General features: G+C 51.9%; 4 protein-coding genes and 1 non-coding gene across 25 annotated transcripts; 4 read left to right on the top strand and 1 right to left on the bottom strand.

Moving 5' to 3' along the window:
* The first annotated feature begins 10,280 nt into the window (after positions 1-10,280).
* SH2D5 (SH2 domain containing 5) lies at positions 10,281-22,841 on the top strand. 8 transcript variants are annotated; one of them, XM_035308016.3, is made up of 11 exons: positions 10,697-10,864; positions 11,306-11,385; positions 14,610-14,738; positions 15,063-15,143; positions 15,582-15,656; positions 16,620-16,766; positions 18,005-18,256; positions 18,401-18,569; positions 18,894-19,002; positions 19,709-19,868; positions 20,615-22,841. In XM_035308016.3, the coding sequence occupies exons 3-11, from the start codon at positions 14,652-14,654 to the stop codon at positions 20,816-20,818; spliced, it is 1,284 nt and encodes a 427-aa protein (XP_035163907.1). In that variant the 5' UTR covers positions 10,697-10,864; positions 11,306-11,385; positions 14,610-14,651; the 3' UTR covers positions 20,819-22,841. The 8 variants fall into 8 exon arrangements, with proteins under 8 accessions (XP_035163905.1, XP_035163908.1, XP_035163907.1 ...); XM_035308014.3 differs by lacking the exons at positions 10,697-10,864; positions 11,306-11,385 and adding an exon at positions 10,281-10,473; XM_035308017.3 differs by lacking the exon at positions 11,306-11,385 and having other exon boundaries at positions 10,685-10,712.
* A 1,869-nt stretch (positions 22,842-24,710) lies between these two features.
* On the top strand, positions 24,711-70,381 carry KIF17 (kinesin family member 17). Of its 12 annotated transcripts, none has more exons than XR_013519843.1 (16): positions 24,711-25,217; positions 26,981-27,127; positions 28,390-28,491; positions 32,221-32,410; positions 37,560-38,012; positions 44,133-44,242; positions 52,140-52,287; positions 54,287-54,879; positions 56,579-56,659; positions 57,965-58,176; positions 60,918-61,149; positions 62,646-62,758; positions 63,160-63,418; positions 65,063-65,130; positions 68,242-68,359; positions 69,640-70,381. XR_013519843.1 is itself a non-coding variant. In XM_035308005.3 (15 exons), the coding sequence occupies exons 1-15, from the start codon at positions 24,987-24,989 to the stop codon at positions 69,816-69,818; spliced, it is 3,123 nt and encodes a 1,040-aa protein (XP_035163896.2). In that variant the 5' UTR covers positions 24,711-24,986; the 3' UTR covers positions 69,819-70,381. The 12 variants fall into 12 exon arrangements, 7 of the variants coding, with proteins under 7 accessions (XP_035163896.2, XP_035163895.2, XP_035163899.2 ...); XR_013519842.1 differs by lacking the exon at positions 62,646-62,758 and adding an exon at positions 62,480-62,628; XR_013519841.1 differs by lacking the exon at positions 62,646-62,758 and adding an exon at positions 62,480-62,628 and having other exon boundaries at positions 65,060-65,130.
* Positions 70,382-72,673: 2,292 nt separating this feature from the next.
* DDOST (dolichyl-diphosphooligosaccharide--protein glycosyltransferase non-catalytic subunit) lies at positions 72,674-83,056 on the top strand. Of its 2 annotated transcripts, XM_002750385.7 has the most exons (11): positions 72,674-72,842; positions 73,047-73,157; positions 78,658-78,744; positions 79,047-79,150; positions 79,291-79,385; positions 80,104-80,197; positions 80,439-80,587; positions 81,354-81,501; positions 82,214-82,334; positions 82,460-82,566; positions 82,659-83,056. In XM_002750385.7, the coding sequence occupies exons 1-11, from the start codon at positions 72,689-72,691 to the stop codon at positions 82,806-82,808; spliced, it is 1,320 nt and encodes a 439-aa protein (XP_002750431.1). In that variant the 5' UTR covers positions 72,674-72,688; the 3' UTR covers positions 82,809-83,056. The 2 variants fall into 2 exon arrangements, with proteins under 2 accessions (XP_002750431.1, XP_078186798.1); XM_078330672.1 differs by lacking the exon at positions 78,658-78,744.
* A 469-nt stretch (positions 83,057-83,525) lies between these two features.
* PINK1 (PTEN induced kinase 1) lies at positions 83,526-103,455 on the bottom strand. 2 transcript variants are annotated; one of them, XM_035308010.3, is made up of 8 exons: positions 102,978-103,455; positions 98,570-98,857; positions 96,718-96,818; positions 91,543-91,725; positions 90,203-90,366; positions 87,507-87,634; positions 86,431-86,667; positions 83,526-84,969 (listed from the first exon to the last, which is right to left on the bottom strand). In XM_035308010.3, the coding sequence occupies exons 1-8, from the start codon at positions 103,362-103,364 to the stop codon at positions 84,712-84,714; spliced, it is 1,746 nt and encodes a 581-aa protein (XP_035163901.1). In that variant the 5' UTR covers positions 103,365-103,455; the 3' UTR covers positions 83,526-84,711. The 2 variants fall into 2 exon arrangements, with proteins under 2 accessions (XP_035163901.1, XP_035163902.1); XM_035308011.3 differs by lacking the exon at positions 86,431-86,667.
* LOC118143424 (U6 spliceosomal RNA) lies at positions 89,017-89,122 on the top strand. The gene has a single exon (XR_004727643.1). It is a non-coding gene; the product is annotated as a U6 spliceosomal RNA (small nuclear RNA).
* Positions 103,456-111,114: the final 7,659 nt, after the last annotated feature.

Raw genomic sequence — 111,114 nt, 5'->3', positions numbered from 1 at the left:
CCTAGACATCAAATTCTAGAAAGTAATTGTAATTTCTCTTGTGTTCGTTAGCAAGTAATGATTCTCAATAATAAAGATGTTAGGTACCTGTGCTCAGAATTCTGTACTCTTCTGGAATCAAAAAGTTGAGAGATTTAGGTTGGTGTGTTTGCTTTATGATACTGAGTTTAAAAAGACTTACTGAATAATCACCTGGTAGCTGTATTGCACACCAGGCACTTAAGCATAGGGTGAGAAGTTTAGATCATCTAAAGTTTCTTCCACTTCTTAACATTCTGTCAACTCTAATGATAATTTGTTTCAGTGTAATGGAAAGGGAAAAGACAGGAGGGCCATTGCACTCTTCATGAAAATCCACAACTGTCAAAGACACACACCTTACATTGAGATAAAGGAATGTTTGGTTTTTCCCTTCCAGGCATTCCATATGAGCAGAACACATAAGTTTTTATTTCTCTGTTCAGAAAAGGAAGCAATAAACCCCAGAGGTAATCCCAGAAATCTCTAGCGTAGATCAATAGCTTCAGTACTCTGTTGGTGGCTCAGTGACCTCATTTACAATGTTTCATATACTCTGAAACTACCTACAAGCTACCTTTGATAAATGAGTCTCAGAAAGTGCTGGGAGAGAGATTATTGGCTTCTTCACCTACAAAATGAGAAAGAAAAGATACCATTGCTGAGAAATGTGGAGACCTTTCCTTAGCACTATGACAGAAGCATTCATTGCAGACGGATCCTGACTAACCACCCACATGGACTTAATTGAAGGAACCTGGTCCTGTCTAAATCTTAGAAGCAGGTGTATATTTTATTCATGTCTGTTGGGTATAAACAGGAAAATGACATGAAAATAGGAACTAAACAATATGCTAATACCTTTTCACATTTGTTTTTCCATCATTCCTGTGTTTTCAAATTTTGTTAGCCCTTGTCAAGGTTTACTAACCAATTCTTAATACTTACTTTAAAGAGCCTATGAAATTATTCTCTCTTAGGCTTGATACTGTTGCCATCTTGATAGGATAACGAAGCTCACCAGCCATGTTCATTAAATACTGCATTTAACTAACAAAGAGAAACTAAAAATTTAGGATTATAGTTAAGGTCTTCTGTCTTTAGAACCTGGTTAATTTATCTTTCTTTAATTAAGCAAAAATTCTAATTTTAGCTATGAAAGGAGAGAAATTCTATTCTTAATTGGAAAAGACCATTAAACTGTTTCCCCAGAGGTTCTAGTTGACATTACTTTCTAGCATGTCGATTTTGCGTTTGCATTTTTGTGGTAGAACAGATAGATAGTCACTTACTTCTGTAGAGCTAAAGCTAAGGAACCAGAACTGTTGAAGCTCTTGGCTTAGGAACCACTTGACAAACAGTACCCCTAATCAGCTACATCATTTTCTTTTTTTAAGAAATTAATCACTACTATCTTTATAGCTATATTTTATTTTTATTTGTGTGTGTGTGTGTGATGGAGTCTGCTGTGTTGCTTAGGCTGTAGTGGCGTGGTGTGATCTTGGCTAACTGCAGCTTTGAACTCCTGTGCTCAATTCTCCCACCTCAGCCTCCCAAGTAGCTGGGACTACAGGCAAGCACCACCATGCTTGGCTAATTTGTTTATTTTTTTTATGTTGCTCAGGCTGGTCTTGAACTCCTGGCCTCACGTGATCTTCCCACCTGGGCTTTCCAAAGTGCCGGGATTACAGGTGTGAGTTACCACACCTGGACCTATTCTTTCTTCTGTTATTTTCCATAACATTGTTAACTTCAGTGGCTTTTTTCCTGTTGAAAAAACTTTCTACCTTTGATGATTCAATTTTATCAGCTTTTTAACTGTTTTAACTATTCTTAGTTCTGTCTTGTCAACCACTGGTATGTCAGAGAAGAAGGCCTCAAAAGGCTGAAGCAATTTTTTTTAAAAATTACAACTCTCAGGCTGCGCGCGGTTGCTCACGCCTGTAATTCCAGCACTTTGGGAGGCCAAGGCGGGCAGATTACCTAAGGTCAGGAGTTCGAGACCAGCCTGACCAACATGGAGAAACCCTGTCTCTACTAAAAATACAGAATGAGCTGGGTGTGGTGGCACATCCCTTTAATCTCCAGCTATTCGGGTGGCTTAGGCAGGAGAATTGCTTGAACCCAGGAGGCGGAAGTTGTGGTGAGCTGAGATAATGCCATTGTACTCCAGCCTGGGCATCAAGAGTGAAACTCCATCTCAAAAACAAAATTACAACTCCCTTTTCTGATAATTGTATATAATGTATAATTAACACTGTTCGCTACTGAATCTTTGCTTAGCAAAAGAGAACTCTGTGGTGCCTGATAAGGTATAGTTACAAGTTTGGCTTATTAATAAAAATAGTAATAGTCATAGCAACTAACACTAACTGAGCTTCTTCCACATGCCAGGCTCTGTACATGTATTATTATTTTTATTTATTTATTTATTTATTTTTGAGATGGAATCTCACTGTTCGCCCAGGCTGGAGTGAAGAGGTGCGATCTCGGCTCACTGCAGCCCCTACCTCCCAGGTTTGAGAAATCCTCCCACCTCAGCCTCCCGAGTAGTTGGGACTACAGGCATGTGCCACCATGCCCAGCTAATTTTTGTGTTGTTAGTAAGAGTTTCACCGTGTTGGCCAGGCTAGTCACAAATTCCTGACCTCAGGTGATCCTCCTGCCTTGGCCTCCCAAAATGTGAGGATTACAGGTGTGAGCCACACTGTGCCCAACCATATTATCTCATTTTAATCTTAGCAACTCTTGGAGATGGGAATTGTTTATTATCCCCATTTTACAAAAGGGAAAACCGTTACACAGTGAAGTAACTTGTTCCAGGTTGTAAGTAAGTGTCAAAGCCAGAATTAAAACCCAGGCACTCTGAATGCAAGCTGTCTTGCTTGCCTCCACAATTTTTCAAGCTTCTGAATTATCCCCTTATGCTGCAGCCTAGTGACTCCATATCCTAGTCATGGAAGGGAAAGGACTTATTTATTTTTTATTTATCTTTATTTTTATTTTTTGAGACAGGATCTTGCTCTGTCACCCAGGCTGGCATGCAGTGGTGCAGTCACAGCTTACTATAGCCTCAACCTTCCGGACTCGAGCAGTCTTCCCCGCCTCAGCCTCTCAAATAGCTGGGACCACAGGCACGTGCTACAGTAAATTATGCCCAGCTAATTTATTTTAATTTTTCATAGAGATGGAGTCTCACCCTCTTGCCCAAGGTGGTCTTGAACTTCTGCGTTCAAGTGATCCTTCTGCCTTGGCCTCGCAAAGTGTTGGAATTACAAGTGTGAGCCGCTGCGCCTGGCCAAGCACATATTTAAGAGAGCAGAGGGTTTGGAAATTATTGTCAGCTTTGCCAATAGTCAGGTTAGTGTGGCCTTTATTGTAATTTTGATAACTGAAAATTAGACCTTGAATTACTGGAAAGTACTATCTTGGCTGCCCTAAGTTTTGCGGGGGGGTTTTCTTCGTTTTTATGTCACAAGTTACTAAGCAATCCGTTAAGTCTTTTTTTAGGACACTCCAGGTATTTGGTCATTCTCATATTCTAGTTGTGGGACACACTCTGGTCTCCTCACAGTGTGTACTCATTGTAGGAGAAATCCCATGAATTTGTCCAGTTTGCAGGATGCTGATACTGGTGAGAGCTTTTCCCCCTCTGGGAGCCACAGCTTCTATCAGAACTTCATGTTGCTAAATGAGCAGGTTTCTTTTTATAAACTGTGAACTTACATTCCAGGAAACGAGAAATTCCAGAAAGGGGATTTTCTCAGACAACTGAAGTTTTTGGACACAGGATCTGCTTAGTAATCGTGAGGGGAAATGTTAGAAATCCTTGCTCTTGTATTTATGATACTGAAAGAAACCTTAGTCATTCAGTCTCTCCTACCTTTGTGTGCTTTGTTTGCCTAATACCAACAAATAAATGCTCTTTTTCCTAATTCCCAGAGTTTTACATCCTGCTTATCCATTCTGTTTGAGAACTTTTGCTCTGATGAATTTATTCTGTCAGACCTGAATTCCTTGTTACCTGTTTGTGTAACTCAAACTTGCCGATATAGTGTATGGAATAATAAATGTTTGTCAATTGCAAATTGAGATTAACTTGATCGGAGTACACTGCTCAGTCCAGTGTCCTAACATCTGCAACTGTGGTCCTGCATGGTGGTCCCTGAGGACTGTGTCACTTAACCAGCTGTGTGACCTTGGCCACCCACTTAATCTCCCTGAGCCTTGATTTCCTCATCTGTAAAATAATGGGCTTCACTTTAACAATCGTTTTTTCAGAATAACACCTAGAAACAACGTGAGAGTCTTCAATGCAAAGAAATATTGAACTGTGTTCACTACAGTTAGCAATGCATTTAGTATTTTAGGGAGAACTTTTTACAGAATAAGAGAGCCAAAACATCCAATTTCACAAAAATTCTGTTTTGTTTCAATTCCATTGTAGTTTCTTATTGTTAGATGCTTTAAATCACATTAGCTCAAATTCTCACAGGTATATTTTCAAAGATAAATGAAATTACCCTGTTTTCAGAAACAAATAAATTTAGTTGATTTTTCCCAAATTAAAGATGTAATAAGTGATGGAGTTAAATATAAACCCACGCGTGGCCACCTACCTTTATTCCATGCCTCCTTTAGTGATTTTGTACACTGAGAGCTCAAGCAGCAAACTCTCCTGACAAGGAGGTCCAAGAGGATCATGCCATAAAATCAATGGGCATTGGGTAGCAGATTTTTTTTTACACACAGATTTTTAAAATCAGGTTATTAAACTATTAGAAGCTTACTTGGTAAAAGATGAACAAGAACAAAAAAGGAAGTATATACAGCCTTGAGTCAAAAACCAGGGAGCAGGGAAGAGAAGCCAGGTGGGCAAGAGATGTGAGTTCCTTCTGAGCGGTGGCCATCAGCTGCCACCCGGGTCACACCTGGGGCCTCAGTTGGCTCCCTTGTCCGTGTAGATGAAGAGCAGAGCTACAGGGAAAGCTGAAGCTACTTGATGAGCAATCTTTATTTGTTAAAATCTTCATTAAAGAATACCAGCTTAAGTTTTTCAGCATAGGCATTATTTTAATACTGGATAATACCTACCTTTTGTTACTTTCTGAAATGCGTTGCAAGACTTCTATTTTATTTGTCTCTGGGAACAAACTTTGTAAAAAGCATTTCTGGGAAGGAGTCATCTTTTTCCAGACATGTGCTTTTCAGTTGGGAAAGGAGTATAAACCATTCCTTGTTTCCCTGCATCTCAGATGGGATACATATAGGAACAACAGAAACATGGTGCCTCTTTCTGGGGCATCAGTTTTATTCAAAGATATTGCAGGGAGTGGCTTCATGGTAATATTGACACAAGTGCAAGAAAGTATGAAGCCCATGAGAGTTGGTAAGATGAAACGAGATTTCCCAGAAATAAAGCAGCAGGAGCGCTTCAGGTAGGCTCTACTCTCTGATCCCCAAGGTATGTACATTCACTCACTACTCTTGGAAAACACAAGGCTGTGGCTGGGTCCTTCTGAAAAGGTAGGGTTGCCTAGAGTGTGTCCACTTTGGAACCAGAACTAGCAGTGCTAGTTCTTGGCCAAGTCACTTAACCTTCTGATTCTTTGGAAAAGTGAGTTGAACTCAGATCATCTGTTGCAGCCCCTCCAGCTCTGACATTTCTCTGTTTAGCCTCCACGCTTTCTGCCAACCAAAAGAATATACAGGGAAGAAGAGTCAAGCAGTACCGTGTTGTGTCCTGTTTCTTGATGGATAAGGAGTCTTATGTTTCTTAGAGATGGGGTCTCACTGTGTTGCCTAGGCTAGACTGGATCTCCTAGGTCAGCCTCACAAGTAGCTGGGACTGCAGGCACATACCACCATGCCTGGCCAGAAATCTTTTAATCATTGTATTAGTTTGATGGGGGAGCCGTAACAAAATACCACAGACAGGTTTAAACAGAAATTTTCTCCTGTTCTGAAGGCTAGAGGTCCAACATCAAGGCATAAGCAGGATTGTTCTCCTGAGGTCCCTGAGGGAAGGATCTGTTCTAGGGTTTTCTCCTTGACTTGCAAATGACTGTCTTCTCCCTGTGTATTTATGTCACCTTACTACTGTACTTGTGTCCAGATTTCCTCTTCGTATGAGGACACCAGTGTTACCGGATTAGGACCCACACTAATGAACTCTTAATTACCTCCTTAAAGACCCCGTCTCCCAATACGATTCTGAGGTCCTGGAGATTAGGACTTCAACATAAAAATTTAGGGAGGACAGTTTGGCTCATGACATTGTCTCTGAATGTTTTTTTTTGTTTGTTTTTTTTTAATTTCTAGAGACGGGATCTTGCTCTGTCACCCAGGCTGGTGTGCAGTGGCACGATCATAGCTGACTGCAGCCTTAAACTCCTGGGCTCAAGTGATCCTCCCACCTCAGCCTTCCAAATATCTGGGACTATAGGTGTGTGTCGCCACACCCAGCTAATTTTTAACTTTTTTTTTTTTTTGTAGAGTCTTGCTGTGTTGTCTGGGCTGGTTTGGAACTCCTGGCTTCAGGTGATCCTCCTGCCTCAGCCTCCCAAAACATTGAGATTACAGGCATGAGCCACTGCACCTGGCTTGGAATATTTTTTAAAATCTCTGTTCTAGGTCACTTGTTTTTGGGGGACAGTGTTGGTAAATTGCAGGGATGGCCATCAGGGCACATCTGAGGGAACAGAATGATAGTGCTCAAAGGTGGAAGTAACTATCAACACGTGAAGGTGTTGGAAACAGATGGCAGGGGATGTGGGTGAGGCCTGTTGAGAGCTCACCATCTTGGCTCTGGTGTGCAGGCCGGTTGTTGAACAGCTTCTCAGTGATGTGTTAACTTCCCACACACATTCATCAGCTGCCAACTCCAGTGCCAGATTCTGGGATTTTAGAGAAAATGGAAGATTATGATAGCAAGCTCACACCTGTGTGCTTTAGTCACTGTCATTGACTCATCAGGAAATACCATGACGTGCCGTGGGCACCAACATGTTCAGCAGTCATGACTCCCACCCCCACCGGCTTGCCTTTTTGTCATCCTTCCATGCTTAATATGGGTCCTTTGGGCTTCCTGAACACGTGAGTCATTAATCCAGTGGTTGACGTTTTACACCTGGTGGCTCCCAAGAGCTTCTGTTGCCGTGAATGTGAGATCAGAGCATTTGGCAGATGAAGCAGTGGTGGCCGTTTTATGCTGCAATCCTGAGTGGAACCCAGGAAATGGCTGACGCCCACTGCAGTTTTTACCTTTGATGTAAACCTTTCAGTTTGTACATCAAATGTACCTTTAGCGAGGCTCCATCTGTGGTACAAGCTTGGTGTTTTTGTGCTTTTAGAATAAGACCAAATGAATTTGGTAACCTGGGGGAATAGCTCAGATAGGCAGTTACATTATTTTGATGCATAAATAAAAATGAAGGCCGGGGCTGGTCACGGTGGCTCACGCCTGTAATCCCAGCACTTTGGGAGGCCGAGGCGGGTGGATCATGAGGTCAAGAGATCGAGACCATCCTGCTCAACATGGTGAAACCCCGTCTCTACTAAAAATACAAAAAATTAGCTGGGCATGGTGGCGCGTGCCGGTAATCCCAGCTACTCAGGAGGCTGAGGTGGGAGAATTGCCTGAACCCAGGAGGCGGAGGTTGTGGTGAGCCGAGATCGTGCCGTTGCACTCCAGCCTGGGTAACAAGAGCGAAACTCCATCTGAAAAAAAAAAAAAAAAAAAATGAAGGCCAGGCACGGTGGCTCACGGCTCATGCCTATTATCCCAGCACTTTGGGAGGCCGAGACAAGGTGGGTTACTTGAGGTCAGGAGTTCGAGACCAGTCTAGTCTGGGCTGTCTTTACCAAAAATATGAAAATTAGCCAAGGGTCATGGTGTGTGCATGTAATAGGCTACTTGGGAGGCAGAAGCAGGAGAATTGCTTGAACCCAGGAGGTAGAGGTTGCAGTGAGCCGAGATTGTGACCATGTATTCAAATAAATAAATGCATTTGGTTTTGAAACCTATTTCTGAGTTGAACTGAAGGCCAACAAAAAGAAGACCCTTCTTGGTAGTAGAAGTCAGTAGTCAGTATCACAGACTTTGAACATACTTATCTTTTTAGTTTTTTAAATTTTTTTATTTTTAAGATGGAGTCTCGATCTTGTAACCCAGTCTGGAGTGCAGTGATGCAATCTCAGCTAACTGCAACCTCCGCCTCCTGGGTTCAAGTGATACTCTTGCCTCAGCCTCTTGAGTAGCTGGGATTACAGGCGCCTGCCACCATGCCCTGCTAATTTTTTTTTTTGGAGACAGAGTTGCACTCTTGTTACCCAGGCTGGAGTGCAATGGCTCGATCTCGGCTCACAACAACCTCCACCTCCTGGGTTCAAGCCATTTTCCTGCCTCAGCCTCCCAAGTAGCTGGGACTACAGGCATGCGCCACCATGCTCAGTTAATTTTTGTATTTTTAGAGACGGGTTTCACCATGTTGACCACCCGCCTGGGCCTCCCAAAGTGCTGGGATTATAGCCCTGAGCCACCGCGCCCGGCCTAATTTTTGTATTTTTAGTAGAGATGGAGTTTCACCATGTTGGCCAGGCTAGTCTCGAACTCCTCAGGTGATCCACCTGCCTCGGTCTCCCAAAGTGCTGGGATTACAGGTGTGAGCCACTGTGCCTGGTATCTAGATCTGGTTTTTGCAGCACTTCTTGTGTTCTGTTGTAAATCTCTGTATCCCTGGGACCTAGCACAGTGCCTGCTACTCAAATCTTGACCCTCTTGTTTCCTTCTGAGAAAAGCAGGATTCTCCCTCTGGTTTTGACTATTTCATATCTGAATTTAAGCTTTTGTCATTTTGACCTGAAACAAATTCCTGCCCCTATTTTAAAAATTGCGTGTATTAGAATGAATTGTATGCATTAGAAACTTGTTACAGTCAGCATTTAGCGGAGCTGTGCCTTGCGTTATTTTCTGAGTATTCTCAAAACAGACTGTAGAGCTAGTAATTGACGAGTCCTCTATTTAAAATTTACATGCTTTTCTCCCCCCGCCCCAGAAAGCTAGGGATTACCCTTTATTCTTTGTGAACTCCGAGTTTAATGAACTGGATTTACAGAGAATAGGAGTGACTTGTGAACCAACTTATTCCCTCCTCACTGGGCTGGAGGCTGGCAGATGGCTGTGGAGAAGTGTTTCCCAGAGCACTTGACACACAGAAGTCAGAGAACCTTTGCTTTAGCCTGGGCAATATAGTGAGACCTCATCGCTACGAAAAACAGAAAACAAAAAATTAGCTGGGCATGGTGGCATTCACCTGTAGTTCCAGCTGCTCCGTGGCTGAGGCGGTGGGCGGGGGTGGGCAGGGGGAACGGTGAGGGGTTGGCGGGAATCGCTTGAGCCTGAGAGATGGAGGAGTGAGCAGTGATCCGTGATCACTCCCGCCTGCCACTGCACTCCAGCCTGGGCGACAGTCAGACCCTCTCTTAAACCCTTGCTGTATTGTCACATACAAAAGAAAATAAAAGTAAGGTCTAATGTCAGCTAATATTTACTGGGTGCCTCACTTCCTGTGGGTCAGGTACAGGCACTTTGCCGACACGAATTCGTTTGAATCCTCATATGGCTGTGTGTCAGGTGTTAGTAACGCTCTTTTCCACACGGGGCACTCAAAGATGAAAGTGGTGAAGGCGTTTGCCCAAGGCCCCATGTTTTTAAGAGGAAGCGCCCAGATTTGGGGCCGTGGTGCCTCACTGATGCCTCTGGGCGTCCAGATCCCCTGAAGAGGAGTGGCCAGCTCGGCCTCTTGATGTAAGCCTGCTTCCCCTGGAACTCCAGGGGCCTCAGGCCCTCTGCGCTGTGCCCACTTGTCAGGGTGCCCCGCTCCCGGGCTGCAGCCTTTGTGCCCCCACTGGACCTGAACCCCTGTGTCCTGGCTTCTCTGCGGTGTGGTGCACCGGCAGGTTCCGGGGAAGTTTTCTGCAGATGTCAGGTTTGATACACAGCAGCCTTGGCTCATCGCCCGGGCTCATGGGACGGAAGCGCTCCCAGTCCCAGCGCCTTGGCTGGAGCCTAAAGGGCCCGAAGGACGGGGCCACGGCCCGTGTGCGATGAGCAACGTCCCTTCCCAGACTTCTCCGTATCGGGCCGGGACTAGGCAGGATCGGTTAGTGAGAAAGTGAGGAGGAGGATGCGCGACGAATCTCCAACCAACAAAGGCTGGGCCCAAACCACCCTCCCTGAGCGCCTCCTCCGAGCCAGCCTTGGTCCTACACTCTGAAGACGTAGACACTCCGGTCCAGTGTCACTTGTCCTCGAGTAAGAGGAGAGAGATGACAGGCGAGCAAGGGATTCGCAAGGGCTCTGCAGAGAGTGAGGCGTGAGTGGTGGTCGTGGAAGGCTTCCCGGAGGAGGCGGTGCGGAAGCCGCCGCTCGGATGACGCGGAGGAGCCATCCAGGTACGGGAGGGGCAGAGGCGCTCCAGGAGGTGGGATCCGTGGGTGAAGCGCGGGGATTCAGCGCCCCCAGCCCGGGAGGAGGCGCCCTCTGAGCTCTGGGCCAGCCGCTCCCGCCCTTCCAGGCGGAGCACTGGGCGTGGGCGGTGCCAGGGCCCTCGCGACCGGTGATTGGACGGCGCGGCCGAGCGGAGCGGCTCCGCGGGCGCCGATTGGTGGGCGAGGCGGGTCGCCGCCGCCAGGTGATCCGGCGGTCCGTTCCCGCGGCCACGTGGGGGGCGCGCGGACGGGGGGGGGGGGCGGGGACGGCAGGGAGCGGGCACCCGGGCGCGGGGCGGCGGCGGGAGACGCGGGGGTCGCGGGCCGGAGCGGCGGGGACCAGACTCGAGAGGCGGTAAGTGAGCGCCGGGAGCGGGGCAGGGGCGGGGGCTCGGTCCTCGGGCGTGGGCGGGGGAGGGTCTCGGGAGTAAGGGGCGCCGGTCATCCGCTCCGTCGTCATCTGCCCTCTCTGCCACCGTAGCCTCCTCCGTCCCCTGCAGCCGCGCTCAGCCGGCTCCTGGGTCCGGGGACTCTGCCTGGCCGCCCCTGGCCATCCCCCTCAGCGCCCCAAGCAAGGTAGCGCGGCGGGACCCGCAGCCCACACAGGAGCGCTCCGCACCCTCGCGCCCGCCCCTCGGGGGCCTCGGCCCTTCAGCCCCAGGAACAGCACTTCGCCTCCGGTGTCGCCTGTTTCGAGAGGCCATGAAGCAGCACCCCCCGCACACGCACACGCCTCGCCTTCTTCTCACCCCGCTGTCATTACTTTCGCTCCCCCATGCCGCCCCCACCACCCCAGCTGGGTGCCGTAGAGGACGAGGACCTTCGTCCACCAGCGGCGCAGCCTGACACACAGCCACGGACCAAGAAGGACCAGAGGTTCCTTCCAGGGGACCAAGAAGGACCAGAGATCCTTCTTCCAGGGGATCCCCACCCTACACCTGATGACCTGGAGGCTGAGAGCTTAAGTGACTTGCCCACGGTCACACCAGCCAACCTCGTTAGATCCCACAGTCCAAGTTCTTGACCCCTGTCTTGGTATCCATAGCGTCGGGGAAACCCGACGCTATGGCCCAGGTCAGGTGGGCATGTGTTGGGCAGTGGGTGGTGGGCAGCACCCAAGTTCCCAGCAGACGGCTTCCAGCTCACCTCCTCGTGGACTGGCGGTAGGGGGGGCACAAACTCCAACGGTAGACACCCTGCTTATCTGTGGGAGAGGAGTCCCGCCATGGCCTGAGGAAACAGCCCCAGAGACATGGGTTTGATTCCCTGCTCTCCCACTTAAGCTGTGTGACCATGGGCAAATGACTTCACTCCTCTGAGCCACCCGTTGCTGACCCAGGGTCTGGGGACTGGTGGTTTCCCTATGACACAACTAAGCTATAGTGCAGTGCCCCAGAGGGCTTCTGCGCCAGACCCACAAGGCAGCCACGAGGCAGGCCAGCCCATCCTGTGTCCTGTCTCTGAGCAGCCCCACCTGGAAAACCTCAGAGGAGAGCCCCATCCTCATCCCAAATGTGTCCCCTTCAAAGGTGCTGGCCCAGCCAGACTCCAGTGGAAAACCTCAGAAAAACAGGTCTGCCCCAAAGAGATCAGTGGGTGTTTTGTGCCTGGCATGGGTTTCTGTTTCAGGTTAGAGAGAGCCCCATGCCCTCCCTGGTCCCCCGGGAGCCCCCACCCCATCTCCAGGCCTGAGCTGAATGCACAGTGCCCCTCAGGCTTAGGAAGGAGGGAGGAACTTCCAGTTTCCAAAAGGACCGGGGAGATGGAGAAGGATCAGGTGACAGTGGGTGGGGTGGGGCCCCTAAAAGGGCCAGTGATCTGGCCTCCACACCCCCACACCTGGGACACTGAGGATGCCTAAAGCTGCAGCTCTGGGTGTGGAGGGAGGGGCTGCTCAGCCTAGGACACAGCTGTGTGCGCGTGTGAGTGTGAGATGCCGGCTTGGCTCTTCCCCATCTCACACTTGGTGCCTGAGGGGCTGCATCCGCCCGGCAGAATGGGAAATGTGCCCTTCTCCTCTCCTCCCCGCAGCTCTCCTTTCTCTCCTTTGCTTTGTCTTTCTTGCCCTTCTCTGCTCCTTCCTCTGTCCCCAGCCACCCCTCCATCCTCCATACCTTCCCTCTCCTTTTCTCCGCATTGTGTGGTCTTTGCCTCCTCCCTCCCCACTGGCAGCTATCGTGGCCGATCCTGGCCCCAGGATGTGACTGTGAAGTTGAAGGGTGGCTTCACTGGAAGCCCCCTCCCACCCCGTCCTTACCTGGAAGCGATGTCATGCGGCTTTAGCGCAGGTTGCACATCTAACTTTGCTTTATTTAAACATGAAAGGTACAGTAGGTAAAGAATATGATGTGAAAATGATCAGGATACAATAGCCCAGAAAAGCAGGAGGGCAGCCAGGATAGAAGGGAGCACCAGGAAGCCTCAAGTGATGGCGCAGGTGCAGCGTTTTTTTTCTGGCTCCTGGCTGCTCACTGAAAGTGGACCGCTGCAGGCACCTCCACCCTGGCCTGAGCCTGGTGCTAAAGGTCATGGGCAGGCAGAGACGGACCCTTCCCAGGCTCTTGGTGCTGAGTCAGTTCTAAAGCCCCCTCCTTAAGTGGGAGCACACCAGAGACCCGTCTTTGCTGCCCAGGGCCCTAATGGATACCTGCTCTTTATGATGGGAATCAGAGCCCCCAGGCAGGCCTCCCCTGCCTGGCCCTCCCACCCTGGGTGGGCGCCTGTCGGTGTGACCAAGGACAAGGAGGGGAGCAGAAGTGGTCAGACCCTGGTGTCCTTCCAGGCTCCCTCCTGAGGAGCAGGCTCTGTTGAGTTCAGGTCCAAGCCTGGCTGGCGTCGGGCTGGGCTTCAGCTCCTCCATTCAGTCCTCATCTACCCCTCACGTGACTGAGGTTTGCAGATGAGGAAAGGGAGGCTCAGAGGGTTGAGGCAGCTTGCCCAAAGTCCCATAGGATTTGGACCCGGTACTCTGACCCCAAGTCAGTGATACATTAATTCCATATTAATTGAACACCAGCTGCGTCCTGGGCTCTCATGGGAAATGGTGTGTTCCCTGCCCTTGAGGACAGTCACCTAAGGAGGGGTCCACTCCTCTCTTCCACGACTGGATATGAGAGAGGGACCCTAAGAAAGACTAGAACCTGGGTGGGCTGGGTGGTGGGGTGGGTGCGCCTCAGCCCCCAGAGCAGTTCTCCTTCCCCACATCCTGTCTGCATCAGTGCACTGTCTGGCTGAGTTCTGGTTTTCATGATCTGCAAGGGGCTGGGGGGCTCAGGAAGGGGCTGGAGTAGGGCTTGGGCTGAGTGAGGCAGGGGCCCCTGCAGCAGGTCCCTAGCCTCATCAGCTCTGGCCATCCAGCTCACGGCCATCTTCATGAACTACGGAGCTCCTGCCCTAGAACCTGCTATGGCTCCCCACTACCCACAGGGGAGGGTCTGAATTCCCAAGTCTGGCATCTGAGGCTGATCCCAAACTGGATCCAGCCTGTTGTTCTGGAAGGTCTGAGTTTGGCCTACGGGCCCTGCTGCTTCCCTTCCTTTGTGCCTTTGCAGACTCTGTTTCTGCGGCTGTCACTGCCCTTCTCTTTTCGATGGCACCCTCTCAGGGGGCCCTCCCTTCCCTCTGGCACTTTGTGCAAGCTGGTTACAGGTCCATCCCCTGACTTTCACCCCCTGGGGACAGGCCCCAGCCCAGAGCACCAGGATCCTCAGTGCTTGCTGAGTGAATGAGTGAGTGACCCTGGGCATGTTCTGTCACACCCTTCAGATCTTGACCCAAACCTCCCCTCCTCAGTGAGGGCTTCCCAGCAACAGTCAGCCCCAAAGCTGACAGTTTACAGTCTCCTCCCTGCTCCGTCCCCATCTCATGTATGATCGATCTATTTACTTCAACGTCTTTCTCCCCAACAACAACAGAAGCTCCCCGAGGGCAGTCAGAGATGTCATCTTTTTCTTCAGGCTTGGCTTCTCCGAGGCCAGGGCATTGCTTAGCACTGCTGCACACAGAGCAGCTGCGCAGGAAGCTGGTGAATGGATGGCCTGTGGGGGGCACTCTTTGGCTTGCCTGCCTCGAAAGCGGCCCTTCCACCCTGCCCTTTGCAGCCTCCCCTCCCGTGGAGCTGGAAGCCAGGCACCCTGGGGGCCATGCAGAAGTCGGGGGCCGGGGGCCGCAGGGCCTCTGACTGCGGGTTGGCCCCTCACCGGCCCAGGTGCATCACCAAGTTTGCCCAGGTGGGTGGGGCTGCCCTATCCAGGTGCTGGTGGTGGGAAGTGCTGGGGGTCAAGGACCTATTTTCATATCTTCCTTCCCTGAACCGGGCTGGGGAGAGTGTGTGCGCCCTGATGAGGGGCTGGGACTTCAGACAGCCTCAGTGACCTACCTGACCAAGGTCACCTGCTGGGAAAGCCAGCAGAGCCTGGGCTCCGAGGATCGAGCTCTGTCTGTCCACGGCCTGCCCAGCAGAGCAGATGTGTGTTTGGGGGCATTTGGAGGATGGGGTCAGAAGCCACGGGCCTGACGTCCCGCCTCGATTTCTCTGCCTCACTGCTGAGCAGTATGTGGGCTCCTTCCCCGTGGACGACCTGGACACCCAGGAGAGTGTGTGGCTCGTGCAGCAGCAGCTGTGGGCACTGAAGGTGGGTGGCCTGGGAGGGCACTTCCGTAGTGAAACTCACAGCCGTGAAGACCAGATCAGCTCTGAGATCAGATCCACCCTCTCCACATTAGAGATAGGTAGAGAAGCCCAGAAACAGGCAGGATACAGGCCCTGTTGGTGGCGGGCTGCTCAGGATATACACCCAGGCTCCGGGGCCCCATCCCTGATGCCCTGGGCTGCTAAGACCTGGGCCCCACAGCTGGAAGCCACAGATGAAGATGTGGGTGATAGTCATAGTCTGGCCATCAGTGGCTATGCCTTCCACACTTCCCCAGCACCAGGGGTTCCACCAGCCAGGACCCCACCCCCTGGCAGGGGTGGTAGAGTGGGCTGACAGCCTTTGGTGGATGGCACTGAGGCTGAGCGGCCAGCGGGGTCTGGGAGGTGGTGCCTGTCCCCACTACTCTTCTCCACTCAGGACTATCCCCGACGCCGTGCGGTCATCTTGAAATTCAGCCTGCAGGGTCTCAAGATCTACAGCGGGGAGGGTGAGGTAGGTGCCCCTGGGGTGCGGGTGAGGACTGGAAGGGTACAGGTGTCTCCACCCTCAGACGCGCTCTCCTCCACCCAGGGCCTGGCCTCTAGCCTTAGCTCGGCCCCTGTGCTTCCCCTGGGTCCCCCTGGCGTGCCCACCTAACAGCTCTGGGCCTTTGGACTTTCTCCAAGGGCTGCTTCCCAGGGCCAGCTTGGGCAGCAGCTTCCTAACCCTGGGCCTCCAGAATCCCTCCGGGGGCCACTGCCCCACCTGAGCATCAGGAACATCCAGCCACTGAGGCTCTGGCAGCTGCCCCGCCCTGCCCTGCCTGGTGGGCTGTACGCAGCTTCACCCAGGTGCAATTCACCTAGGTGCGGTAGGGCTGCTGGCTGGCCACTGCCCCTCCTCCCCGCCTGCTGCAGCCTGGTCCTCCTGCTGAGCCAGCCCTCCTGCTGAGCCAGCGTGGGGCAGACACTAACTGTGCACCAGACTGCACCCCACAGCTGCAGGCATCAGTCACTTACCACTGAGGCACACCTGGTGTCCCCAGAGCTGGGCATTGCGGGGCCTTGGGGTCAGGTCCTATGCCACTCACATGAGGTCCCACTGATCCCCACCAGCAGTCCTATCGAGAGGTCCTGGTACCTCCCTACCTGACACGTCACAACAGGCACTCAGAGGACTGCCCTCACCTGCCCAAGTCACAGTTGAGTGGGAGAGCCAGGATTTGAACCCCAGTCACCTACCTCCAGGAACCAGGCGTGTCACCCCAGTGCCTGCCACCACTCCCCTTCTCTGTGCCACCAGCAGACTAAGCATAACATGGAGGTGGTGATCTTGAACCCAGGGGCCACATGAAGGACAAGGACTTGAGACTGGGGGGCCTGGAAGGAGGGAGATCTCTTCACTCCTGCAGGCTGGCGAGCAGGGGTGGGGCCACTTGGTGGGTCTGCTGGGGGCCTCATGCTGCTGCCTTGCCAGGTGCTACTGATGGCACATGCCCTGAGGCGCATCCTCTACTCTACCTGGTGCCCTGCCGACTGCCAGTTTGCCTTCATGGCCCGAAACCCACGGAGCCCAGCCAGCAAGCTCTTCTGCCACCTCTTCGTGGGCAGCCAGCCAGGAGAGGTATCCGGGGCCCAAGGCAGGGGACTGTTATGGAGGCCGGAGGAGCCGTGTGCTGGGCATCAGAGCGGGTTCCTTGAGGGCTTTGCCAGGGCGAACTGATCCCCCTCCAGGCACACACCCCTCACTACATTGGCTCTTTCTGTGGCTCTGCCCACCAAGGACACCACAAAGCAAGTCAGTGGCTTCAGCATTTCCCAGGGCCCAGGGGTGGGAATCTGGCCACATGCCTGGAGAGTAGAAATTCACACAGCCAGGCTTTTGCTCATGCTGTTCTACCTTACATCCCCCTCCCCTTTTCATCCTGGTGCATTCCACTCACTCTTCAGGGCTCAACCCACATGTCTGAACACCTCCTTGGCCCCTCTGGATGGCCCCTCTCTCTGGGGCCCTGTGACATGAACTGTGCGCTACCATTGTCTGCCCAAATTACCGGCACTTGAGTTCTTTGAAGACAAAGTCTGGACCAGGTCTTAGACAGCACTTGGCCAGAGCAGTCGGGGTGGGCAGGTAGATCAGAAAGTCAAAGCCAGCCCAGCTGTCATGAACAGCGAACAACAGAGCCTCGGTGGCCAGGTGCAGCAGGCAGACGCTGGGTTTGGTTCTGTCCAGCAAGCATTTGCTGTCATTCTGTATATCCATCCCTGTGCTGGATACTGGGGTGACAGGTAGCTGAGACATGGTCCCTGATCTTCTGACGCTCCGGGTTCTAACACTTTGGGCCTGGACGGTGTGTGTGGCACGTGGGATGCGCTGGGAGTTTCCTGTGCTCCATTTCACTGACTCCTCAAAGGGGCACAGGGAGGTGGGGATGAGGAAACTGAGGCACAGAGAGGTGCCATGCTCTGCCCAGGGTCACACAGCGGTTCCTACATGACAGAGCCGGTATTGGAATCCAGGTTCTGACTTCAGGCCTGAGCTCTGGGCTATTCCTGGAAGAGGGTGCTGACTCCATGTGCAGGGCTGGGGAGACCTAGGGGCAGGAGCGCCTGAGCTCACACGTCCATTCTCCTGCACCACAGCAGGCCCTCAGTGTTTGTTAAATAAATAAAGGAAGCTGGTAGGGGAGCCTGCATGGTGGTGAGGTTTTGAAGGAGAAGTAGGAGTTTTCCCAGGAAGAATGGAAAGAGCATCCAAAGCCAAGGGTCTGTGTGCACCCATGGTGGGTGGGTTGAGGCCCAGTGAGTTCCCTGGGAGATGGAGACCTCCTCCCACTGAGCCCACCTCTCTCCCTCCCCCAGGTCCAGATCCTGCACCTGCTCCTGTGCCGCTCTTTCCAGCTGGCTTACCTGTTGCAGCACCCTGAGGAGCGGGCCCAGCCCGAGCCCTGCCCAGGGCCCACAGGGGAGGTGTCCCTCAAGCCACTGTCTGGTTCTGGAGGTCCCTCTGGGGGCTTGGTGCGGGAGCCCTTTGGTCGTGATCAGCTCTCTCTGAATGTACATGCACTGGTCTCCTTCCGGCGGCTGCCAGCAGAGGGGCTGGTGGGCAGTGGGGTATGCAGCACCCCAGCCAAGGAGTGGGCAGTGGACAAGGGAACTGGGTATGGGGTTGGGGGCATGTCAGGGGCAGGGGCTTCACTTGGCCCGACATGGCTGGACCTGAGTCTACCTGCCCATGGGCCCCTCTTGGTGACTTAGAAGGAGCTGCCAGAGTCAGAAGGCCGTGCCCGCCATGCCCGCCTGGGGAATCCCTACTGCTCACCCACGCTGGTGCGCAAGAAGGCCATTCGCAGCAAGGTGATCCGCTCAGGGGCCTACCGTGGCTGCACCTACGAGACCCAGCTGCAGCTGTCGGCTCGGGAGGCCTGTGAGTTGTGGGAGTGCGCCTGCCCTGTGTGCACCAGGACCGTGCCTGTGTGCTCCTGGGCCAGCCAGAGGTGGGCATGAGCGCTCGTGTGCATGTGTGTGTGTGTGTGTGTGTGTGTGTGTGCGCGCCTGCATCCGGGTCTGTGCACAGGGGACTGCAGACAGTTGCAAATGGAAGAGAACTGGCAGGTGGAAGGCCTGTGTGTGGATGTGTCTGCTGAGCAGGGCAGAGAGGGTTGGGGAGGAACCACTGTGTGTGATGAGGCCTTCGGCCAAGGGAACAGGAGGACTCAGCCACTCTCCTGACTCCTGATGGTCTCCACAGTTCCTGCCGCATGGGAGGCCTGGCCACGGGGTCCTGGGGGCCATGCGTGCCTGGTGGAGAGCGAGGGCAGCCTGACGGAGAATATCTGGGCCTTCGCTGGCATCTCCAGGTAGGAAGGGCCTGGCCTGGTCCAACGCCCAGTTCCTTGGGGTGGGCAGAGAAATGTGGGCTTCCCAGACCCTGAGGCACACACTCCTGTGCCCGGGCAGAGGGCTCCCAGCCTCAGTGATCTCAGGCCTGGGACTTCACCACCCTAGGCCTCTGTTTCCTCAAATGTAAAATGGGGTTAATGAAAGGAGCTTCATCTTAAGGCTGTGGAGAGGGTCAGTGAGGTCATCCGAGTGGAGCTCTCAGCACCTGACCTGCACAGGGCAGCCCCCTAAGCGTCCATGCTTTAAGCCTCTTTCCTGAGGCTGTCTTGACATTGCCAACAATTACAGACCCTGGAGAAACCTTTTAAGCTTTTAAAAGCTTCTTTCTGTTGAGCCTGATTCTGAGTCAGGCCCCATATTGGGTTTTGTTGTTGTTTTTTGTTTTTTAATTTCATTTTAGAGATAGGGCCTCATTCTGTCGCCCAGGCTGAAGTGCAGTAGCACCATCATGGCTCACTGCAGCCTCGAACTCCTGGGCTCAAGTGATCCTCCGGTATGGGCCTTCCAAAGTGCTGGGATTACAGGCGTGAGCCACTGTGCCTGACCAACGCACTGTGTGTTTAAGGGCATTTAATCTGCAGGCCGCCTGGATGTGTAGGGGTTGTTGTGACCGTTGCCCAGGAGAGCAGTGCTGCCTTCACCCTGTCCCCTCTGTGCCCCTAGGCCCTGTGCCCTGGCCCTATTGCGGAGAGATGTTCTTGGGGCCTTCTTGCTGTGGCCGGAGCCGGGTGCCAGCGGCCAGTGGTGCCTGTCCGTGCGCACGCAGTGCGGTGTGGTGCCCCACCAGGTCTTCCGGAACCACCTGGGTCGCTACTGTGTGGAGGTAAGAGTGCAGTGGCCAGAGGGTCTGGGCCACGCCCCATCACTGCTCCATCCTTGCCCCTTCCCGCTCTGCCCTTTTCTCACTGCTGAGGTCCTGAAGGCCTCACCCCTATCCCTGTCTCTCATTGGCTCTCTCTGGCCTCGCCCCTCATCCAATTCCATTCGGCCTCTACCGTCCTGCTCCTTCCTCATTGGCCCTGCTGCCCTCGCCCCCAGCTGGCCCACTTGGCCCCACCTCTGCTGACTCAGCTCTGACCTGAAGGCTGTTGGAGGGCAAGGGAGGGCCCCTCTCTCCAGAGGGGGCTTCAAAAGGTACCTATAAAAGAGTCTTGAGCTGGGGCCATGTCTAACATTTCAGCAGGAATCCTGGCTTTCCTATACCCTAGCCCATCTTAGCAGAGGAGGAAACTGACTCAGAGAGGGCAGGAGCTTGCCTAAGCTCACACAGCCTCTGAGTCTCCAGTGTGATGTCTTGTCCTGCCCCACCCGCCCTGGTTTCTAGGAATGGGAGGGGGTGGCAAGGCTTTTCACATGTGCACCCTTACTTCCCATCTAAACCTCTCAGTCCCGCCCAGGCTGGGAAGAGAGATAGGGAATGGTGCCTGGTTCTGCCCTGGCAGCCCATGTGAGGTCTCTGGGCTCCGTTTGCTGCTGTCTAAAGTGGGCAGGCTCCTGTGGGAACAGGTGACTGGTGCCTGGCCTGAGCCCTGGGGAAGGGGACTGGAGCTGAAGCCCCTTCCTCCCCAGCACCTGCGGGCGGAGTTCCCCAGTCTGGAGGCTCTGGTGGAGAACCACGCAGTTACCGAGCGCAGCCTCTTCTGCCCCCTCGACATGGGCCGCCGGAATCCCTCCTACGAGGAACAGGACTGTGGGCCCCCAGGCAGGCCGCCCCGGACTCTCCGGCCTCTCAGCCATGCCAAGTCCGAGGCAGAGCTGCAGGGCTTGGGCTAAGAGGTAGGGCCCCGTCCCACAGGCCCCGCCGCTCCCCGGCTCCGGGGCCCCAGCAGCCTCTCTGCCCGTCTTGCACCCTCTGGTCGCCAGTTCCATCCAGTCACCCTGCCCTTGGAGCAGTTTCCATCACTTCACCGTCCGTGGGAGGGGCACCCTGAGGTTGGGTATCGCCACTGGCTTCTCGCAGAACGTGGGGCCCGCTGAGATTCCAGGAGAACAAGTGGAGTCGCAGGCTTTGGATGAGCCGGATAAGCTGTCGGGTGGCTTCGGATGCTGGGACTTCTGGGCTTCAGCTTTGTTCTGGGCCCGGAGCCTGTTCATGGCAGAGGTGCGGCCCTCTCCTAAGGAGGCCAGGCCTTGGGGCCTTGACTGGAAGTCTCCAGAAAGCTCATGAGATGAGTGAGAGTGGGGGGCTTGGGGAGGCAGCAGTGAGTTCTCACTCTGGGCAAAGACCTGGGGGAGCCGCCCTGTCTCTGAGCAGAGACCGCTCCATGGAGCTTGTGGCCAGGAGGCTGGGGCCAAGCCCCATCCGGGCTGATAGCCCGGCTGTGTCTGAGAGCAAAGGATGGGTGGGAGCTGCAGAGAGGGCAGGAGGGACAGAGCGGTGCCCAGCGCTCACGCCGGGTTGGGGGCGCTCCTGTGTGCAGAAAGCAAGGCACACCAGCAGACAGGCTGAAGCTCTCCATGCTGGCTCCACCCAAACCTCAGGGCTGTGCTCCCTTCTCTCTCAGAAGGGATGCCCAGGCTCACACTTCCCCCAGGAATCGCCAGGACACCCCCACCCCAGCTCACTTCCTTTAGCCATTCGACAGGCAGGGGCCAGCAGTGAGCTGCAGGCTTTGAGGGGTGGCCAGGACCCTTCCCAACTCCCCCGCTCATGGTCTGCCTTGGGAGGGAGGCTGTCTGATGCTGGCATTCCCCTTAACATGCCGCTGACCATGTGTGCCAGGGGCCACCCTGCCTCACCTGCCAGCTCCACTGGGAATGGGGTCATTCACAACAGAACCATCCAAGGGTGGACCTGATGTGGGCCCTGCCGGGGCGCTTGGCCTCAGCGGGCCATGGGAGACCCAGGGAAACGACTCTAGTGTGAGACAGTGGTCCCGCCAGTGACCGGCAAACCCAGGTATCACTCTTTGCAAGCAAACTTGACAAATGTGAATCTACTGAACTAAGTGATAGAACAGGTTCATTTTGGATGAACTTCTCTGCTTGAAGCAGAAGCCGCATCCCGAGCCTGGGAGCTGCCCTCTCCCCACGTGCAAGCGGTGCAGAACTGTTCAGTGCCTTGAAAGTAACAGATTTCTGATGCCTGGAAGGAAGTGGGCGGCGCCACCAGAGCAGAAAGAAGGGAGGTGAATGGGGGGGTGAGACCAGAGGCCCAGGCCTCGTGTTCCCCACCTCCAACTCTCCAGCAAGGACAGGGTCTTGGCTTGGGACCTTGTCATTTCCTTGCAAGTCAAGTGAACTATCCTGTCACAAAAGATAGAAGGAAACTGCCCTTTGGGGCTTCTTGTCCCTGGAAAGCCAGCACTGGTTTTATGCTGACTGTGTGTGGTAAGCTGGGACTCTATTTGACAGCCATCTGTACTAGAACCATCCCCTTCCTGGACAAACCACTGGCCCCAGCCTCACATTCCCCTGGCAAGGAGAGAGGGCTTTAGCGATGTCCTGGGCCTAGGATTATAGCCCAGAGATGGGCACTTAAAGAGACCTGGTCATTGGTCCAGACTTGGGCCATCCCTCGGTGAGGGATGGGTTTTCCTGGTGAATTACCTGTGTGGAGAAGCTACCAGGGGCATGTTTGCCACACTGAAGGGACCAGTGTCCACGAAGCACTTCAGCATTGCTTCAGCCAGCATGATGGATCTCATGTTACAGGGAGGGCAGGGCTTTCGGCCCCTGTTTGCAGACTCTTTCATGTCTTCATCAGAGACCAGTTTCCCCTGTTCAAATCAGCACCACCTCAGTAGCCCCACTTTCCTTGCTGTGTGGACTTGAAACAATAAAATGTGTTGCTTCAGTCTGGTACAGACTTTTCTTTCCTTCGAAGAGTGAGGTCTTTGTCCAGTTTCCCTGTTTTGTTTTTGCCAGATATACCTTCAGCTGGTGCTGAATGGTGAATTAGAGGTCCTGTCCTCAAGGCTCAGAAGGAATTGGCAAGGGGAACTCAATCAAATGACGTCTTCTTCTGCTGTAACCTTCAGTGGGTATGCCTATAGGAAAAAGACTGAAGTCCTTCTTTTTTTTTTTTTTTTTTTTTAAGATGGGCTTTCACCATGTTGGTCAGGCTGGTCTTGAACTCCCGACCTCAGATGATCCACCCGCCTTGGCCTCTGAATGCTTGGATTACAGGCGTGAGCCACCACGCCTGGCCCAAAGACTCAAGTCCTTCTGCACTGGCAACCTGGGCTTGCTTTCTGCCTCTGCAGCGTGCCCCTGGACCTCGACCCAGCCCAGACTGGTGGCCCCTTCCTCCTCCCCTCCCTTCAGCTTGATCACTCCTCAGCCATCAGATTTCAGCTCCAGTCAATCTCAGGATGCCTGCCCTACCCCTTGGGCTGAGTGAGGTTCCTTTTTTTAGATGTTCCGTGGGCCAGACGCAGTGCCTGTAATCCAAGCATTTTGGGAGGCTGAGGTGAGAGGATCAGTTGAGCCTCTTCTTTGAGGGGTGGGGAACAAAGTGAGATCCCATCTTCAAAAAAGTAGCCACTCGGAGGCTGAGGCAGGAGAATTGCTTGAGACAGTGAGGTTGAGGCAGCAGTTAGCTATGATTGTGCCACTGCACTCCAGCCTGGGTGACAGGACAAAGCCCTGTCTCAAAAAAAAAAAGTTGCATGGAATGGATTCTTCGGTTTGTAATTACACTTTCATTTATGGGATTTTTGTTTCTTGTGTCTGTCTCTCCAGCGAGATCATGGGCCAGGAGGGCTGTCTCCCCAGCATCTGTCATTGTCATGGTGCCTGTCATGTAGCTGGCACTTAGTGTTAGTGCAAGGAAGAGCCCAGAGGTGTGACAGAGGTACTCTTTTGGCTGGGGAACTTGCACTGGGCTAGGAGGGATAGGCCAGGCAGCCTTCCATCCAAAAGACTTGGCTTTTTTTTTTTTTTTTTTTTTTTTTTTTTTAGATGGAATTCTGCTCTTTTTGCCCAGGCTGGAGTGCAATGGTGAGATAGCCGCCCACTGCAACCTCTGCCTCCTGGGTTCCAGTGATTGTCCTGCCTCAGACTTCCTAGTAGCTAGGATTACAGGCATGTACCACAACCCCCCCGGCTAATTTTTTGTTTTTTTAGTAGAGACGGGGTTTCTCCATATTGGCCAGGCTGGTCTCGAACTCCTGACGACAGGTGATCCACCTGCCTCGGCCTTCCAGGTGTGAACCACCCGCCTGGCCCTAAATACGTGGTTTCTAAAGTGTTTGTTTTACAATCTCCGGTCTTAGAAATAACAAGGGGAAGCTTAAAAATAATGAGAGGAAGCTGTCCAGGGGCCGTGGTTTGTTGGCAGCCTTCCCCTGAGCCAGTACGGGGACGTGGATAATGGGTTACAGGTCCTTGCAGCTTTTCTCAGTAGGTCACGCACAGTCCGTGCGTGAGGCCTGGGATTTCTTTAGCCCTGAGGTGGAGTCAAGCCTGGGCTCCTAGTCTTAGCCGCGGCCTCCAGCAATACGCGGAACCTCTCTGAACTGGGGCTTATTCTAGAAGACAGCGGACCCGAAAGGAGCCCAGCCAAGGCTACCCCTTCCCACAGGTGGCCGCGCGTGGCTACCCAGGGATCACGCGGTCCAAGTTCGCTGCCGGGCCGCACCTGTGACGCCACGGGCGTTGCCCAGCAACCACGAACGCCGCGGCGTCGAGCGCGCTGGCTGGCTGGTGGGGAGGCTCCGGGCTCAGGTCCTGCGGCGGCGCCTGCGGCGCGGATTCCCCACGTCCTCGCCCGGGCTGGGCCTGAGGGACGGGCGAGCCGGGGCGCGGGAGGAGGCGGCGGCCCCGGCTCGGGTCCTGCGAATCCCCGCTCCCCTCAGGGCGGCCCCCGAGGAGTCCCCGCCCCCGCCGCAAAGCTCCGGCGCCAGTGGCTGGCGCTGGCCCCGCCCCTTGGCCCGGGCGGCCCGGGATTCCCGGCGGAGCGGGGGTTGGCTTTGGCCCCGGGGGTTCCGGGCGCGGCCCCATGGCCTCCGAGGCGGTGAAGGTGGTCGTGCGCTGCCGCCCCATGAACCAGCGGGAGCGGGAGCTGCGCTGCAGGCCGGTGGTGACTGTAGACTGCGCGCGCGGCCAGTGCTGCATCCAGAACCCGGGCGCCGCCGACGAGCCGCCCAAGCAGTTCACCTTCGACGGCGCCTACCACGTGGACCACGTCACCGAGCAGATCTACAACGAGATCGCCTACCCACTGGTGGAGGTGAGGGCGCCTGGCAGGCCGCCCTCCAGACCGCAGGGCATCGGGCCGCCCCGAGGGTCCCTAGGGGGCGGTGCTGCCTCCCCAGCAGGGTGGAAAGGCCTTCGAGGGGCGCGGGCAGGTGGCAACAGGGGGGTCCGGAGGCTTTTGTCCAGGCGGGACACACCCGCGCCTGCATCTAGTGTCGCCTCTGGGTCTGCACTGTCCCCAGCGCCTCCGCCTCCTAGGTTCAAGCGATTCTCGTGCCTCGGCTTCCCAAGTAGCTGGAATTACAGACGTGTGCCACCACGCCCGGCTAATTTTTGTATTTTTAGTAGAGACGGCGTTTCACCATGTTGGCTAGTCTGGTCTCAAACTCCTAACCTCAAGTGATGCGCCTGTCTTGGCCTCCCAAAGTGCTGGGATTACAGGCATGAACCACCATGTCCTGCCGAATGGTGACTTTTTATCTTCCCTCACTGGCACACCCAGCCCTGTTTTCGTTACAGCATGGGTCTTTGCAATGAAACTGGGCATAGATACCATGTGGGCCTTTGGGGATCTCAGTTCTCTAGGCCGATCTACCCACACAGGACCCACCCAAGCCCATACTAAGTTCTAGAATTTGGGAGCTCGTGAGCTCTGCAAGGGCAGGAACTGTGTCTGCCTCGTTCACCACTTTGTGCCTAGGCTGAGTATGGTCAGGCCCTGGCCAATGAGTAGAAACAGCGATGAATGAAGAATGACTTTGGAAACCGCACCGGGTTTGCCTCTTTTCTTCCTTCCAGGCCTCATCTTCCACCCCATCCCCCGTCCCTCCTGCTCTCCACACCTCACCTGTGTGGCTTTATTTAAGCTGTCCTCTCAGCCTGGAATGCCTCCCTCTTCTGTCACCTGGCAAAGTATGAGCCCCACTCCCAGCTCCCCCAGCTCTCCCTGTCTTTGCCACCTGGAAAGCTGTGCTTCGTTCTTTCCACACTGTTCTGTTTTCCCTCCTTTGCACTTCCCCTCCCTGCCTGCTGCCTGGACTCCTGTGGCTGTGTGCCCCGCCCCATAGCCTGCCTTGAGAGTCACCTGTGCGGTCCAACTCCCTGCACTGTAGGCAGATGGAGCACCTGCGTGTGGCGGCACTTCCTGTGCCAATGCACAAAATAACCCCATTCATACCCTGCAGGAACCTCGTAGGAGGTGCCATTCTTACCCTTTAAGGTGTCGGGGTTTTTTTAGACAGAATTTCACTCTCACCCAGGCTGGAATGCAATGGCATGATCTTGGCTCACTGCAACCTCCACCTCCTGGGTTCAAGCAATTCTCCTGCCTCAGCCCCCTGAGTAGCTGGGACTACAGGTGCACATCACCATGCCCGGCTAATTTTTTGTTTTTTGTAGAGACAGGGTTTTACCATGTTGTCCAGGCTGGTCTCAAGCTCCTCAGCTCAGGCCTCCCAAAGTGCTGGGATTACAGGCATGAGCCACTGTGCTCGGCCTAAGGTGTTGTTCTTATCTTATCAATGTGCCTCAGTGAGGCCACCACAAGGGCTCACGGTCGGTAAAGGTGGATGTGGGCCCAGGGGGCCATGCCCACAGTGCAGGGGACAAGGACAGCTCCTTACCCCACCAGACAGTCAACTCCTTGAGACAGAGCTGGGCCTTGCTTATCTCCACACTCCAGTGCCATTGTTGGTGGGGGGACCGGGGAGGGCCCCGAGTCAGTGAGTTAGGGGGCCCTGCCTGAGCCCTGCTGTGCCTGGTCTGCTGAGCATGGGGTCCTGGCTTCCTCCCATGCAGGGTGTCACTGAGGGCTACAATGGCACCATCTTTGCCTATGGCCAGACAGGCAGCGGGAAGTCCTTCACCATGCAAGGCCTGCCGGACCCGCCCTCCCAGAGAGGCATCATCCCCAGGGCCTTCGAGCACGTGTTCGAGAGCGTCCAGGTGTGGGCTTCATGGAGGGCTGGGGCAGGGCCAGAGCTGCAGCTGGGCCCCAGAGCACTTCTGATGGGTGGCAGGGACATGGGAAGTGATTGGAACCTGGCCTGACCCCACACACATCAGCAGAGAAGGCTCTGGGTTCTGAAAAGGTGGGGGAAAACACTTAGAGAAAATTCTGTCCATGCTTTTCTTCTGTCATTGTTGGGTTCTGATCCTCAATTTCCTGTGGATCTGCTGAACCTATGCACTGGGCGGGAAGGGGTTGTAACAATCACAGCTTCCCCTCTATTGAGCAATTGTTAGGGATCAAGCCATGTGCAAAGCCCTTGGCATCCTTACCTCACTGAATCTCTAGCCTGACCCAGTAGGTAGCTAGTAGCCCCATTTTTGAGAGGGAGGTTGAGACTCTGAGCCTTTATGGGCCAAGATGAGACCGGACTCTGAATTCATCCCAGCGTCCAGGCTGCAGATGAGAGTTGCCTGTCGACCATTTGCAGCAGTGCACAGGGAATGGCGGAATGGGGAAAGTGACCCTGGTCAGCTGCAGAGCCCACTATGCTGCTCCCAGGACTCATCGTGGTGGCCACAGCAACATGTAAGGCCTCGGAGAGCTGCCAGGGACCAGCCCAGAGCCTGTGCTTATCCCAGGCCTTCCCTGTCGCCTTAGGTTTTTTGAGACAGAGTCTTGTTCTGTCACCCAGGCTGGAGTATAATGGTGTGATCTTGGCTCACTACAACCTCTGCCTCCCAGATTCAAGCGATTCTCCTTCCTCAGCCTCCCAAGTAGCTGGGGAGGTGCCCAGCACCATACCTGGCTAATTTTTGTAATTTTAGTAGAGACAGTTTCACCATGTTGGCCAGACTGGTCTTGAACTCCTGGCCTCAAGAGATTCGCCCACCTCAGCTTCCCAAATTGCTGGGATTACAGGTGTGAGCCACCATGCCGACCAGGGTTTTTTTTTTTTTTTTCTTTTTACCTGAATAATGGGGAAGCCTCAGTTTCCTTTCCTATGAGGCTTTTAGACAGAGCATTAGCGAGCAGTGTGAGGATCTTGCAACTCCAAGAGGCCTGAGCACCCACCAAGCTGGAGGCGAGGAATGAGCTTGCCAGGAGGGTCAGCAGGGCAGGTGGGATTGGGGAATCCTCTGGCCCCGATTTTCCTTCTTCTCCCATGATGTCCTGGTGGCAGAGGGACAGCTCCCAGCATCAGGGCAGCAGTTTGCCTCGGAGCTCTGATGTCTGAGTTTCTGTGTATTCCCTGCAGTGTGCAGAGAACACCAAGTTCCTGGTCCGGGCCTCCTACCTGGAGATCTACAATGAAGATGTCCGGGACCTCCTGGGGGCTGACACCAAGCAGAGGCTGGAGGTGGGTGCAGACCCAGTGTGGGCAGGTGGGCCCGGAAGCGGGGAGGTTGGCATTGCGTGCTGCTCCCTCAGAAATACCAGAAGGTGTCCCGAGGGTGCCGGCACTGGGAGACTAGAGTCGGGGCTTTTTTTTTTTTTTTTTTGAGACAGAGTTTCGCTCTCGTTACCCAGGCTGGAGTGCAATGGCGCGATCTCGGCTCACTGTAACCTCCGCCTCCTGGGTTCAGGCAATTCTCCCACCTCAGCCTCCTGAGTAGCTGGGATTACAGGCACGCGCCACCATGCCCAGCTAATTTTTTGTATTTTTAGTAGAGACAGGGCTTCACCATGTTGACCAGGATGGTCTCCATCTCTTGACCTCGTGATCCACCCCCCTCAGCCTCCCAAAGTGCTGGGATTACAGGCGTGAGCCACCGCGCCCAGCCGGGATTTATTTTTTAATGAAAAAGAATTTTTTAAGGCCGGGCATGGTGGCTCACGCTATAATCCTACACTTTGGGAGGCTTAGGTGGGTGGATCACTTGAGGTCAGGAATTTGAGACTAGCCTGGCCAACATGGTGAAACCCCATCTCTACTAAAATACAAAAGCTATCTGGGCATGGTGGTGCATGCCTGTCGTCCCTGGGGGAGGCTGAGGCAGGAGAATCACTTGAACCCAGGAGGTAGAGATTGCACTGAGCTGAGATTGTGCCACTGCACTCCAGCCTGGGCAATGCAGCGAGACTCCATCTTAAAACAATAAATATATATATATTTTGGAGACAAGGTCTCACTTTGTTGCCCTGGCTGGCCTCAAACTCCTGGCCTTGAGTCTTCCACCTCAACCCCCTTCCCACCGCAGTAGCTGGGACCACAGGCACACACCACCACAGGCACCCAGCCGCTTGGCGTTTTTCATGCAGGATCCTCCAGCCTCCCACCTGGAGTTTTTCTCTTGCCTTCTCTCTCCTAGTGCAGCTGAATCATAGCTCAACCCCCAGACAGGGAAGCAGAGACAGGAGGCAGCAGAGGGTGTTGCTCCCACATGACAGCCCCAGAAGGCCAGGCTGTGGGGTTAGGGCCCCCTGGCCCCCTGTGAGCCTTCTGCTAACCTGCACTGGAGCAGCAGGGAGCCCTCCTCCCCTTCCTCACTGCCCTGGACTCTACAAAGGCCTCAGTTACCCAGGTCTAGAGGGGCCAAAGGCTGGCAGCCATGGGCACTTGTTGCAGCTGAGCCTCAGGCCTATTGAGCCAGCTGCCTCGGGGGCTGCAGTGACAGATGCGCTCCCTGAAACACACTCTGGGGTCACCAGGCTTTTGACATGCTCCCTCGTGGAGGATGTGCAGATGGCTCTCATGTAAACCCCCTGGCCACCCCAGGAGGAGGCACCATTTTTATCCTTTATCACAGATGAAGAAACCGAGGCTCTATGTGCTTAAGTAAGACCAGCCCAAGGACACACAGTCAGTAAAGAGTGAAGATGGGCCAGGCGCAGTAGCTCACGCCTATAATCCCAGCACTTTGGGAGGCTGAAGTGGAAGGATCACGAGGTCAGGAATTCAAGACCAGCCTGGCCAACATGGTGAAACCCCATCTCTACTAAAATACAAGAATTAGCTGGGCATGGTGGCAGGCTCCTGTAATCCCAGCTACTCAGGAGGCTGAGGCAGGGAATTGCTTGAACCCGGGAGGCAGAGGTTGCAGTGAGCCAAGATCGCGCCACTGCACTCCAGCCTGGGCGACAGAATGAGACTTTGTCTCAAAAAAAAGAAAAAAAGAGTGAAGATGGGATTTGAACCCAGGGACTCCACAACACATGCTGTTAACCCATGTTTAACACAGGGCCCAGTGGTGGTTATAATTAGAGGTTATTACATCACCTAAGGCCAGCAAGCGGTTTGGAGAAGCAGAGTTCCACCCCTCCCCCAGCCGCTATAAACTACTGTCATCTTGATCTGAGGGGGTCTCTCCAGCGGGTTCTCCCTACCCATGTCCAGGCAAAGTGTCAAAGGCTCCCCTCCCCATGGCAGCCACGGACACGTTCCTGCCATGCTCCCCTCTCTCATCCTTGCTGCATCCCAGCTGGTTGCCATGGTGACCTGGTTCTGGCCTCCGCAGCAGAGATGAGCAGTTACCAAGGAGCCTGGTGCGCAGCTGGGGGCTGTCACTCAGCACCCCCCAGGCATCGGGGGGGTAGAGCGGGGTTGGGAGCGAGGTGGTTAGGCCATCACAAGGTTGGGAGCAGGGAGCCTTCCTGGGCCTGAAAATACCGTGGTGGGAGACCCCTTGGGTCAGGGTTTGTCTCCTGGATTACTCAGGCCTGAGACAGCGACCTCGTCCTCTTTGTGACCTGCATTCACTGAACTCCCACTAAGTACCCACAGAACTTTTCTTTAGATCTGTTCTCTTCCTAATTGTCATAATAATCTTGTAGAAATAGGAGTTATCATCCCCATTTTACAGAAGAGAAAATCGAGGCCTAGAGAGGCAAATGAACCTCCCCAGCCAGCAAGCCTGAGAATGGGTTTCTGCCTGGAGCAGGCATGCAGGGTGCCCCCAGGCCACACGCCCTCCATCCTCTGGGCTCCCTCCTTACCTCTAGTCTGGGCCAAGACCCACCCTCTGTCATGTCAAGCTTCAGCCACTGCAGGATGCTCCCGCCTCTCTCTTGCCCTGCCCCGGAGCCTTCCATCAGCTGTGACCCCACTAACAGCTGCGACCTTCAGCAAGTCACCTCCCCTTTCTGGGCATCAGCTGCTCATCTATTTCATGAAGTCTAGTCTGTTGGTGGGGCTTGGCTGTTTCTCCACGCTTGAGCAGATAGGACCAGCCCGTGCCTGTCCCCCGACCCCCACTCATGTCCCTCCCACACCAGGGTCCTGAGCCCACCCGGGACCCCCCAATGCTGCCCGAAGCTGAGCCTCGGGTGGCTCCAACCTGCAGGGACACTTGGCAGACAAATTCCTTTGTCCTCATTTATTCTGCTCTTGTGGCAGAGTGGTTTTATTTCCTCTCACGTTTGAAAAATATTGTGTTTCACATCTCTGTGTCAGCAACTAAATGACTTGGCTGGCTGGAGAGCCAGCAGGGAGCCATCAGATAAATTAATTTACTGCTGCCACTGCCCTGAGGGCTGGGGGCCTCTGAGCTGTGAGCCTGTAGGGGTTCTGGGCAACAAGTGGCTGTTCACCTGTGATCTGAGGGTTTGGGGGCATTCCCCTGGTTCTAGAGCCGAGGCAGAGGGGATCTGGAGCCCTGTCAGGATGAAGGGAGACGGTGCTCAGGGCCCGTGGGCGATGACAGGGTCAGCCCCTGAGATCTGAAGCTCCCAAACGGAAAGCTACCTTTGTCTTCATAGCACTCATGACAACAGCACAGACAGTGGCTGGCATCTATGGGGCGCTTAGGTGCTGGGCACCATGCTAAGCATTGTATGTGCCTTATTTTATGGATTCCTCACCATATCCCTATGAGGTAGCTGTCTCATTGCCCATTTTGGAGATGTGGAAACTGAGGCTTAGGTCGTCACTGGCTGAAGGTCCCACAGCAAGTAGGAGGCAGGGGTAGGTTTGAGGCTGCTGGGGCCTGGAACGCACCCCTCCCTGTGACAGGCGCATGAGGTGCCAGCCCACACTGCGGGAGGGCGAGGGCGGTCTGGATGGGGCCCTTCTCTCTGGTTCCTTGACCATCCCTAGCCCAAACCCTTGGAGGTTGGAGGTTCCACCCCTGACCCATTGCTCTTCCCTCAGCTGAAGGAGCACCCGGAGAAGGGCGTGTACGTGAAGGGGCTGTCCATGCACACGGTGCACAGCGTGGCCCAGTGTGAGCGCATTATGGAGGCCGGCTGGAAGAACCGCTCTGTCGGCTACACACTGATGAACAAGGATTCCTCACGCTCCCACTCCATCTTCACCATCAGCATTGAGATCTCTGCCATGGGTACATGAGGCCGCTGTGGGGGGTGGGTGGGGTGTGGACAGATGACCCAGCCACACTTTCAGTCCTACTAGCCAAGGCATGCCACCTCTCAGGGCTGAAAGAGCCCCCTAGAAAGTGGGAAGAGATACTCTAACTGCCTGGAGGAAACCCAAGAGGGTCCTTGGGATTCTGGGACCCGTGCTCCCAGGATACACAGCAGCAAGAGTGGAACACTGGCAGCCAACACTGAGTGTCAGACCATTTTTATTTATTTATTTATTTTTGAGACAAGGTCTCACTCTGTCACCCACGCTGGAGTGCAGTGGTGATCTTGGCTCACTGCAACCTCTGCCTCCCAGGATTGGGTGATCCTCCCACTTCAGCCTCCTGAGCAGCTGGGACTACAGGTATACCCCCCATACCCGGCTAATTTTTTGTAGAAATAGGGTCTTGCTATGTTGCCCAGGTTGAACTGAGCTCAAGTGATCGTCCTACCTTGGCCTCCCAAAGTGCTAGGATTACAGGTGTGAGCCGGCACGCCCGGCCAGTGTGCCCGGTAATGCGTTACTCCTGCAATACTTACTCCTACAGCACTCCTATGAGGTGGATACTGAATCATCCCCATTTTACAGATGAAGAAATCGAGGTCGCCCAACTAGGAACTAATGTCAGAGCCTGGCTTCCATCCTGTGTTCTTCCTCCAGAGTGTGTATCACACAGACCTTATGGATTCTTCTCTCTCTAACATTCTCTGTTCCTCAGTCATCTCAATATTATTTTTTCTGGAAGAGCTGCTGAGAAAGAGAAGAGGAAGGAAAGAAACCCATGTTTATTTTGGGGCCCCTGTTGGCCATCTGCAGTATCAAACCTTTTATACCCTTCATTCCATTTAAATCCCATGACAGTCTTAGAGACAGGCACCAGAATCCTCATTTTATAGATGAGGAAACAGAGGCTCTGAGAGGCAAAGTGATTGCTTGTTGGAGGTCTCACCACCGCTAATTGGTGGAGCTGGGATTTGAACCCGGGTCTCCCTGATATCTGGGTTTTCCCATGAATACTGCAGCTGCCTCCAAGTTGTGGTCCATCATGACTAGGACTCCAGAGAGCAGTGGAGCAGGAGGTGGCCTCAGCCCAACTGGCAATAGAATTCCGGAGAGATCCCTGACCCAGGGATCAGGGTCAGGAATTAGCTGGGTGTGATGGTGCATGCCTGTAGTCCCAGCTAGTCGGGAGGCTAAGGTGAGAGGATTGTTTGAGCCCGGGAGACAGAGGTTGCAGTGATCTGAGATCACACCACTGCACCACCCAGGGTCAAGGCCTGGGTAGATGGAACCTCTTGGACACACTGCCCAGCTGGTGTGGTGACCTGGCTTTGGGCCAAGCCCTAATGCTTGCTTGGGTATGAGGCCATCAGTTTGAGTGTCCTGGGGGTACTGATAGGGGAGGGGTGGGACAGTGTGGCCACAGCCTCAGTGCTGCAGCTTGGGGAGGGGCAGAGACCAGGGCAACTGAGGACTGATCAGGAGGGAGGAGGAGGGAGTGGGTTTGGGGGGCACCTCTTGGTCTTTGCAAGAGGGTTTGAAGGATGAGGCAGGCTGGCTACACATTCACTTTATAAAATAATGCAAGCTCAGCCGGGTGCAGTGGCTCACACCTATAATCCCAGCACTTTGGGAGGCCGAGGCCGGCAGATCACAAAGTCAGGAGTTTAAGACCAGACTGGCCAACATGGTGAAACCCCATCTCTACTAAAAAATACAAAAATTAGCTGGGCATGGTGGCTCGTGCCTGTAATTCCAGCTACATGGGAAGCTGAGGTAGGAGAATTGCTTGAACTGGGACCCATGAGGTGCAGGTGGCAGTGAGCCAAGATCGTGCCACTACACTCCAGCCTGGGCTGCAGAGTGAGACTCCATCTCAAAATAATAATAATAAGAAGAAGAAGAATGCAAGCTCAATGACGATGGTAAGAAAGTAGAGAATGGGGGGCGGGTGCGGTGGCTCACGCCTGTAATCCCAGCACTTTGGGAGGCCGAGGAGGGTGGATCACGAGATCAAGAGATCAAGACCATCCTGGTCAACATGGTGAAACCCCGTCTCTACTAAAAATACAAAAAATTAGCTGGGCATGGTGGCATGTGCCTGTAATCCCAGCTACTCAGGAGGCTGAGGCAGGAGACTTGCCTGAACCCAGGAGGTGGAGGTTGTGGTGAGCCGAGACCGCGCCATTGCACTCCAGCCTGGGTAACAAGAGCGAAACTCCGTCTCAAAAAAAAAAAAAAAAGTAGAGAATGGTAGGGAACAGTTACTCATAGTTCTGACATCTAAACACATTTAAGCATTATATTTATATAATAATTATTCATATTTATAATATGGTTTTTTATATTACATACGTACACACATTGTTTTGTTTTGTTTTGTTTTTTTGAGACAGCTCTGTTGCCCAGGCTGGAGTGCAGTGGCGCAATCTCGGCTGATTACAACCTCTGCCTCCCAGGTTCAAGTGATTCTCCTTCCTTAGCCTTGTGAGCAGCTGGGATCACAGACATGCGCCACCACACTAAGCTAATTTTTGTATTTTTAGTAGAGACGGGGTTTGGTGTCTGCTAAAAATGTTGGCCAGGCTGGTCTCAAACTCCTGGCTTCAAGTGATCCATCTGCCTCGGCCTCCCAAAGTGCTGGGATTACAAGTGTCAGCCATTGCGCCTGGGCTTTTTTTTTTTTTTTTTTAAAAACAAACCAATGTGAGTGCACATATAAATAATTTGTATTTATTTATTTTTAAGGCACTGCCTTGCTCTGTTGCCCAGCCTGGAGTGCAGTGGTACAATCTCAGATCACTGCAACCTCGGTCTCCCAGGCTCAACCAACCCTTTCACCTCAGCCTCCCGAATAGCTTGGAACTACAGTCACACACCACCACACCCAGGTAATTTGTATGTTTTGTAAAGACAGGGCTTTGCCATGTTGCCCAGGCTGGTCTCGAACTCCTGGACTCAAGCAATCCACCTCAGCCTTCCAAAGTGCTGGGATTACAGGCGTTAACCCCTGTACCCAGCCCTTATTTTCTTTTGATCCTTTTTTTCCTCCAAAAGTTTCAAGCACAACTGAAATCTTATGCCATGTAGGGTTACCCCAGTTTCATGTCTCTTGCCATCACTGAGCATCTCCGTGTTACTGTCACCGTGTATTCATGACCATGTGTAGTGGCTTGGATCCTGCCCTTTTCCAACCAGTCCACAACCAGTGGTTCCCAGTTTCCCAGTGCTGGAAGTCATGCCATGATGGACATCCGTGTGCACAGACCTTCTTCTTGTCTGAGACTCATCTCTTCAGACTCAGTTCCCTGGAATGGGTCCTAGAGCAAAGATGACAAATGCGGTTACGGCTCCTGGTCTGTGCTGCACAGAGCTTCCCAAAGGGGTGACTCCAAGTTCCTTCCAGTCCTTTTCTTAGAGACAGGGTCTCACTCTGCCACCTAGGCTGGACTGCAGTGGTGCAATCATAGAACTTCTGGCTCAAGTATCCCTCCTGCCTCAGCTTCCTGAGTAGTTGGGACCACAGGCACACCTGTCAACTAAAGAAAAATCAACTGGGCTGGGTACAGTGGCTCAGGCCTGTAATCCCAGCACTTTGGGAGGCCAAGGCGGGAGGATCACTTGAGGCCAGGAGTTCGAGATCAGCCTGGGCAACATAGGGCCACCCCATCTCTAAAAAGAAAAATATTAGCTGGGCATGGTGATGTATGCCTGCGTTCCCAGCTACTCAGAGACTGAAGTGGGAGGATTGCTTGAGCCTGGGAGTTCGAGGCTCTAGTGAGCTAGTTTCGCACCACTGCACTCCAGCCTGGGTGACAGACTGAGACCCTGTCTCAAAGGAGAAAAAGAGAAGTTCTACTGAGGATCGTAGACTGAGGTCTACACCCGGGAGCGGTTCTGTCCGTATTTCAGTTCACAGTTTATACATAGGTGGTGAAGAGTCAGCACCTGCAGAATCACACCTGACATGCTCAGAAGTTACACAGAAGAGTCACATCAGGTTTTGTGCAAGAGCATGTCCAGTGATAGACTCAGAGGCTTCCTCACCAGCCCCAGCTGACATTAGCTCATGTGTAGGAAAAGGCAAGGCCTCGATCTGTCTTTCAGCAATGCAGTGACTCAGGCGAGAGACGGGTGGGGGGACCGTCAGCTCCATCCTGTTTTGTCTTCAAAGCATCTCTGTGGAGCTCTGCACAGCCCTGCATGTCAGCACAGAGGCAGCGGCTTTGTGTGCTGACGTTGCTGGCAAGTGGAAAAGAGCTAACGTGGCTTCTCACATCTGCCGCTTTGTCGCACAACAGACTCTAATGGGGAGCCATTGTTAGTCGGATTTTGTTGATGTGGGGAATTGAGACTCTGGGAGGTAGGTGGCCCTGCTAGTGCCACACAGCAGGGAGAAGACAGGACTGGGTTGGGAACCGGGCCAGGGAGTCTCCAAGGCAGATGTTTTCTGCGTTGAAGGACATAACTCCCTGGTGAGCCAGCCGCACCCCGCCTTCTCCACCTTTGACCTTGCAGGAAGCCTTTGAGAGCAGCTGTGGCAGCCAGAAGGAGCCCTGTCGAACTCAGAATGGTCTGCAGCTCCAGCCCCTGCTCCTGGACGCAGCCTGCCCTGGGTTCTGATGGTGGCTACAGCTCTTAGCAGCTGTGTGACCTTGGGCAAGTTCTATGCCCTCTCTGAGCCTCAGTCTACCCATCTGTAAGATGAGCACAATGATAGCACTTGCAGGCTGGGCGCAGTGGCTCACACCTGTAATCTCAGCACTTAGGGAGGCTAAGGTGGGCGGAAATCCTGAAGTCAGGAGTTCAAGACCAGCCTGAGTAATATGGTGAAACTGGTCTTTACTAAAAATACAAACATTAGCCGGGCGTACTGGCAGGTGCCTGTCATCCCAGCTACTGGGGAGGCTGAGGCAGGAGATTGTGCCATCGCACTCCAGCCTGGGTGACAGAGCAAGACTCTGTCTCAAAAAATAATAAAACAATAGCACCCGCTTCCTGGGGCTCCCTTGCAGCTGAGGGAAAACCCTCGGTGGGTGGCGGTGAGCACCCCGTGCCTGATGCTGATGGCCATGGATACATGGGACTCACCAAGGCCCTCATCCCTCTGCTCGGTCTGTCTGCAGATGAATGGGGCAAGGACCACCTCCGGGCGGGCAAACTGAACCTTGTGGACCTGGCGGGCAGTGAGCGGCAGTCCAAGACTGGGGCCACGGGCGAGCGGCTCAAGGAGGCCACCAAGATCAACCTGTCACTGTCGGCACTGGGCAACGTCATCTCGGCGCTGGTGGACGGGCGCTGTAAGCACATCCCCTACCGGGACTCAAAGCTGACACGGCTGCTGCAGGACTCACTGGGTGGCAACACCAAGACGCTGATGGTGGCCTGCCTGTCTCCTGCGGACAACAACTATGATGAGACACTCAGCACACTGCGCTACGCCAACCGGGCCAAGAACATCAGGAACAAGCCGCGCATCAACGAGGACCCCAAGGATGCGCTGCTTCGCGAGTACCAGGAGGAGATCAAGAAGCTCAAGGCCATCCTGACGCAGCAGATGAGTCCCAGCTGCCTATCAGGTGGGACCACGTGGGGGGAGTGGCGAGAGGGCCGGGTCCCCAGGAGAAAACTTCCTCCCCTCTGTCTTCTTGCCTCTGACTTCCCATCTGAAAGACGGTGGGAGCGTCCTCCTGACCCTCAGCCCAGTGTGAGTGCAGGGCCCTGGGTGGTGGCCATCCAGACAGCATGTGCTTGTCAGTGCCCTAGCAGGAGGGCACTTGTCTGGCCTGTCCCGTCTGCTGCAGGCTGTCGTCCACTCCTGCCTCTGATCTGCTCATCCATCATCCCCTCCACCCCTACCACACACCCCCACCATGCCCCCACCACACCCCTACCATACCCCCCCACCACATCCCCACCACATCCCCACCACAACTCCCACCACACCCCCACCACGCCCACCACGCCAACCACACCCCTATCACACCCCCACTACACCTCCCACCACGCCCCCACCATGCCCACCACACCCCATCACAACTCCCATATCCCCACCACACTCCCACCACGCCCCCACCACACCCCCACCACACCTCCCACCACACACCCAGCACACCCCCCACCATGCCCCTGTCTGCTGCTGTGTGTGGTGACTCAGTCCCCACGGCTGCATCTGCTCCTCGCAGGTACTGTGTTACTGCAGCTTTTGCACCTCGGCATTTGGCTGTCACCTGGCAGGTGGAAACCCACACCTGCAGTATTGCCTGAAGGGGCTTTGGAACTGAAGGACTCTTAAGATTTTCTTATCTCAGAAGCTCTTGGGGAAGGGAACATGAAAAATCCTGGGCTTATCTGTTCATTCATCCCCCTCCCACCCACCTTCCTCTCCATCTATCCATTCTACACACACACCCATTCACCTACCCCTTCATCCACCCATCTGCCCATCCTTCCATTTACCCATCCATCCACCTACCTTTTCATCCACCTACCCACCTACCCCATTATTTATCCATCTGCATACTTGCCCATCCACCCACCCACTCACCCATCCATCTACCCACCCATCCACCCACATCCATTCATGTACTCATCCATCCATCCATCCATCCATCCTCCCACCCACCTATTCATCCATCCATCCATCCCACCCACTTACCCACCCATCCATCCATCCATCCATTGATTCTTCCTTCTATCCTTTCATCTACCCATCCCTCTTTCCATTTCATCAATCAATCCATTTCTTTCTTCCTTCCAGCCATCTATCTATGCAGCCACCTATCCATCCATCCATTCATCCATCAATCCATTCATTGATCCTTCCTTTCTTCCATCCATTCATCTGTCATCCATCCATGCATCCATCATCCACTGACCCTTCCTTCCTCCCATTTGTCCATGTATCCATCCATTCATCTATCTTCCTTCTATCCACCCATCTACTCATCTATAGATCCTTTCTTCCTGTCTTCCTTCCATCCTTCCATCTGTCTATTCATCTATCCATCCATCCATCCATCTATATCCATCCTTCTGTCTACTCACCTACCCATCTTCCATTCATTTAATCTACCTGTCCATTCACGCATTCTAATCACTCACCCTATCCACCCTACCATCCACATACCCACCCATTCATTCACTCTATACTATTCTTTTATCTATCATCCATTCTTTTATCTATTTTTCCACTCACCTACCCATCCATTGATTCAAGGTTCCGTGAGCTCCTCCTCTGTGTGTGGAGCTGTGCTGGGTACTGGATAAACAGAGATGAATCAGATGCAGGCTGTGCCTCGTGGGGTACCTAATCTCCTGAGGGAAAAGGAGACTCTAGTAGACCATCACATGCAGCGAGACCCACTCTACGCCAGACAGTTGTACAGGGCAGAAAGGATCTGCATGGTCAGCCAGATCTATCTGTGGGTGGGATGTAGTCAGTCAAGGAAGGCTCCCCAGAGGAAGCAGTAATTGAGCAGAATCTTGGAAGAGGAGAAATTTCCCTGTTAGGATGAGAGTGTCCAGTGTGTGCAGAGATGCGCAAAACTCTAAGGTGCATTTGGGGAACTACAGAGCCCCCTGCTGGCTGCCTCGGGCGTAGGGGTGATGGGAGGTGGTCAGGCAGGGCTGGAGTGGAGAGGGCCTTGAACACCATGACAAGGCATTCCACCTCAACCATCTGCCTTCCTCCTCTTTCCCTACTCCTCACCCCAACCCTCCTCACCCTCAAGATTGGGGGAAGACAAGAATGGTGAGTGTACCAGGAGGGAGTTGGGGAGGCTCTGCCCCCACACCCAGCAGCTGACATCTGTGCAGCCTTCTAGTGGTGACGGAGGCAGCCCCCAGGGTAGAGGCTGCTAGCACCCCTGTCCCTGGATGAGGAGCAAGGAGCCCAGCCAGCAGAGTGACTGAGGTGGTGCTGGGTGGTAGCTGAGAGCTGGCAGTTATCGCCAGCTCACCTCCCAGCTCCTTTGACAAGCAACTCAGCTCCTAAGAACCTCAGTTTCTTCAACTGTAAAGGGGGCATCATAGCGAAACCTGCCTTGTGTGTTCTGTGATGCCTCTGGGAAAATTGCCTGAGATCCCACACGTGTGGTAGCACAGGCCTGGCATGGTGGGCTCCAGAGACAATGCATGCTGCCTTCACTTCAGCTGCGCCTTGAGACCAGGCATGCCTGACCCAAAGCTCCTGTGTGCCCCGCCCAGGACTCACTGTTAGACATTCCCCGCTTCGCCCTGCTTCTCCCTCTGGCATATGCCTCTTTCCCTTTCAACAAAACTTGAAACATCTGTCTACTTTTACGGGTCCCAGTTTCTCCTCTTCCGCTCTCTCTTGCCCCTACCCAGACAGGCCCTGTCCCGGTCCACTGAAGCTATCCTTGTCACCAGTGGTGTCCTGTTGTGGAGCCCAGTGACTGTCCTGGGGCAGGTCTTGCCTTGCCATCTCAGCACTAACTGGCTCAGCAGACCAGACCCCCTCCCTTCATGAGACCCTTGCTTCCTAGAGGCACTCTGCCCTGGCTCCCCAGATGCCCTCTGCCCTGGGTCCCCTCCTGCCTCCCCAGCTGCCTCTCCTCAGCTCCCGGGGGTGAGTCCTCCCTGCTCTCCAGCCTCCTAACCCTGGGCTGTCCCCAGGCTGGTCCTCTGCTGTCCTTTCTCTGTACTTGCTGCTAAGGTGGCTTCACCTGGGTCCCTTGTGTTACCACCACCTCTGCATTCCTGATATGTGTGCCCCACAGCTTGGCCATGCAATTTATGTTCGTGTCCTAATTTATAAAGGTGACTGAGTGACAGCACAGAGAGGTCAGAGCTACTGAAAGGAAAGTTCACCCGGGCTCACAGTGCTCCTGGAGACCCAAGGGTGGGCATGCCCCACAGGGCCCTGGGGAAGCACCAGCATCGGTCTGGAGGAGAAGAGCAGGGGGCCCAGGGCACAGCCTTTATTGGAATTCCTGTGGGAAAGGCATGGCAGGGCCTGGGAGGCAGGTTGGGACCAGCTGGTTGGAATAATTCTGGTGGACTTTGGGGCTGAGGGCCCAATCCTGGTTGTCTGGTGCCTGGCCCTGGCTCTGTTCAGGGCAAGGGGAATCTTGGCTTGGTGTGAGAGTTACATACAGCAGGTGGCTTGGGGGGTGGACTTGGGCTTCATTGGTTTGTATATCAAAGATGGACTCACTGACTGTGGTTTACGGCCTCTAGGAATTAGCTCTGAAGTGCAGTCCAATGCCCAGCAAGTCCCTCAAGATAGTAAAACTTGATGCAGTATAGAAAAGAATTCAGACGTACTATACCGTGTCCTCTGAATTCCAGACTTAAATATGCAGCCGTGTAATAAGCATTTCAAACCCAACACGCCCCACTTTCAACTCGACGGGCCCCAGATCTGCTAGGCTTGCAGTTCCCCACTCCAGCTGACCTCAGGTGTTCAAACCAGGCACCTTGGGGTCACCCCTGGCTTCTCGCTTTCTCTCAAATCCACGTCCAGTCGGTCAGCAGATCCTGCTGTCTCCACCTTCAAAACTGGCTACAGCCTGGCCAGGCGTGGTGGCTCATGCCTGTAATCCCAGCGCTTTGGGAGGCCGAGGTGGGCAGATCACTTGAGGTCGGGAGTTCGAGACCAGCCTGGGCAACATTGTGAAACCCCGTCTCTACTAAAATAGAAAAAAATTAGCCAGAGTGTTACTCACCTGTAATCCCAGCTCACCCCTGTAATCCCAGCTACTCCGGAGGCTGAGGCAGGATAATCGCTTGAACTCAGGAGAGGGAGATTGTGGTGATCCGAGATCGTGCCGCTGTACTCCAGCCTGGGCAACAAGAGCAAAACTCTGTCTCAAAAAGCCCCCAAAAAACAAAAAACTGGCTACAGCCTGTTCACTGCTGCCCTCCAGCCCGAGTTTCTGCACCCCCCGCGCCCCCCACCACCAACAGGTCTCCAGCACCTGCCCCGGTTCCCCTCTGTACTCTCCACACAGCAGCCAGGGAGAGCCTGTTCAGATGCAGGGCCTGTGACTGCCCTACACACACCTGCCCTTTTCAACCTGGAGTCACAGCCAAAGCCCTCAGGATCTGGCCTCACCCCTCGAGGACCTCTTCCTCTGTCCTGCCCATCACTCCCTCCCCTCCAGCCACACTGGCCTCCTGGCTGGGCCAGAACAGTGCAGGCCCATGACCGCTTCAGGCCTTCGCACTCACCATGGCCCTGTCCAGCAAGCCCCTCCTGTGCCCGCCCTCTCCTCGCTGCTTCCTTCATGCCTTGACTAAAAGGTCTTCAATAAATAAGCTATTGGTTTATTGATTTTTGAGACGGAGTCTCGCTCTCTAGCCCAGGCTGGAGTGCAGTGGCGTGATCTCGGCTCACTGCAACCTCCACCTATCCAGTTCAAGCAATTCTCCTGCCTCGGCCTCCCTAGTAGCTGGGATTACAGGCTCCTGCCACCAAGCCTGGCTAATTTTTGTATTTTTTTGGTAGAGACAGGGTTTTCCTATGTTGGCCAGGCTGGTCTTGAACTCCTGACCTCAAGTGATCTGCCTGCCTCGGCCTCCCAAAGTGCTGGGATTACAGACAAGAGACACTGCACCCAGCCTAACACACTGTTTAAGTGGCAACTTGGGCTGGCCAAGGTAGCTCACACCTGTAATTCCAGCACTTTGGGAGGCTGAGGCGAGAGGATGGCTTGAGCCCAGGAGTTTGAGACCAGCCTGGACAACATGATGAGACCCCGTCTCTACAAAAAAAATAAAATAAGATTAGCTGGGCATGGTGGTGTGTGCCTGTAGTCCCAGCTACTCAGGAGGCTCAGGTGGGAGGATCATTTGAGCCCAGGAGTTCAAGGCTTCAGTGAGTTATAATCCTACCACTGCACTCCAGCTTGGGTGGCAGAGCAAGACCTGGTCTCAATAAATAAATAATTCACTGCTGCTAACTCCCAGGCACCCTCCCTGCTTGCTTTTTCTTCTCGGTACACATTATCTTATAATGTGTTACCCATTTTGCTTGCTTATCTTGAGGGGAGATGGTCAGGCAGGGCTGGAGTGGAGAGGGCCTTGAACTCCACAACGAGGCATTTCACCTTGGCTGTCTGCCTTCCTCCTCTTCCTCCCAGTGGAAAACTCAGCGTGGGTGTGGAGTTTTGTCTGTTCAGTGCTGCATCCTCAGCGTGTAGAACATGAAGGCACTCCACAAATATTTGTCAGATGACTAACTTAGCCTTTTACATGGAGATGTGTTTGAAATAAGCTCAACACTTTAAAGTCTTTTTGAATGACCCTGAGGTTTGTTTTTTGTTTTTTGCTTTTTTTTTTTTGAGACAGAATCTTGTTCTGTCACCAGGCTTAGAGTGCAGTGGCATGATCTTGGCTCACTGCAATCTCTGCCTCCCGGGTTCAAGTGATTCCCCTGCCTCAGTCTCCTGAGTAGCTCGGACTACAGGTGCAGGCCACCATGCCTGGCTAATTTCTTTTTTTTTTTTTTTTTTTTGTATTTTAGTAGATACAGGGTTTCACCATCTTGGCCAGGATGGTCTCGATCTCCTGACCTTGTGATCTGCCTGCCTTGGCCTCCCAAAGTGCTGGAATTACAGGCGTGAGCCCCTGTGCCTGGCCTACCATGAGGTCATCTTTTTACAGATTACTGCTTACTTCCTGCATATCATGTGCTAATTTCTCATTCTGGCTGCTAATTTCTGTGTCTCCCCTAGCCCTGCTGTCTAGTCAGACACCCCCAGACCCTGTGCAGGCGGAGGAGAAGCTGTTGCCCCCGCCTGTGATCCAGTATGACATGGAGGCTGAGAAGCAGCTGATCCGGGAGGTGAGACCCACGTGGGTGGGAACACGGAGAAGGGGCAGGCAGGTGGGGCCAGCAGGAAGGGCAGGGCTTCCCCTGGGGTCCAAGGAGGGCGCAGCTCCAGTGTGATATCACCACACCTTCACCCTGGGGTTGATCCTAAGAAAGCAGAGGCTCAAGGAGATGCCAGGACTTGCCCAAGGTCACACGGCAAAGAGTCTGAGGCAGGATTTGAACTTAGCTTCCTGACTCCAGACTGCAGGCAGTGCCGCCTCAGGGCCTGCGTGGTGATAATAGAGGGGTGCGGGGGCATCTCTGGGGTGTGGTCTCCCCTTGGTTTTGAAGGGTGGGCGGCTGTGGAATGGCCTGTGCAGAGGCGAGGCAGTCAGGTGGGGAGGAGTCTGTCCCCCAGCAGCCGCCAACAACCGGGGTCTGAGCCAGGCAGCCTGTGTGACCAACAGGTGTGTGGTATTGGCCTCCCGGAAAAGGCTGCCACCGGGGGCACCTGGCTCCTCTCATAGGGGTGCCTCCCAACATTCCTTGGAAGCAGCGGGTCAGGTGATGCCCCTGATTTCCAGAGGCAGAGTGGATCCCCAGAGCTGGATTTCCATTGCCAGGCATGGGAGGGCCTCCCAACTCCTGCTTTTGGCTCCATCCCTGACTCCCTGCTCTGTTGGCTTCCAGAGATTCCCACCTAAATGCTGCATCCTAAGACCTGAGCATGCAGTGCTGTTTGACATGTGGCAGTCTCTTTTTTTATTCATTTATTTATTTATGAGACGGAGTCTTGGTCTGTCGCCCAGGCTGGAGTGCAGTGGCACCATCTAGGCTCACTGCAGCCTCTGCCTTCTGGGTTCAAGTGATTCTGGCCTCAGCATCCCTAGTGGCTGGGACTACAGGCGCGTGCCACCACTCTCAGCTAATTTTTGTTATTTTAATAGAGACGGAGTTTCACCATGTTGGCCAGAATCGTCTTGGTCTCAACCTTGTGATCACCTGCCTCGGCCTCCCAAAGTGCTGGGCTACCGGCATGAGCCACCGCGCCCAACCCTATTTATTTATTTTTGAGACAGCATCTTGTCGCCCAGGCTGGAGTGCAATGGTACAATCTCAGCTCACTACAGCCTCAAACTCCCTGGCTCAGGTGCTCCTCCGACCTCGGCTTCCCAAGTAGCTGGGACCACGGGTGCGTGTCATTACGCTTGGCTAATTTAAAATTTTTTTTGTAGAGATGGGGTCTGTCTACATTGCCCAGGCTGGTCTTGAACTCCTGGGCTCAAGCGATCCTCCCACCTCAGCTTCCCAAAGTGTTGGAATTGCAGGTGTGAACCGTCATCGCGCCGGGCCTGATAGTCCCATTAGAAAGGCTAGGGCTTTTCCTGATGTGGAACCTAATGCCAGGCAGAACGAGCTCTCCAGGGACTGGGCCTGGATGTGTCCACAGCTGGACCCCGGCCACTCAACTACAACCTCCCATTGGGGTGCACCCTCAGGCACCGGAAGCCCCTGTTGGGGACCCTTTGGGGACCTGGGGCCCAGCCTCTGGGGCAGACGGGAAGAACTGGAGGGACTCAGTTCTGCGGCCTGGAGGCCTGGGAAAAATTCACCTTAGAGCCTCGGTGTGTGTGTGTGTGGGGGGGGGGGGGGGGGGGCGGGGCTGAATGTGACGGGTGGGACCTGTGCTGTTTTGGGAGAGGCTCCTTGGTGCCCCCAGTGGATGCCGCCCGCCCCTGCAGGCTCTGGGAGCTCCTTGGCGGGCACTGCCTACCCTGGCTGAACGCAGGCAAGCCCACAGAAACCAGAGAAGTGAGCCTGCTGGAGTTCGGAGTGGGCATGGAGTCACACAGCAGCCCGGGGACCTTTGGTCACAGATGCAGGGGTGGGGCGGGCTGCGCAGGACGGAGGCTTCCTTTCCCAGAACCCGGTGGGGCCAGCGGTCCCCGCTGTCCAGTAAGTAGGGCACTGCCGCCCCCTGGTGGTCACTAGGGAGAAGCGACGCTATTCCTGGCAGGCCCACAGAGGTGCCACCGATGGGAGTGCTTTCTGCCCTGGGGAAGGGGTCACCTGCCTCCTCCACCTCATGGGGTGGTCCAGTGGCCACTGCGTCAGAGTGCTACTGCCTGATGCTACTGGCACCAGGATTCCAAGAAACCCTGAGGTGTCTTCTGTGAGCCATGCTTGGAGGAAGGGTTGAAGATGTCTGTGCCTCCCGCCCCTCTGCTATCCCTGCTTCCCTCCTCCCTTCCATGTGCTCTTTTTCACAACTCTCATATTTATTGAGCACCTACTATGCGCCTGGAACCGTGTTTCCCTTTCATTCAGGAAAAGGGAGGAGGCCTGTCTTTGTAGGGAAGAAGGCATGGGCTTGGGTCCAGTCCCCAGTCTGAGCCAGAGTTTTGGACTAGAAGATTCCTAGGGTCCGCCCAGCTTTCACTTTCTGTGAGTCCATCCTTATGGGCTCTGTGGCCTTGGGCAGGTTGTTGAGCTCTCTGAGCCTCTGTCTCATCTGCTAGCGGCTTTCCTGATGCTTTCTGAGGATGTAAGAGGATGAAACGAAGGGGCATCTTCTCCTTGGTGGGCTGTGTGTCATGTACCAAGTAGGACTGGGGGTCAGCTCCACCGTTCAGTCCTTAACAGGCATATTGTGTGTGTGCTGGGTGCTGGACACGCTAGCTGGAGGGGGATGTGGGGCCAAGAAAGGGTTTTCATGTTTTAAATGTTGGAAGTGAGAGGGCATGTCTTGTAGACTGTTAGGAGTGATCCAGCAGAGGGAGAAGTCGAGGTCTAAGAAGGAGGGGGCGGACTGCAGGCACAAGGTCCTGGGGCTGGGTGCTTGGGTTCCGAGGAGGTGGAGCTTCCCGGTAGATCCGCACGTGGACGGGAAGGTGAGGGAGTCCTGTGCCTCCCTGTCTCTGTGATTTACAGGCAGGGAATGTGGGGGGAGTGGAGGGTTGGGAAGATGGAGCTAAAAGGTAGGACCGGGGCTATGGGCTCAGCCATGTAGAAGCCCACCTGCCTGAGATTCAGGGCCCATGTTTAAAAGTGAGAATGGGGCTGGGCGTGGTGGCTCAGGCCTGTAATCCCAGCACTTTGCGAGGCCGAGGCGGGTGGATCACTTGAGGTCAGGAGTTCAAGACCAGCCTCATATAAGAGGACCCACCTGGCCAACGTGGTAAAACCCTGTCTCTACTAAAAATACAAAAATTAGCTGGGCATGGTGTCACGTGCCTGTGATCTCAGCTACTTGGGTGGCTGAGGCAGGAGTATCACTTGAACCCAAGAGGCAGAGGTTACGTGAGCTGTGACCATGCCACTGCACTCCAGCCTGGGTGACAGAGCAAAACTCTGACCCAAATAAATAAATAAAATAATTTGTGTGTGCATGTGTGTGCATATGTGCATGTGCATGTGTATGCATTGTGTACGTGTGTACATATGCATGTGTGTCTGCATGTGTGCATGCCTATGTGTGCCTGTGCGTGCTTGTGTGTATGTGTACATAAGTGTACATGTGTGCAGGTGTGTACGTGTGTGTACATGTGTGTGTGCATGCATGTGTGCAGGTGTGCGCTTGTGTGTATGTGTACATAAGTGTGTGTGTGCATATATGTGTGTTTCCATCCATGTATTGCTAGGGTGAGGCCTGGGTTTAACCAGGGTCAGAGCTGGGCTGGGAGAAAGCAATACAGGGGCTGGGTAAGGAAGTCAGGGATGCTTGCTGACTGGAGTCACAGGTCCTGATGCCAGCTGGGTGAGGAGGGCAGCAAGAGCAGGAGCAGTGGAGGAGAGGGCTGCAGGGTCTGAGGAGCTGCCTGGTCATGGAGTGTCCTTGGGCCTCAGTAACACTGCAGGCGTTGTTTTGAGGTTCAAGTGTATCTAAACATGTATGGAAGAATGCATGGTTACAGCGGAATTACTCCCCATCTCCTTGTCTCCCTCCCTAGGAGCCGAAATCAGTGCTGTCTATGCCACTTTGTATTTGCCAAAGGGATCTGGAGGGGTGGGAGTGTGCCATGGTGCTTGCCCACCCCATCCCTGTCCTTGTCCTGTCTCTCTGGCTTACTACAGTAGCAGGCACCTCTATCAGCAGTGACTCCAGAAGGCAAAGGGTCCCAGATGATCTTTAATTCATGGTGCCTTGCCCTTCTTTCGGGCCATGTGTGTCAGGTGCCTGAATGTGCTGCATGCCCGTGAACCTGCAGTTCTGCTCTTGCATTTACTGGTTCCGCAGGTGCTCATCCAATCCCTCCTCTGGTGAGGTCTGAGGCTACAAGACAGGATGGTCCTTTCAGCCTGGCCAAGATGGTGAAACCCCAACTCTACCAAAAACATAAAAAATTAGCTGGGTGTGGTGGTGCACACCTGTACTCCCAGCTACTCAGGAGGCTGAGGTGGAAGAATCACTTGAACCCAGGAGGCAGAGGTTGCAGTGAGCTGAGATCATGCCACTGCACTCCAGCCTGAGCAACAGAGTGAGACTCCATCTAAAAAAAAAAAAAAGGTTCTTGTTCTCTGGAGGGTGCCTTCTGCTAGCGGAGGGAGGTCAACAATAAACTATAATCAAATAAATAGAGACTATCATGAAGGAAGCAATGGTTCAGGCAGAAGAAGCAGCTCCTGAGATTACTAGGAAGCTGGAGAGACAGGCAGACCTAAAGAAGGAAAAGAAGCTACTGGTGGCCCTTGCCCTGGTGTCAGAAGGCGGCAGCTGTGGAGGGCTATGAGGAAGGAGGGTGCTGCTGAGAGAGCTCACTCTCCCTCCCATTCACACACCATTGATACCTGTTCATACAGTTCACACCAGTTCACACATTATTCACACCCAATCACACCTGTTCACACCCATTTGCACCTGTTCACACCCCTTCCCTGGGCAAGTGTGTCCTGCCCTTGACTGTACCCCAGGAGTCCTCATCCTGGGGTAGTGAAATGTTGAAAACCCCCAAAAGAAGTGAAAGCCAAAGCCCAGGAGGCGCCTCAGGAGAATGGAATGGGAGACCCATCTCTCCAAACCCAAGAAAGAGAAATCTTCCCCAAGGAGGAGCAGGCTAGTGCCGATCCTGGGCAGGCAGGTGGCAGCATGTCTTCCCAAGATGGAGGCTGGGCGCGGTGGCTCATGCCCGTAATCCCAGAACTTTGGGAGACCAAGGTGGGCAGATTGCTTGAGGTCAGGAGTTACAGACCAGCCTGGGCAACATGGTAAGACCCCCATCTTTACCAAAAATACAAAAAAATTAGCTGACCATGGTGGTGGGTGCCTGTGTTCTCAGCTACTCGGGAGGCTGAGGTGAGAGAATTGCTTGAGCCCCGGGGGTGGAGGTTGCAGTGAGCTGAGACTGTGCCACTGCACTCCAGCCTGGGCAACAGAAGAAAAAAAAAAAAAGCTGGGTGCAATGGCTCATGCCTGTAATCCCAGCACTTTTGGGAGGCCAAGGTGGGCGAATCACCTGAGGTTAGGAGTTCAAGACCAGCCTGGCCAATGTGGTGAACCCCATCTCTACTAAAAATATAAAAATTAGCCAGGTGTGGTGACGCATACCTGTAATTCCAGCTACTTGGGAGGCCAAGGCAGGAGAATTGCTTGAAGCCAGGAAGTGGAGGTTGCAGTGAGCTGAGATCACACCACTGCACTCCAGCCTGGGCAACAAGAGTGAAACTCCATCTCAATAAAAACATAAAAGATGGAGACATCTTCATTCAAGGAGGAAACAGTTAGTGATCCCAAGGGGCAGGCAACGGGAGTATTGCCAAGGAAAAGAGATTGTCTTGCAAGGAGAAACCATCAGCAATGGGCCTGGAGAGGCCACTGGCAGCAAGATCAACTCCAAGAAGGAAAAGTTTCACAAACCATCCCAGGAAGATCAGAATGAACATTTCCTGGGGGAGAAGCAAGGTGGCATTTTCCAACCCTACACCCCAACAAAAACAAATTCTCTCTCTCTCTCTCACACACACACACACACACTAAATAGCACAATAGAAGCTCAGAAAGCATGTTAAGAAGAAATAGAGGCCAGGCAAGGTGGCTCACACCTGTAATCCCATCACTTTTCAAGGCTGACATGGCAAAACCCTGTCTCTACCAAAAATATGAAAATCAGCTAGGTGTGGTGGTGTGTGTGTGTACTAGGCTGCTTGGAAGGCAGAGGCAGGAGAATCAGGAGAATCACTTGAACCTGGGAGGCAGAGATTGCAGTGAGCCAAAGTTGCAGCACTGCACTCTAGCCCGGGAGATAGAGTGAGACTCCATCTCAGAAAGGAAAATAAGCAATAGAGGAAGGAACAGAGCAGTGCAGAGGGGCTTCCAAGAGTGGTCAGGGAAGGGCTCTCTGAGGGGGTCACTAAGCTGGGAAGGTGCTTGCCAGGGAGCAGGGCAAAGGCCTTGGGGTCAGGAGGACTTGGGTGTGGCTAGGAGGCCCCAAATGTGCATCATAGCCGTCAAGGGATAGGCAGGGCCAGATCACTTGGGACTCAGGTCAAGTTGAGGAGCTTAGATTTCATCCATGAACATGGGACACCATGTCAAATCCTAATCAGGGTATGAACACCATGGCTGTGTTGGGGAGAGGTTGGGGCCAGAGTAAGAATGGAAATGAGGAACAGGTGGCTGTTTGGATGAGAGCTGCAGTGATAGCAAAGATGGAGAGGAGTGGGGGAATAAAAACATATTTCATCATTGGTGGGTTGAGGACAATTGGGCAGAAAGGTATTTGCCTATGTGGAAGGGTGTTCATGATATATTGTTGTGTGGATAAAATAGATTGCAAACAAATGTGTATGTTACTGGCCTGTTAAAGATGCACTGAGAGTGCCGGGCATGGTGGCTCATACCTGTTACCCTAGCACTTTGGGAGGCTGAGGCTGGCAAACCACCTGAGGTCAGGAGTTCGAGACCACCCTGGCCAACATGGTGAAACCCCATTTCTACTAAAAAAAAAAAAAAAAAAATTAGCCAGGCATGGGGTGGCAGGCACCTGTAATCCCAGCTACTTGGGAGGCTGAGGCAGGAGAATCTCTTGAACCTGGGAGGTGGAGGTTGCAGTGAGCTGAGATCGCGCCATTGCACTCCAACCTGGGCAACAAGAGCGAAACGCTGTCTCAAAAACAAAGCAAAACACTGAGAGGCTGTGCATGGCGGCTCATGCCTGTAAGTCCAATACTTTGGGAGGCCAAGGTGGAAGGATCACTTGAGGCCAGGAGTTTGAGACCAAGCCGGGCAACAGAGTGAGACCCCCTACTCTATAAATTTTTCATTTTTTAATTTTAATTTTATTTTTATTTTTGAGACAGAGTCTCACTCTGTCACCCAGGCTTGAGTGATCTCGGCTTACTGCAACCTCCACCTCCCAGGTTCAAGCGGTTTCGTGCCTCAGACTCCCGAGTAGCTGAGATTGTAGGCGCGCCACCATGCTTGGCTAATTTTTGTATTTTTAGTAGAGACAGGGTTTCACCATGTTGGCCAGGCTGGTCTCAAACTCCTGGCCTCAAGTGACCTGCCTCAGCTTCCCAAAGTGCTGTGATTACAGGTGTGAGCCACTGGGCCCAGCCTGTAAGTTTTTTTAAAAAATTAGCTGACGGTGGCATGCCCATAGTCCTAGCCATTTGGGAGGCTGAGGCAGGAGGATTGCTTGAGCCCGGGAGTTTGACGCTGGAATAAGCCATGATTATGCCATTGCACTCCGGCCTGGGGGACAGAGTGAGACCCTGTCTCAAAACCAAAACCAAACCAAAAAGCATCAAGAACAGTTTAGAAAAGTCTTCACCAGCAAGTAATTATCACAGTGTTGTACAACTGGATTCTTTTGGCTTACTTACATGTTCTGTATTGTTTGAATAACAAAAAATAACAATACTGAAAGGTGGGTTTCAAAATGATGATAAAATGCTGCCCGCCCTCTGGCCCATCCCCTCCCTCTCCCAGGAGTATGAAGAGCGCCTGGCCCGCCTGAAAGCTGACTATAAGGCTGAGCAGGAGTCTCGGGCCAGGCTGGAGGAAGACATCACTGCTATGCGCAACTCATATGATGTTAGGCTGTCCACGCTGGAGGAGAACCTGCGGAAGGAGACAGGTGGGTCCTCCTTGTCCCCGGGGCTGTCTCAAGGGAAGGTGGCCTCTTTCTACCTCACTGTAGTAACTACGTCACAGAACATTTTCCACACCCCAGGAAAATGTTTCATCCTCACAAGGGTCCAGCAAGGTAGGTACCACAATTATGCTCATTATATAGATGAGGAAACTGAGGCACAGAGAGGATAAGTAACTTGCCCATGGTCACACAGGTGCTAAAGGAGAGCCAGGATCTGAACCCAGGCAGTCTGGCCCCAGAGCTAGTGTTCTAACCCACAACACTGCACTGGGATGGGTTATCCGCAGGCTGGGCCCCAGCTCAACCAGACTATAAGCAATGAAGTGCCACCCTTTCTTTGGAGGCAAATCCCACATTTCTGTGCTTTCCATAGTCTCTCTTACTTTTGAGCCTCTCTGTTACCAAAGCAACCACATCCCATAATAAGGATTTAATCCTTAGCAACAACTTTTTACCTGTCTGGAAGTTTTTGTCTTTTTTTTTTTTTAAAGATAGGGTTTCACCATGGCCAGGCTGGTCTTGAACTCCTGACCTCAGGTGATCCACCCACCTTGGCCTCTCAAAGTGCTAGGATTACAGGTGTGAGCCACTGCGTCCTGCTGTCTTCTTTTAAAAAAAAAAAAATTTTTTTTTCTGAGATGAAGTCTTGCTCTGTTGCCCAGGGTGGAGTGCAGTGGCACAATCTCAACTCACTGCAACCTCCACCTCCCAGGTTTAAGCAATTCTCATGCCTCAGCCTCCTGAGTAGCTGGGATTACAGGTGCCCACTACCACACCCAGCTAATTTTTTGTGTTTTCGGTAGAGATGGGATTTTGTCATGTTGGCCAGGCTGGTCTTGAACTCCTGGGCTCAAGCGATCCACCTGCCTCGGCCTCCCAAAGTGCTGGGATGACAGGTGTGAGCCACCGCTCCCAGCCTTTAGTTTTTGTCTTCTTTTTGCCATCCTAGGATGTTCTCTCACACCAGTGTCATTCGACACCATGCTGCCCAGAAGCCCAGACTTCCTAGCACTCATGGACAGCGTAGAATCCAGGCCTGTAAGATGACAATACTGATTGCACCGTCAGTACCGCTTGTCGTGCGTTACTGCATGCTGGGTACTGTGTGGGTGCTTTACCTGCACCCCCTCATTGAGCCTCTCCCCAGTCCAGCGAGGTAGGACTCCCTGAATCTGCCCATAACCATGTGGAAAACAAGGCTGAGAGAGATCCAGGCTATTTAGCTGGGGAGTGGATGCTATATTTCAGCAAAGGGGAAATCAAGACCCTCTTAGGGGGGCCTGGGACACAGCAATAAAGAAATGGGTGGGAGGTAAGAGAGGCGCCGGGAGCCCCTGAGCGGGAGCAGTAAGGAGCCCATGTGAACGCAGCCCTGCCTCAGCTGGGAGGGAGACCCACTCCTGTAGGAGACCCAGGGGAACAGGAGGAGGCAGATTCTGGAATTTTCTGTTTTTCGGAGTGTTCCCTCTAGTCTGGATTGAATATGAGGCCTCCAGCTGATGGTCTGGTTTCTGGAGCTCTGACGTTCATCCACAGCATTCATTAATTTAGCTCCCATGGATCTAGCATATCCAGTGGACAAGAGCCCTGTGCTGGGCGCTCCAGAGGGGGCCCCTAGGGCACCTGGGCATGAAATCTGCGGAGCTCTCAGCCTTGGAAGGCAACAAGGACCCACAAAGCCTGCCAGTATGTAAAGAGTGGTCCCAAGGCAGGGTGTGATGTGAGAGCCCAGCGCTTAGTAGTTGTGGAGGTCAAAAACTGGAGAAATCAGTGTTGGTCAGGGAAGGCTTCCTGGAAGAGGTGGAAGGAGGCAGGGTTTGGGTTCTAATGGGAAGGCAGGCAAGCTGTAGCCAGCCTCTGGGGGCACCTCGGAGGCTCTGACTCTTAAGCTTTTAGAAACAGTGGGCTTGGGGCCACCTCCTAGGGAAGGATCTCTCCCTCTGACCCTTTAAAAGCCTGAAGGAAGTTCTCCATTTTGCAGAGGCTGTCCTGCAGGCGCGAGTCCTCGACAAGGCTGAGGTCATGTCCAAGGCTGAGGTCATGTCCAAGGCTGAGGTCATGCCTAGGGCTGAGTTTGCCAGCAGGTCTGAGTACCCGCCTGCTTTTCAGTATGAGATCGTGGCAAAGCCCGAGGTCTTCTCCACAGCTGACCCTCCGCCCAGTGACGATTTCTCCAAGACTGAGCTTTCCTCCAGGTTTGCGGAGCTGCGCAAGGTGGAGCCCTCCAAGTCTGAGATTTCTCTGGGCTCCAGCGAGTCATCCACGCTTGAAGAAACCTCTGTGTCTGAGGCTTTCCTTGGGCCCGAGGAACCCTCCAATGTGGAGGTCTGCACGCCCACTGTGCAGTCCGGCAGCAGATACTTCCTGGATGAGTGCCTCAGGCAGGAGTCTGCTGGGTATCTCCTGGGGGAGCAGAACTACCTCCAGGAAGAGGAGCCGCAGGAGGAGCCTCTACAGGGGTTACTAGGCCTGTGGGACCCGTTTGCCGAGGTGGAAGCCAAGCTGGCCAGACTCTCCTCCACCACAGCCAGGACAGATGCACCCCAGGCAGACATCCCCAAGGTCCCCGTGCAGGTAGCTGATGTCATGCATGGATGTGAACACAGAGCAACCAGAGCTTGCTGGGGGCCCGGAGCACACTGTCCACACACATGGTCTCTGCTGCTCTGCACAGTGGCTGTGGTTCCACTGAGTCTGCTGTGGCTCTGGCACTGGTGGCTGGCTCGGGGCACTGGGGTCCAGGGGTCTGGGGAGGAGAAGCTCTGTCTCATGCTCTGTAATTCAATAAGAAAGTTGGGATTGAGATGCAAGGTGATGCCAGGTGGGTACCTGTTCTGCTGACGGAGGGACAGCTGTACAGGACATTTGCCCAGTTGCCATGGTTACAGTGAGCTTCCAGGTCTGCAGGAGCCTTGGGCAACCCTCACTGGCTCGTGAGCTCCATAATGACTGGGTGGGGGGGGTCTGTGGGGATCCAGCCACCTTTCAGTGACCATGAGGCCCCTGGGACGCGGCCCTTCCTCCATCCTGCCTCGCTGACCAACATCTTCTCCCTTTTCAACAGTCTTTTTGTTTTTAAAAAATGTTCCTCTTGGCCAGTCATGGTGGCTCATGCCTGTAATCCCAGCAATTTGGGAGGCCAAGGTAGGTGGATTACCTGAGGTCAGGAGTTCAAGACTGGCCTGGCCAACATGGTGAAACCCTTTCTCTACTAAAAATACAAAAATTGGTCAGGTGTGGTAGCTGGTGCCTGTAGTCCCGGCTACTCAGGAGGCTGAGGCAGGAGAATCACTTGAACCTGGGAGGCAGAAGTTGCAGTGAGCCAAGATCATGCCACTCTGCTCCAGCCTGGGCGACAGCAGCGAGACTCTGTCTCAAAGAAAAAAAGTCATCTTTTCTTCTCTCTGTCCTCTGCTTTCCTTTCCCGTGTGTGTGTGTGCACGTGCATGCGCATGTGTGTGTATCTGTGTGTCTGTGTGTGTGTCTGTGTGTGTCTTTGTGTGTGTATCTGTGTGTGTCTGTGTCTGTGTGTGTCTGTGCCTGTGTGTCTGTGTGTGCCTGTGTTTCTGTGTGTGTCTGTGTCTGCGTGTGTCTGTGTGTCTCTGTGTCTATGTGTGTGTGTATCTGTCTGTGTGTGCCTGTGTGTGTGTCTGTGTCTGTGTGTGTCTGCGTGTGCCTGTGTGTGTCTGTGTGTTTCTGTGTGTGTGTTTGTGTCTGTGTCTGCGTGTGCCTGTGTGTGTGTGTTTCTGTGTGTGTCTGTGTGTGTCTGTGTTTGTGTCTGTGTCTGCGTGTGCCTGTGTGTGTCTGTGTCTGTGTGTCTGTGTCTGCGTGTGCCTGTGTGTGTCTGTGTCTGTGTGTCTGTGCCTGTGTCTCTCTGTGTGTGCCTGTGTGTTTCTGTGTGTGTCTGTGTCTGTGTCTGTGTGTGTTTATTTAGAGAGACGTCCCAGCTCTACCACTTCCTTGGTTGTGTGATTTTTCTGTGCTCGGTTTTTTTCATCTGTAAAATGGGGATGCTTCAGATGAGCAGATGCGGCAAGGCTCCTGGCACACAGCAGGTGCCCCCCACATGCCTCTCTCCCTGTTTCATCTCTTCACTGTTCTCCCCCTCGTCTCTTTCCCACTTTATGCCCTTTCTCTCCGGAGTGACAGGCAGGGGAGGTTGAGGGGTGGTGGGTGGCCTCGGGGAGTTGAAGTGAGGCCTAGGGTGGGGGAGTAGAGGATGATTCTGGCCCAAATCAGCCTTCTTCCTCCCCTGACCCCTCTCTCCTCCCAGGACCCCGTGCCGACAGACCTGCTGGAGCCTGGGGATGCCAGGCCTGAAGCCAAGGTGGCTGGTGACTTCCTGCCCAGGCCTGTGAGTACCTCCCTGGGCCAGGCCCTCTGTGTGGCGGGCAGGGTTCTCTTTACCCTCCTAGGAAGCTCCAGCTTGTCTCCTACCTGCCGCGCCTCAGTTTTCTCATCCATGATCTGAGAATAACAACCCCAGCCTTCCCCAGGCATGTGGCCCATGTCCTGTGGCCAGGCAGTGTCCAGTGGGAGGAACCGTCTTCTTATTGAGTGAAAAAGTCCTGTTGTTCTAGATGGTGACTTTCAAAGCTTCCTTAGCCTTGCTGGCCTTTGTGTAAAGGAATTGAGGCCCAGTGTGTGCAACGGATGAGGGCTGCAGGTCAGGGCTGGTGGCCCCTAAGACACCATCAGGGAGCCCAGTTTGAACACTCCAGGGGATTGAGAGGAGGCTTTCAATCTCCCTACGTTTATAGAAGAAGAAGAGAATCTGGACTTGAGTGTGGGCTGTGCATGGGGCCTGGGGGGGCTCTCGGCAGGGCATGGCACGGATGGTGCGGCCAGGACAGCCGGGGCTGGAAGTGAATCTGAGTGGGACCCAGGCATGAAGGAGGGGCAGGGGAAGCAGCCAGCAGAGGAGACAGCAAGTGCCGAGGTTCTGTGGATGGAGGGATCTTGATTTTCTCAGCAATGGAAATGGAGGCCAGGGTGGCGGGGGAGGCTGTGGAGGCAGGGAGCTGGTAGGGGAAAACTGGACTTTTCTGCTAACGTGACAGGAAGTCATGCAGGGCTCTCACCGGGAACGGGATGCCATCACTTGCTATTTTAAGATGGCCCCAGCTGACTGTGGAGACTGAATTGTGGGAGGTCCCAGCCTGGGGGAGTCAGTGGGAATGGCGGCAGTAAGAAACTCAACAGGGGGCTGGGTGCAGTGACTCACACCTGTAATCCCAACACTTTGGTAGGCCGAGGCAGGCGGATCACCAGATCAGGATTTCAAGACCAGCCTGGCTAACATGGTGAAACCCTGACTCTACCAAAAATACAAAAATTAGCAGGGCATGGTGGCAGGCGCCTGTAGTCCCAGCTACTCAGGAGGCTGAGGCAGGAGAATCACTTGAACCTGGGAGGCGGAGGTTGGAGTGAGCTGAGACCATGCCACAGCACTCCAGCCTGGGTGACAGAGCGAGACTGTGCCTCAGAAACAACAAAAATAACTCAATAGGGGGTGTTTTTGTGTCATTGATGTCCCCAAGCCAGAGGTGATCTGTCCCGGCTGCAGCCGGTGGAATGGCAGTGTTCTGAGACAGATTCGCCTGGGAGCCATCTCGGGGGCGGCCTTCCCACCTCCACCTGGGTTTCTCTTCACATTCAGGAGGTGGATCTGGTCTCGGAAGTGGCCTTGGAGGTGATGCCAACAGCAGAGCCTGGCGTGGGGTTAGAGGCTGAGGCCCCAGTGGCCCTGGGGGCTCAGCCTCAGCCCCTGCCAGCCATGACCAACATGAGGAGGGAAAGCATGGGCATAGAGGTGGCAGTGCTGGAGGACGACCTGCTGCCCATTGAGGACCAGCAGCAGGTGCTGGCCCGGTAAGCAGCAGAGCATGGGGCTGGCGGGAGCCAGTTGTGGGGTGGGAAGGGGCTGCCTTCCAGGACGGAGTGGGGGTGCCATAGCTCCTCCCAGCTCTCTCTTCTAATGGCCGGGGGAGGGACGGCCCTGATCCCCTCTCCAGGTGCAGTGGGGACTGGGTGGGCAGGGCTCTGCTCCGGAAGCTCCACAGGCTGCCACCAGCATCCCTTCTCAGGCCTACTGGGGAGCAGCCACTCTAGGGAGAAAGTGAGGGCGTCTCACCCTCCTGGTCGTGGCAGGTCCCCACCTTCAGGTTTCAGGAATCCCAGGGCAGGGTGTCACAGGCTTTTCTCCTGTCCCAGCTGGGTCCCCACCTGCTGGCCTCCAGTGCCCTCCATGATGTGAGACCCACTCACCCACAGGACAGGCCACCCACAGGACAGGCCACCCGCAGGCCCTCTCTGGGACCACGTGCGGAGCTGGGCTTTCCTCACTTGCTGTGTGGCTTTGTCAGGTTACTTAACTTTTCTGAGCCTTGGTTCTCACTTCTGTTAATGATGATGTCAGCCTGACCTCCATGCCATGGTCATCCGAGGGTTCAGCAGGGGGAGACCCAGTCCCAGAGACCACAGTTCAAACACTTAACTGAGCAACTCCTGAGTGCTGGCACAGGACCCAAGGATGAGTGAGCTGCTACCTCACCCCCAAGGGCCCCCAGGTCACGGCAGAAGACAGGCCTGGCCAGGAGAGCCCTGCTCTCCAGCACTTGCCAGCCTGCCTCCCCCACTAGCTCTGCCACCTCGGGCCGACTTGAAACCTCTCTGTGCCTTCGCTGCCCATCTTCAGAATGGGCGATACCAGTCCCAGAGTGAGAAGCTTGCGGTGAGGGTGAATATGAGGCGTTACCTGTAGTGTGGCAGCCCCATGCTGGGCATGTGGCACATACTTGGCATGTGTCCTGGCTGTTTTCAGTGTGGTGTGGAGGGAAGGCTGGGAGCCTTCACAGAAGAGGAAACATGAATAAGGTTTGCTGCAGGGGTGGCATCCTGGAGACAGAGCGCAGCACCTGCAAAGGGGTGGAGGTGGGACCTGGCGGGGGCTTTTAGAGACGTGCGAGCAGTGAGTGAAGCTGGAGTGAGTGGGTGGGGGTGCAGGGGAGATGGAGGGAGGACTCTGTGTGCCCTCCTCGAGTGCTTGGGCTTCATTCTGATGGAGGCCCACAGCAGGATTTTTTTTTTTTTTTTTGAGATGGAGTTTCGCACTGTCACCCAGGCTGGAGTGCAGTGGCACAGTGTCAGCTCACTGCAACCTCTGCCTCCCGGGTTCAAGCGATTCTCCTGCCTCAGCCACCTAAGTAGCTGGGATTACAGGTGTGCACCACCACACCCGGCTAATTTTTGTATTTTTAGTAGAGACGGGGTTTCACCATGTTGGTCAGGCTTGTCTCGAACTCTTGACCTCATGATCCACCCTCCTTGGCCTCCCAAAGTGGTGGGATTACAGGCGTGAGCCATCGCACCCAGCCCCACAGCAGGATTTTAAACAGAGTGGTGATGTAGTCGTGACTCCTTTCTGTGCCGGCTGCCATGAAGCATGGAGCCAAGCCTGAAGCTGCCAGAGCCTGGCTGCTCGGGTTGCAAAGCTCCAGTTTCTCCCGAGCATGATCCTCTCCTCCTTCTGTAAATCCTTAGCGAGGCTTTGGGTACCACCTACCCACTCCCTTTGGAAAGAGGTGGGGTTTGAAACATGTCTGTGGCACTTCATTAGCCAGTGAGGTGGGAGTTCCCGCAACTCTTTCTCTGTGTTTAAAATTTGTACCTTTTTTTTTTTTTTGTCATTAGTGCATTTGTATTGATTTTTTTTTTTTGGTAGAGATGGAATCTCTCTATGTTGCCCAGGCTGGTCTCAAGCAGTCTACCTGCCTCAGCCTCCCCAAGTGTTGGGATTGTAGATGTGAGCCACCGCACCAGCCTAAAATTTGTACTTTTTTTTTTTGAGATGAAGTCTCGATCTTGTCCCCCAGGCCGGAGTGCAATGACGTGATCTCGGCTCACTGCAACCTCTGCCTCCTGAGTTCAAGCGATTCTCCTGCCTCAGCCTCCCGAGTAGCTGGACTTACAGGCGCCTGCCACAGGCTCCCAGCTAATTTATATATTTTTAAGTAGAGACAGGGTTTCACCATGTTGGCCAGGCTGGTCTCAAACTCTTGACTTCAGGTGATCTGCCCGCCTCAGCCTCCCAAAGTGCTGGGATTACAGGAGTGAGCCACTGTGCCTGGCCAAGTTTGTATCTTTACATGTCAAAACTCTAACCATTTTTGAGCATTTTGGACATAGTCTTAACCATGTATTGTACATGTTCCTGCCTGATTAAATATTGTGCACTGAGTATATTGAGCATTTTTCACAGCTCAGGGTTCTTCTAATCATGCCAGTGACCTCAGACACAGAACCAGCCCACTCAGCTGTGGGGACCCCCAGCCTGGGAGGTTAGCAGGTGAGGGATGGGTTAGCTGAGCCCACAGGAAGATTCCCGCCCTGACCCACCACTGCAGTCGAGGGCACAGGCAGGGAGTTGGGCAGGAATCTGGTTGTGACCCTGGGCAACCAGCGTCCTGTGGCTGAGCCTTGGTTTCCCTCCCCGTGAAGTGGGGTTGTTGGAAGGATTTGGTGGGCCAACACATAGCCTGGAGCCTGCTGGATGGCAGGTGCTCAGTGATGAGCAGAGATTGTCTCATTGGCTTTCTCCACGGCGCCGACAGTCTGCAGCTGCTGGAGCGGCAGGTGGTGGGTGGAGAGCAGGCCAAGAACAAGGACCTGAAGGAGAAGCACAAGTGGCGCAAGCGGTATGCAGACGAGCGCAGGAAGCAGCTGCTGGCTGCCCTGCAGAACACGGATGAGGACAGCGGGGACTGGGTGCTGCTCAACGTCTACGACTCCATCCAGGAGGAAGTGCGGGCCAAGAGCAAGCTGCTGGAGAAGATGCAGAGGAAGGTGAGGCCCGGGTCAGCCCCCCTGACCCCCTGCCGGGCTCCTAGAGGTGGGCAAGACCCTCGTATCCAGGCATCACTACACCTGTGGGAAGCCAGGCAGCCCTCTACTTTTTACACAGCACGCAGGCATTTCTTATTATTATTATCATTATTTATTTATTTATTTTTGAGACAGAGTCTCCCTCTGTCACCCAGGCTGGAGTGCAATGGCTTGGTCTTGGCTCACTGCAACCTCCGCCTCCCGGGTTCAAGTGATTCTCCTGCCTCAGCCTCCCGAGTAGCTGGGACTACAGGTGCACACCACCACGCCTGGCTAATGTTTGTATTTTTAGTAGAGACAAGGTTTCACCATGTTGGTCAGGCTGGTCTTGAACTCCTGACCTCATGACCTCATGATCCACCCTCCTCGGCCTCCCAGAGTGCTGAGATTTCAAGCGTGAGCCACCACGCCCGGCCCGCATTTATTATTTACTTTTAGGGACAGGGTCTGTCTCTGTCACCCAGGCTGGAGTGCAGTGTACAATCAGCTCACTGCAGCCTCCACCTCCTGGACTCAAGCCATCTTCCTGCCTCAGCCTCCTGAGTAGCTGCGACTACAGGTGTGTGCCACCATGCCTGGCTAATGTTTTTAATTTTTTGCAGAGACAGGGTCTCACCATATTGCCCAGGCTGGAAGCATTTATTAAGTGCCTACTGTGTGACACACCCTGTTGTGATGCTGGCAGGCAGAGCAGACACAGCGATGGATTATGTCCCTGTTGTCATGGAGCTTGCCTCCCACTGTGTGTGTTATGTGTGTGTGTAGGCATGTGTGTATGTTTGTGTGTGTAAGAAATAACACAGTGCAGAAGTAAGCAAGAGAATATCAAGGAGCGGTCAGTGCTGTGAAGAGAATACCAGGGCAAGACAACTCTGCTTTTGTGTTTTCATTTTTATTAAGGATTAAGTGCACAAATTACAAATGCACAGCTTGATTCATTGCTTTTTTTTTTTTTTTTTTGAGACAGAGTCTCGCTCTGTCACCCAGGCTGGAGTGCAGTACTGCTGTCTTGGCTCACTGCAACCTCTGCCTCCCGAGTTCAAGCGATTGTCCTGCCACAGCTTCCCGAGTAGCTGGGATTACAGGTGTGCGCCACCACGCCCAGCTATTTTTTATATTTTTAGTAGAGAGGGAGTTTCACCATGTTGGCCAGGCTGGTCTCGAACTCCTGACCTCAGGTGATCCACCCACCTCGGCCTCCCAAAGTGCTGGGATTACAGGCGTGAGCCACTGTGCCGGGCCCTACATCCTTGTTTACTAACCAAACCGTACCTGCTCTTTGTGGAAACAGACTGTGCACCCGGGTGTCTTGGTGGGGCTCAGAGAGAGTGTGGTTCCAGCTGGGGCTGGCAGTCACCTGTGCTCAGGAGGGACCAGGAGACCAGTCTGGCAGACTGGAGCAGGAGACCAAAGGAATCTGGAATGCTTGATCAGATCAAGGTGTGTCTTACTCTTAGGTCCAGTGTGTGTCACATCGTAACACAGGGCTGTGGCAGTGGGAGAGTGAGGATCATCAGGTCAGAGAGTTTGGGCCTGTTGCCCTCCTTGGAGAAGTCACTCGTGCAATTCTGTGAGTTCCTTTAGAACTGTGATGTTGGATGTGGGGACTTCTCAAAGGCTCCGGAATAAAATGTACAATGGGGGTAGTGACTGAGGGCTGGCTGTTGGAGTTGCTGGTCAACTTTTCCCCTACATTTTGCAGGGCTGGGGGGACACAATTAGGTGCTCATTTAAATGCTAGGTGGAGAGGCAGCAGGGTGATTGCACGGCTGGAAGGATGGGTGGGTGTGAGAGAAGGTGGATGGATAGAGGGAAGGATGGCTGGATGGGTGGTGGGGATGAGAATGGATGGCTGATCAGGCCAATGAACAGACGACGCTTGGCTGTCAGCAGGACAGTGAGTGGACAGGCTGGTTAGACAGGAGGGGAGGTATCTTTCCTTGATCACTGCTTGTCGTCCTTTGCTTTCAGCTTCGGGCCGCAGAGGTGGAGATCAAGGACCTGCAGTCCGAGTTTCAGCTGGAGAAGATCGATTACTTGGCCACCATCCGCCGGCAGGAGCGTGACTCCATGCTCTTGCAGCAGCTCCTGGAGCAGGTGCAGCCCCTGATTCGCAGGGACTGTAACTATAGCAACCTTGAGAAGATTCGGCGTGAGTCCTGCTGGGATGAAGATAATGGCTTCTGGAAGATCCCACAGCCTGCCATCATCAAAACCAGCCTCCCAGTAGGTCAGGAGCTTGACTGGCCCTTGCCCTTCCCTCCCTCCTTCACAGTTCACCATCCTGCAGACTCGCAGGGAGCGTGGGCCTCTCCTTGCAGCCTGTGGGTGTAGCAGACACGTGACCCTGGGTAGCTGACACATCAGGACTCTGAGACAGCAGTGTGTTCTGGAGGCAGACAGATGTGGGCTGGAATTCTGGCAGCACCATTTCCTGTGTGACCTTTTTGGGACTCGGTGTCCTCATCCGTGAAATGAGGGTGAATAACAGCACCTTTCTTAAAGTTGCTATAAGGCTTGAAATGTGTTAATAGGCCAGGTGCAGTGGCTCATGCCTGTAATCACTTTGGGAGGCTGAAGCTGGTGGATTGCTTGAATCCAGGAGTTTGAGACCAGCCTGGCCAACATGGTGAAACCCTGTTTTTAAAAAAGAATACAAAAATTAGCCAGGCGTCTAATGTGGTGAAACCCAGTCTCTACTAAAAATACAAAAATTAGCCGGGCGTGGTGGTGGGCGCCTGTAATCCCAATCATTTGGGAAGCTGAGGCCAAGAATCACTTGAAGCCAGGAGGCGGAGGTTACAGTGAGCCAAGATTGTGCCACTGCACTTCAGTCTGAGCAACAGAGTGAGACTCTGTCTCAAAAATTAGACAGGCATGGTGGTGCATACCTGTAGTCCCAGCTGCTTGGGACACTGAGGCAGGAGGATCGCTTGAGCTCAGGAAGTCAAGGCTACAGTGAGCAAAGATCGTGCCCCTGCACTCCAGCTAGGGTGACAAAGGAGACCCTGTCTCAAAAAAAACCACCCCCCCAAAACCCAGAAATGTATTAATATACATAAAACCCTTAGAGCAGTGCCTGGCATATAGTGAGTGCTTGCTGTGTCGGCATTACCCGAATCAGCATGGTCACTGCTTCATCCTTACAACAGCCCTGAGAAGGAATGTTGTAAGGTTTTCTACCCATTTCACATATAAGGACACACTCAGAGGGTCCAGAGTCACAGTCACAGCAGTGAGTGGGAGGACCATTGGTCGAAACCCACAGTTCAGAGTTTCAGGCCTGGTTCAACTTCCACTCTTGCTGCTGACTTCCTGTGTGACCTTACAAAGATCACTGTCCCTCTCTGGGCTTCTTTACAAAGAATGGGTTGGATAAGATGACCTTGAAGGCCTTCTCACTTCTGCTGAGTCTCAGAGTAAAGCCAGGCATGCTGTGGCTTTCTCCAGCCACGGAGCTGGCTCTGCCCATGTGGGGAGCCCACAGTGCCTGCCGGGAGTCCTCCCTCTTGGTCAGAATGTTCATCCAGGTCCGAAATCTTGGGTGTTTGTAGATGGCATTGACACCCTCCCTGCTGAGACCCCAGCCTGCTCCATTTCCCACATGCTCTAGGATGTAGCAGCCTTCCTGTCTGTCTCCACCCTTGCCACGGGCTTCCAAGTCCCTCGCCTGCTGTCTTGCCTGGAATCAGGCAAGGGGCTTCTCCAGTATCTGAGCCCCTCTTGCTGTTTCTTAAAATCCTCCCTTCGCTTGGGCAGGGAAGTGTCCTCCCCGTTGAAGCCTGAGCCAGGCCTGACCCCCACCTCCACCCGCGCCCCACTCTGGACCTCGCACCAAGCAGCAGTGACTTCAGCTTTTGTTTTCTCACAGCAGTTTCAACTGGGCCACAGAACAAACCAGCCCAAAAAACCTCTAAAGCAGAGAATGGCGAGCCGAACATGGTGAGGACCCTGGGAGAGGGAGTGGGGCGTTGGGGATGGGAGGGCTTTGCCCGCAGTGCCATGGGTCAGCCCTACTGCAGAGAGTTGGTCTTCTACTTTCCTCCCACCTAAGGATTAAAGAAGGGGTCAAGGCTGGATCCTTTTCATGTCCCTCCATTGGCACCTAGACCCTCAACCCCCTCTGGCCCTCATTCAAAGGCACTCACAGTTGTAAAGACCAAGTTCCCGGTGGCCCATCTTGCCGGTGAAGGACAGAGGCTTCAGCCTCAAACCCAGAGGACAAGCAGCACATTCTGGTTTCCTGGGCCCCAGCTGGTATCCTCAGACCAAAAGGGTCCTCAGAGGGTTCGTGAAGCAGTAATTGAGATTCCTGTCACTTAATTTTCCTCTCTCTCTCATATTCTGTCTTTTTTTTCTTTTTCTAAGCTCACTGGCAAGAACCTGTCTCCTATATTTGGTGGTGCAACAGGAATGCATGTTATTAAAGCTGGGGTGTTTTCCTCTTTCTTTGTGGGGACAGTTTCACTTCATCACCCAGTCTGGAGTGCAGTGGCATGATCTTGGCTCACTGAAACCTTCACCTCCTGGGTTCACATGGTTCTCGTGCCTCAGCATTCTGAGTAGCTGAGATTACAGGCACCCACCTCCACACCTGGCTAATTTTTGTATTTTTAGTAGAAACAGGGTTTTGCTACGTTGGCCAGGCTGGTCTCAAACTCCTGGCCTCATGATCTGCCTGCCTTGGACTCCCAAAGTATTGGGATTATAGGCGTGAGCCACTGTGCCCAGACAAGCAGAGGTATTTTCAGTGAAACTCTTCAAGTTAACTTAGCTGGGAGCTGCTGTCCCCAGCAGCCACCAAAGGCTTAGACAGAAGGGCACCAGCAGGAATCCACAGGTCCCTTGGCATGGCCTGGTCATCAAGGGTTGGATTGCAGGCACAGCTTCCACGACACAAGTCCATGAGCAACGATGTGAAAGTTGTTATTTACAGAGCCTCAGGCTAGGCAGAGCCACCAGAGAGGGACCCAGGCAGCTGGACCCCCTGCTAGTGTCCTTGTGTCTGGGCCTCTGGCAGCTGCTGGGGACAGTAGCTACAAGCTAAGTTAATAGAGAAACTCAGAGTTTTGTTCAAAACAAGGGGTCAGCAAACTTTTTCTGTAAAGGACCTGATCATAAATATCTTGGGCTTTGAGAACCACATGGTTTCTGTCACAACCACTCAACTTTGCCACTGTAGCACACAACAGCCACAGGTAATACACAAATGAATGGTGTTTCAATAAAGCTTTATTTACAAAAACAGTCTGCAGGCCAGATTTGGTCTCTTTGCTATAATTAGCTGATTCCCTTAAGCCATTATAAATATTTCAGAAAACCCACGTAGAATATACCTTTATAGTTATGATAAGGCCACTCCTAGGCTAATGAATTCCAACCAAACATCTCTGGCTGAGCAACTCAGGCTGCAAGGGGCCACTCATGCTGGTCTAAAGCTTGACTGACAGCTTCTCAAAAAAAGGCAAGTTGCTGCCAGGAAAAAAGACATTCTTAATCTGGGACCACAGAGAGGTTATGTCAGTATGCTTTCAGCTCCAAGTGATAGGGAGATACCAAAGCAAACAATCATGAGAAAATAGGGAAGTTTTTAGTTCCTGTAAATGGACCAGTTTCAGACATGGTTGGATCTAGGGGCTGAAACATTTGGGGTGTGTGTCTGTCTTCACTTCTTGTTCCTTCTTCCCTTGGTATGCTAGCTGCAGGCTTTCTCCATATGGCCGGAAGGATGGCTGCTGGCCATTGGTGATCCAAAAGGAAGAGAGGCCTGGTTTGTTAAAGCAACTGTCCCCAGTCATTTTGGCACCAGGGACTAGTTTCGTGGATGACAATTTTCCCACAGACTGGGACAGCTAGGGGGTCAGATAGTTTCAGGATTATTCAGGTGCATTACATTTAATGTGGACTTCATTTCTATTAGTATTATATTGTAATATGTAATGAAATAATGATACAACTCACCATAATGTAGCATCAGTGGGAGCCCTGAGCTTGTTTTTCTGCAACTAGATGGCCCCATCTGGGGGTGACGGGAGGCAGTGACAGATCATCAGGCATTAGATTCTCATAAGGAGCACATGCAACCTAGGTCCATCACATGCACGTTCATAATAGAGTTCTTGCTCCTCTGAGAATCTGATGCCACTGCTGATCTGACAGGAGGCGGAGCTCAGGCAATAACTGGAGTGATGGGGAACAGCTGTAAATACAGACAAAGCTTCACTTGCTCACCTGTCGCTCACTTCCTGCTGTGCAACCCAGTTCCTAACAGGCCACGGACTGGTACCAGTCCATGGCCTGGGGTTGGAGACCATTGTCTTAAAGAATCCTTAAGCTACAGCTTGGGGAGAGATTCTGATTTGCTCTGCTTGGGTCATGGGCCTACTCTTGGACCAATTACTGTGTTTAGGAAGATGTGGTTCTGTGATTGGTGCAGTTTGGGTCACATGTCCAGCTGTGTAGCAAGCGGCTGGGAGTCACGCGTAGTATTGGGCACTATGAATGCTCACTCCACTGGAACCATCAAGTGGGAGAAGGACAATTCCCCGAAAAAGGAGATTTAGACTGAAGAAAACAAGTTCCATGATAGTGGTGAGAAATAATAGCCCTTGGTGATAAAAAGATTAGAATTCCAGTTCTAATGATCACAAATGCACCAGTGAGCCAAGGATAGTATCATATTGCCTGTTCTTTGAACACATCATGATAGATTTGGGGTTTGTGCATCACCCTGGCCCCTGTGGGAGCTGGTAGGACACTCTGTTTTGAGCTTTGTAGGATAGAATAAGGCCCTTCCCATCTCAAGGAAGGGGAGGTCAGGTGCAGGCTTGGCTGGGGACTGTGACTCCCTGGCCCAAGCTGCCTGGGATCCCACCCATGAGTCCAGGGTCTATGGTGTAGGATATACCAGAGCGGGCAGAGCCTGCTCCAGCCCTGTGACAACCTGGGGGAGGCTTGGGGTGGCCCCCACTGCCCCAGGATGCCAAAGGCTGCTGAGCCCTGTGCCAGGGGCACAAACGAGGGGGATGACCATGGGCATCTGCATCTCCGCAGGAGGAGGACCGCTACAGGCTCATGCTCAGTCGGAGCCAGAGTGAAAACATCGCCAGCAACTACTTCCGGTCTAAGCGGGCCAGCCACATCCTCAGTACGGATGCCAGGAAGAGCCTCAGTGAGTGTCCCTCATTCACTGAAGGGACAGTGAGGGGACAGTCCCTCCCCTGCCCCCACCCTCTCCACATAGCTGGGAGAGGCATGAGGGGGTAGTTTTGAAGTCAGACCTGGGTTCAGAAATTCCTTTCCCTCTCGGAGCCTCAGTTTCCTTAGCTACAAAATGAGGAGAGCAACACCAGCTTCTCAGGATTAGGTGAGACGAGGTGCAGAAACGCCCAGCCCGGGGCCTGGTGGTCAATACAGAGTCTCCTCTTTGCTCCACCCGTCTCCCCGGCACTCAGCGCATGGCTCAGGGGCCTGGCTGGGGATGCCTGGGTTTAGGTCTCACTAGTTACACGCCAGCTTCCTGGCAAGTCACACATCAGCATTGTGACTTCCTCCAAATGAAGATTGACTTCATTTATCAAGGGCCATAAATGCAAAACACGCTTTTAAAAATTAAGCATCACTTCATTTTCTGTGCTTTTAAACTGAAAGCAAAGCCCACAGAGATTCCAATAAAATAGCAATAAAAAGCAAATCTTGGTCAGGCAAGGTAGCTCATGGCTATAATCCCAGCACTTTGACAGGCTGAGGTGGGTGGATCATTTGAGGCCAGGAGTTCAAGACTAGCCTGGCCAACATGGTAAAACCCTGTCTCTACTAAAAATACAAAATTAGCCAGGCTGTAGTGGCATGTGCCTGTAGTCCCAGCTACTCGGGAGGCAGAGGCAGGAGAATTGTTTGAACCCGGGAGGCGGAGGTTGCAGTGACCTGAGACTGTGCCACTGCACTCCAGCCTGGATGACAGAGTGAGACTTTGTCTCAAAAAAAGAGTAAATTTTAGTTCCATATATTGAGGTTATTTAGGAGATAGGATGGGTAGAGTTGAGGAATGTGGGGGGGGTGGTGGAAATAGGATTAATTGAGTGCCTGGCATTTTGCCCATGTGGCAGATGAGGAAACTGAGGCTCAGAGATGAAGCAGCTTCTCTGAGGTGATAGGAAGCAGTGGAGCTGGGCTTTGAACCCGGGCTTGTTTGGCTTGAGATCAGGCTTTGGGAAGCCCCAACTCCCAGCTCAGCCCCTTTGGATGCTGACATAGTTGCTGGGTCTCAGACCTCAGCCAGAGCAGCCTTGCAGAGCCTGGGGTCCCCCAGCTGCAGGGCCAGGGCCTCTGGCTGGGCAGGAGGGAGGGAGGGAGCTGGGCAGGCCAGGCTCCCCACTCTCCCCACTGGGGCGTTTTCTCTCCATCCCCGCTCTCCTGACTTACCAGCACCTCTGTCCCTCTTCTCCACAGCATATCACAACTCGCCACCAGGCCTCGGCTGCCCACTCAGCAACAACCCTGCCATCCCCCCTACCCAGGCCCCTGAAATGCCCCAGCCCCGGCCCTTCCGCCTCAAGTCCCTCGACATCCCTTTCACCAAGGCCAAGCGTAAGAAAAGCAAAAACAACTTTGGGAGTGAGCCTCTGTGAGCACAGCTGCCCGCCATTGCCTGCCTTATAGTATAGGCTTCTAGAGACTGCCAGGCCCTCCCAGGGCAGCCCCAGCCAGGCCTCCCCCCCACTCCCACACAGTGCTCTGGGGCCCGAGGGCTCCCTTAGCCCTGGGAAGACACATCGCCTTCCCTGTTCCCCAGAGAGCCCACCTGTGCCTGGGGCAGGAGTCCCTGGGAGGCTGGACTGTCCTCCTTAGAGAGGCCTGCACCATGTCAGTGTTTCTGTCTGCTCACCTGCCACTGAGCCCACCACCTATGCCCACCAGTGTTGCCCTTTGCCTCAAAGCCTCGGAGCTGCTTCATGGCCTTCACCAGCCCTGATGGAGTGGGCAGCAACTACCATGTGAAGGAAGCTCAATATCAGCTGGGAAGGAACTGTGCCTCTGTCTGACCGGCCCCACTTCCTGAGAACTGCCCTGCCCCATGGGGTGGCACAGGGGTCCCACAGCAGCTCTTCCTGCACTGCCCACCCCTGGTTGGACTGTGGCCCAGGGAAGGCAACTCCACATCAAACTGACCAATAAATTGCTTTTAAGACAAGCTCCCCTTCTCTGACCCTCTGACAGTGTCACTTGGGGCCCCTCCCTGCCATTGTGGCCCGGCTGCCCCAGGGAAGCTCTTTCTGGAACAAGGGTTTTTTGCCTGGGTCCTCCAGGGTTTCTGCAGCTCCCTACAATCGTGAGTACATTCTTCTGGGAAGAGCATCTGGATTTTCATTAGATTCTCAAAGGATCTGTGACCCAGGAAAGCAGACCCCTTGCTGTGGAAAATAGGGCCATGTCTCCCTGAGACCAGAAAAGGGCCCAGGTTTTGACAGTCCTGGGGGCTGTGCTGGGACTGGGTGTCCTGACATAGCCAGAAATGAAACCAGGCCACCCTGTTTGTGCCCATATAGGAGGCTACCTAGGACACAGCCCTCCCCTTGCCCACAGTATCCCAGGCCTGTCCTGTGGGGAGGCTCCACTATCTAAGGGAAAAGGCTTGGCCTCCGGCACAGTCCTGGAACCTCATTTCACTCTGAGTCTCATGTTTGAAATGGGGATAACGCCCGCCTCATAGGGTTAATGTGAAGATTAAATGAGATAGGATGTAAAGCTCCTGGGGCACAGCAGGTGCTCTGCATTAGTCTTCCTCCTCCCTATTTTAAATCAGTTTCCACAAGCCATATGCCTGGGCCGAGGAGCTCACACTCTTAAGAATCTGGGGTAGGTGTGCTTAGACAACCACAGAGATGTCCAGCCAGAGGCAGGCAGCTGTGCCTCCTGAGTCAGAGCAGGTAAGATCAGGACTTTAAAAAAATGATTTTTTTGAGACAGAGTCTCGCTCTGTTGCCCAGGCTGGAGCGCAGCTGTTCAGGGTTTAAGATGGGGGTGTAAGGAGGGCGCTCCTGGTGGAGAGCACTGCATAGCAAAAGGGAAGAGGTGTGGAACTCAGAATATTAAAGGCTGGGCCATTCCGTTCCATGGAAGCCCTGAGCAAGGACTGAGAGGGGATGAGGCTGCTGAGATGAGTGCAGGTGGAGACCTGAGAGTGAAGAGCCTTGGGGTGTCCCTGAGCTGTGACAGACTCTTAAGAAGTTTAACACCATTGGCTCTGAATTAGAGGTGGGTGGATGTGGTACTGTGTCGAGGGTGGAAGGGCTGGGCTTGGGAGCAGGAATTAGGGTGCAGGAGCCAGGGGCCAGAGGCTTAACTTGGGGTGAGCCAGTGGGAATGGAGAGCACGTTGAGTCTGTTAAGAAGGTGCATGGAAGGAGGATTTGATTTTTGCCCCATTCTTGGGTTGGTGGACAGGTGTCAGAAAGGAACGGCTACCTTCTTTCTCTACAACTGCTGTCACCATTGGCCTAAGGATTGTGGTTGGGACCCAGAGGACAGTGGAAGTCTTGGAGCTGCTTGTGGTAGTTTTTACTTAGACCCTTAGTGGACAAAGGCAGTTCTGAGGTGACCGGGGTGGCTTCTGTATTAACCTAGAAGAGCTGGGAGCCTACGTTACTGGCCCGGCGCAAAGTGCTTCAAAATCTGCCTTGTTCCTCCCAGGAGCCCAGAAATGAAATAATTAGATGGCTGTTTCTAAGACACACAGATATGCAGCGGAGCTGGGTCTCGTCCTTGGCCCTATTTACAGCCAGGGAAACCGTCCGGAGAGAAGTGCAATGCCTGAGTAACGGCTAGTGAGGGATGCAGCTTGGAAATTGAACCATCGCTAGGCCAGTTCACTGCCCACCCACAGTCTCCAGCGTGGGCCACCGAGCTGGGCAGGACAGGACAGGCCCGTCCGTACCATGGCCCCTGGAGCCACGAGCGGCAGGGACGAGGCTCCAAGTGTGGCCCTGATCTTATTTTTCTAACCCCTCCTCCCTAGAGATGGTGGGGGTGAGGCCCAGTTCCTGGCCCCGAGCCTTCCCAGGCCCAGCGAAGACCTCGCCAGCGAGAATATGGCTCCACACCCTGTCCAGGACGCGACGGTCAAGCCTAAGGAAGACACACTTCAGCGGGAAGCGGACTCCGGATTAGGGGAGGGAGGCCGGCCTGGGCGCCCCAAAGGGCGCTCGGCCTTGTTGATTGGCCGAGGCTGCAGAGCTGTCTCTCTAGGATTAAGCCTTTTCTTTAGGGAGGCGGGGCCTTGATCCACTCCCACCAATAGGGTTAAAGGAATTCACCACCCACCGGGACACTTCCGGTGGTTCTGTCTGCTCTTTACCGCCAAAGCTCCGGCTTTGGAGGCCCAGCTCCGGCGTATGCCTATCACTTCCGGGTGGTGCTCCACGGCTACGAGCCGCGATTGGCTACCGTAGACGGGGTACTTCCGGTGTCCAGGCGCTGGGTTCTTTGGAAGGAGGAGGAAGATGGAGCCCAGCATCGCGGCCCGGGCTTGGGCCCACTTTTGGCTGCTGCTGCCGTTGTTTGGCGCGGTTTGCGCTAGCGGACCCCGCACTTTAGTGCTGCTGGACAACCTCAACCTGCGGGAAACTCATTCCCTTTTCTTCCGGAGCCTGAGGGGTGAGAGTGGGGTCCGAGGGGGCGGCGTGTGGGGGCCTGGGGTTGGAACGGCATCTAGGGCATTGACCACTCCCCCTCCCACTCTTTCCCGGAGCAGGCCGCCCGGGTCTGGCCTGCCGCTTAGGGTGCGGGTCCGCGATGTCTGCAGCAGGGGTTTCCCTTCGCATCCAGTCTTCCTCAACTACCTGTTTTTTTCTTGTCCAGACCGGGGCTTTGAGCTCACATTCAAGACCGCTGATGACCCCAGCCTGTCTCTCATTAAGTATGGGGAATTCCTCTATGACAATCTCATCATTTTCTCCCCCTCGGTAGAAGGTAAGGGCTCCACGTCGCCCCTAGCACTGGGATTCGAGACCCGGGACTGATGGGTTGCTTTCTTCTGGTTCTTGGCATGTCCTGGGTCACAGGATGGGTTGCCAGTCCTGGGCGCTGCTACCAGAGAAGAGGAAATGTTGATTTCTGACCTGAGCCCAGGAGGAGACATCTTTCTAAAAGGCACAGCTAAGGATTGTGGGGTTAAGTGTTGCTGTAGACCATGGAACCCAGGGTCCTGCTGCTCTACTGAGAAGGGAGTTTACTCTGTAAAGGGCCTGACAGAAAGATGGAAAGCTCCTAGGTTGGGTTTGCTTGGGTAGGAAAAGGAAATGGCCTGTTATTAATATGGATTGCTATAAAGAGGCATTTTGCATTACGGTAGTTGATCTTAAAAATTCAGATAGATAATTAGCTGGGCAGGTGGTAATAATTAGCTGAGTAGCCTGTAATCCCAGCTACTCAGGAGGCTGAGGCAGGAGAATTGCCTGAACCCAGGAGGCGGAGGTTGCGGTGAGCCGAGATTGCGCCATTGCACTCCAGCCTGGGTAACAAGAGCGAAACTCCGTCTCAAAAAAAAAAAAAATTCAGATAGATTCATAGTCTCAGGCTGAAAAAAGAGGCTTAGCAATTATCTACCACCCCATCCCTCCTCCCATTTGAGGCCGGATAGATACATCCAGCAGCCTAGCAGAGGGCTAGTTATTCAACAGAATGAATATCTTGGCCAGATTATCCAGTTTATACTTGAGTATTCCTGTTTTATGAGGCAATCCAAACCACCACTGGACAATTCTGTTAAGAAGTTCTTATATTAAACAAATATTATGTCTTGCTTTATTTTATTCTTATGCTCTCCAGCACCTTAGATAAAAAAAAAATCTAATGCTAGTCTGGCTTGGAGGCATAGCCTTCAAATAATCATAGCTTGTTTGGTTGTTTCTCCTCCAGACTAAATATCCCCAGCTTCTTTGGACATTTCTCTTTGGCCATACTTTTTTGATGAGCATATTAGTCATTCTCTTATTTGCTTCAGTTTACCTTTTTCTCAAAAGACACAAGGTTTCCTTGTCTGAGTAAGACAGGACCGCCTTCCTCCCTTCAGTTGATGAAGCTCAGGAAGTTCTTCATTGGTGCCCTTTTTTTTTTTTCTTTTTTGAGACAGAGTCTTGCTCTGTTGCCCAGGCTGGAGTGCAGTGGCACTATCTCGGCTCACTGCAACCTCCGCCTTCTGGATTCAAGCAATTCTCTGCCTCAGCCTCCTGAGTAGCTGGGATTACAGGTGCCTGCCACCACGTCTGGCTAATTTTTTTTGTATTTTCAGTAGAGATGAGGTTTCACCATCTTGGCCAGGCTGGTCTTGAACTCCTGACCTCGTGATCCACCTGCCTCGGCCTCCCAAAGTGTTGGGATTATGGATTACAGGCACGAGCCACTGTGTCCAGCATTTTTTTTTGAGACAGCGTCTTGCTCTGTCCTCCAGGCTGAGTGCAGTGATGCGATCCATCATGGCTCACTGCAGCCTCAATCTCCCAGGCTCAAGTCCTCCCTCCTCAGCCTCCTGAGTAACTGGGACTGAATAACTGGGATGCGGCTTCTTTATTCTCTGTAGTTCACCTGAGATTCGGTTCGCCAAATCCCCGAAGTATTTTTCTGGGCTTCTGTCACTTAACTGTGTTATTCCCAGCTCCCTTGCAACATGTGCTTTTGGAAGTGGCTTTCTGAAGGCAGGAATAGTTAGGTAGATGTCACCCCAAATTGGGCAAGTTGAAAGCTTCAGGTGGCTGGGCAGGTGAATGGAGCCTTCAGTGCAGTCACTGGTGTTCGCCAAGTTTTTATTGTGTTTGAAACTTTGAAATAGGTACCGTACAGTGGACTGGGTGAGATCTTAAGGACAGGGAGTCTGCCCTTGAGGAATTCTTTCAGTCTGTTTTTGAGGAAATAAAAATAAAGGCTTGAAATGAGTTACCAAACCCTGTGTCAGGGTGTAAGATGAAGTGGAGGCACTGTCGGCTCGTATAGGTTGGAAGGAAAGAAGCAGTGAATGAGACTGATCGGAAGAGGGCTGACAGAGGATACTGTTCGTGTGAGAAACGGCAGAGGGTAAAACAGTATTTCCCAAACTTTAGTCATTTGCACACATCCTTCATGATTTTTACCAAGTTATATATCTCCTGTGCTAATAACTACCTAATATTTGTCTTCAAATTGACCTGCTTTAAAAAAAAAAAAAAGACCAGGTAGGATAGCTTATCCCTGTAGTCCCATCACTTTGGGAGGCCAAGGCAGAAGGATTGTTTGAGTCCAGGAGTTTGAGACCAGCCTGGGCAACATAGTGAAATCTCGTCTCTACAAAAAGGGAACAAAATTAGCCAGGCATGGTGGCGCATGCCTGTAGTCCCAGCTTCTAGAGAAGCTGAGGTGAGAGGATTGCTGAGCCCTGGTGGTCAAGGCTACAGTGAGCTGAGATCATGCCAACTGCACTCCAGCCTGGGCGGCAGAGCAAGACCCTGTCTCAAAAAAAAAAGAAAAGAAAAACTAAAAATGTCATTTTCAAAGGGAACCATTAGTGAACCCAGAATCACTACTGAAAATGGAAATCCAGTGTCGTCACTCGATGTACATAGAAGGTAACTATAAATAGAATAAAAACAACACCCTTAAGTTCTAGCCAGAAGGCTTTGAACCTGGGATTCCCTCTTGAAAAAGGAGATTAGCAAGCATTAGAAGTTCTAACATCTAATATCAAACTAAGACAGTCTCTTTGATGGAGAAAGCTTGAAAAATAAGGAAGGAGAGTAACTTGCTCTCTCTGAGATTCAAGGTTATTTAAAGCCCGGTTCCCGCATTACTGTTGCCACTTTTTCTGCCTCTGGTTGAGTGGGTTCCACACTTTGGAAGGTGCTGCTGCGAAATCCTCTCAGGCATTCCTGGGGAAAGGCTTCGGGGTAGGGTTCACGGTGGGGGTTTGGTGCCTGCTCCCAGGGCCCTGCTTTGGTCCCGTGACTGCCGTCACCATCACCCTCTTAGGTGTGTGAGTGCTGGCCTGGCTGCCCTCTCCATGCCCCAGTGACTTCTTTGCCCTCTGTGGCTCCCAGGTCACTGGCAGTCATGGCTACAAGGGAAGAAATTTTCAGTGCATCTTCTGCACCTGGGAGAAACTAGATCCTTGTTGTAGATGGGGAAATAGGTTCAGAAGAGTGAAGGGATTTGCCTAGTTTTTTTTTTTGAGATGGAGTTTTGCTCTTGTTGCCCAGGCTGGAGTGCAATGCCTGATCTCAGCTCACTGCAATCTCTGCTTCCCAGGTTCAAATGATTCTCCTGCCTCAGCCTCCAAGTAGCTGGGATTACAGGCATGTGCCACCATGCTTGGCTAATTTTTTTTTTTTTTTTTTTTTTAGTAGAGATGGGGTTTCTCCATGTTAGTCAGGCTTGGTCTCAAACTCCCGACCTCAGGTGATCCACCCACTTCAGCCTCCCAAAGTGTTGGGATTACAGGCATGAGCCACTGTACCTGGTGGGATTTGCCTGGTTTTAACCCCAGGTAGTCTCAATTTCAAAGCCCGTGTTCTGTCTGCTCTATAAAAGTTTCTCAACAGGTGCACTCTTGACATTTCAGACTGGATAATTTTTTACAGTGAGGCTGTCCTGCATACTGTAGTGTGTTTAGTAGTGCCCCAGGCCTCGGCCCACTAATGCCAGTAGCCACCTCCCTGTTACTGTGACAGTGAAGAAATGTCTCCGGACATTGCTCTGAGGGGCAGAATTGCCCAAGATTGCAAACCACCGCACTGTGCCGTAGGCTGCTTTTGGAGTGTCTAGGACTGCCCGGCCTCTCCGAAGGAGAGTGGAGAGATGGCTTTTTGAATGTGGCATGAGAGGTAGAGGTAGAAAAAAGAGGAGTCTCTGAGTATGCCTGAAGGTCAGTTAAGGTGCTTTTTATTTTCTGCTGAAGATTACCCCTCAAAAACAGGGCTCTTCTAATATTTAGATCTTTACAAAGTCGTTTGATGGACTCATTTCCACCTGCTACTGGGGGGTCTAATGACACACTTCTGTGTCCAGTCTTAGTAAATTGGTACATCCATCTTTCTGCTTGTTCAGCCAGTCTCCTTGGCGCTGTTCTAATGCCCCTGTAGAACCATCAGCAGGCCCTGCGGCTGCGCCATCAGAAGGCATGGAAGCCTGCCACTCCTCTCTCCATTTCTGCTCCAAGGTTGGCTCAGTGCTCTTCACTGCCTAGATTTTCACAGTGGCCTTCTCACCCATCACCACAGCCATTCTTACCCTCAAACCCTAGTCTCTACCCTGCCACCAGGATCATCCTCGAAAAATAGGAATGAGATCCTGCCAGGATCCTGCTGGGAATCCTCTGGTGGCTCCCCATGGTAGAGCCTTGTGTGGGGTGCAGAGCCCTGTGCAGCCCGTGCCCTCATTTCACCCGGCCTTGCCTCCTGCTGCTCACTCCTTTCTCTCTAGCTAAGCTGCACTGGGCCCCTTGCTGGTGACCATGTCCACCCATCGCGGGGACTTTGCACCTGGTGTTCACTATGCTGGGAATCCTCTTACCCCACAGACTGCCTGGCTCATGCCTACATCTCAGATGTCACTTGTCAGGTCTTCCCTGAACAACCTTGGCCTAAGAGCTCCCCTCCCATATTGTCCACTTTGTTTTTCTTCTCGGCTCACAGGAATTCCTTATTTAATGAGTAAATAGATTAGTGAGACTCCCTTCATGACCTTAGGTTCAACATCAGAGTACACTTCGGGGAGACTCTGGAGCCTCAATAGCCCCACCCAGTGCTAGTTTTAGAAGCTAATGGCAGTAGTCACATGACCCAATTAATTGACCAAAAAAGGGTAGGATCTCACAGTTACAAATGTTACAAATTAATGAGCCCTTCTGGTGATCACTTTTTATAAAGCAGTGTACTGGGTGGCTCTGTTGTGGATGTCAGGATAGAATCTATAGGATTCATAGGGGAAAAATTGACTCATGCCAGACCAGGGAGTACTGGTATCGAGTGATGGCATCACCTGGAGATGCAGAAGTGCTCTTCCTCAAACCATTTAGATGGAGTGGAATTGACAGGCTCTGGAAACTGGCTCCAGTTATCAATGTCACTAGCATGAAAGGTGCAGGTGATGAGCCTGACCCAAGCTGTTTCATGAAATATGGGCAGTGCGACATATCCAAATGCATATTTCCTGTGTGACTTGAAATACACACAGCTTGCTTGACCAGTGTTATTAGTAGATGTTTGACCATTTCCTCCAAACCTCCAGAAGTTTCTAAGTCCAAGCCATCATTTTGAGTCTTCATGCTGGGAGGATGGCCCTTTCTGGGATGTGGTGTGGGAAACCTCTCCCTTATTGTGGCCTCCAAAGGGTGCTTCTCTGCAAGTAGTCATGGCTGCTCTGCCCTTCCCGTCCCCTCCCTGCCAGTGTCAGAGGAGCAGAGAGAGCAGACCTCTGGGTCACTGTGTCTGGTGCCTGCTTTCAGATTTTGGAGGCAACATCAACGTGGAGACCATCAGTGCCTTTATTGATGGTGGAGGCAGTGTGCTGGTAGCTGCCAGCTCAGACATTGGTGAGTCCGACCTGGGAAGTTCTGGTGCCTTCTACTCTTCCAGGGAATTGGAGAGATTTACAAACAGAAGCTGCCAAATTAGCATTGACTTGGTGGGCCTTAGCTTGGGAGTCGGTGAGGGAACTGTTATGTCAGTTCAGATTCTGACTCCTGGAGGCAGAATAGCATGTTGCTGTCCAGGGCTTCATTTGGGGCTGCTGGGCACTGGGGCTGACTGGCCGAGAGGGAGTCACAAGGAAGCCAGGACACTTGGCCCAAGGTCCCTGTAAGGGCTTAGCCAGGTGTCTTTTGGGTCTGTGCAGGTGACCCTCTTCGAGAGCTGGGCAGTGAGTGCGGGATCGAGTTTGACGAGGAGAAAACGGCTGTCATTGACCATCACAACTATGACATCTCAGACCTCGGCCAGGTAATCAGACTATCACCTTCCAGGTTTTAGGCACATATGGCAAAGCTTGGTTTAGCCAAAAACCAAGAGGGAGTGAGGAGGTACTCCCTGGCTTGGGGAACCTTTTCCTCACCACTCTACTTTCTGCCTGCTCTCTGCAGCATACGCTCATCGTGGCTGACACTGAGAACCTGCTGAAGGCCCCAACCATCGTTGGGAAATCATCTCTAAATCCCATCCTCTTTCGAGGTGTTGGGTGCGTGAGTAGGGAGAGGCTGGCAGAAACCTGGGGGAAGAAGGGGTCACTTAATTTTTTTTTTTGGGAAATCAAGCCAGAATTGTAATTATTTGGAGGTATATAAATGAGATTTATTTATTATATTAAGCCAAGGCCAAGTGTAGTGACTCACTCCTGTAATCCCAGCACTTTGGGAGGCCTAGGCAGGAGGATCACTTGAGGCCAGGAGTTGGAGACCAGCCTGGGCAACATAGTGAGACATTCTCTCTTAAAAAAAAAAAAAAGTTGGCCGGGCATGGTGGCTCACACCTGTAATCCCAGCTCTTTGGGAGGCTGAGGTGGGCAGATCACCTGAGGTCAGGAGTTCGAGACCAGCCTTACCAATATGGTGGGACCCTGTCTCTACTAAAAATAAAAATTAGCCAGGCGTGGTGGTGTGTGCCTGTAGTTTGAGCTACTCGGAAGGCCAAGGCAGGAGAATCGTTTGAACCCAGGAGGCAGAGGTTGCAGTGAGTCAAGAGCATGCCACTGCAGTCCAGCCTGGGGGACAGAGTGAGATCTGTCCCCCGCCCCCCCAAAAAAAAGAAGTCAAACTCCGTTTTTATAGCAAGACGAGAGCTAAGTGGTTGGCAGTTAAGAAAAAAGGATTCATTCCTGGGAAGAACTGGCTTGGGGATCCCATGTCGTTGGGCTCAGTTCCTGGGGCCAATGCTGGGCTGCTCTCGTCTTGCTGCAGGATGGTAGCCGATCCTGATAACCCTTTGGTGTTGGACATCCTCACGGGCTCTTCCACCTCTTACTCCTTCTTCCCAGACAAGCCTATCACTCAGGTAAGGGCCTCACAGCCTTGAGGCTTCGAAATAAGAATGAAGCAGAATAGCACATTTGGCTGAGGCGGAGGAAATGACTGGTTGGTGCGGTGTGGCATGGGCAGAAGCCCTGTGGTCTCAGGCTCCCCTTCAGGTAGGGCCAGGGTCGTTTTGGTCTGGCCCTCTGTCCTCTTGCTCGGGAGGCGCAGGGAGTCTTCCCTGACTTGGAACCGCTTGCATAACAACCTCGTTCTGTTCCCAGTATCCGCATGCCGTGGGGAAGAACACCCTCCTCATTGCTGGGCTTCAGGCCAGGAACAATGCCCGAGTCATCTTCAGTGGCTCCCTCGACTTCTTCAGCGACACCTTCTTCAACTCAGCAGTGCAGAAGGCCACGCCTGGCTCCCAGAGGTAGCTGCCAGGAGACTTAGGGGCTGGGGATCTAGATGGTTCGGTCTGTGTATACGGGGAGGACTCAGAAGGGGGAGGAGGAGGCTTTTAGCTAAAAGTGTCAGAGGCTGAGTGTTTCAGGTGCTGTCAGATTATTTCAGGACTTTATTGCCATACTGCTGGTATTGACACTTCCAATTTTCTTTTTTTTTTTGAGACGGAATCTTGCTCTGTTGCCCAGGCTGGAGTGCAGTGATGTGATCTCGGCTCACTGCAATCTCCGCCTCCTGGGTTCAGGTGATTCTGCCTCAGCCTCCCAAGTAGCTGGGATTACAGGTATCCACCACCATGCCCGGCTAATTTTTTTATATTTTTAGTAGAGACAGGGTTTCATCATATGGTCCAGGCTGGTCTCAAACTCCTGACCTTGTGATCCGCCCACCCCGGCCTCCCAAAGTGCTGGGATTACAGGCATAAGCCACCATGCCTATCTAGCATTTCCAATTTTCTAAAGTAGTAGTGCCTTATCTTGAGGTCCCTAACCCCTGACCTCCACTGTTACTTTTAGAACATTGTGTGTTTGTTGTGCAAATGACACCCAGCGTACCACCCCCCATATCTTTTCATTTGTTCCTGTATTCCCTTTAACTGTGGGTCCCTAGGTGCCCAAGGCCTACAGGCAGAACTCTGCTAGGGCACTGTCATGGTGGACGTTAGTGTCCTGCCCGTCAAGCACCACTGGAAAGAAGGTGGCTCTGGTGCCCAGACTTCTGTTTCCCTCCTGCAGGTATTCCCAGACAGGCAACTATGAGCTAGCTGTGGCCCTCTCCCGCTGGGTGTTCAAGGAGGAGGGTGTCCTCCGTGTGGGGCCTGTGTCCCATCATCGGGTGGGCGAGACAGCCCCACCCAATGCCTACACTGTCACTGACCTAGTGGTAAGAGGTGCTTGGGGTGTGAGGGCCCCAGGGTTCTGCCAAGCTGACTGAGCTCAGCTCAGAAGTACTTATAGAATATTTCTGTGTTGGCCTAAAGGGCATAAATAAAGATGAATAAGTTAATCCCTACACCTAAGCAGGCCAGGTGAGATGCGGAGCCTGGTAGTTAATCCCTACACCTAAGCAGGCCAGGTGAGATGCGGAGCCTGGTACGAAAACTGATGTCCTAATGGGAGCACTTCTTCTGAAGAGGTGTGTGTATTTGCTATAGGGGGCAGCAGTGGGAGGGGCTTCACTGATTAACTCTGCCTAGGAAGTTGGATTTACAAGAGAAACAACATTTCAATTAGGTCATTAGGATGAGTTTGTTAGGTGAGAGAAAGCAAATAGGGAAGCATGAATGCTTGAAAGTGTCTGGCACATTCCGAGTCAGGAGGGTGGTTGGGTCCAGACTTTGACAGGCCATGAATACTGTGCGAAGGAATTTGGGCCTGTGAAGAAGAGGCAGAGCTGCTGTATCGGGGGCATTAACCTTGCTGAGGAGAAAGACTGGTTACCCATCAGGCTGGGTGGCAGGGGCATCTGAAGGTCTTCTGAACTCCTGGGTGTTCCTGCCATGTGCACTGGGTGGGAATTAAGTGCAGCTCTGCCTGCAGGTGGTGGCACACCTCCAGTCACGGCCAGCCCTGGCTAACCTGGCCTTTTATCTCAGGAGTACAGCATTGTGATCCAGCAGCTCTCAAATGGCAAATGGGTCCCCTTTGACGGTGATGACATTCAGCTGGAATTTGTCCGCATCGATCCTTTTGTGAGGACCTTCCTGAAGAAGAAAGGTGAGTGCAGCTCCTACGTGAGGATGCTGCCGGAAACCGCCCAGGGCCTCACTTGCTCTCCAGAGGCCCAACCGGGAAATGCTCTGGGAAACGCCTCCCGGTTATTCGTGTTGGTTCTTCCACAGGTGGCAAATACAGCGTTCAGTTCAAGTTGCCTGATGTGTACGGTGTATTCCAGTTTAAAGTGGATTACAATCGGCTAGGCTATACACACCTGTACTCTTCCACTCAGGTAAGCACAGGTGACAGTCCCTGTTTTTAGTTAGCATGTGCCCTGCCCAGGCTCTGCAGCGGCCAGGGCCTGCCACCTCTGTCCTCCGGCAGGTATCCGTGCGGCCACTCCAGCACACACAGTACGAGCGCTTCATCCCCTCGGCCTACCCCTACTATGCCAGCGCCTTCTCTATGATGCTGGGGCTCTTCATCTTCAGCATCGTCTTCTTGCACATGAAGGAGAAGGAGAAATCAGACTGAGGGGCTAGAGGCCTGGGACTCCGTACGGTGTGGGAACGGGGAGGGGGTTGGTGGTTTTTGTTTTGCTTTGTTTAAAACCATGGGAAAATGGCACATCTTTACCTCTGTGGGAGATGCGACACTCAGAGCCAAGGGGTGGGAGTCGGGATCATTTTTATGTAAGTTTATCCACTTTGAATTGCTAAGTGGCATTTTTCATATGTGAAGTCACTCTCATTTCTAAAATAAAGAGAGACGTTGCCCTCAGACTTCACCTGGCCTCTGTCCTGCTTTGCTTATGGTTGGGGATGGGGGTGCTGTTTGGTCATGACTGACTGGATACAAAATCCTAAGTGTCTTTGTGAAATTTTGCCTAAGACTGGACTGTCTTTAACTATGAAGTGATGGTGTTTCCTAAGGTCTCCTCAAAGGATACAAGAAAGCTGCTAGTAGACCAAGGGGCGGGACTCACTGAAATAATGGGAAATCTAGAAAGATAGAGCCAGGTAAGAGAAGGCTAGAACGGCTCGGTGGAAGAGAACCTTAACCGTATGTTCACATTTTAACTGCATTCCACCCTTGCTTTGTTTAGGCAATAGCCATGTTCTAAAAATCATGTATAAAGTTATATGTGAAATCTTTTCCCAGTGTTGATAACTGCCCACAAAATGTTCTTACCTTCAGCATATAAGAATCATTCTTAAAACTAAATACTCAGTTCAAGGCACATATGTCGTCTGCAGTTGTAAATTTGCATTTAATGTTTCACAATTCCTGTAAGAGATGCTAGTCAGAAGGGAAACCCTCAAGTTTAAATCCCCACACTTCCTGCTCATCAGTCACCTTTGCTATGTGGGATTAATTCAGTAGCTGGTCCAGAATGCACAGCTTGGGAACACAGAGGCCCCCACCTCCCAAGCCTCGTGTGGACGTTTCCCACTCCTATAACTGAATGTGCTGACCCATGCTGATGGCTGCCTTTGTCCAGGTGGCAAATGCAGACATGCTACACTGCCTCCTTCAAACAAGTTCCTCGTGTTAGGGGCAAAGGTCACAGCCAAACTGCCACTGACAGCCAGTGCCTTGGCCTGGATCCTCTGCTGTGGATGCAGGCCTACCCCTCCTCAGTTCAGCCTCCTCTGATACATCAGCTTGGCCACTAACTTTTCAGACGTCCGAGGACAGGGCAAGGGTTGAAGACAGGGCTTTGAAGTCTGCAATCAAGCCTGAGTTACCTTCCTGACCGGTGAAGAGAATGCATTCCTTCGGCTTCCTACACAGGGATAAGCTTACCACATTTTTTTTTTTTCTTCCCAGTATGGACGCACAAACAGACCTAGTGATCAGTTTGCTTTAAAAAAATTTTTTTTTTTTTTTGTAGAGTTAGATTCTTCAAATTCATCTCGACCAGAGGTTGGCAAACTGGTGTGTGGGCCAATCTAGCCTGCAACCTGTATATGGCTTGCAAGCTAAAAATGGTCCTTACATTTTTAAATGGTTGAAAAGACTAGTGACACATGGAAACCAAACATCAGTGTCCATCAATAAAGCTCTCCTGGCACCCAGCCACACTTATTACGTGCTCAGGGTTGCTTTTGTGCCACAAGGAAGACTGACTAGTTGTCACAACCGGAAAGGTGGCCAACTCCTGGTTTATACCAATTTCTTCGTTTTACAGGCAAGAGAACTTAAGTCCACACAGATTATAAGATTCATCCCAAATTGCACAGCTAGAGTTAGCAGCTGCAGACTGAACTCTGACTCAGGTTCTTCCATTTGCCAAGCCTGAGGCCTTCTCTTTGGCTAACCAACGCTCTCTGCACCATCTTGTCTCCTGACTCCCACCCTCACTACTCACAGACCATCATGACACAGAGCCTTCCAATTTCTCCTTTTAGTAATTCACCAGCTCCATGCAGGGACATCACAGGGCTGCCCTCCACGAGCAGAGGAGGAGGGCTGCCTGGCAGAGCGCTTCACACTCCAGGTTAGCCAGAAAGAGCATCTTCATTTTTGTTTCCACGCAACACTTCGCTGTGAGCCTGTTGGCCAACAAAGTGGCAGCCGATTGCTGGAGGAGCCAGCCAACCATCTTGTCTAACTTCAGATTCTTCAGGGGTAGAATATGCTCACCCCAGAGGCTTAGATGGAGCACATTTGCGGCTACTCGGGCAGATGGTCTCTGCAACAGGAAGGGAAGCTGAAGCTACAACATCTGTTAACACAGTCTCAACCCAAAGCGTGCTTTGTTAGTGAGGGTCTTCCTTTCTCTGGCCCCAATCCAGTTCTTCCTCTACCCTATCTCCTACTGATGTCCTTTATTCAGGTGACAAATACGGCTTGCCCCCTACCCATGCTCCAAGCTTTTCCACATGTACACCTCTGCATGGGATAGCATGCTTGTTGGAATAGCCTTTCCTCCTGGTGGAAAGCCCAGTGCCTCTTGTGCTGTCTGGTCCCTTTAAGTTGTCTCTAATCATTTCATAACTGATTGCAGTTTCTAACCTTCACTGTGCACCTACTGTGACCAAGATAAGCAGGCCACGTACAGGGAGTGGTTAACGGAGTGGCAAAACAGTGCTGGCATGCAGGTATGGCTTAGCTCTTTGCACTAAGCCTGCCCCTGAGCCAGCTGTCACTCCAATTATGGCTTCAGATAGGTCTGCCTTTGCATTCCTTTATATTAATTTCATAATGTCCACATCTGCTCTCGGAAGATGTTTCTCATTTATCTCTCTGATCAGTTCTCAGCTGTTTCCATGAGCTACATCTCCATTAAACATTTCTTGGCTGGGTGCCGTGGATCACGCCTGTAATCCCAGCACTTGGGGAGGCCAGGTGGGTGGATCACCTGAGGTTAGGAGTTTGAGACCAGCCTGGCCAACATGGTGAAACCCTGTCTCTACTAAAAAAATACAAAATTAGCTGGGCATGGTGGTGGGCAACTGTAATCCCAGCTACTTGGGAGGCTGAGGCAGGAGAATTGCTTGAACCCAGGAGGTGGAGGCTGCAGTGAGCCAAGATCGTGTCATTGTACTCCAGCCCGGATGACAGGGCAAGACTCCATCTCAAAACAAAAAACAAAAAACAAACTTTCTCCAAAATACATCCTTTTTTTGAGACAGAGTCTTGCTCTGTCACCCAGGAGTGCAGTGGCATAATCTTGGTTCACTGCAACGTCCACTTCCCAGGTTCAAGAGATTTTCTTGCCTCAGCCTCCCAAGTAGCTGGGATTATAGGCATGTGATGACACCTGGCTAATTTTTGTATTTTCAGTAGAGATGGGGTTTAGCACGTTGGCCAGGCTAGTCTGGAACTCTTGGATTCAAGTGATTTGCCCGCTTCGGCCTCCCAAAGTGCTGGGATTATAGGCCACCATACCCGGCCTCTGAACAACTTTTTAAGCAACTGAAATAGCCACAGGAGTTGAACTACTAGGACTCTGACAATGATGTGGTGGCTAACACTCCTACTTTTATCTACATTAAAATCTATTTTTTATTCTCCTATAACTAGGCTTTACCTTCCACCTTCCTAACAAAGGCTCTGTCACCATGGTGCTGGCCCAAACTTAATCTTCACTCTGGAACGAGAACTGAGGTTTCCACCCACACTGTCCTCTTGAAGCCAGGGACAATCTCACCTTGCTGGCCTCTCGCTGGAGCAGTGCCCTCACCAGTTGTCTAGCATCTGGAGGCACCAGCTCGGGCAGTGCAGGTAGCTGAGCCTCTTGGTAGCTGCGGCTTTCAAGGTGGGCCTTACCCTGGCCGTAGAAGGGATTGACAAGCCCGAAGATTTCATAGGCAATGGCTCCCACTGCCCAGGCATCAGCCTTGCTGTAGTCTATCACTGCCCTGGGGCCAGGACGGGCTGTGGACACCTGCTCAGAAGCAATGGGTGAGATGTCATGCTGATTGCATGTCTGACCTTTTCTGTTGTTCTTGAGGAGTCTTGCTATGTTGCCCAGGCTGGAGTACAATGGTGCAATCTCAGCTCACTGCAACCTCTGCCTCCTGGGTTCAAGCCATTCTCCTACCTCAGCTTCCCGAGTAGCTGGGATTACAGGTGTGTGCAACCATGCCCAGTTTTGTATTTTTTTTTTTTTTTGAGACGGAGTTTCACGCTTGTTACCCAGGCTGGAGTGCAATGGCGCGATCTTGGCTTATGGCAACCTCCGCCTCCTGGGTTCAGGCAATTCTCCTGCCTCAGCCTCCTGAGTAGCTGGGATTACAGGCACGCGCCACCATGCCCAGCTAATTTTTTGTATATTTTTTAGTAGAGACGGGGTTTCACCATGTTGACCAGGATGGTCTCGATCTCTTGACCTTGTGATCCACCCGCCTCGGCCTCCCAAAGTGCTGGGATTACAGGCGTGAGCTACCACACCTGGCTGCGTGTCTAACCTTTTCATGTCCTGCATGTCACCCGATTCATAGGCTAATCTGAACTCTGTCCCAAGGAACCTGGAGCTTGAGTGAGCTGCGGCTTAGACCCAGAAGGGTCTACTTAGACTGCCTGGTTTATGTGACAGGACTCACTTTGCCTGGAATATGAGGGAAGGCTGAAGGAAAGCAAAGTGGCAGGGAAGGAACTTGTACCAAATTATGGGTCAGAAAAGATGCAGGTGCTGGGTGATCATAAGGCACCAAGTTTCATTCTGTACTCAGTGGAAGCATGGGTGAAGGGCTGCCAATGGCACATGACATGCTTGGGACTCACCTCCGGGGCCATCAGGCAGCCATTTCCGCCCCGATCCACATACCAGCTGCTGAAGGGCAAATGCAGGCCGATGTTCTCATCAGCCAGGCAGCAGCCAAAATCTGTGATCACCAGCCAGGGGCAGCCATCTGGGAAACAGCAAGCAGAGCTAAGTGACCAATTCTCCTCCGCTTCCCTCTGAGAGGCCCTTGTGTGTCCCTGCTAAAGCCACCAGCAAGACATGGCTGATGGGCTAATGGCTCAGTGTTGGCCCCAGAGCACAGGCTAGCAAGGCCTGAGAGCAGATCAGAAAGGCTTGCTGTGTGACCATGGAAATGCCTCCAGGAAGCATGGGCTGCAAAATTCCCAGGCAAAGGACTGTGTAAGAGCATGGCTCAACTGAAATCATGTTCTAGTAACTGGAGCTGTCCCCAAGACCAAAGGAGCTGCAGCTTGGCTCAAATGATCTCCAAGGGCCCTTATATCCCAACAGACTTTGATTTGAATTTGAAACCCCAAATCCAAACCTAAGAACCAGGTGCATTAAGAATCATTATTGCTGGGTGTGGTGGCTCACGCCTGTAATCTCAGCACTTTGGGAGGCTGAGGCAGTGGATCATCTGAGGTCAGGAGTTCAAGACCAGCCTAGCCAACATGGTGAAACCCCATCTCTACTATAAAAAAACTAGCTAGGCATGTTGGTGTGTGCCTGTAATCCCAGCTACTCAGGAGGCTGAGACAGGAGAATCACTTACATCTGGGAGGTGGAGGGTGTACACTGCCCTCCAGCTTGGGCAACAGAGTGAGACTCCATCTCAAAAAAAAAAAAAAAAAAAGGGCCAGGCATGGTGGCTCACACCTGTAATTCCAGCACTTTGGGAGGCTGAGGTGGTTGGATCACCGGAGATCAGGAGTTTGAGACCAGCCCGACCAACATGGAGAAACCCCATCTCTACTAAAAATACAAAATTAGCCGGGCTGGTGGTGCATGCCTGTAATCCCAGCTACTCGGGAGACTGAGGCAGGAGAATTGTTTGAACCCAGGAGGCGGAGGTTGTGGTGAGCCGAGATTGTGTCATTGCACCCCAGCCTGGGCAACAAGAGCGAAACTATGTCTCAATAAATTAAAAAAGAAAGAATCCGTTATTTAGTTATTTGTAAAACAGTCCAAACAAAGTTCCTTTAAAAAGCCAGTTCCCAGCTAAGCACAGTGGCTCACGCCTGTAATCCCAACACTTTGGAGGTTAATGGGGGTAAATCACTTGTTTGAGACCAGCCTGGCCAGCAGTGAAACCCCATCTGTACTAAAAATACAAAAGTTAGCTGGGTGTGGTGGCACATGCCTGTAATCCCAGCTACTCAGGAGGCTAAGGCATGAGAATTGCTTGAACCTGGCAGGCAGAGGTTGCAGTGAGCTCACTGCTCTCCAGCCTGGATGACAGAGCAAGACTCTGTCTCAATAAATAAATAAATGAAATTAAATAAAAGCCAGTTCATCTAATCATTTAATTATTTTAAATCTTCTAGTTCAGTGCTCACTTTGGCAGCACATATACTAAAATTGGAAAGATACAGAGATTAGCATGGCCCCCTGAATCTTTAAAATTTTTTTGAAAAAAGAAATGTAGTAAAAGTTTAAATCTAGTTCAAAAATTTGTCAGATGTATGAACCTCCTTTACAGGTTTCCTAGGCAAGTGGCCATTCAGCTTCTACTTGAATGCTTCCAGTGGTGGGCAACTCATTTCCAGAGGCAACTGGGCTTACATTTGACAGCTTTCACTGTTTGAAAATGTATTAATATTTTTGAGACAGTCTCACTCTGTCGCCAGGCTACAGTGCCATCGCACAATCTCAGCTCACTGCAACCTCTGCCTCCTGGGTTCAAGTGATTCTCCTGCCTCAGCCTCCTGAGTAGCTGGGACTACAGGCACGTGCCACCATGCCCAGCTAAGTTTTGTATTTTTAGTAGAGAAGGGTTTCACCATGTTGGCCAGGATGGTCCCGATCTCTTGACCCTGTGGTCTGCCCGCTTCACCCTCCCAAAGTGCTGGGATTACAGGCGTGAGCCACTGCACCCGGCCAAAAATTATTTCTTATAATAAGCTAAAGTCTACTTCTCTTTTACTTTATGATTTTTTTGAGACAGGGTGTCACTCTGCTGCCCAGGCTGGAGTACAGTGGCACATTCATAGCTCACTGCAGACTCTGAAGTCCTAGGCGCAAATGATCCTCCTACCTCAGCCTTCCAAGTAGCTGGGGCTACTGGTGCATGCCACCATGCCTGGCTAACTTTTTTTTTTTGCTAATTAAATTATTATATATTTTTTTTGTAGAGAAGGGATCTCACTATGTTTCCCAGGCTGGTCTCAAACTCCTGGCCTCAAGCAGTCCTTCCACCTCAGCCTCCCAAAGTATTGGGATTAAAGGTGTGAGCCACTGTGCCTGGCCTCTTTATTTAACTATGAAAAGTTGCAGCACTGAAGTTCTTGTTCTGTAAGTGGGCAACAGAAAGGAACTTGGGAACTGCTGTCTCTCTGCAAAGAGAGAACAAAAACCCCCCTTCTGAGGGAGAGATTGCTCACCTCTCATGTACAGAGCTAAATGAAGACACGACTTAGAACACAAAACCAGAGAGGACCTGAAGAGTTGGTCCTAAATGCTCCTCACCTACCCTCTAGTGCCCCAGGAGAATGCTAATGGTGCAGCAGGTTCCTACCTGGGTCCAGCTCCACGAGGATATTGTCAGATTTCAAGTCTCTGTGCGCGATGCCCTGTTGAACCAGATGGTCCACGCCTTCTAGTAGCTGCAGCATCATCATGGTGGCGAGGCGGGGGCTGGGTGTGTTCATGCGAAGGTACTGGCGCAGGGTACAGGGATAGCTGGTGGAGAGGGTACAGGGCTGCTGGCTACCAAATGCTGACAACTCCTAATAGCCTTTTTTTTTTTTTAAATGGAGTTTCACCCTGTCACCCAGGCTGGAGTGCAGTGGCACAGTCTTGGTTCACTGCAACCTCTACCTCCCAGGTTCAAGCAATTCTCCTGCCTCAGACTCCCAAGTAGATGGGATTACAGGCATGTACCACCACACCCACATAATTTTTGTATTTTTAGTAGAGACGGGGTTTCATCATGTTGGTCAGGCTGGTCTTGAACTCCTGACCTCAGGTGATCCACCCACTTTGGCCTCTCAAAGTGCTGGGATTATAGGTGTGAGCCATCTTGCTAGGCCTCCTAATGCCTTAATCATTGTTAGGATTAGGCCATTCCTCTTCCCCTTCCAGGAGTATTTTCATTCCCATTTTTCCCCAGCATCCTTTCTGTTCCTGCCCACTCACCATCCTGAAATTAGGAAGAGCTGGGGCTTCCTATATTCAAAGTAACAGTACAGATATTTACTTACTTAAAATAAAACACCCACTACAGCAAAGTTGGGGGTACAGAGGGTGAGGAAGGAGAACTGTTTTTTTTTTGTTTTGTTTTGTTTTGAGACAGAGTCTTGCTCTGTTGCCCAGGCTGGAGTGCAATGGCGTGTTCTTGACTCACTGCAACCTCTGCCTCCCAGGTTCAAGTGATTTTCCTGCCTCAGCCTCCGCAGTAGCTGGGATTACAGGCACCTGCTGTCACACCTGGCTAATTTTTGTATTTTTAGTAGAGACAGGGTTTCACCATGTTGGCCATGCTAGTCTTGAACTCCTGACCTCAGGTGATCCACCCACCTTAGCCTCCCAAAGTGCTGGGATTACAGGCATGAGACACTGCATCCAGCCAGAACTGTTTTTATGTTAAAAACAGATAAGGTCAGTCACAGAAAAGGGTAACAGTTGAATGGTGACAAGTGTGTTCTGGATGAAGATGAGATTTTGTTTTCAAGAAAAAGCGTCCCAAAGGGAAAATGCTCTCCAGGGTAGATATGCTCCCTCTGCATGGCTTTATTCTCCTGAAGGGTGATGACCCTCTTCTCTGAAACCCCCTGCTCAAGGTGCATTTGGAAGGCAGGGACCAGCTCCCCCGGGAGATTTAGCAGCTCCAGGCCTTGCCGTGCAGCTGCCACTTACTTCTTCATGACAAGGAACAGCGTCCGGCCATGGCCCAGGCCTTCAGGGTGGAGACGTGGGGGCAGCACATCAGGGTAGTCGACCAGGGCCCCTGGCAGCAGTGGCACAGAAGAGGTGAAGGCGCGGAGAACCCGGATGATGTTAGGGTGAGGGGCTAGTTGCTTGGGATCTCTCTTGGATTTTCTATTCAGCCAAGTGAGACAAACATATAAGGCCAGCATCAGATAGAACACCTGGAAAGACAGTAACCTAAGGCCACACCAACATTGGCACTGACATTCATTATTCACTTACTATCAAACGTTTGGCACAGATTTGCTATGTGCCAGGTGCCGTACACGGTGTTGGGAAACACATCTGATGACTCCCCTACCCATCCTTCAGTCCATCTGTCCACCCATCCCTCCTATCCATCCCATGTGGTAGAACACAGGTGGAGAAACAGAAACCCTGGAATCAGACTGCCTGGGTTTGAATTCCGGGCCTGCCACTGTAAGTGCTTGGCTGAGTTACAGTAGCCCCAACCTTATCCACAGTTTCGTTTTCTGCAATTTGAGTTATCCGCAGTTGAGAACAGGTGAGTACAGTACAAGAAGATATTTAGAGAGAGGAGAGAGAGACCACATTCACATAACTTTTATTACAGTATGTCCTAATTATTTTATTAGTTATCACCTTTTTATTGTACCTAACTTATAAATTAAACTTTACTATAGGTATGTATGTATAGGAAAAATCACGCAGTATTTTTACTCTGTTACTATCTGTGGCTTCAGGCATCCACTGGGGTCTGTCTTGGAATGTATCCCCTCTGTCCTTATCTTCTCTAGGCTCAATCTCCAGGGTGCAAGGGGAATGAGGTGTTAAGACCCTGCATGAGGTTGTCAATGTGTGGAAGGCACCTAAAATACTATCTAGCACAGAGGAAGCTCTCAGCTGATATCAGCCATACTATTATTCATTTAACCAGTATGTATTTTTTCACGCTAAGTACCAGACGTCATGCTGGTATGCTGTGGAACTGTGGCACAGAACAAGACAGAGTCCCTGTTCTCACAGATTTGCAATCCAAGAGGGGAGGGAGACATTCATCAGTAAGTAATCATGTGAGCTCCCTAAGAGCAAGACCATGCCTCAGTTTTAATTCCAAGTCTAGTATAGTTGGCATGGAACATGGGTTTTGTTGAATGGGTGAGTAGATCCAGATGCAGTTGGTAGTGGTGGTGTCACCTGCCTGCCCTGCCCGCTTCTCCTCCTCTGGGAAGTCCCCTCCCCCCAGACACATAGCCCTGCTGAGGCACAGTGGCTGGATTTTGAATGAGGTGGTTCTGCCAGCTATGTGCCAGCCCTGACCTTCAGCAAAAGCTGACTGAGCCAAGGGGTCACCTGCTCCAAGGGCAGTGAGCCTACAGTGACACTTGAGACCCAGATGGTTGGACAAAGGGAAGGGGAGAAAGTAGATTCTCTCTTTGGGAGTGTGAGTGAAGAAATCTGCCAGTCTGCAGTGGAGAGGAAACCAAGAGACTTCACTGGGGCCATGAGGAGCCAGAGGTGAGCAGGCCAAAGGGAGGCAGGAACAGGAGACACGAGGAAGAAACAGGATGTAGAGGGTGGAACCGTGTTCCCATGAGTTCAAGAAATCAGTAACTAACAGAAATTCTTGTGGCTCACTCCTGTAATCCCAGCAGGAGATTGAGAGGCTGAGGCAGCCTTGATCACTTGAGCCAATGAGTTTGAGGCCAGCCTGGGCAACACGGCGAAACCCTGTCTCTACAAAAAATATAAAAACTGGGCTGCGCTATGTGGCTCATGCCTGTAATCCCAGCACTTTGGGAGGCCGAGGTGGGTGGATCACCTGAGGTCAGGAGTTCGAGACCAGCCTGGCCAACATGGTGAAACCCCATCTTACTAATAATACAAAAAAATTAGCTAGGCGTGGTGGCACATGCCTGCAATCTCAGCTACTCAGGAGGCTGAGGCAGGAGAATTGCTTAAACCTGGGGGCAGAGGTTGCAGTGAGCTGAGATCGCACTCCAGCCTGGGCGACAAGTGAAAAATCCATTTCAAAAACAAACAAAACCAAAAATTAGCTGGGCATGGTGGCATGTGCCTGCAGACCCAGTTACTCGGGAGGCTGAGGAGGGAGGATCACTTGAGCCCAGGGAGTTTGAGGCTACAGAGAGCCAAGATCATGCCACCGCACTCCAGCCTGGGCAACAGAGTGAGACCCTGTCTCAGAAAAAAAAGAAAGAAAATTTGAGTTTGCAGAAACCACTTTCTGAAAGGCTGAACTCCCTCTGCTTGTGAGATAAAAGAACTGGCTGAAATCGATCAGAACCAAAAAGGCCAACTGCAGCTTGCACAGAACAAGTTTGCTGACATCATGGCCTGAACCGCCGCCGCACGTTTCATACTCACTCCTCCCAAATCTGCACGGGGCACCCATGAGGTAGCATGAAGAGATAGCTGCACATGTCCAACGACTGTCCAGACTTCTTTCCTTCCACCAATCACCTGCTAATCTTAGAATCCACCCCTTAAACCTTTTCTAATAAAATTACTGCCTTAAATTGAGCACAGGGAGACAGGGTTGAATTCGACTCCTGTCTCCATGTGAGTTGACTCGCAATAGAAAGCCTGGCTTTTCTCAAAAATCCATTGTCATTGCTTATAGCACATCAGGCTTTGTTCCTTAACAATGGTAGAGGGAAGTGAATGGGGCAGAGCCAGGCTCTCCCAGTGCTGCATGGTCCTCAGGCTGTCTGGCTGCAGTCCACGAGTGCCCTCGCACTGCTCCTGCTCTTGAGTCAACCTGAGTGGCCCTTGTTCTATGCAATCAAAGAAGCCAGAGTATCGTTTCCACCCTCCGACTCCTGGGCAAGTCATGATCACAGCCCCAGGCTGTCAGGGCCCCAGCAGGTGTCATGGGAGCTCAGGGGCAGGGAGTATGCTGTGCTGGGGAGATACATGACAGATAGCGGGTGTCTGAACTGAGACCTGAAGTGTGGGAGGAGGGCAGCCAGGTGTAGCCAGCTGCATGCCCAGGAGATGGTCACAGAGGAGCCTGGCACATTTGGGGAAGGCACTATGAAGCCAGCATGGTGGAATGTAGGGTGCTGATGGGAAGGGTGAGACATAAGGTGCGAAACACAGTGAGAGGAGCAGGTCTCAAAGTGCCTGAGTCTCTGGGCCCCAGGCCAGCAGAGGCTAGGAGGAAATGAACCCAGGGTGCTCTAGGGGAAGCTTCTCCCGAGGTGCACAAGCAGTTAAGGTCATGTACCTGCTGCCACATCCATCCAGTCATTCAACAGGTATTTACTGAGCCCTGGGGGTAGGCAGTAAACAAAGAGCATTTACAGTACAGCTGGAACAAATCGAACCGTGATTTGAGGCCGAATATCGAGAACTACTAAAGGAACAGAGTCCCTGGAGAGGTCCAGGGACTCTGTCAGATGGGAGGTCTAGGCAGCAGACATCGAGGTCCTCCCAGCGCAGGACAGCACCACGTCAGCCGGCTGCCACTCACACCTCAAAAGGAAGTGTTGAGGACCATGTCAGCCCCAAAGCAGGTGACATTCAGGTGTCTACTTTCTCCACAAAGGCCTCAGGAGAAGAGGAAGCCACCTGAGAAGTGGCCTCCCCCAGCCCGCAGGGACTCCCAGCCACACTGGAGTCCAAACCATGGAAGGGGTTTTCCACATCCATTCCCTTAAGCTCCTAATTCTGCCTTCCTGCTTCTGACAGAATGAAGATCTCTAAACCAGCCCTCCAGTAAATCACCAAAAATGTAGCACACTCACCTCTTCTTGGTGGGCTACAAATATATATACATATATTTCCAAGACAGGGTCTTACTCTGTCACCCAGCCTGGAGTGCAGTGGTGTGATCTTGGCTTACTGTAGCCTCAAACTCCCTGGGCTCAAACAATCCTCCCACCTCAGCCTCCTGAGTAGCTGGGACCACAGACATGTGCCACCATGGCCGGCTACAATTTTTTATATTTTTGGTAGAGGTGGGGTTTCATCACGTTGCCCAGGCTGCTCTTGAACTCCTGGGCTCAAGTGATCTGCCTGCCTCAGCCTCCCAAAGTGCTGGGATTACAGGTGTGAGCCAGGCTGTAAATATTAAGCTGGGCACAGTACCTCCTCTGTCATAGCCTGTGCATCAGTCCTCACCACCTGTGGACACAGGCTTTTCTGAGCTGGAAGTGCAGCTGCTGTTCACTTGCTCTTCCCTCTGCTGGGAATGCCTTTTCCCTACTCTGCCCAGGTAATGCCGATTCACTTTTCACAAGGCAGCACAAACTGCCCCTTTGAGAAACCTTTTTAAGTACCCTCTCCTCTGCAACACACACCTCCCCTGGGCTCCCTCAGCCCCCCGAGCATACTCTATTCTAACACTTACACCCTGGGCCTTCTGCTGCCACACAGAACTCTGGGCCAACAGACCAGTTTTGTTTTTGTTTTTTTTTTGAGATGGAGATTCACTCGTTGCCCAGGCTGGAGTGCAGTGGTGCAATCTTGGCTCACCACAACCTCTGCCTCCCAGGTTCAAGTGATATTCCTGCCTCAGCCTCCTGAGTAGCTGGGATTATAGGCATGAGCCACCACACCTGGCTAATTCTGTATTTTTAGTAGAAATGAGGTTTCTCCATGTTGGTCAGCCTGGTCTGTAACTCCTGACCTTAGGTGATCTGCCTGTCTCAGCCTCCCAAAGTGCTGGGATTACAGGCATGAGCCACCATGCCTGGTTGCCACTTTTTGTTTTTTTAAAATCTCTTGGCAGCATCAGTGCACATAACTGTTAGTGAAATGAGCGTTCCTCCTGCGGGGACAGAGTTCAGTTTATTCCAACAGGTGGCGCTTTGCTCGTGTATTTCTTAGGAGGAATCAGAGAACACTGATCAATCACGTAACATTATGAATTGGGCATTTTGGGGTGGACTTCTCTCCCCTGCTCCAATGTGAATTCTGCATGTGCATCATCATTTGGGGTCAGATTACCTGCAATCTTTCCCAAGTGAAATGATCCACTAACTGAAAAGCCATCATCAACATTAAACCTTTAATATCTACTGTGATGTCAGACACTGTATCAAGTGCTATGGACACAGGTGATGGGTGAAGTTGCTCTCAAAGAAGTTCCAGTCAGTCTGGCAGGCAGAAGGCACTTACCTGTAAGCAACTGCTCCATACTCCCCGGCCAAGGCCACTCGGCTCGCTGGGACCAGCTCCTGGCTCATTGTGTTCAAGATGGCTTCATTGGAGGAACCTGCCTGGAACACCCACCAGGAACCCAGGGTTACACAGGCCAGAGCAGAATGGCATGTTCCTTGTAAGCCCTGCCTGTAACCTGGAGCAGGGGAGCTATTGCCTAGAATTGGCTCTAACCTTCGAGATAAGATGACCTCACCCCAGGGGTAGGCTGGGACTAGTTACTCCTGGGAGACAGAGGTGCCATCCATGCCAAGTCAGAAGATACTTCACACTCCTCAAACTCTTGCAGGCTGGGTGCCAGGGCTGGAGGAGATGTCAAGGTGATCAGGGTATGGGGTGCTGCTTCCTGCCATCGGTGCCTCTGGTTCCTACCAGCTTGAAATTGACCACTGGATCACTAACTCATTCTGCAGGCTCCCTTCAGCAGCCAGGCCAGAGCCTGGCACGCTCCACCCTGGGTGAAGTTGTACTGAATCATGAACAGCTTTCCTCCGTCCCCCAGAACAAACAGACAAAAACCAAAGAGTGCGGAAAGCACCTTACTGTCCTCACGGTATTAGGAAGCACTCCCAGGACATATGAAGCCTGCATCAAGAAGATCCTGTAAGAATGAGCAATCTTGCAGCTTCTGTGAATGCAACAGCTGTCATGCCCCAACCAGTGCATGTTTTGATGCTAAGATTGGATGTTTCACAGGCAAAGGATTTGGCTACTTGTTAGCCATTAACCCAGGTTGGAGTGCGACTGCTTCATTCCCCAAATCAGAACAAGAAACTGCATTCTTTAGTGTCCAGCGTGAACTGCTTGTGGCCACTTCCCACCTCAGCCTTGAATGCATGGGCCCAAGGATGGGCAGGAGACAGAGCATCGGGTCTTGACACATTTTCTAAACCCACCTAGCAATGGCAAGGTAAATAAATTACTTTAAGTGGACAGAAAGTGTTTTCATGGAGGAAAAATACTCAATTTCCCAAAGCCTTGAGTCCCTTCAAGAGTGGACAGCAGGGAGTTGACAGGTAAGCCTCTGAGCTCGAGGTGGGCTTGGAGTTGACAGGTAAGCCTCTGAGCTTGAGGTGGGCTTGAACGGTGAGCTTAGAGGAAAGAAATCCAATTCCCCTCTCCAGTGAGGCAGGTCACAGAAAGGAGGGGATGGGGAACTAACCAGTCAGGGTGGAAACCAATGGTTTAGGCACCTGGTACTCAGTGTGGCTGACAGAGCAGTGGCATTGGTATCTCCTGGGAGCTTGCTGGGAAGGCAGAATCTCAGGCCCTACCCCTGACCTGCTGAATCAGAATCTACCTTTGGGTTTTTTTTTTTTTTGAGACACGGTCTCACTCTGTTACCCAGGCTGGAGTGCAGTGCCTCAATCTCAGCTCACCGCAGCCTCTGCCTCCTGGGCTCAAGTGATCCTCCCACTTCAGCCACCCAAGTAGCTAAGACTACAGGTGCAAGCCATCATGCCTGGCTAATTTTTGTATTTTTCATAGAGATGGTGGTTTCATCATGTTGCCCAGGCTGGTCTTGAACTCCTGAGCTCAAGCAATCAGCCTCCCAAAGTGCTGGGATTACAGGCATGATCCACCATGCATGGCCAGAATCTACCTTTGAACCTGATCCCTGGGTGATCTGTGGGCAGAATACAATTTGACACATTCTGTGTAACAGAGGGAGGCAGCCTGACTATACAGGCACCTTTCCTGTGGAGAATCTGTCTTTTCCTATCTATTTCCTGGAAAAAAACCCCACCAGGCTCACTAAGACGGGCATTTCGAGAATGCCTCCTTTACAGACAAAAGGCCTGGTGCTTACCGAGATGTTCCACATCATCTTGATGGCCAACGGGAAGGCAGGAGCCCCTGGAGCTCGCTCTTGCTCTTCTCCGGGTGCACTGGTACCTGGGCCTCTCCCTGGAAGCATCCTGGTGCTCTTGGTCACCTCCAGGTTCTGGGGCAGTGTAGGTGTGGTGGCTTCATACACTGCGGCACTGCAGCCCTTGCCAATGGACTGCCCTATCAGATACTCCTCCAGCCGAAAGCCCTGCCAGCGTCTTGTGTCCAACGGGTCAGGCCCTAGCTTGCTTTTCTGGGTAAAAATTGCCTGTGAGGAAAAAAGAAGGCATTGTGAGCCAGGGAGCCTAGGAAGGCCCAAGGAAAGGGAAGCAGAGGAGGCAGAGAGGGGGTGCAGCAAGGCATGGTCTGCACCAACTAAATGAATAAACCAGAAAAACACAACCCAACAGGGTCCACTGCTCAGCCTGGGTCCAGGCCATCTTCTCTCTCATTCTTCAGAATGATTGTCCTCAAACTGCTGCTTCACTGTGATCACAACACTCAATAATCTGAGAGGTCAGGAACCCTGAGTTCGGTAGCTGGTGTACCCCTCCTTGCTGCCTTCACTCTCCAGCAGAGTTCTGGAGGTGTCTGATTATGGAGACAGCTCGCTCTGCAAAGACCTCGGCTGATGGCTCCTGGGCAGCTAGCAGGAACGTGTGATCCACAGGGATCACAGAGGACCTTGCAGACAAGGGGGTGAGATCAGGCACATCCCCAGAGTAGAGGGATTTAGTCCTGTCTTCCTGTCTGCCTCTCAGAGTGCCGATAGGGCTACTCTGTCCAGAAACGTATCAAGAGTACAAAAGTTCAGACAGAAATGGATGGAGGGGCAGGTGCTGGGGGCGGTGCTATACTGGGAAAGAGGCCATGTGACAAAAATCTGGGTCTTCTCCTGCTTCAGGCAGTGGTGACATCACTCCTCCAGTCACCCACGCTCCACTTTCCCTCTCAAATGGTCTGATCTGCTGAGCCTTCCTTGCCAAGGTTAGTCACCCGTGGGTGCTAGGCACAGCTCTGCAAATGCCCCTTGGCCATGGCCTACCAGACACCATCTCTAGACCATCCCACTCCCAGTGCCATCCTTCCCTGCTCTGAGCCACATCAAAATGCACTGCTTTCATGTGTCACTCGGCTGTCCACCAGATTATCCAGGACATTATCTGTGTTCTGGTGCCTGCCAGGCTGGTCTGCACTGCCTGCACTCATCCTCTGGACACCTCTCTCTGAATGCTGCTCACACCATCCTTCCAGCCCGTTTCTATAGTATTGCTCCATCTGGCTCATCCCTGCTCAGCCATTAAGCCCAACTCAAGCTCCTCCTTCCTCTGTAACCAGCCAGCCCTGATGACCCAGCCCATGGCAACTTTCCTTCTAGAGGGTTCCTAAAGCACTTGGTATCTGTAAGCAATTTCACCTTGTACTATAACTTTGAACTTTTTAAAAAAATGAAAGTCCATCTTCCCTTGCCAACTAGTTTATAAACTCCATGGAGCAGAAGCAACACGTGTGTGTGTGTGTGTGTGTATACTACATATATATAATATGTATACTATATATAATATATAATATGGCATACATAATGTATGTATATATATAATATGGTATATGTAATGTGTATATATTATATAGTATACATATTGTATATGTAGTATATATATACATGCACATTGCATATACCATATTATACATTATGTATAGTATACATATTATATATACATGTATTATGTATAATATACACACATTATATGTATTTTTTATAATATAAATTTTTAGAGCTTGTTACTAGCACACGCCTGCTAGTTGCTCAGGCTGGAGTGCAGTGGAGCAACTATAGCTCACTGCAGCCTCAAACTCCTGGGCTCAAGCAATCCTCCCACCTCAGCCTCCCAAGTAGCTGAGGCTATAGGCATGTGCCGCCATGCCCAGCTAATTTTTTAACATTTTGTAGGAACAAGGTCTCACTAGGTTGCCCCAGCTGGTCTTCAGCTCCTGAACTCGAGAGATTCTCTCACCCTGGCCTCCCAAAGCACTAGTAGGATTACAGGCATGAGTCACCATACCTGGCTTCAGAATTTTTAAAATGTGAAACTAATTCCAGCAAAATCAGCCAGTGGAAAAAAATGTGTTTTAATGTGAAATTAATTGATAACTAATAACATCTGCAGGCATAGGAGGATGAAGTGTGCGAAGAGGATGTGTGAATTCTAAGTTTAGGATGATCAATCTCCTCAGTTAAAAAAGGCTCTTTAATTTTAAGCAGGATTAGTCTATTTCCCATCCTTAACTTCTGCCAGTTAAGCTGTGGCAGAAGACAAGGTCAGGGGCTGGGGACCAGGCCAGATAGCACTTGTCACCCCAAACTGGCCAGAGCTCAAACATGAGACAGTGGTGATGAGCAATAGGAACTGGGCTGGCAACCAGAAAACCCAGGAGCCACTGCTTGACCCCAATCGCTGTGTCCTTGGCAAGTCACTCCCTCTTCCACCACCTCAGCCCTAACCTGTAAAATGCAGGTACTGTGCTAATTTAGTGAGTGGCTCTACACCCACAGGAAAAAGAGTGGCCTCCCTGGAAGAAGTTGGAATTCTGGCAGCTGCCAGGCTTCAGACCTGAACTGCACCCCTGGCTCCCCTGGCTCTCCAGCCTGCCTGCCTACTCTGCGCTTTTAGACTTGCCAGTCTCCATAGGGAGCCAGGTCCTCAAAATAAATCTGCCTCTCTAAACAGACACATGCTATTGGTTCTGTTTAGAGAACCCTGACTAATACAGACTTTGGTTGGGCAGAAACAGAAGTCTTGTGCTATTTTAAGCATTTAAAAAAGCCTAAGAGGCTGGGCATGGTAGCTCACGCCTGTAATCTGGGCCAAGGCAGGTGGATCACTTGAGGTCAGGAGTCCAAGACCAGCCTGGCCAACATGGTGAAACCCCGTCTCTACTAATAATACAAAAATTAGCCAGGCATGGTAGTGCACACCTATAATCCCAGCTACTCGGGAGGCTGAGGCAGGAGAATCGCTTGAAGCCAGAGGAGGAGGTTGTGGTGAGCTGAGATGGCATCATCGCACTCCCGCCTGGCTGGAGTTATAGAGCGAGACTTGGTCTCAAAAAAAAAAAAGAAAGAAAGAAAGAAAGAAAAAAGTAAGAACCCCTGTGTATCCAGTCAGCAGGGATGACTCTACACACACAAGTAACTAAAACGTTAGGTCTGATGTTTTCTCGACCTACTGCAGTTTCAGCTCTGTCACTACTAATCCTTTGGTTAAACCGTGGAGGCAGCCTGGCTCAGTGGTTAAAGGTACTGCCTTTTATTAGCTGTGTGACTTCGATCAAGTCCCTTCACCTGAGGACCTTTCTCCTCCAAAAATTAGAGACGACAGCTACCTCAAAGGGATAGAAATGTTATGGTTTGTCAGTAAATTTTAGAAAATTTACACAAAGCCTTTTGCTGTGCTGCGACTGGAGCTGTAATCGGCCACATTACTTCATTTGAGGAAGGGAAACATTAAAACAAATGGGAGGACGCCGGGCGCAGTGGCTCACGCCTGTAATCCCAGCACTTTGGGAGGCCGAGGCAGGTGGATCACGAGGTCAGGAGTTCAAGACTAGCCTGGACAACATGGTGAACCCCTGTCTACTAAAAACACAAAAATTAGCCGGGTGCAGTGGCGGGCACCTGTAATCCCAGCTACTTGGGAGGCTGAGACAAGAGAATTGCTTGAACCTGGAAGACGGAGGTTGCAGTGAGCCGAGATCGAGCCACTGCATTCTAGCCTGGGAGACAGAGCAAGGCTCCATCTCAAAAACAAACAAAACACTGAAACAAATGGGAGGTGTTGGCTTTTTTTTTTTTTTTTTTTTTTTGAGACGGAGTTTCGCCGTTGTTACCCAAACTGGAGTGCAATGGCGCTATCTCGGCTCACCGCAACCTCCGCCTTCTGGGTTCAAGCAATTCTCCTGCCTCAGCCTCCCGAGTAGCTGGGACTACAGGCGTGCACCACCATGCCCAGCTAATTTTTGTATTTTCAGTAGAGACGGGGTTTCACCTCGTTGACCAGGATGGTCTCGATCTCTTGACCTCGTGATCCACCCCCGCCTCGGCCTCCCAAAGTGCTGGGATTATAGGCGTGAGCCACCGCGCCCGGCCGAGGTGTTGGCTTTATAGCAGCCGATAAGTAATGGTGAAATAAATATATGAGCTTTAATAACCCTCGCCCGCCCCGCTGTGGCCGAAGCCCCGGCCCTCGACAGAGCCCCGCCTCCACACGAAGCCCCGCCCTCAGTACGTAACCCCGTCCCCGCCCGGCTCAGGACCTGCCCCCACTCTGATCCCCGCCCCCGCGCTTAGCGCCGTACCCCGCCCGATTTTAGGACCTGGCCCAGCTCACCTGGATCTCCTGACAGGCCGAGGCTGCCCGTCGGCTCTCCGCCTGCTTCTCCTCGATGAGGCCCACCCCTAGACCCAAGGCCAGAAAGGCTGCTCGGCCGCAAGGGCTCGCGCCGCCCCGGGCCCGCACCACGAACTGCCGCTGCAGCCGCGCCGCCAGCCCGGCCACAGACTGGCGGAAGAAGTGGAAGCGGTCGGGGAGCCTGAGCCCGACCCTGCGAGGCTCCGCGCCCGGTCCCGCGGCCCAGCCCGGGCGCTCCCTGCGGACCCAGCCCGCCGCCGGGCCCGGCCGACCCCAGCCGTAGGCCCGGCCCGGCTTGCCCGTGAAGCGCAGCAGCAGCGCTCGACCCAACTGCAGGCCGCAGCCCAGCGCCTGTCGCACCGCCATGGTGGTGCCGCGGCCCGTTGCCCCCGCCGCCACCGCCACCGCCACCGCCACTGCCGGCGTCCCCCGCCGGTCACAACAAACTTGGGGCAGTGCCTCTGCGCAGGCGCGGGCGCGGGCTCGGGCGCTAGTGGGCAGGGCCGGCCCCCGCGACAGTTCCCCGACTTGGCGCGCGAGGGCGCTGTGCTCGCATCGGCTCCTCGAACAGTGACTTTCCCCTTTGCTCTTTGGGAGGACCTTTTCAGATAGGTCCTGAATGTGAACATCACTGGTGCTGGGCGAAATGGAGAAGTCGAGAAGAGAAACTGATAATTGCCAACCACCGTGCTGGGCCCTTTACGTCTTTTAATTCACTTAACAGCCCCACCACCAAGATAAAAATACCATTTTTATAGATGAGAAAACCGAGGCATAGTAAGGGGCAGCATTCGAGGTCACGTGCAGATACCTAACAGAACTGAGGCTAAAGTTCACGTTGTCCTAACTGTTGAGTGCTTGCCCTCCTTAATGGCCTTAAGGTGCTGCTCGTGTCCACAGTCCCTGGGCCTTTGAAGACCCCAGGAGAAATCTCACTCAACGGAAACAATTTGTGAATGAGTGAGCTGAGGTCCCAAGATACTAAGCGACTTGCCCAAAGCCACACCGTTTCTTTTTTTTTTTTTTTTTTTGGGGGGGGGGGAGGAAGGCAGGAAGGGAGGGAAGAAGGACGGTAGGGAGGAAGGAAGGGATGAAGGAAAGAAGGAAGGAAGGAAGGGAGGAAGCGGGGAGGGAGGGAAGAAGGACGGTAGGGAGGAAGGAAGGGATGAAGGAAGGAAGGAAGGGAGGAAGCGGGGAGGGAAGGGAAGGAAGGAAATCAAGCAATGAGAGAGACATTGCCGACCTGGATCTAGAGGTTTACAAGTTGATTTCTTTTTTTTTGAGAGAAGGAAAGAAAAAAAAAATAAGTAAAGGAGAGGAAGAAAGAGGGAGAGTAAAGGGAAATATTGCTTTATTTTGAAAAAAATTGAGTATTAATAATGGCCAATCAATGTTTCATTTAAACTTATGGGTAGGTGTGATGTGGTATTGACAAGAATGTATATTTTGTGTATTTGAAGTGGAGAGCTCTATGAATATTTATTAAGTTTACTTGTTCCGGATCTGAGTTCGAGTCCTTGATATCCTTATTAATTTTCTGTCTCATTGAATCTAAGTCTCTTATCTGGGTGTTAGGATCGTTAGCTCTTGTTGTTGCATTGATCCTTTTATCACTATATCTTTGTTGCTTTAAAATCTATTTTCTCCGATACGAGAATTGCAACTCCTGCTTTTTATTTATTTATTATTTATTTTTGCTCTCCATTTGGTTGGTAAATCTTTCTCCATCCCTTTGTTTTGAGTCTTTGTGTATCCTTGCATGTGAAACAGGTCTGGATGTAACATGCCATTGGGTTTTGGCTGTGTCTTTTGATTGGGGGATTTGGTCAATTTAAATTTAGGGTTACTGCCATTTGATGTTGACTGGCTGTTTTATCCATTCGTTGGTGTAAATTCTTCTTTATGTTGGTGCTCTTTACTTTTTGGTGTATTTTTAGAAAGGCTAATACTGGTTGTTTCTTTCTGTGTGTAATGCTTCTTTCAGAAGCTCTTGTAAAGCAGGCCTGGTGGTAATAAAATCTCCGAGTTCTTGCTTTTTCATAAAAGATTTTATTTTTCCTTCAGTTGTGAAGCTTAGTTTGGCTGGATATGAAATTCTGGGCCGAAGGTTCTGTTCTTTGAGGATGTTGAATATTGGCCCCCACTCTCTTCTGGCTTGTAGAGTTTCTGCTGAGAGATCTGCTGTAAGTCTGATAGGCTTGCCTTTGTGGGTAACATGACCTTTCTCTCTGGCTGCCCTTAGTATTTTCTCCTTCGTTTCAACCCTGGTGAATCTAACGATTATGTGCCTTGGGGTTGCTCTTCTTGAGGAATATCTTTGTGGTGTTCTCTGTATTACCTGGGGTTGAATTTTGACCTGCTTTGCTAGTTTAGGAAAATTTTCCTGAATAATATTCTGAAGGGTATTTTCCAGCTTGGATTCATTCTCTCCGTCGCATTCAGGTACACCTATCAAACGTAAATTTGGTCTTTTCACATAGTCCCACATTTCTTGGAGACTTTGCTCATTCCTTTTTATCCTTTTTTCTCTAATCCTTTCTTCACGTTTTATTTCATTAAGTTGGACTTTGACCTCTGATATCCCTTCTTCTGCTTAAACAATTCGAGTGTTTAAACCTGTGCATACTTCTCTGAGTTCCTGTATTGTATTCTTCAGTTCCATTAATTCACTCATACTCCGCTCTAAGTTGTCTATTCTCAATAGGATTTCATCAAACCTTTTTTCAAAGTTCCTAGTTTCTTTATGTTGGGCTACAACATGGTCTTTTAACTCACCGAAGTTTCTTATTATCCATTCCTTGAAGAGTGATTCTGTCATTGGGATGCGCTTGTTCTCCATCAAGCCTTGTTCCATTGTTGATGTGGAACTGTGATCATCTTTAGAGGGAGAGGTGTTCTGATTGTGAGTATTCTCAGCTTTTTTACGCTGGTTTCTTCCCATCATTGTAAATTTATCCTCCTGTCTCTTTGAAATTACCAACTTTCAGATTAGGTCTCTTGAGTGGACGTCCAGGTTGTTAGTTCCCAGGGCCAGAGCAGTGGCGTTAAAACTGATGGTGCTTTTCTGCCCAGGATTCTCCTGTCGGGCTTCCTTCTTGTGTCCGTAGTAGGCAACTCTGCCTTCCTGGGGCTCCAAACCTCGGTCAGAAGGGAAACCGGTCCTGTTTACTCCTCGCCAAGCGCTCCCGCGCCGAGGTGCCGTCACAGCCGCTGCCGGGCTCTGGTGTCCTGCTGGGGACCTGGGCCGGTCCTCCGAACCTGTTTACTTTGCTCCGAGAGCTGTCGCGCCAAGGTGCCGGCGGAACCGCTGCACCGGCCACGAGAGTCGCGCTGGCCACCCGTGTGTTTCCTCCACTGGGGGATCTCCTGCTCCGTGAGCGACCAGAATTTGTCTGAAAGTGTGGCATCCTCTAGTTCTCCGCGCCTTCCCTGAGAGCTGCAATCCCGGGCTGTTAGCGATCGGCCATCTTGGATCGGTCTACCACACCGTTTCTTAATGGCATATGGCTGCTAACTACAGAACATATGCGCACACACTCACATACACAGTTGTCCACTTGTCCCCTAGCCAGGGGTCCACCCCATAGCCAAGAAAGCCTGGGGGACAGAGCTATCCAGACAAATAATCCCTCCTTCAGCAACAGCTTCTATCTGCATGTCCTTTGGCTTCATATTTAAGGATAAAGGGATTTATGAACTGAAGCCATAGTCTCTGGCTTCAGCGGCAGGGAGGCAAGACGATGGATTCCCCTGCCACTACCCCCAAGACCCAAGACCTATATATTATAGGAAAGGAATGTGAAGGACAGCTGAAGTCAGTCCCCCAGGGAAAGGGAAGAATGCCATGTGAATCTGCCTAAGGGCAGGATTTCTGGTAAGCACCTGCTTTTACGCAGGGACCAACAGATAAACTGAAAATCTTAGAGGACTTCCCTGAAAGCTGTTTAATCAGAAGTCAGCTTGGTTGGCCGGGTGTGGTGGCTTACGCTTGTAATCCCAGCACTTTAGGAGGCTGAGGCAGGTGGATCACTTGAGACCATGAGTTCATGACCAGCCTGGCCAATGTGGCAAGACACCATCACTACTAAAAGTACAAAAATTAGCTGGGCATGGTGGCACATGCCTGTAATCCCAGCTACTCAGGTGGCTGAGTCAGGAGAATTGCTTGAACCCAGGAAGTGGAGATTGTAGTGAGCCAAGATCACACCACTGCACTCCAGCCTGGGTGACAGAGTGAGACAGTCTCAAAAAAAAAAAAAGAAAAACCAACGAAGCACATCAACTTGGTGGATTAGCATCCAAGATGGGGTTGCTTTAGCTTGCACAGTGTGTTTGTGCATATGTGTGTGTGCACGTGTATGTGCATGTGTGCATGAGTGCGTGTGCACACGCATGTGTTTGCGTGTGTGCATGAGTGCGTGTGTGTGCATGCACATGTGTGTGTGTGTTCTGGTTTCTCTTATAGTGTTCCTTAAGGGAAGAATTTTATGGATTTTATGATATCCTATCATGTTTATTTGGGAGAGACACAGATGAATTTCCCATTTATATAGAGGCACATGAATATCAGATATTTTCTTTAACTTTTTTGGATTGACCTTAGGGAAATTATAAATTACAATTTTAAATGCTCCACTGAAATTGTCATTTGAAGAATGATAAGGAAAAGAAAGTTGGAGAAATCTTACACTCCAGTGACTACAGGCTCACTCATGGAAACTTAGTTGGGGAAACTTAGATTTAAACTTCAAATCTACTCATCTGAAGCCAGGTTTGTAGTGGCTCACTCTAGCACCTGGGGAGGCTGAGGCAGGAGGATCTCTTGAGGCCAGTAGTTAAAGACTAGCCTGAGCAACATAGGGGGACCTATCTCTACAGATAATAATTTAAAAGACCCCGCTGGGCATGGTGGTGTGTGCCTGAGGTCCCAGCTACTTGGGAATCTGAGGCAGGAGGATTGCTTGAGTCCAGGAGGTTGAGGCTGCAGTGGGCTATGAATGTGCCACTCCACTCCAGCCTGGGTGACAGAGTGAGACTCTGTCTTTAAAATAAAATAAATCTACTCACCTGTTGTGTCTCATTACTGTAAACCAAAAATAAGGTCCTAAGCTCCCCAACTGACTAAATGGGTCCCCTCTGGGTCAAAGAAAACCTAAAAAACTAAATTTCAGACCATGACAAGAAGGGAGGTCCGCCCCTTGAGCCCCCTCCCTTTTGGAATTTAAGCACAACTGACCAGCATTAATTGTCAATAGTGTACATAAGACTGACAAAACAGATTCTCTATTGCTAGAGAGTTAGTTCTGCTTACACCCAGGACGATAGAGAGTCTGTTTTGTCAGTCTTATGTGCACTATTGACTATTAACGCTGGTCGGTTCCAACCTGACGCTGCTTTTGTAACCGTCCAATGGGGGGGTTCTCCTTGTTCATTGCCTAGACCGAGCTGATTTAACAAGATTTATCAACCTGATACTGCTATTGTAACTGTCCAGTGGGTTCTCCTTGTTCATTGCCTAGACAGACCTGATTTATCAAGACAGGGAAACTGCAATAGAGAATAGGTTTAATTTGTGGAGAGCCAGCTGTATAGAAAACCAGAGTTTTGATTATTACTCAAATCAGTCTCCCTGAAAACTCAGTGATGGTGGTTTTTATGGATAATTTGGTGGGTAGGGGGTCAGAAAGTGGGGAGTGCTAATTGGCTGAGTCAGAGATGAAATCATAGGGAATTGAAGCTGTCCTCTTGTGCTGAGTCAGCACAAGAATCTTGGCTTCTGTAACCCCCCTTATCGTCACTGAAGCATTTCTTTCTACTGACTTCCGTTCTTCAGACAAAGCTTAACTCTTTCAACCAATTGCAAGTCAGAAAATCTTTGACTCCACCTAGAACCTGGGGAGGGGCTGCAAGATCAGATAAGCCAGTTCATTGATCTGGGTGGTGCCAGCGGATGAATCCATTGAGTACAGGGTCTGCAAAATATCTGAAGTACTGATATTAGGTATTACAATAGTAACACTATCCTGAGGGGCAATTTGGGAAGGTTCAAAATCTTGCAGTCTCCAGCTGCGTGACTCCTAAACCATAATTTCCAATCATGTGGCTAATTTGTTGGTCCCGCAAAGGCAGTCTAATGCCCAGGAAGAAAGGGTGTTTGTTTTGGGAAAGGGCTGTTATTATCTTTGTTTAAACATTAAACTGTAAGTTCCTTCCAAAGTTAATTCAGCCTATGCCCAGGACTAACAAAGGACAGCTTGGAGGTTAAAAGCGAGATGGAGTTAGTTAAGTCAGATCCTTTTCACTGTTGTAATTTTCCCAGTTATAATTTTTGCAAAGGTGGTTTCAGTATAGCATCATATGACAGATAGCATACCCTGGAGGAAATAAAAATATTTTACCCCAAAATATAAATTTCCTTGACATATTTTGAAATGATCCTACAAAACCATCTTTTGTGGGGGAAGTTTGCATCTGTAGAGAATCTCCTTCCTTTTCTAGGTCTTTTCAGGATCTAGGAGCGTGTTAACTAAGAATCTGACACCTTTTAAGAGACATTTACCATCTATCCTCTCTGAAGCCTCCTACTTAAAGGCTTCATCTATATACCAAGAAGTTAACTCAAGCATTTCTTGCTACTGACTTCGACTCTTCAGACAAAGCTTAATTCTTTCAACCAACTTCCAGTCAGAAAATCTTTGACTCCACCTAGAACCTGTGAGAACCCACTGCTTCAAGACAGAGTCCACCTTTCCAGGCTGAACCAATGTATACCTTCCATGTATTGATTTATATTTTTGCCTGTAACTTCTGTCTCCCTAAAATGTATAAAACCAAGCTGTCACCCAACCACCTTGGGTATCCTTTCTCAGGACCTCTTGAGACTGTACTCTGAGCCATGATCAGGCATACTGGCTCAGAATAAACCTCTTTAAATATTTTACAGAATTTGATTAGCCAGGCGTGGTGGTGGGTGCCTGTAATCCCAGCTACTCGGGAGGCTGAGGCAGAAGAATTTCTTGAACCCAGGAGGTGGAGGTTGCAGTGAGCCAAGATCGCTCCACAGCACTCCAGCCTGGTGACAGAGTGAGACTCTGTCTCAAAAAAAAAAAAAAAAAAAAATTAAATAAATAAAATATTTTAGAGAATTTGGCATTTTCGGTCAACATTACCATTATACCTCCTCTTTTATTTGTATAGAGAAAGAACAAGAAGTTCTCTGATATATTTAATGTTTCAACTATAAGGATTTTCTTTAATTTCCCAGTAACATAACCTTTTAGTACGAAGCTTATGATGACTACACAGATTATAAAACATTATATTGGTTGTCTTGAGTTAAAGAGTGCGTTTGTGTGAAATGTGGGAGTGAGGTCAGTTAGAGAGGGCCCTAAGCTCTGAGGGAATTGCAGGGGTGGCTGCGATTAGGGACGATCCGCATATGGCTGGAAGGAGGTGCCCTCGCAATCTAGGTATTGTAGGGGGAGTAACGAACTCTCCAAAGCCAACTGGTGTCTGAAACACTCCCCAAAAGGGGGACGAGCCTACTGGCCTGAAGCAAAAGTGAAAGAGTGTGTCACTGATAGAAAGGGGCAGACAGCTAGGGAGAAACCCCACTCCCCCACTGAGGGATGCAGACTCCTAAGGTCCTGGCAGATCCAGTGGCAGAAGAGCTTTTGCCAATGATACCCCCTCCCCCTGGTTTGGAGGAAGGACTCTTTGCCCCTGGGCCTGAAACCTCAGCACCCCGCCAGAATTGCACACCCCTAAACCACCCAGGGTAGACAAGAGAGAATGCAGAAGGAGTCTTCCCATAGCCACCTGCTTCCAACGGTGAACTCCTCCTATAGCAGTCCATCCTAAGGCAGGGGTGCAGATGCCTTTAAGAGAGAAGAGGTATATGGGAGTAGATGAGGATGGCTACATGGTGGAAAGGTGTGTTTTCATGTGCCTGCCATTCACCTTAGCTGATTTTATCAACTGGAAAAGTAACACCCCATCTTATACCGAGAAGCCACAAAGTCTTAGTGACCTACTGCAAAATATTGTCCAAATTCATAAGCCCACTTGGGCTGACTGCCACCAGCTTCTTATGTATCATTTTAACACTGATGAAAGG

This window comes from Callithrix jacchus, chromosome 7 (assembly GCF_049354715.1).
Source record: "Callithrix jacchus isolate 240 chromosome 7, calJac240_pri, whole genome shotgun sequence".
Lineage (NCBI taxonomy): Eukaryota > Metazoa > Chordata > Mammalia > Primates > Cebidae > Callithrix > Callithrix jacchus.
The sequence above is the reverse complement of the archived record's forward strand: the minus strand, read 5'-3'. Positions and strand labels throughout refer to the sequence as shown.

Bases quoted from the DNA above. Each gene is read 5' to 3' on its own strand.
- SH2D5 (XM_035308014.3), top strand. From the start codon at position 14,652: ATGCAGAAGTCGGGGGCCGGGGGCCGCAGGGCCTCTGACTGCGGGTTG. The intron at 15,144-15,581 runs GTGGGTGGCCTG...TTCTCCACTCAG, and splicing joins AGCAGCTGTGGGCACTGAAG to GACTATCCCCGACGCCGTGC. The intron at 19,869-20,614 runs GTAAGAGTGCAG...CTTCCTCCCCAG, and splicing joins TGGGTCGCTACTGTGTGGAG to CACCTGCGGGCGGAGTTCCC.
- KIF17 (XM_035308004.3), top strand. From the start codon at position 24,987: ATGGCCTCCGAGGCGGTGAAGGTGGTCGTGCGCTGCCGCCCCATGAAC. The intron at 52,288-54,286 runs GTGGGTCCTCCT...TCCATTTTGCAG, and splicing joins GAACCTGCGGAAGGAGACAG to AGGCTGTCCTGCAGGCGCGA. The intron at 54,880-56,578 runs GTAGCTGATGTC...CTCTCCTCCCAG, and splicing joins TCCCCAAGGTCCCCGTGCAG to GACCCCGTGCCGACAGACCT.
- DDOST (XM_002750385.7), top strand. From the start codon at position 72,689: ATGGAGCCCAGCATCGCGGCCCGGGCTTGGGCCCACTTTTGGCTGCTG. The intron at 79,386-80,103 runs GTGCGTGAGTAG...GTCTTGCTGCAG, and splicing joins ATCCTCTTTCGAGGTGTTGG to GATGGTAGCCGATCCTGATA. The intron at 80,198-80,438 runs GTAAGGGCCTCA...TTCTGTTCCCAG, and splicing joins CAGACAAGCCTATCACTCAG to TATCCGCATGCCGTGGGGAA.
- PINK1 (XM_035308010.3), bottom strand. From the start codon at position 103,364: ATGGCGGTGCGACAGGCGCTGGGCTGCGGCCTGCAGTTGGGTCGAGCG. The intron at 98,858-102,977 runs GTGAGCTGGGCC...TTTTCCTCACAG, and splicing joins CGGCCTGTCAGGAGATCCAG to GCAATTTTTACCCAGAAAAG. The intron at 91,726-96,717 runs GTAAGTGCCTTC...TTGGCTGAATAG, and splicing joins TATGGAGCAGTTGCTTACAG to AAAATCCAAGAGAGATCCCA.